General features: G+C 41.4%; 3 protein-coding genes and 1 long non-coding RNA gene across 4 annotated transcripts in view; all 4 read left to right on the top strand.

Annotated features, from left to right (window-relative positions):
* The first annotated feature begins 55,500 nt into the window (after positions 1 to 55,500).
* On the top strand, positions 55,501 to 104,560 carry ERCC6 (ERCC excision repair 6, chromatin remodeling factor). Its single transcript, XM_086752765.1, has 22 exons — positions 55,501 to 55,777; positions 55,853 to 56,086; positions 56,638 to 57,071; positions 59,574 to 59,694; positions 62,080 to 62,188; positions 64,101 to 64,827; positions 73,914 to 74,039; positions 77,787 to 77,945; positions 82,368 to 82,503; positions 89,409 to 89,579; positions 90,692 to 90,868; positions 92,214 to 92,330; positions 93,755 to 93,850; positions 95,679 to 95,897; positions 96,627 to 96,737; positions 97,175 to 97,294; positions 98,358 to 98,452; positions 100,311 to 100,456; positions 100,541 to 101,272; positions 101,885 to 102,086; positions 102,420 to 102,498; positions 102,941 to 104,560. Exons 3-22 carry the CDS (start codon positions 56,641 to 56,643, stop codon positions 103,367 to 103,369), a joined length of 4,503 nt encoding a protein of 1,500 aa, XP_086608891.1. The 5' UTR covers positions 55,501 to 55,777; positions 55,853 to 56,086; positions 56,638 to 56,640; the 3' UTR covers positions 103,370 to 104,560.
* Positions 104,561 to 107,806: 3,246 nt separating this feature from the next.
* On the top strand, positions 107,807 to 112,786 carry LOC147600095 (uncharacterized). Its single transcript, XR_015259116.1, has 3 exons — positions 107,807 to 108,146; positions 111,635 to 111,738; positions 112,575 to 112,786. It is a non-coding gene; the product is annotated as an uncharacterized LOC147600095 (long non-coding RNA).
* Positions 112,787 to 112,912: 126 nt separating this feature from the next.
* On the top strand, positions 112,913 to 119,044 carry LOC104473434 (bone morphogenetic protein 7). Its single transcript, XM_086752292.1, has 5 exons — positions 112,913 to 113,201; positions 113,388 to 113,527; positions 114,211 to 114,327; positions 115,481 to 115,682; positions 117,309 to 119,044. The coding sequence occupies exons 1-5, from the start codon at positions 112,913 to 112,915 to the stop codon at positions 117,755 to 117,757; spliced, it is 1,197 nt and encodes a 398-aa protein (XP_086608418.1). The 3' UTR covers positions 117,758 to 119,044.
* Positions 119,045 to 131,415: 12,371 nt separating this feature from the next.
* Positions 131,416 to 144,179, top strand: part of DRGX (dorsal root ganglia homeobox) — a 16,408-nt gene continuing 3,644 nt past the window's right edge. Inside the window, exons 1-5 of the mRNA XM_086752541.1 lie at positions 131,416 to 131,449; positions 133,990 to 134,087; positions 134,247 to 134,348; positions 136,944 to 137,116; positions 137,425 to 137,537. Coding sequence (XP_086608667.1) covers positions 131,416 to 131,449; positions 133,990 to 134,087; positions 134,247 to 134,348; positions 136,944 to 137,116; positions 137,425 to 137,537 — 520 coding nt within the window. The remainder of the gene's footprint in view (positions 131,450 to 133,989; positions 134,088 to 134,246; positions 134,349 to 136,943; positions 137,117 to 137,424; positions 137,538 to 144,179) is intronic.

Raw genomic sequence — 144,179 nt, 5'->3', positions numbered from 1 at the left:
AATGAGGACCTGATTCTTGGCTGAGAACCACTTTGGTACGTTGTGACAATGACAAATAAACAAAAGATCAGTTTTAAGCCATGAATCCAGATGCACAGAGCGATGCCATGAACAGCTGATTTCAGCTAGCTTCTTCCCAGAGCTGATGTGGGATGGGATATTGTCTTTTTGAGGCTGCTGATAGTGAACTCAGGAGGCAAAGACAAGCAAGACCTCTCTCTGGTGTTTGAAAGGAACTAGGAAAATGTAGAAGAGCAAAGGGTGTCTCCACAGAGGGAAGATAAAGTAGTGATGACATTCAGCTCAACTGAGTGTTCACATTCATGCCTGATTCAAACCCCTAGATCCAAATATTACCAAATATTTTGGAGGGCATTTGCCCCAAAATCTGTGACTTGCAAACACTCACTCTAAAGAAGTTGAACCAAAACTTGTGTCTGAGTTTCCCATGCTATGGGGTGGCCAGAGAGAAATGCCAGACTCAAATTCTGAGCTTGATCCTCTTCCACAGATTAGATCCCTCAGGGAAAACCAGAGGTTCAGCTCAGTTGCTTATCCCAGCATCTGTACTTTGTGCTGTACACACTGGACTAGAAACCACAGCAAGCTTGGCTCCCCCTTGGCACTGCAAGATTTCTGCTAGAGTTAACACTGGCAAATAACCAGAAATGGCCACAAATCAAAACCACAAAGGGCCTGCTGCAAGTCTCACAAACCTTGGTTTTGCACCAAGCTAATTGCAGCAACATCTCTGAAGCGATGTGTGATTTGTAGTCTGTAAGTGAGAACAGAAGCTGTCCATCCATGTAGAGAAGCTAAATCCCTTTAATTATTAAAACATATCCTACTGCTGTTGAAAATCCCATTGCCGTTGGAAAAAATACAATCGTAATAAATGTATGCTATACATCAAAGACCTCTTTTGTAAATAAAGTGTTCCATTTTTCTTCTTTTTTTTTCTAAAAAAAAATTTGGCCTAGGGACTAAATTAATGTTTGATCTGTTATCTTAGAAACATTTTAGAGTGGCAGATTTATCTGCTATTTACATTTTTCCTCCTAATACAGCAATGAATTATTCTTGTTGATAATGGGAAATGATTTAATATAAATGGTTGGAAGGTCCTTTTCTGAAGTTAGTGGGAGATTTGGCTGAGCAGGAAAGGCGGCATTGGAGCAGCGGGTAGTAAAACTCCGAGAAGCATTCCTGCAGTCCCAAACGCATTTCGCAGAGCACAGTGCCCATGCAAGCCTACCCCATTCTGGCCCTCAGAGATGAACAAAGCTGGAGGACCATTTCTAACATGTGCAATATTTTGATTGTGAAATGGCAACTATGCAGTTACCTCTTCCTTATTACATGTTACGAATTAATGGCCCTTGCCATTAAAAACCTGCCTTAGCTTTGAACTGCACCAACAGATGTCTAGGCACAAGCAGCTGGGGTGTTCAGCTCCCCTCCCAGCCAGTCTTGTAGGCAGCATTTCTGGCACACAGCTCACAGCCAACTCTGCTAGCCCCAGAGTCCAGCCTGGCCATCTGGCTGGATGCAATTCAGCTGCAGAGACTGGAGAGGGGAGCTGGTGAGTGCTCAGCCTGCAGCGGTACGGCCTTTGCCGCCCAAACTGCACCAATAATCTGGACTCTGCAGGGAAACCCAGTGTGAAAGGTGCCACTTATACTAGCTGCATCTGTCTTACCATGCCCTTGTCTCCTCTGCAGGTAGCAAACAGGCAGATTTTTGTCCCCATGTCCTACCATGAGTTCACACACTTCCTGCCATCCCTTCCCATGCTGAAAGCAGGGTCCATGCCTGCCCCACGCACCACCCATTCTGCCCTGGGGCTGCTGGCACAAAGGGATGGAGTCAGATGCATGGCCCACAGCCCCTGGTGCCTCTGTGTGCTCCACCTCCCTGCTCCATCCCTGCAGCCCCGGGCACTGTGCCAGGCCACCACTCTCCCTCCTGCAGCACACCATGGAGACCTGGCCGGCGCTGCATTTATGTAATGCTTCATAGGCGAGACTAGCTAAACAAGCAATGTGAGCACAACATCTGTTACCCAACCGTACCCATTGTTTCTACGGAGAGCTTCAATCAGCAGTACCCCTCACTCAAATTTGAATTGCTGTAAGGATATTGACTGCACATTTCTGCTTGGACCATGTTTTTACACTGCAAAGTTGCAGGGCTGAAATAACAGACTTTCAGAGGTTTCCAGCACAAATTTGTTCTTGTAGGTCCCATGGGCCTTAAGCTCTGCATCTTCTTGCTGGCTTCTAGCCCATTCAGCTCCTCTGATCTCAGGGGAAGGACCCTGCCATGGCCTTTTCCAAGGTGTCTGAAGGGAAGGTGCCATCCCTCCCCCATCCTCTCCACCCCATTGATGGAGCCTCCAGGGTACCATCCTCTACCTGGAGACTTCTGGAGTGCTCTGAATTTTAGCCACACATACCCTGCTCCCTCCACAGTCCCAGGACATGTCCCTGATGCATCCTTTCAACAAATTCTGCTGGGAAGATCTCTAGCCATCATAAAATGCTTGGCTTTGTCCTCATTCTCTGCTCCATCCCTTTGTGGTGCTGGCCTGGCACAAAGGAAATGGATCTAGCTTGAGGACTCACCTCCTGCTTGAGTGCTGCCTGACCATCATTCTACTTGAGCTGGATGAACTTGAAAAAAAAACTATGAAAACACAGGCTATAAAAATTCATAGGGAAATGATAAATTAGCTCTCCAAATAGTGAATCTCCCATCTAGCTATATCAGACACTGATGGAGCTTGAAGGTAGGGAAGGAATTCTTCTTAAGTAAGCCACCTGAAAGCAAAGTGTTGTATCTGGAGCAAGTATCAAGGGTCTCCAGAGAGTCAGAGGGCATAGACACCTCCAGACTCTATTCAGATTATTGATAGCTGGGCACCTCTCACAGGATCTTTCTGGAGATGCTGGTCTCTCTCAATTACAAAGCCTCAGTGCCGTAGTTTTGATGCCATTTATAGGGCTGAAGTTGGGGAAAAAAAAAAAAAAAACAAACACATATTGTGGTGTGAGCCTTGCTAACTACAGCTACCAGCTGTGGGCAGGGAAAACCTGGAAAGATACCCTCTACCACGTTTTAAGCATAATGAATATATCCCCTCAAACCAATCACAGATATTAATGTTCCCCATATAGGACTTTCCATTCCACACTAATTCTTACAGTTGTTATTTATAAAACTCTGTTACTACCTGCCTGATCAGATCTGCAGATGAGGAGACCCTCCTGTGTGCTTTTGCCAAGTGCTCATGGAGATACTGTCCTTGAACTTTCAGGTCACTCAGACAACTCTTTATTTGATCTATAATAAATCCAGTTTTGGTTGGCAGGGCATTGCAAGCACTCTGTGAGTTTTCCTTCTGCCCATGGGGCTGAACTGAAAGAAAACCCACAATCCGAGAAGAAACAAATGCAGAGACTGCCTTTGGGTAGCTGAGAGTGCAGGATCTATTTTGGGAGTAACTCAATGAGAAATTTGTTTATGAGACTCCAGGGAGAAACAGAAGTTATGTGCTGTAAACCAAAATAAGTCCTTTACCCTCTTCCTAAATGCTGCGTACTTGAGGGCTGCTTTAGGGTGGAAACACATACAATCCTTGGAGATAAACCACAGGAACAAGAGTAAAAAGAAAAATACAAGATCTCTGCTTACCCATTCCTGTAGCAATACCCCTCTGTGAGACACCTAGCACCCCAAGGCAATAGTTAGGAGGCTGTGTAAACGGATTTTAGTCAGGGTGAGAGCCTTGGTGGTGCAAATACTGCTGCAGGTTGAAATACAGACCTGCAGGATGGAGTTTCAACCAGAGGCAGTTGGTGCATTGTGCTCCTGGCTCCCATGGCTCCCAGGGCGGCTGAGGCCAGCCACCTTCAATCCTACAAGAGACGCATGCAAGGACAGCTGCATGGCTCTGTCTTCTGATGATCTGGCTATTAGCTATTTTGGCAGGCAGATTGTGCAATGATTTATGATGCCAAATAGTCACTAAGGAGAATACTGTGAGGTCTTCATGAGGGAAGCAGTGACTGAAAGTTTAACTGAGCCTTTCATAAAGGATGAGTGTTCAGCTTCCTCATTGCATTTGTATCTCCCTGATGCCTCACAACAAACAAAACTGGCAATCCAAAGTATACATCCACATAAAGTCTAAACATTTACATGTCCTTCTCCATATTATTGAGATTACAGAGATCCTGGTGATAAGTTCTGCATCACATGTCCTCCTCTTATTCTAGACCAGATCATGTCCTCAAAGGAGCTTTACAGCTACTGGTAAAATTAGGTCAAATAGGTTGAACCTCCAAAAAAGAGAAGAATTTTTTAAAATATTCTAATGACATTTTTTGAAATGAAAGATGTAAATTTGAAAATGCTGAAGCACTTCAAGTTGACTTTTAAAAAAATTCTACTTAGGTCAGAGTTTGTTTTCAAAATGGAAATTTTCATTTTAACTTACCTACACAAAAAAAAAAAAAGTGAAAAGGTTTTAAAATGAGCAAGCTAACTCAAGAGCAACTTTGTTGTGTTTAGATCTGAATTTTGATGAAAATTTAAAGTTTTCCTTTTTTTTTCACTCTGTTTCCTACTCATAACAATTACTTAGCTCAGCAATAGCACCAAAAGACCCACCTGCTGCTCCATCTCTAAGTGACAGCCATCCTTCAGCGATCAGTGAGATTGGTTCTCTAAAAAAAGTCACAAATGCTTCAGAGAGTGAGGTCACAGCAGCCCCTTGTGAAGACCCAAGTATGTCATAGCTCAGTGCTCTCACGATTCACCTTAGCCAGTCCTCTCTCTTTTCCACCGCTCTTTCCCCTAAGAGTAGCATAGCTATGAGTGGGAAATACGCTGAATGGCGGAGATATGCAGAATACTGGGAATTCCCTGATGGAATACTGGAATATTCTGCAGTCATAATAAAAGGTTCCTTTCCATTGCTTCAGCTATAGCCTGTCACTGACGATGGCTCAGGAAAAGCAGGAGCTGGACACCCTCCAAATCTGCTGAACAGAGCACCAAGATGCTGATTACAAGGGAGAAGTCTCCTCATGGTTCCTGCTTCAGCCAGACAGAGGCATCTGTGTGAAGGATCACACAGAAGGGTCTTGTAGTCCCAGGACTGTGGGAGTTTGCACTCTGAGGTCCCTCTTCAGGCCCATCAATTACCCTTCATTAGGGGTGTGATGATTCTCTGCACAATCTGATCTGCTTCTTGGGAAAACCAGAGCTGCAGCAGTTCACTCCAGAATACATTTCCACTTTACTGTTTCACTTAGCCACACAGAACCAAACACATAAAAGAACTGTGCTGGTGAGTTAGCAGACAACCTGGAGTCTATTCCTACTCATGCACCAGCATGAGATTTGTCTATTAATTTTCAGTCAGGAACAACAAGGAAAACCCACCTCAAAAAACTGAGACAAGTGAGTATAATCTGTCTGTGCTCTTTTTTTTGCTGGTAGTCTCTTTGTGTAAGATGTCAGCCAGCTTGACTCTCAGATTCCAGCTGGATTCACAGGGCAGGTGGCTGGAAGGGAACATATTTCCTTCCCAGTAAAGGAGGTGCATGGGACTTGGGCTTTCTGTGCAGCAGTAACCAAGGCACATTTTTCTTGCCTCACTTTTCAAAGCAGAACCACATTTAAACCAGCAGAGACTCAAGTTAGGGAGCAGGAAACTGAAAGCAGCCCAGATATCCTAATTACAGCCTACTGCCTCTCCCAGCTGGAATACCAATGGAAAGCCCTGCAGGAAGACCAGCCACTCCACACACAGGGAGCTTGTCACTAAGGGCCAGCCCATCCCTGGGCCTGCCATTCCTGCTGTCATTCCCTGGCTGTATTAAAGAAGGCAGTCTCTGCCTGCTCTCTGTATGCACTCTGCACTGGGCTGCTGGCAAGTTACCAGTTGAAGCCATGGTGGGAAAGCCTGAAATTCTTCCTTTCCATCTACATTTCCCCTTTAGTTTCTCATGCTCTCCAGACAGTCACTCCTACAGCTTTCCTTCCCTCTCACCCTGACCCACTCAGCACCCCAGTGAGGTGGTGACGGCACTCTGCCAGACATGCTGAACCTGAAAGCATCTCCGTCTTGCCCAGCAATCACCCAGGGAGGGAGGCAGTATTTATCACCACTCCATCGGCCGCTGCCAGACACTCTTGCCATTAAGATGTCAAAACAGGTTTCTCTCTGGAAATCCAGCAGCCCTGCAGACTTACCCTTGCCAGCAGCAGCCCCAGTTGGACATCTGTTCCCTTTCAACCTCACACATGCACTTAAAATGCCGGTACTGTCCACTTCTTCTGGGGATTAGGCTCCTATTAAAGCTGCCTTCCGCATGATTCATTGTTATCTCCTGGTGTTGATCTGATTTATGGATTGGCTTGTGTTAATTAAGGTCATAAAATTGGGAGCGGGAAAAGGCTTCCAGCACTGTGATGCTGTTTAATGTTGGGTTATTTTCCAGCCCCAATGTTATTTTGCAGAGGAAGGGAGATGGCGCAGCTGACGTCCTGTGGTCAGAAGTGAGATTTCACTGGGACAAGCCCTTGCTGCCCTCTCAGCCTCGAGAGAGGAGGTAAGTCACTGGGAAGGTGAAACCATCTCTACTCTGCATTGATTCACAGACACCAATGAATTCATAGTCCAAGCTTTTATTATTCAGATTAGGCTTATGTCTATAGCTCCAGCTGGGATGGGAGCTCCATTGTGCTAGGCACTGCACAAGCATCTTGTAAAGATTATCCCTGCCCCAAGAAATTTTGCTGTCTGAGCACTCAAAAGAGCCCAATGGGCACATTGCAATCTCCTCTGTGACTGCAGCATAACAAAGACAGACCTTTGAGCCCACTTTGGTCAGCTCAGAAATGACCAGCAATGTAACCCCAGCCAAATGCCACTCCCTGCGGGTTCCCACTGTGATCCCAAGCCACGCTGAGCTCTGAGGTCTGCTACTCTTTCCTGAGCCACACTGCTTCAAGCTAGCTCATGCATCCCAACCAGGGCTTGGTGTATGAATCAGAAGGTCCAGTGTCACCAAAGCAGCACCGAGACATGGAATGCCAGGGCACTGTGCCCAAGGTCACACTATGAGTCCTCAGAAAAGCCAGGACCCAAGTGGGTGCAGCCAGAACGATGCTGCAGCTGCCTGACCACTTCCCACAAGACCCAGACATCAGTCCAGCTGCAGTGATGCTGTCCTGTCATTTCAACATACGACGTATTTTCACACTTAGCTTTGGGGTTTTGGGTTGGGATTGGGTTTTTGGGTTTGGAGAGGTTTAGTGAAAAACATCTTCAAAGTCCAGAGACTGTTGTCAAGATAAAAATTACTGATGAGATTCACCTCTGATACAGTAGATGCACATTTGGCTTCATGTGCTACCTATGAAATAGGCAGATAAATACATACAAAACCAGTGGTATATATTTCTACTTCTAAGTATCTATGCTTTGTCTCACTAATTTGCTACAGTTTGTGATCTCTTACACTTTCACAATAGTCGCTTCACTTATTTCACAAGGTACTTGTGACCATTGGTAGTACAGGTTTACCTCTGGCATGTGAACCTGATTTCCCCAGAAAGAGTGATTTCTTTCTGTTTCACTTTCCTCTTCCAGCCCATTTCATTACAAGTTTCCCATGAACTGGCTCAGAAATTAACTCGTTGTGGCCATATTAGCCAGCAGGGACTTCATAAGCATACACTTATTACACTTTTATTTTAACATCAAACTTGGCCACTGTAAATCTGCTACGACTCCACTGTCAACCACAGCAAAAATATTTGCTTGATGCAAGCATAATGCAGTCATGCATCAGTGCTAGACAAAAATATTTTATATCCCATAAATAAAAATGAAAAACAGTACTAAATATTGCTATTTGAAATTTCGTTTTAAAAAAATATCAAAAGCAACATATAAATAAACTTAATTCTTCTGTTAAGAGCTTGCAGGCTTCATCAGACGGATACTCAAGTAGGAAAAAAATAAATACAGAAATTCTTCATCACATGAAGTCTTTATTTTAAAAGTGCATATCTTAGGGGAGTGGGGGGGGAAAGGTACAATTTATAGCCTGGTTGAAGGAATTTCTGGGTGAGTTTCTGTGACCTTTGTTATGCATGAGGTCAGATCAATTATCATAATGGTCCCATGAACTACGAATCTGTTAATTTTAGCTCAATATCCTCTTTCTCTGGGGGCTAAGCTAACTGAAATGATATCACATTTTCCACTTTCGCACTAAAGACACAAGCACAGTCCCTACAGTTGAGCTGGCATGCGCTGCTGCACTATCACACACTAACTTCTGTGTATTTCTGAACGTTTATTCAGCTAATTGACAAGTCATATTGTCTGCCTTAACCAAGAATTATTACTGATATCCTTGATGATCAAAATCAGATTGAGATATCCCTTCTGCTCCACCCTGCAGAACTGGGACATTTAAAACCAATTAAATATTCATCTTTCTTCTGGCACAAATGTTTTAAATTCCTGTTTTGGAGTTCCCTTTGTATTCTATTTATGTATTATCACAGCTTATTTATGTATTTTAAGAGGACCTGAAAGTCTCTCAGTCACTTCATTCCCATAAGTAGGACTTTCAAAAAAGAGTAAACAGATACTGTGGTAGTCAGCAGTGCTGCAAAAAGCATTACAATTTTAGGTTATCAGAAGACAGATTGAACGACTTTGCAATTAAGCACACCAATGTATTTCATGGCAGCACAGCCTCTCAGCGGTCAAGTAAAAGCCACAAACTTCATTTCCAGATACAGCTGTTCATAGGATACAATATAAAAAAAAAAAGTTCTTTTTCAACACAGATAATCCACCCACAGTTAACTGAGAGCTGACTATTCCATTCAGGGCTCCTTAGGCTGAAATCAAAACATTTTGTCTTGGCCAGCTGAGCAGAAGCATTCTGCTTCAAGTCAGTTTAATGCTCCTTTGCCTTTGACCCTGGCATCTCCCAGCTGTTTCCCAAAGTGGGGTGCAGCACACCTGAATGCTTTGCAGACTGCACCCCTCATCCACTCTGAGATTTTTGATTCCACATTTTTCCTAATGGTACTTTCTGTGGGAAACAAATGAGTTATTTGGTCCCTTTCTCCCAGTTTGGAATGAAAACTAATAGTGATATATGAGGATTTCCCTTGAGAGAAAACATCCAATTTTTGCACAGGGTCTGTCCAAGATGTTGAACTTGGATAGAGGAAAGCTTTGGTGAAAGCAGAGAGGACGTTTTTAGCCTAGGAAAAATTATATCATGTTTAATATTGGTCAGTTCCCCAATCCACTCCTCCTCAGGGACGTCCAAAGAGCTATGCTGGTACAGAGGAAAGGGAGAAGGAAGACACATTGAGGACAGAAAAGAGTGGCACGAAGCCAGGGCAACTTAATCCAGCACTCATGAAACCACAGCCTCAGAGAGGGAAGGTCAAAATAGGGTTTACAACAGAAATGCAGACACAACATGATGATGGGGAGACAATCTGCTCTCCATAATATTCCTATTATCCTAAGCAAACAGAGGATGAAAATGAAAAGTACCACGGGGCTGTTCTGTTGTGTTTGTGTAAGAATGCCATTGCAATTCACTTTCACCAGTGCCTTTAAGTCAATTCTTTCTTATAGCTACATTCTCATGTGAAATCTATATCCTGGCAATTTGAATCAAGATTGCCCCAGGTCAGACACCTGTAAAGCTGAACTGCAACAAGAAAGAATGGTACTTTTGTATTAATAGGGAAGATACAATTCAGAGTCATAGTTTTCCTGCTATACCTTCAGGAGGCAGAAAGAAAGACTCGTCATGTGATTACAAATGTCCACATCACGATGCAATTTCTCATGAACCTTCCCTTTCACTCATCTCCATACTCACTTGCAGAGAGGCAACTCGGGGAGGCAGATTCCAGACCAACTGGGCATACAACAGATCCATGCTAAATCTGTCTACAAACAAACACTTCTATAGATTTAATCAGTTTTTAAAGACTTACACTCCAGGTTCTTCGCCTTTCCCAGACTTTAGTCTCCAAGATTTGTCTGGTGAGATTCCTGTGTCTTAGTCACTGAACTCTACAGTTGGGCAGGGGTTTGGGAGGAGGAGGGAAGAGTCTGGTCATCTGCATTTTATGCCAATATAGAACTACTGTAGATGCCCTCAACACTAAGTAAAAACTTGCTTTTATCTTCAAAAAACACTGCCAGTGCCTAATGGTTCACAATGCAAAACATGTGCTGTGGGTTCCTAACCACCTTCATCCCAACCAACCAACCAACCAACCAACCCACCCTTAGAGGATGCTCTTATATGTACCCACAGTCCCTAGATGTTTTGTTAGCTGAGGTCAAGTATGCAGAAAGTAACCTTAGAGGCGTCCCTTTATATCCCACACCATCCCTGATGCCTGTGATGAAAGCTGGGAAACCTCATTCACAAGCAGGAGCAGGCAGGCTGGGGTCACTAACTGGGTTACCTTTCCCCACCTTTCTACTCTCCCATTCTCTCAGAGGTTGCTGCCACTGCAGCATGGGTGGCTTAACTGCTCATGAAACTATTCCTGAACTGCAATACTTTACTGTCTGATGTCTTAAAGGCTTTTCCAGATGTGCTAGAAACCACCTCCAAGACAGGGATGAGACAAACAGCTGAGGACAGCAATTTCACTACCTATTCCAGCTGCACCCATGGGTGCCTGTGACTCAACACCCTCAAGCTCTTCAGCTTTGCTCAGAGGCCAGGGTCTCCCAGCAGACAGCTCAGGAGTGCTTGAGCTGGAAGAAGAGCAAGTGCTAGCAGATCACACCTTGAAAGCGCAGCCAGGAAGGGCAACTGGTGGCTCAGAGACTTGCCAGGGTCACCCTCCTTGTCCTGTATCTTCCAGCAAACAGCTAATGCTAATGCTGCGCAGGAGCAAGATGTTGCTGCTCTGTACATCTCTGCTGCTGCTGCAGCATGAAGGGTGTCTTCTCTTGCAATCAACTGCTAGGATTCTCTGAGCAATCCTGCTGTGATTTACAGTAGAACTGCTAATTGCCTGGAATCGCTAAAGAATTACTGATCCTAAGGCATAAAACATCTATCAGCCTTAACTCAAACAAAATCGCAGTATTATTACATAAGCTGAAGCCCTATTATTTTCCCCATGCTAAGTGCCTCTTAACTGAAATCCCTGATTGTTTTTTCCAGGCCCCTCTCCAGCCCACCACCCAAAGATTAGCAATGCCTGTAGTTAATGTGCTGTTAACATGCAACGATGTGTGGTAGGGTTGCCCATGATTATTTCACCAATTCCCTCTGTGGTCTGGTCTTCTTATTGAAGCAAAAGGGTCTTTCCAGACTTAACTGAAGTTAAATAAGAAGAAATTTTTCCAGGGAGCTCCCTCCACAAATTATAAATTGTATACATGACACTCAATTTTGCAGCCCATAATCACATTAGCAATGCCACTGAAGATAACAGAGCTCTTTGGGTGAGTAAGAGTTACTCACACAAAATCATATTTCAGATTCGGTTACAACCTAGGCTGGACTCACTCCAAACTGAACTTTTCATATGCCCTGGCTTTGTTCGTAATTTTGGGGCAAAGTTCATCCTTTTAAGAAGTGATGCCAACTGCGCATCAGACGAGTGTGGGGTTTCTATTTAAAGAATGGAGTGTTTATAACAGCCTAATTCCACTGTTGCTTTATGATTACAATCCCAAACACTGTTTTTACAACTGATTTATTAGAAATGAAATTAAAACCAAAGCATCTCCATTAGGACAAGTCTTTTAAGCTGCAGTGGATGGCATGCATGTACACCTTTGTGAGACACAATGAGAGACAAATATGCTGAACAGAACTGGACAGAGCCAGTTCTGGCACCAAATACTATTTAATATAGTTCAAGTCCACGGAAATGACTGGGCTGGGATGTTCAAGCTGAACAGAAAGTTAGGCACCTTTTTTCCAGTGTAACTTTCAAGCAGCAGCGTGTCCTAGGGGTATAGGGGCAAAGTTTCAAGCAAAGGCTGTATCTTCTGCAGGTAGTACAAAGCCTGTGGCACACTTTGGGTTCACAGTTGCTAATGGAGATGCTCATCTGGGGTTTGCTGACCCACTGAACTCCTCTCTGGCTCTGGCAGGCAGCCCAGCAGCACCAGTAGTCCTCCTGTGCCACACCACTGCAAAGTCATACAAGTAGTGGGTCCTTTAGGAGTTAACATCTAACTCCCTTGGGATCCTTTAGTTCACAGACGATGCTGAAGTAACTTCAGGCATCGTGGCCAATACTAATGACTGTGTATCTCTCCAGAAACAAAACCACAAGGCTTCAGACTGACTTGGGCCATGGAGCTAGTCTGGACAATGAATGTCTGCACCACACATATTCACAATGGCTCAGAGCTGAAGGGCCCCTGGAGGCTCACGAAACATTCCCCTTCTCACAGAGACATTTGACTTTTGGTTTTAATTCCTGAGCTAGATCTGGTTGCTCTCCAAGAGAGAAACCCAGACCTGGCTCACTCTGAAGCTGGAACCAGGCCTTCCACAGCGTGGTCTCTCTTTCAGCATGAATTACACATTACGCTACAACTTTGGCATTCCTTGGGGCTTTGCCATGCTGACATCTTACATAAGGTGCCTAGGCTTTCAAAAGAAAAGGGCTTTCCCCACCAAAAAGGTGGCCAGAATGGCCAGGTGGAGCTTTCACAAAATCCACCACCAGAAATGTCCTTCCCACACCTCAAAAGCCCTCCATAATACTACAAACAATAAGTAAAAGTTTGCTTCCTGAAGGCTCTTTGAAAGTCCTTTGGGACTACAGTACAGATCAGGACAATGTAAGTCTTTGGGATCGCAAGTGCAGGAAACAATGAAACAATGTTCAATTTTTTATTATTTTTTAATAAAATGAATTCCATATTGTATTGCAATACTTCTATGAGACTGCTCCTCAGTCACTTGTGGCGCTTAGCACACCCTTTTCGCCTTCCCAAAGGGCACCTGACATTTTTAACATCAGCAAATTTGAACGTGATTTGTTCATTTTCTTAAATATAGCACTTACCTAGTTATAAAATACTGCCCTAATTCTTTTATATACAATAACTATTGTGCTTACGATGACTTAAGCCATGCGTATTATTTTTTAAAAGAATTATATTTACATGGAATGTTTAAGAAAAGAATTTCCCAGATTCCAGAAGCAGAACCTCCTTCAGAACAGGAAGGAAATCATTAATTTTTACCTTAAAATCTAACAAGTGTAATGGTTTATTACCCAGTGGGAAACAGTCAGAGAGTTTATATTAAGAGATTGTTCTGAAACTCCAATGGCACCAGAGAGTAAATAACAACACTCAGATCATACCTTAAGCTCAAAACATTTTAGATATTAAGTCAGTAATATTCTGGGAGAGAGGAACACATAAGGCACAGTGAAAGACAGGGAGTTGCTCAAAGCCACCTCAGAGGCCAGTAGCAAAGCTGAGTATTGAACTCAGGGCTCCAGTCCCTCTCTTCTGCTGGTCTAACCATTCGTAATGGTCTTATGAGGTCTTCTTCATTTCTAAAGCCTCAGTCACTAAGTCTTTTTTTGTAGTGATTAATTCCTCCTTAATGGACAGGACTTCAGGGACGCACTCTGCCGTACTCTAAGGTTTTAGTACACCTTGCCGCTGAATTTTGAGCTCAGTACAAGGAGATTTGAGGAGATTGCCAAAATTTGACAGCATTTTGGAAAATTCTTTGAAAAAATTAAGAGAATAAAAAAGATCTAAGGTCCTGCTGCAGCAGGACCACTGTATGTTCACACCTATTCACGTCTCCCACAGGACCCCATTTCTGAAAATGCCCAACATGGATGTGCAGGGATCCAAGGAGGGTGGTATAATAGGGAGTGTGTCTTCCCAAATAATTTCCGAATCACTGTTCTTGCAAAGCTGAATTGCCCAAACCCCAACACAAATCAAGAGCAAAACCCCATTCCTTGTCAGACGTACAGGATCCTGCCCAACATTAGGGAACTTGTGCCACTGCAAGTACCGTCTTTTGGCCAATAACATCTTCAGTGCTTGTGCTATCGGTGATCTTTTGATACATGTGAGTACCATGACATCGACACTGATATCCTGGCCACATAATGATTAGGGAAGTGCTGTGCTGTCTAGCCCCTTCCACATTCCTACTGGTGATTCAGTTCCCTTCGTACCCTGCTTTCCTTGCAGTAAACTTTGACAGTAAATAGGCTGCCCTGCTGTGTCCCAGAGGTGGGGCTGCATTTCAACAGTGGCAAAAGTAATTCTTGAAATAATTGTTTTCTTTTATTTCCAGGCTTCAAAGCACTTTGAGATCCCTCAGAAGCTGGGGAGATACTACTCCTTCTATAGAATATTTTTCTTCCTACAGACATGCACATACCCCTAGGACCCAAAGGCAAGCACAGGGGGAACTTCAGTCCTAGAGCTGAATTCCAGCTGCATTCATCACCTCATCTGTTATTTGATGGACTTTTGCCAACGGGCATTGTCAACAGGAAAAAAAAAAAAAAGGAAGAAAAAACAAAAGCTAACAACTTTCCAGCTAGTATTTTAAGAGTGTGAATTGCACACCATTTCCAAGAAAGGAGAAGTATAGATATTTTGAGCATGTGTTCTGTCTTTAGTTGGACATGGGGAAGGCATGCCACTGGTCCTCCAGTATGAGCATTGCATTAATCAGTCAGAAGAGGTAAGGAGGGGGGGGAACTGCAGCCCCTTGAGTCATATCTTCACCTTTGGCAAATCCACCTGTTCATGAGAGTACAGCAAAAAAATAACCATTAGGGAAGAAGATTTGATGTTGGGGTCTCCGTCACATCCAGATATGTCAATGACTTTAAAGGATCTCCAGCTAACATGCGTCAGTGAAAGCAAGCTCCATGCTGGCAGTGACCTAACTCTGTGTGACATTTTATGTGCCTCCACAAATACCCATTCACCCTTTCACCTCCAGCTCGGGAAATGGGCTGCACAGCCCCTGATCCCTAATCTCAGCTCTTAGACATTGCCTTTAAAGAAGTCTCCCCCTGGCTTAAGAGTAAAACTAAACCTAAAACTCAAACATTTTCCTGAATGCTTGTATTCTGTAAAACAGCACCTTGCCAAACGTTTCCATCCCTCACTTGCTTCCGTTATTTAGTCACAGTTCATCCTTTTGTGAGCAGACTGTGTTGAATCTTGTGGTGGGCACGTGTATGCAGTCACAGGCAAGTGCCTGCACCCTGAACTGGATGAGATCAGAACTGCAGGACAGCAGAACTATATGTCCTGGACCTTCTGAACTGAAAAGGGCAAGAAATGATTCACCAAGCATATAAGACCCTGGGATATGAGCTCCTGGAGCAATGCATTTTATTTTCCTGGTTTCTGTGAAAGAAGATGTAACTACTCCATGTACAGCTAAATCAGGTATTGGAGGCCATATATTTGTTAAAATTCCTTCTCTGGGGATTAGCAGTTCTCAGAACAGGACACCAGCATGCCACAGGTCAGCAGCTGGGTGGGGGTTAGCTAACCTGCACCCTCTGTATTTCTAACACCTGCGATTCAGTGCGCATAAGATTCACCTTCCATAAGAAAAGACCAAATTTGCACATTTGCCACTGCTTACTGTTGAGCTTCAAGAGGCAGAGCACCTCCAGCCTTTGCTCCTCAAAGGATCAGAGCTGCAGATCCTCTTGCGATGACTCACAGCAGCCTAAGCCATCTCACTCTGAAGCTCTGCAGAACATTAGGGACAGACATACCAATGTGTGACTGGACACTGATTCAGAGTTTATGTCTGACCTCATTGTCAGGACTTGGGAAAAAGGGGGGAAAGGGGGAAGGGAGAACTGGATTGAAGTCAAAGTCATTAATATCCTTCTACTTGAAGAACGAGTCCAGAGACCAGAGGCAAGTAAGGTCAAATGTACATTAAAGTAGTGAGATATAATAGCCACCAGGCACAGCTGAAGTCACAGAGCGATACTTGCCTTCTTTTTTCCCCCCTCCAAACCGAAGAATTCTTGTGTAAGCAAAATTAAGTTTCTGGGCAGAGACTAATTCACATTTATGATCCTCTGTGCTGAGGCAGAATGAAGCAAGCTGCCAGATGCAGGGTGGAGGCAGATGAAAATGAGCAGCTCCAGGCCTTAGGGATGTCACCTCTACCGTGCCACAGAGGTGCCGGAGCCGCACGAACTGTTCTTGCAAGCATGGTCACCTCTGGGCCTCCTGTGATTTGCAGAGTGGCAGAGCACCTTTGTGCACTAGCAAGAGAGATGTTCGGGAGCTCTGAACCACTCTGCTGCACTTCTTCCCAGCGTGAGAGAGAGGGTACGCGGTAAACAGAGACGGCTCGAAGTGAGGAATCCTAAAAGGTGTGCCTCATACCCTGTTAGTAAAGTAAGAAGTTCCTTCTTGTACCACTGACTCGTTGTGAAACCAGCGGGAGGAATTTCTGTGCTTTCACTGGCAAGTCCTTGAGAAACCAACGGGAAACCTATTTTCATAAATACCTGCATTTTTCACAAATCTGGTAGGGACGTCTCCATCTAGTGGTCCAACTAGGGAAGAGAGGCTTACAGACCATGCTCCAGCTCGTCCTTCTGCACTGGGCAAGCCCGCTCTGTTTCACGTGCTTTGGCTTCTCCAGCTGCACACTGATACAGCAACATTTCCCAAACTTCCAGGGGGTCCTGTTAATGTCAGAGAAAGGACTGGAGATTCTTGGCCGGACACTCTGCTGTGAGCTACAGCCCAGATTCCACCCACTCAGCTCAGCCAGAGCAGGAGGGGATCAAATTGTCATCTACACATCTGTTTTGAATCCAGTAAGAGAGATGCTGTAGTGTCATATACATGCACACACTCAAGTGCTTACAAACATTAGGCCATAGTGACATCCAAGTGGTTTCAGAAGGTGGAGGTGTGAGTGAGGGAAAAATCTGGCTGTCCATCAACCCCCTACTACAATTAACTTGGCTCTCCTTAACAGCAAGTACAGCAAGTAATAGCAAGTAATATCAACCTTAACACCTTTATCTCCTCAGCATCCCTGAGGGACAGGGCAGTATGGTCAGGCTCTCTTTACAGTGGAGGAACCAAAGGCCAAGAGTAGCCAAAATGAGTCAATCTAAGTCACGCACAGGCCAGAGGCAGAGCGAGGAGATGAGTGTAGGTCATCCACGGTTCAGCCTAGCCTGCTTGCTCTCTCCATGCTTACTGGCTCTCTCTGGAGCCTGGCAGAGGGTCCAGAGCAAAACTACAGCCCAGTATAAATACAGTAATGCAGCTTAATTCCCCAAGTTTCGTGTAAAGTAGTATCTCAGCCGGGGGACATGCTCGGATACCTCAACAGGAGAGCTTTGTGTTGTCACCAAGTACAATGATGAATTGCCTGTTAGAAGGTAGATTTCACCCTGCACGGCAGATGGGGAACAAGCCATAAAGATCGCTCACAAGAGTAAGGAAGGGAGCGGGGCTGGGTCCTCCTGCTGAGCAGGCACAGAGCATCGCCCGCTGCAGGGGCTTGGCCCCAAACTGAGCATTTTGAGGGGCAGCCAAAAGGGCAGAGTGGAAATGGACAGGGAGGTAGAGAAAATGGGACTTCACAGAATGTAAGCAGACACATTTAGGATGGAAAAAGCAGCTCTAATCAAATGGAACTCTGAATTTCCCTCTAGACATAGGGTATTAAAAATAATCCCAGCTGAACTTTACCCACCTCTCTCACAGCATCTCCCAGCTGCTTCAAAAATAAACAGCTCGCTCTGGGTGGAGCTGCAGCCACACGATTTTGGGCTCCCAACCTGAGCACAGCGAGGGTGAACCGAGCTTCCCCAGCCCAGCTGTCCAGGGGAGTCTGCCACGTACAGTTTGTGACTGCAGTGCCAGCTGCCCCGAGGATGAGACAAAAGCAGCTCCTTGCAGAGCTGCAGCCCCCAGGCTCACAGACTCCCTCCCGCCCTGCAGCCCCTGTGTTCCCTCCCAGCTACTGGCTGGACTCAGCCCAGCTCTGGTGAATGCTTCAGCCCAGTTTGCTTCCGCTCAGAAACCCACCGCATGCACACGCGGCCCCTGCTCAGTTCCCACGTGCCAGCCCACCCCTGTTTGCACAGTGCTTCCAGACACCCCCCACCCACTTGCCGGCACTCACACCTTCCTGCAGTCCTCCATCTTACAGCTCCTTCTCTCCCACACACACATGTTCCCACGACCAGGCCCTGTGTCCCTCAGTCTCACCTCTCTTTTCCCTCAAACTTCACCTCATAATGCTGCTTTGTTCCAAAGCCACATAAACCCAGCACATCACTCCTTTCTGAGATATCTGTCCTTCTCTCTTCCCAGGCCTGAGCATTTTGTGCAGGTAGGTTTTGAGGTAATCCTGTGTTTTTCCAACAGTGCTGGCATTCCCTCCCACCATCCCACCCCAGCACCCTGCCAGGTGCCCCAAGAACAGACAGCGTTAGACCTTACCCCAGCATGCAATGATACAACCTCCACATTACAAGCTGCCAGGCAGCACTCATACCACGTTTTAAGAGGCTTTAGCACAAGTCATATAAATTCCAGTGGACATGTGTCTCTTTTGCTCACTGGCTCTCCAAGCCGGGGACAGATGTTTTAACGGGAGGGCATGGATGCCTGGCAGTCAGGACCAGGATGGGATGCAGGCACATTGGAAGACCCAGGGCCTCTCAAAGACCATGTTTAACCACACAGAGTTGTCACAGACTTCGCATCTCTCCTCTGGAGCTAGGCCAGCAGCAAGTCTGGCAGCATGGGAGTTGGGGAACACAAAACTAAGGCTTTATCAGTGCCAGGGAAGAGGATACAGTTTTGGGTGTGAAACAGTTCCTGACTGGCTCTTGGGTTTTAAGTGGCTCATGTTGCAATCTCTACTTCTTCAAATTATCTGAGGATAGTCAGATATACAAAATTTCCTGCTTCAGGCTCCGCTGATCTTCAGACACCAGAAAGCTTTTCATTTTTTAAGAAATTCTCTCCCAGGGACTTCAAGATCTAACAGTACCTGGCAGATGACAAATTAGCCCGTCCCAGGCTGGAATGCTGCTCTCTATCAGTTGTCTTCCCGTCTCCCTCATTCTAAAGACCAGGATCCCTTACACCCTTGAACCCTGCCAACTCTTAACACTGTACAGAAACCCCCAGGGGAGGTGGAAATCACTGTCTCTGGCAGACTCCAAGTCTCTAGCAAGTTCCGAATTTTTGAAGGTGTTAACCTTATTTGAAAGGGGAAGCAAGTAACAGGGCTAGTCCACAGCAGAAATAATCAGACCGGGTGGGAATTATAGCTTCTTTTGGCGGGGCCACACAATCCAGTCGGCAACAAACCCTTTGTTAATCTCCCACCTATTTCCTGCTGCAGCATTAATTGTTGGGCTTTACTCAGAGGGAGGCAGCAGGCAGTGGCAGGCTTTCTCTTCCGACCCAGCAAGGGCCACCACCGCCTCTTGGCGAGCACACCATGCCACTTCGGAAAGCTCCTTTCTGAGGGACTTGGCCAAAGGACCGTTTCCAATTCTGGCTGCTCTATTTCAGGCAGAGCACGTACACCCACCCCAGGCTCGATGCATGATTGTGGTTTGCCTTTTTACTTTCCTCAGATTCTGTTCAGGCAAATTCTCGTTGACCTCCGTCCTCTGGTACATCCTTACCAGAAAGCGGGCTACCAATGCTCTTGGCTGTGCTGAGGCAGAGTAGCCTACATGCTGCCCAGATGCAGACAGTCTCCAAGGAAGCCTCAGTCAGAGCTGCAGCCACATGCTCACATTCACCCCATCTGCCATGGTTCAGAGTGGGAGGCTCCCAGCAGCAGAATCCCCTAAAATAAGCTGTGGCTGCTGTTCCTCTCAGGCTCCCCATGGGCTGGGGGGAAAGGGAACAAAGCTAGGCACCTTTCTGCTCCCAGAAGAGGTTTCCCCAGCACAGACATCGTGAGAACTCAGCAAGGGGAGCAAGGCTGACCCAGCACGGGCATGCATCGATGTGCCCAGCTTGGCACAGTTCTCCCTTGGTATTTTTAGAAATGTCTTTCTGGCATGAGTGAGGAGCTTTTCATGCAGGATGGAGAAGGCATGGGAACAAAACAGGCATGCACATGAGAGAAAACCCTCAGGAAGGACTTGACGAGGGGTTTGGAGAGTGCGATGGAGATTGAAAATCTAACGCTGGTGAGTTCATGAAGCGACAGAAAACCATCACTAACAATCAGCTCCTTCAAGTCCAAGGCCTCACAGATGCTCCTGAGCCTGTCACTCCTGCCAGCTGTATTCTGATGTGACAAACACAAATTTTTAACATACCAGCGTGCTTTCCCCACCTTTCCTATACGGACTGCTCATTGTTCTCTCATTCCTCATGGCAGGCAATTGCTCCTTGCAATGTAGACATTAAAGGGTCACAGGTTTCCTGAAAACTGGAGCACGGGCTGTGAAACTAAACAACACGTGCTGTACAATAAGTCATAAAGCATGTGTGAAAAATAGTTGACACAGAAGCTGCCATGGAAACCAGTGCTACCAGAGAGCACACAGCCACAGAGCTCCCATTAAAGGCTCCAAAGTTGAACACAAATGCTAATCAGTAAGGCAGAATATATTAAATTTACCCTAATGCTCCATTCAGTCTTCACAGCAAGTTAGCTGAAAACTGCAACCATTTCCGCTAGCAGCACTGGATGGTAGTTAGTAGTAATTAAATTACCAAAAATCCTCTCACAGAGAAACTCTTTTTATCTTGTGAATCCTAGAAACTGTTTTCACTGACTAGGCACTGCTCTTCTCCCAGGGAACAAGTCTGATTAAAACAGACTACACGCATTTCCCAAGTTTGGGTTATATTCGCCTACTTGATTGTCTCCCAGCTCCCCTCAGCAACAATACCCTGTGAGCGAGAAAAAACCCAGGCTGGAAAAAAGAACATGGTGAAACCAGATTAGGCTGTGCAGGCACGATAAAGAGAGACAGACTGAAAACTGCACAATACCCGGTAAGTATTACAAGCATATCCCACATTGTGATCAAACCTGTGGTCCTTAGGTACCAGCTAGAAGGAAGTAAGCCACCTAAAACTATTTGCATATATAGATATCTTTTAACAACCAACAGGCAGAGAAGGAGTGGGGGAACGTTTCAGCTGCCACTGCTCTCTGTTGTGGAGAAAAAGCCCTACAAGTCTTTCCTCATTCCCCAGCCTGGCCCATTTCTCAGGTGGCCTCGCTGGCTGAGTTTTGGACATGGGTGTTGCATGTTCTAACGTGATGGGGACACACCAGAATTCATCCCTGATGGCAGCATTTACAGTCGAGAACAATGCTGGGCTGTCTGGCATGCTCTGGATGGAGGCACAGAATTCTATGTATTACCTCTGTCACTAGCTTCAAAAGATTTTGATGTATCCAAGGGCCAGAGCTGTGCATTTAGTATATTTTTCGTGCTCTCTCTCAGGGCCTGGTCTTTATCTCAGTGACTTCTGAGAGCTTCAAGATTGCACTGGCTCAGGCTATGAGGAAAGCCAACTTTTTCTGCTGACTCTACAAACATAAAACAAGGCTTTTACTGACCTATAAAGGAAGCGTCTAGGCCAGAGTTGTCAAAAACAGGTCACCAGCAAACTTATTTCACCTTATTTTTAATCCACCTAAATACCATAGGTTGGAAAGTTCATCTAATACTCAAATGTTTATAGGGATCTTATTTTGCTCGAGAGGTTATAGAAAGAGAAATGGTGGAGGAGAAAATAAAATCCTGATGAAGAAAAATTAGGACTGGTTAAAAACTCCTGATGAAGAAAAATTAGGACTGATTGAAAAATTTGTCAAAATTATTTTTCTGGACAGAATTCAGATCCTTGAGTAAGTGAAATTTTCAGAGCATATGAAAAATGTGTGCTTTCTGTAGAAAATAGAGGTTTTGTTATAACCTTTTGACTGAAAAGAAAGTGATTGTGCCAAATGCTTCTGGCTAACTCTTCTTGGTTTATAGGTGAAAAGTAGATTTATTTCACAGGGAGATGCAAGAGGAAGAAGAAGGGTCAGGTAGGGAGGGGTCCAGCTACAGTTCTACCAAAAAAAATTGGCCAAGACTAAGGCCTTTTCTGCATGTTCATTGCCTTCTTTAATGACAATATCACATCCCATTTTTCCTGCAGTGCTGTTCACTGCACAGACCTTGTTATTATGCTCCAGCATATCAAACTACAATATGCACATTTTTTATGACACATAAAAGGTGAAAGCCTAGCTAACACAGATGGCTACATGACAGTCATGATGGGAGAAGGACAGCATTTTCCATTAAACAAAGAGCCTTCAGTATAAAAATATCGCAGTGTGACATAAGATCAAGCTGCAGCTCATCAGATTGGATGCAGCTTTCCCTTAGACTCACTGAAATCCCAAGTTCTGTTGCTGATTCCACGTCAGCCTAGGTTTGTTTCTTCAAAGGAAGAATATGAATGCCGTGGCTCCAAAGAAAGTATTATCTCTTCACTTGCTCTTTCCCCACATGGGAAGATGGGGAGGTGGCTGTATTTCTGGCATTGCCCATTTAAAGTTAAAATACTTCTGCTGATGCTACCAAGACCCGGTACAGAACAAGTCACGTTAGCTCTACTGATGTCAATATACGGGACGAAATTTACACCGATGGAACTTGTGACCCAAACTGACTCATACTTCAGCATTTTTTCCTATGAGATAGACCTCAGAGATGCCAGTTTTATCTCCCAAGCTTGACAAAAGCAGCTTAAAGGCTTTCCCATCACACTCAAAGTGAGAGCTGATAAGGCTCAAAATCCAGAAATTGCTTACTTTACAACTCTAAGTCCTTTTCAAGCTGACCTTCTGCCCTGAAAGCCTAAAACCCTTCACCAACAACTATATTTAGGCAACGAAAGAACAGGAACATCTGGGAATAATAACAGTCTCACTTGGAAATGGCATTTATATACCATTGTCTAGAAAGCATCACCACACTGCAAAAGGTTTGCAAAAACCACTTTGTAGATTTCAGACTGGAAAATTACCCGCTAGACAATTTGTGCACCACCAGAGGTGATGAGTGACAATCACATGTAGGAATAATCCAGTTTTCAAAAAAAAAAAAACTTAAGGCACAGCAATGTGATCTGGCAAAAAAAGAAAAAAGGACCCTTCAAAAAGCATCCAAAACTTTCTTCAGCCAGAATGTTTTTCATGATCTTTTGAACATGTATTTCAACACTGCCCTCACAGCACTAAAAATGCAAAGCCATCAACAATTGACCAATGCCTGAGAAAGAGGAAATCAAACTGATGGGTATTTTCACCTCCCAAGCTGAGCAGCATGTGAAAAAACAAACAAGCAGCCTTCAGGATCTCATTGCACTTTCTTTTGATTGCTTCCTTTTAAAGAGGGCTGCAAAGCTAAATGGAGCTCTGGGTCAATATTAGCAGCGTTAGTTGTTTGCCCAGCCTGCTCTTCATCACAGCTTGCCTAGGGCTATGCATGTTCAACACATAAGTAAGGAAAATAACTAATCTCAGCTAAAAGTTCTTTGTAGATATCCAGAAGTCTGTTAGTCTACCCTCTGATTCCGTGAGAATCCCTATATGCTTTGGTAGCTTTGAAAAATAATAATTAACAAGTCACTTCATACAGCCAGGGGAGGAGAAGCAAATGTGGAATCTAGCTTGACCTAACCCTAGATGCTCAGGACTATAAGCTGGGTGCAGATATTAGCTGTTGGACCTCTAGATGTCCCTGGTTAAAGACCTCTTTGCTAGACTGTCCTGTACTAGCAGTAGGTGATAATTTGCTGAAGCCAGTGGCTAAGCTTGCAGTGAAGTGCAAAAATTGCAGGTTACAGTTACAGAGGACATCATATATATTGGATCTCTAATGTGAGGACATAGTTCCTCAGGTGGAGGCTAGCAGCTTTACCTGGGTAGACATCTAGGACAACAAAGCAATTCCAGTATAACAGACCAAGCCTAGCAAGCATCTTCTTGCTGTGGTCAAGAGCTGAAGTACAGACAGTTAAGAATGTATTTACATCTGGACACGTCAGTTCAGTACGTAAAAGCATTTGTTGTACCATACTGATACACACAGAGATACCCAGGAACAGAATATGACCTGCATTTGAGGCACATAACACACTGCTTGTGGCTGAGATACTCACACAGATTTACATCTCTGGCTCTGCCTGCTTGCAGTTATAGCCGCTCCGTGTGATAATTAAATGCCTGTTACACAAGTACACTAGTACTAATTCCTGCACTAGTAGAAACATCTTAAATTTAGCAGCACAGCATCAATGCTGACAGCAAAGAGCATAAGACCATGGAACTTGTCAGCATTTGGAAAAGTCAACACAGAGGCATTTTCATACCAACTTCTACCATGGCTGAGAGTAAAGGCTGGGTTCTTCAGTCCAACAGTATGTCCACACCAATAACTGGGATCAACCACAAGGTCACTGTTAGGCTATGATCCAGTGACCACCTGAGTTGCAAACCCCCTTACTCTTTGTCACCATCATCCAATGCAGTCAAGGGAGTTTTGCTGGACTCTCACATGTGAAGACAGCACCATCCCCAATCTTGGTCCTCTCTGCTTTTTTAGAAAAGATTGCTTCCTCAACAAGAACTCTGAAAGGAATCAGAAATACATTTTTTTGCATGGAGGTCAAAAAGCTACAAAAAAGAAGCATCATCTGGACAGCTCTGCTGCGCACTGCAAGGTGCAGAGCCTGCAGAGGAAGGGCAGCTCACATACTACTTCGCTGGTGGATCCAGGTCCACTCAGCAACCCTTGCTCCATCTGCAGTGTCACACTTCCTCTCCAGCTCATGTTGGTGACTGTGCAGCGTCTATGTGCCTGTTACATGCTTGGCAAGTGCTGAGGTCAAACTGAATTCCCACTGCCTCTCTGATTTCAGCTCTAGGCTCACTTAAAAACCCAAAGCTGTATCATGTAGCATGCATTCTTTAATTTTAAAATTAACTTCTGTGGGGACAAAAGGTGAAAGAAAGTAGGGAAGTAGGACAGGGAAAGGCAAAGGAAATTGCTTTACTGGAACATGTTTTATTAATTTTGGTACTGTCTCTTTTTCAGCTGGCCAAATAATTGTCAAGGCTGTTTCAAATCCTGCAGAGGAGTTTGTGGAGACTTGAGTGATATGCACTTGTCATGACTCAGCCAGTCAACTTAAGGTTCCCAAGCATCAGCCTCTGAGCCAACAGGACACTTCATGACTCCACTAACAAAACCAATAATTAGAATTACAGAGAGTGACAGCTATGAAAAATAAACAGCAACAAAGATTAAAGACTCCAAAGTCACCCAACCAATGGCAGATAAAGTTTATGTTCTCAGTTTTAAAAAGACCTCTTAGAGCTCCCCTGTGGTCTTTTGGCAATTTGATTTAATTTAGTCTGTCCCTCCAACAAATAATTTTTAAATTAAAAGAAAAGGAAAAAAAACAAACCCAAACACTGCAGTGTATTTGTCCAATGCTCAGGCTTGGCTGATTACAGCTCTGTAGCTTCCAGGAAATCTTGGAAAGCTGTAAAAGCCAGACGACTGTTACTGGATCCATGAATTCTTCTCTTTTGCAGATGCTTCTCTCTTTCCTTACACCCCAACAGGGATCACCGCTTCCAGTCACAGTCAGCTAGGCAGATGGGAGTCCCCTGCCTCTGCAGAAACTGACCATAACCATAACCATAACCATAACCATAGCCAACAGGTAGGTAACAGGGCTCCACACAAGCAGGTCAGGAGGTGCTATTGCTGGTCCTGCCCCTAGCACCGCTGAAGAAGTAAGAAGAGAATTTAAACACACTTTCAACCCAAACAGTGAAGCCATTATTGCTTTTAGTACCTGTTACACACTGTTGACTAACAACACTGTTTTCTTCTGGACCTCTTCTTTTTGGGAACTTGGGCCTGCCTTCCTCTGTTCTATACACCTTCTGACCAGGCAAATCATCCGACAGTTCAATGGACTTATCTTTTTCATTTCTGCCTGCCTTTCATAGCCTGAAACCTTCACCTCCCTCCTCTGCAGAGGTCCTCCCCTCCAGTCCCTCTTCAGTTTGATCATGCTAACAGAAATTTGAAAGCCAGCCATGCAAGCCACAGTTTTCCTCTGCTGCCCTTCAGGGTTACAGCCCTACCTTGCCTTTCTCCAGCCTAAGTCTACACCAATTCTAGCATAGAGATGTGCACTGAAATCTGCTGAAAGGAGATAAAAGTCAAAGAGAAAGAAAGAGCCAGGAAAAGAGACCCTATCTTGACAAGCATATTAAACTCTGCAGCTAAACATCACATGTTATAGTATGAAATTAAGCTCTCCAGACACGTTCTCAAGCTGGAGGCTTACACTAGCCTCAGCTCATGCAGGCTGGAATGCAGGTCAGTGCTTGGTGGCAGCCAGAGTACTGAGCTCCTTCAGCATCACGGGCTTCGCTGGCCAACAGCTACTCACAGATAAGATCCATGAGCTGAAGGCCATCTTTCAGTCAACATTACCTACAGCTTTTAAGCTACTGAATTTTTTTCTCAGGTGTTTCCTTCCAGACAGGTGTTTGTCAGAGACTCATCCCACCCTCTGAAGCCCAGAAAGGTTAGCAGGCTGTCGTGCTTTTGTTTAGTGAGGGGGGGGCCTAAGGTGGTAGCTTCTGTAGGAAATTGCTAGAAGTCGTTCCCCTTTGTTCAGTGGACTTGGCCAGGCCTAGGGTGGACCCACTGCTGGCCAAGGCCGAGCCAATTGGTAGGAGAATGTCTCGTGATAACGCCTCTGCGATAACGTATTTAAGAATGGGAAAACAGAAAAAAAAAGAGAGAGAAGAGAAGATGTGAAGAAGCTGAGCGGGGGCAGAGGCGCAGAGAGGGAGGCACAGGCCTCATGGGCCTTTAATGTTAAGCTCGGGAAGAGGGAGGGGTGGGGGGAGGTTATCTTGTTCTCTGTCTCATTATCCTGCTGTTTGTAGTAATAAATGAATAGTTTTCCCCAAGTCGAGTCTGTTTTGCCCGTGATGGTACTTTTAAGGATTTCTCCCTGTCCCTATCTCAAACCTCGAGCCGTTTTTCCTTACATTTTCTCTCCCTGTTCTCTCGGAGGGTGGGGGGAGTGAGAGAGAGACTGCGTAGTCTGGTCCTGATCGGGGCTGAACTACGACACAGGCACAGGTCCAGAACCCAGCACCGCAGCACTAGCTTTACATTTCCATGGAGCAAATTGCATACTCGCTTTCATTCTCCTTCCAGCTGTACCTTACAGACAAACACTCATCACTCAGAGCTGGATCAAAAAATTTCATCTAGCTGCACTCCCCCAGATCCTCCTTCTTTAGCTTTTAAAACACCATTGTCCATCAAATATCAAAAATTCATTATTTATTTTGAAAGCAATGTCAAAGGCTTCTTGTACTATTAGTTTGAGAGAAGGGACATCCAGTGCAATGAATCTGAGGAAGGAAAATTAAGACATGAAAACTCTGAATTATTTATTATGTCCTGAATAGGACCAAATACTATCTGTATGACTTTCTAGAAAAATAGTGGTATTTAAATGATTCTTCATTTTATGCTGGAATATAGTTTTTATGCTTTTCCTTACCCCTTCCTGCCAAGTAGGTTCTTTCCCACTCCCCCCTTTGCCTCTATTCCTTGTACCAAGGGTGATTTCAGGAACTTGCTTGTGAGGATCTTAATTGTAGAGTCATGTGTTTTCATATGAGACTTCTCTTTATATTCTTGTCACTTCATTTCGCTTAACACTGGGTTTTAACGGATGAAAGAACAACAAAAGCACAATTCAAAAAACATTAATGCTGTTGACTATCTCTGCTGTGGAACACACACTCCTACTTTCGAGATAACTCAGCAGTACTTAGAAGACCTACTGCTTACATACCACCACACACACATGATTACACATAACAACACTTTATATAATGGACTCAACCTTTGTGCGTGGCCAGTTTGTGGCCAGCATAGACTCAGTAGTGGCTCTATGGATTCTCACCGCCCCTTGATTCTGGCAAGTTTACCTTTCTGATCCATTTGGTCAATGTTTCCTATTAACATATTTCAGCCTCTGATCTGTTTGTCTTCTGAATCACAGAGCATTATCACAGCTACAGGGTGCAGAAATCAAGAAGAAAACTCACGAGGAAAGTTACCAAAGCTTATTTGGCAAGGATGTCCAAGCAAACAAGGCCTGGACTTTAAAAGCATTTTTAAAAAATTATGGTTGATTTTTACCAGAAGAACAGGACTTCAGTATTTATATTGCCCCCAAAGCAACTTCAGTAGCACAATGACTGTAGAACTTTGCTGGGACGTTGATTTAACAAATAAAATATCTCAATAAACCAACACCATTTCCTGAAACATCTGTTCTTGTCTGCTTCCTGACCAAGTTTTGGCATGATTGACTCTTGCTTAGCACTGAGATCTGATGAGCTCATAGCCCAAAGCAGTATGTTAAGAATTAAAGGGAGAAGTCAACCAACATTATCAGAAGCCCTAAATTTTCATTCAAGTCAACACTGGTGGGCTGCATGCCCTTTGGAAGTAATTACTGTATAGTTGTTGGCAAGGCACTTAAGAAATCACCTTTTTTTCTTCAATTCATTTTTATCAGGAAAATAACCAGATAAGGAATGAGTTTCAGTTGTTCCAAGTCACTTATCTTTTTGTAGACTAAAATGGAAGAAAAAGTGAAACAGTCCTTTTTGCAGTACTTCGAAGGCTGCTCCATGCAGCAAAAAAAAAATGCCAACATTGTGAGTCAATACTACAAAAATCAAGTCCCTCACCATACTAATGACCTGTAAGTAAGTATCACTTTACATCTTCCTTCATATATTATCTCCCTTTCACCTCATCAATCCCACTGTGATCTCGGTGTAATTTGTAGAATCCCTTATTATTTGTCAGTGGGAGGGAAGTGCCATAGTCTTTGGGGGCTGCTCCATAAACCATGAGAATATGCATCAATTTGTAACATTTAGGGACTATTGCAATCATTCTTTATAAATTCCACACTAATTGCTAGGCTGCCATTGACCATGCTGCATGCCAACAGTTCCCGGTAACAGGCTTCTTCACATGAGGAGTGAAAGAGATCTGGCAGTAAGTGGCAGGTAGTGTCAGTGGCTTTCCTGAGTAATTTCCTGAGTTCCTACAGAAAATGAACCTGTAAGACAGCTGCCTTAAAGTTCAAGAGGCGTAATCAGACACAGATGTGAAACAAGGACAGCTCTTTGGGCTCAGTGAGAGGAATACATCATTTTGAACACACTCCTCCACTGGCGGCTAATTAGTTCCAATAAAATTGGGCGTGCTCTGTTTGTCAGGGCTCTGAAAACTCATTCACTCCTAGAACACAGATAACAAAACACTCTGCCTGACCCACCTGTGCTGTCATCGAGGCAAAACTGCTCATGTTGAGGTTATTTTTTTAAAACTGTCTTAACAAAGCAACTATTTTATACTCATTAGAAATATTTCCACCAGCCTTTCTAACTATATCAGTCCCTCTCTGTCCCATACAAACAGCCCTGTCCTACTGTTGTGACCTGTCTGGATTTGCAAAGGCCAGTCACAGCTGAGACATGCGTGTGAGCCTAAGTCCAGGTTTTCTGAAAAGCCACCTCCACCTCTTCCAGTGATGGAGCACTGCAGTCAAGTCAAAAAGCCTTGGAAGATGAAGCACCCATTAGCAGGCACCACTGAAGACCAGGAAGTAATAACCTTCATGCAGGTTTGCTGTTCTCCAGTGAAAGCCACCTGGAAGAGCAGTAGAGGAGTGGCTCAGACAAACAGAATATGCAGCATCATACTTGGAAGACTACTGCTCTCAGAAAATACTGCTTATGTTCTCAGACGGAGTCTCTGTAAGCAATTCAAGTGTCTGAGATGAGTATACCAGAGTGTTGCAGTTTTGCACCAAGTTGGTTGTTTTCATTGAGATGTTTCTTCTTTTGCCTTTTTTTCCCATCCTTAATTAAAAGGAGCTAAGATTTTACCTAAGACTTTTTAAATCAAGAGAGAGAATCCCATTAACTACAAAGAATGGTCATCAATCTGTTTGCAAGGACACATTGTTGGTTTGACTCTAGTAGCATGAGCAGATTGAAGGTGCTGATGTAATATTTACAGACTGCTGTACTACTTGGAAAAATTCCTGAATGAATCCTGTAATGCTTCCCTTTTTTGTTACTCTTAAATATAATTGCTTTTACATTATTCAGTAAAAATGGCTCTTCCTTACTAGAATAACCATATCCTTGAATGAATATAATGAATTTGTATTTGGAGAAGGGATGGATCTTACATGTTTTGCTCTTGTTCAGTGAGCACATTTTTCTGCATTCCACCTCCTCCCCTTCATGAGGAAGCCTGTAAGTGCAAGGTGGGACTTTTTTTGCTGGGGTCTGTTCACTAAGCCAAGGCATTGTTCAAGCCCAGTACCCTGACAGTCTGATCTTTTCACTGCAGAGACAAATAAGAACAGAAGCTGCTGGCCTTCTCTTTAATCAATACTGCACTCCCTGAGGAGGCCAGAAACAAGCCAGGATCAGAAGAGAGAAACTGTCTGTGGTCATTGCAGGTCATGGCTGTGTTTGCTTTCTGGCTTCCTTCCAAAGTAATACCTTTTCTTGGACCAGAGTTTATTTTGCATTCTGAAAATATTCTCAACAACACCATTTCCTTTTTCAAGTTATTTTTTGCACAGCCCTTTGGGAAACACCATAGCATGCTGGCCAGCATGCGTGCGTGAGTGCGTGCATGCCTGGATCTCACAGCACTGCCCAGGACAGCCCCAGAGCCTTCCCAACAGCTTCTGACCTCTGCAACCTCCATTAAGTCTGGAGTGGTTGCTCAGTGCCTAGGCAGCTGCAAACATAACTAGTGGCAATAGAAACATCTACTGGTTTCATAGACCTAGGCCTAAGCAGTGTCTCGCCCTCTTACTTCAAACTGTATCTTTTTTTCCAAACACCATACACAGCTCAGCCATGGCAACATCACATTGTGAAATTAAACCATGCAGGATACCTGTCCCAGTAATTGGAAGAGAAGAACCCACACTACCAACACCCTGCCAACATTTAGGCCAGGCCTTTCTGGTATTGTTCTGTGTTCACAGAAACTGCATAGACCTTAGACAAGGTCCTCTCCTGGAGATCAAACTGTAGATATTGTGAAGGCAGTTGCAGAAAAAAGCTACATTCCCATCTGGCATCCTCTTATCTAGGATCTCAGTTCAACAACAGTTCAGTTGCCGTAACTCCACTCATATTTAAGCACAAGAAGATCCAGTTTGCACAGCACTCCTTTCACTTCCAGTTCAGACACCAGACTTCATAAACAGTCTCAAATCTTCCAGATGACAATAACATTGGGTCACAACTGACCACTTCTCCATTTAGGAAACGAAAGATTAAACAGAACTCTGGTTCCCCCAGCAATAAAAACACAGGGCATTTCCTTCAGCCCCATGCTTTAGTTTCTCAGGGGATGTTTACCCACATGCTGCCAGAGCTAGTGATGTACTGCAGGGACTTACTGTGAACCAACCATAGGATGAACTCAAAGAGCAGACTGCAACTGCATGGTGTTTCTGAAGGTGAAGAATGGCTCTGTGAGTAGGAGCAAAGAGTGCTGATTAATCTTACTTAAAAATTACAGCTTACTTGTCCCTACAAAGTATTTCTGTTGCACCAGAAAAATAGCAGTTTGGAACATATGAGACATCACATTTGGTGTTTAAAAATGCCTCTCTATATTATTTCTCTCTCAATCACTACGGGGCTAGATCAGGCAATGCTTTCCATGGGTGCTGGACTGAATGCAAAAAGTCAGGACTGTTGACCTAGCCATTGCCTCCTGAACAATGACCTACTTCTTAGAAAAGAAAGAGAAAAGCTGAGCTTGAGCAAATATTTCATAGGGATCCAACTCTGAATCTGGCTTTTGGGTCAAGTAGCAGGGTCAGCAGAGTCACTGTGGCACCTATCCAGTATTCTCCTGTTGAAAAATGTAGTTTTCTTGAACTGTAGATTTTCTGTTGGAAAAAGATGTCAGTAGAACTGACCTTGGGGAGAGGAGGGAAGCATGGAGAGAGTCAGGAAGAAACATTTCACTTTAAAAAATTCCCTGTATCCACTCAGTTCTTCATATCCCCATTTTCTCCCATGGACTGCACTAAGCTCCCATCTATCTCTTAATTTACTTGTAATCAGAGGCAGCGTGAGCTGCACCTTCCCTTATTCTTTCCTATCGGAAGGACCTCTTTAATGCAAAGCTAGGAAGTATGACTGAGTATTTATACTTCCGTGGTGGTTTACGTGTCTAGCACTAGCCTGAGTCACTGTACTGAAGAAGGAGGGCACAGCCTCCCCCATCAGTTCAGGAGACTGCGTGGTCTCTATGTCTGTGTCTCAGATGTCAGTATCGGAGACCTTTCCCTGGACAAAGCTCTTTTCCCAGTCTGCTCTTAACTGCAGCTCGCTTGTGTTTTTCTTCTGCTCGCAACTCTACCTCAAACATGAAGTCACACGCAAGATGATTTCCAAACAACTGTGAAGCGCAACTGCAGCAAAGGCTACCCAGTGAATGAACTTGGATGTTTAGCTGCTCAGAGTGCCTTAGCCAGGCCAGACCAAAGGAAAAGAGAGTAATAATTTTATTAAATGTGCCATACAGAATTACCACACCTCATTGAGCGAGCCCATCCTTATCAGAATAGGCAAGTCCCACCAACAGATTTAATTTCCTGTGTCTGTGGGCAGATTCTCAACAGTATTAGAAACCTTTTCCCAAAGAGTGGGTGGACAAAGTGGGGAAAATATAATTTCAGAAAACAAATCTTCAGGACCACCACAGAATCCATGATTCATTAAGCTTTCTGAAATGAACCACTTCACACTCTGCAGAAGAAGTCTCCCCCACCACGCAGAATGCCCATAGATAAATGCTGTGCCTCCTTCACTTCCCACCCTCCCTGTTTTTGCATCCGCACTCTGCTGCACAAGGAGCAGGGGAAAGGGCCACTGTATGAGTGAAAGGGTCACACTTCTACTCATGGCCTTGCCCGAAGCAGCTGGGACTTCTCAGGATCTGAGGAACAGTCAATTCCTTCTGCTTTATACCTATTTCTCGAGCCACTGCTTTACCCAAGTGTACAGTAGAAGGTGGCCTTACTGTAAAAGTTACTTTCCCATAGCACTCCTAAAGCCCCTCTGCCTAAATTTATATTCCATTTGTTAAATAAATACAATAGCCTGGTCCTCTAATGGTGACTAAGCTAAGCCATGGTTGTTTTGTGTTTCAGTAAAGGTTTAGCTCTTGACAAATGGAGATGATGAGATTATTATATACCTGATGTGAACTGGAGAGTAACGCAATGCTAAAGAGCTCTGCTTAACTACTGTTTTTGCAGGCCTGCTAATATCTGTAATTCATCCAGATTATTGGCAGATAGATGATCTATAGCAGCCAAGTAATTCTAGCCATTCCTGGATAGTAAAAAACCTTGATGATTAAACAAAATGCCTGAATTTGTTGGTAGCAATAAATCCTTGTGTGTTGACACAGGATCTGAGCTAGTGGAGCCCATGGAGACCAGGGATGCTGTATGCTGGCTAGATCCCACCAGGGCAAATTGTGGTTGGGCTGGCAAGACAAGTAGCTACAACATTACCTTCGATGAAGAGGAGGTGGTAAAAAAATAAAATGCCCGTCTTAAACGCATCTGCTGCTATTTCTTACATACAGCTTTCTGGAAGGTAGACTTGTGGAGCCTCCTTGGCCTGACTATATCAGTCACTAAGTGAAGTTCTGTCAAGACTGAGGTTCATGGAAAGACAGATGGGCCTCCATGCCTTGCAACCACTTTCCAGTGAGAGGAGCTTTTAGACTCTGTTGAATAAGACATGAGAAAGAAGTATGTCAGAGAAAAAGAAAACCACCCTGATTTTAGTGAAGCCTCTTTCTTATGTCTACCACCCACTCAGCTTCAGAGAAATAAACACTGCAAAGTGGACATACAGCCTCCAGTGCCCAGACACTCATGGGGTGCTCTGGGATGTATTAAACTTTCTGACAAAGAACAGCAGCACCAATGAAATTGTAAGGTAACAGCAAAAATACACAGAGCTAAGCAGTGGTCATATGTGCTGCTAAGACAACCAGAGCTGGGGTTCCCTTTCTGGCACTGATTCAATACTTAGAAAAATGCTGCTCTTAGATGCAACTCCAAGTCAGCTGTCAACACCATCTAGCTTCTGGGCCTACACACTGTTGCTAACATCTGCCTCTGAACAGATGATACGAGCCTCCATAAAATCTGTCGAATACAGATAGCAACCAACCTTGTGTCTCAGACCAATCCGCAGTTACAGTTAACAGAACCACTAACATGCCGACCGCGCCAAGAGCAGGGTTTGCTATTAGTAAGGCTCTGCGCTTTAGATTCTATCAAGACATGTGACTAGTGCTCCCTAACATAGAAATCATAGCACAAGCAAGACTTGGTATTGTAGAGAATTTCCCCTCTTCATCTCAATAAACTCGTATTCATGGTCCTTGAAACCAATTTCTTCCAGGACATCACCAGGGAATCAGGTTCATGCGAACCTTCTGGGCATGAAAACAAGTAGACGACATCTTGGAGAAAAAAAAAAAAAACAAGAGAAACAATTTGATTTCATTGTGATCGATTACTTTTGCAGACAGATGGAAGCTAAGGTATAAATCTATGTGCCTCCTTTGAGTTTACCAGTTGACACAGGCTGTAAGAACCAAAGCCAAAGTCTTGCAAAACCCAAGATAGTCTTGATAAGAACTTTCATTATTGGCCGTTGAGTTAAAAAAAAAAAAAAAAAAAAAAAAAGCAACAATCTCTGCTCATCTGGCAACCTCAAAACAGCCACTAGAGAAGCCCATTCCAGAGTTACAACGATACAACCCAACCATCTTCATTTGCTCCCACACATGCTGTTCAAAGCAAGGCTTTTCCCTGTTCTCAGCAGACATAACTGTGCTTTCACAGTGGAAGGACAAAGCACCATGGATTTGATGTGCACTCTCAACATGTTATTATTTGTTTTGAAGAAAAATGTGCACAAGAAACCTCAAGCACTTCTTCAATAGATTGCAACTCTGTTCTCTCTGCATCTGGTTTACACTTGCTTTCATTCCAACTCATTTCAAGTTAAGCCTCCTGGTTATTAACCGGAACAAATTGCTCTCATGTTCCCTTCAGCTCAGTAATCAGGGGAAGATTTCATACCCATAAAAATGCATTAGATCGTTGTGATAACACTTTTGGGGGAAAGGGAGTTAATAAGAAACTCCTACCAGCTTGAACACATTGGATACTTTCTCTTGAGCTAACACAGGAGAATGTGCTCCACACCTCCAACAGAGTGACTCAGGCTAGTGCTGTCCACGTAAACCACCAACAAAGCATAAGGAATTGTCCTGTTGTACTCCCTAGCTTTGCATTAAACCAGTCCTTCTGACAAGGAAGAGTAAAGGAAGGAAGTTGCAGCTCACATGTCCTTGATTATAAGTAAATCAAGAGACAGCTAGGAAGTTAATCTCAGATGTAGCATTTGCAGAGCATTGTCTTTGATGCAACACATCTCTCCTTTGTGATATCCTGCCTTCCTGTAAGCATCTGTGAGTCCTTTAAAATATTGCTTTCCTAAGGATGATGTATGCAAGCAACAGGTACCTATTTGAAGCACATATTGGTATGCTTAACCCCAAGGAGGCACAAGACCTATACCTGGGCTGTTCCATAAAGGCACATGCAAGACTGGAGCCCAGACACTGTTCCTGCGACATCCAAATCAGGTGGAATTTTGCTGTCAGCCTCAATGTGAGCAAGATCAGGTTCCTGAAGGTTCCGGCTGCAGTTCTCTCAGCAAACAAAACTGATCTCTGGGCTCACTGTTGCTGAAAGACTGAAAGGGTATTGCTGACCCTCTCCACTGCTAATTTTCACTTACGTTAGTGACTTGAATCAGGTCACAGATGGACCCAACAAACAGCAGAGTTGGCAAGGGGATGGGATGACACAGCCAGGAGCAAGAGCAGGAGACACACACACTACCTCTCAACAAAAGCGTGTTAACCAAAATACTGTCAGAGAAGACTTCATAAAATGAGGTAAAATGGAGGAGAAGTTGCATAACAGCAGTGTAAGCCCAGGTTGCTGATGGAAAAACAGGAAAGCACAGTAACAAAATATTCATGTATTACTTAGACCAGACAGCTGAGTGGCTGTGTGACAGACTGGACCAGCTTGCTAATCTACCAAGTCTACATTTATCTGACCCACCTCATCCAATGGCCACAGCACCAGCACTACTCACACAGGGAGGGTGCAAACGCCCAGTCGGCAGCAATGGAGTGCACAACAGCAGCCTGTCCACCCACAGCACAGCTGTCAATTAGCTTAAACCAGCTGTGAACCTCCATCTCCAAAACAAGGGTCCCAAGTGCCAGGAAGGAACTACTCTGCTCTGATTTACCTACCCCCTGGTTGTATTAGTTTGTCACAATCTGATTATTTAAGGCTTCAGGGAGTTTAAGAGCATGCTGTGTTCCTAGTTGACAGTATGTTTAAGGACATGCTCTGTTCCTATTTGGTACTAGGTCATTATTGTGTAATTCAAAATTCCTAAGCTGTCAGGCTGCCAGCAGCGCACTGAACACGGAGGATGATGTTTTTTGTTGTTTAACCATTGTTTAAGTTTAAATAAAATCTTAATTGCAAATGGAAAGAAATCTGCCTAGTCAATCAGGCCAGGTCTGCTCTGAAGAGAGTTTCCAAAGCCTGTCCTGAGTTTCATAACTGAGTAGTTCAACCCAATCCAGAAAAAAATTTACCGGAGTTAACAATACAAAAGGGCTGGCTTCAAACTCCCACTCAAGCCAGAAAATCAGCTGGAGAGCACCATCTATTGGCTAGAAAAAAAAATTACTGTATTACCATCTTTTTGCTTTCTACAACTCAAAGCCAAATGCACCTCTACCACGTGGAAAGCCAGATCTCCGGCCGGCAGTTCCGCTACATATGCAGGGTAGGGTATGTCCAGCTGCGACACAGCCCTGCAGGGAGTGGGAGGCACTGAAACCCATTGCACATCTACAGACTCCATGTAGGGACAGCTTTTTTATATTTAGGGCAGAAATTTTGGCTTCAACATACGTGAGCCAAGGACCAGCTCCTAAGGGGAGGACAGTCCAAGCAGTCCCAGTCCTTTATTTCAATGTCAATGACCTCTATGTTTGGTGACTTCATGACACAACCAAGCTACTGCAGTTTCCTGATTCTGGCTTTAGGCAACACCGTGAGCCCTCACTCAAAGGTCCATCCCGCAGAACAGCAGCATCCCAGACCAGTGAAACCAACATCACGCTGGCACCTGGTCATTGTCTGGATGGCACTGAGCAGATTCATCAGCCCCCTCCATCTCTTTCTCCATGCACACAGCAGTGTTTTCCTGAGTGCCTCAACAGAGAGAGGTGGGGAGAGGGCTAGCCTACATCAGTGCCTGTATTTTTGTGACACTCCATCAACAGCCCCAAAGACGGCTGGCTTGTCCAGAAAGTGTATTTTTGACCTCAGAACTCTGTTTCTGAGGATTCCTACTCCAAGCTGGTCTTATCTTTAAGCTATCTCTATTTAGCTGCCTAAGTTTAGATTTCAAGGGTTGGCCTATGAATCCTACTTTATTTTTAACTGCAAAACACAGCTCCCTGGGGAACACTTTTATTAGAGCTGGCTAAAACTTTTGGCCAGATAAGCAAGAAATAAATCTTAAGTAGCTTTTAACTTATTTTTGCCTCATTGCCATTTGCTTTTATTAGAAACACCATGAAGGCATAAAAATGACTTTAATGCTATCCTTGCACCCAGGGAGGCTGGCCCAGGCCAGGTTCAACAACGCAGGCCACCACCTGCTCTCCTGGAAGAGCTCCTTAGAAGTCAAATAGGTTGAAAGGTCTCACTGAGTGTCCACTTCCAACATGGTCAGAGGGACCTGGCTGTGGGACAAACATCAGAGCAGAGCAGAGCCCCACAGCAAAGGCACTGCTGCAGGTAACCCAAGTTTGGTTTCCCAAAGAGAGACCAGCAGCTGAGATCCTGACTGGCCATAAGGAAGGCTCTGAAGTGCTCAGCAGTGACCCACAAACCATCACATGCAGCTCTCTGGAGCATTTCCAGCTCCAGTAGTTTTCCAGAGATGTTTTGTGGAAGCTGTACAGAGTAAAGCTGGATAAATAAAAGTTATCAGCGATAACTGAACTAAATTATCAGTGATGTTAGTGAATTAAATAGCCAGTACAAGCTGTGTTTTGGTTTGAACTAAAATGGAAGTTTCCTATGAAACAGAAAAGCTGTTCTGGTCAAATCTGAGTATTTAATACCCTTTTTTTTGCTAGAAAGAAATCTGTTAGTGGGTTGGAGTGGGTTTTGGTTTTTTTTTTTTTGGGGGGTGGGGAGGTAGGAGGCAGTTCATAGCTAAATTCTGAGTGGATACAAACATCAAACTTCAGAGACACCAAAATCCAGATTGCAATCAAACAGCAGCTGAGAAAGTAAACTTGACAGCGGCAACAACTGCAGCCCCAACTTCTCTGTAAAGGTCTGCCCATGATAACAAATTTCCTGACCTAAAAATGCAGGATGAAACAATAAAAATGGGAGGGAGGTCCGCTTTTGTCAGAGCTCTCCCTCATGATCCCTGTTCAAACTGGCCCAGGATACAGTAAGGGATGCGGCAGCGCAAAAATGGAAAGGCGGGCTGTGGGAAACCGCAACAAGTGCTCAAATAAATCAGCACCAATAAGCTAAGATTTACAGCAAATTTCTGCTGTGGAGTAGAGAGGAGACAATTAAATCAGAAGCAAAAATTATGTCTGACAAATAGCTTGATACAATTAGGAAAAAGATAAATTATCCTGTTAGTTTCTCTGAAAGAGGCAGGCAAGGGAATCTCCAGCAGACAGCACCCTGCCTGAGCTGCTTAAGTGGAATTCCATGGGGAGAAGGCTGGCAGGTCTGAGGTCTCAGAGACCGGAGCACAAATTGGAAAATAATGAAGCTGGTCTGCTGCAATTGCTAGAGGGGTGACAGCGCTGCAAAACAAAGAGATTCTGAAGCCTGAATTAGGGCAGTGGGAGAGATCAGCTTGCACATACAGCAAGGGGTTGGGTTACATGTAATTGCTCCTGTGAAGAGTGGGTGGTTTGCAAGTGTTATGACAGCTGCAGAGCAGAGGATGTCTCTGCTATGAGACAATACAAAGTTGGACCAGAAAACAGGGAGGCACAAGTCACCACACTCTCTAACGCCGGGCAAGTACTTTGTCCCAAGGTACTTGCACTACGCGGGGACTCCAGAAGCAGATAAGTTTATTGGGACTTACACTCATCCATTCATTCCCTCGCTGCATCCAAGGAGCAGAGTGGCTCTACAAATAAACTGCAGGGTAGCTAACAGGTCCATTCACCGCACAAATCCATGCATTAACCATATTAGTGGGACTTTATTCTCACAACTTGCAGGGCAGGGCTAGGGGACAGTGATTTTTCAGTCTAGGTCCATCATCTTTATCAGGTTTTCTTTCTCATCACTTGAAGGCAAAAAAAACTTTAATTGCATGTTCTTAACATGACAAGTTGTCTTGCCAATATAATCTGTATTCAGAAGTTCCTGGAACTGCATAGCTAATTACAATGTCATTTTAACCTTTAAATGACTAATACACAGCCTCACCTTTAACTCCATCTTTACATCTTTTATCTAGCAGTGCATTTGGCAAACGGTTCCTCCTGTCTGCACTTTCTATTTAAGATATGTAATACAAATGAGCCAGCAGCAGGACAGCTAGCATATTCCTACACTAACAGCTCCCACACACACAAGAGCTAGCCTTCAGTCTTGCTGCTTTTAAAAAGCCCTGTTATCTGCATGCCAGTTTGGGTGTCATGTTCACAAAGCTTCCCCTCGCATCCCAGTAAACTGCGCACCGGTGCCTTGCAAACACACAGGCGGGGAGCTTGGCACGCTGCCTGCAGCCGAACCATGCGCGGTCCCCGGGCTCCTGCAGGCCAGCTGGCCGGGGCTGCTCAGCCTTGCTGGCACTGCCACCACTGCCGGCTCATCAGCCAGCCCCACTGCGCCTCTGCCCCATCCTCCCTCTCGCAGGACCCCATGGGTGCTGGTTTCTTCCCCACTGGCATCAGCATCCAAAATCCTTTGGAAATTCTTCACAATGGATGAGTTTGTGATGCAAGTAGGGCACATTTTCCCCTTCTGATTTTATTCCACTGAGTCCTGTTTTGCCTGTGCAGTGGTAGATCTCCTAAACTGTATTAGAGTACCACTTAGTTTTCCTGTTTCGGGGAAACTGGCAAGTGAGCAATGGACTTGAACAAACAGGGAAAAAGTTGTCCTGAAGAGCAGGACAGCTGTTAGCCTTCCCTCTGCCAGAGGGGAGCAGGACAGCAAGACACAGAGAAGCAAGACGAAACTCCAGCTTAACAGCTCAGTTTTGACACGGCAGCAATAAATGCTCTTCCACAGTGCTTTCCATAACAAGTCCTGTCTTGGAAGTGAAATGGGGACCCCTATCCACCCACCTTCCTGTCCTGGTGCACAGGATTCCCAACACTTGACACCTGTGTCGCCATTTCCTATAGGCCACTTTTGGGCCAGTCTTTGTTCAGCCCCGTCTCGAGCCCTGTGCTCATTTCCCCAAGGATATAAGCCCATTACAAATCTTAATTACCACTGAGGCCGCTTTAGCTCCAGACAGATTCAAGTGTTTTCAGCATGGGAGGTCTCTCATTTCAGTCCTGGGGGAACCCGCCTAGACAACCCTTGCCACAAAACTAGTAGAGCCAGATTGTGCCTTGAAGGCTTGGGTCCATTTGGGAGCATCACTGAGCTGCATGAACTGGGCAGAAGCTCAAAATGTGATTCTCCAAGAGGAGGCGCAGTCCTGCCATTCCCTGACAGTCATCTCTGCTGCCCCTTCCCTTACCCACAGTGAGGGTGGCTTGTGCCCGACTGGTTCACTGAGCTTTGAAAGTAAGACTCAGAAAACTGCTGAGGAAAGGACTAGCAGCAAAAGAACAGTAAACAGATAAAAAGTCATTGTATCTGCCCTCTTCAATACACTTCTATTTTAAAAAAGTAAGACTAGGTATCTCTGTCTTACATCCTGAAAGAACACATTTTGATTCTGCTGATGTTGGTTCTCCTGGGCCTTGACAAGAGCTGTCTTTGATGCAGAGCAAAAACAAGCCCAGTGCATCAGGAAGTCCAACCATGCCAGGAAATCTAGGAGTGAAACAGAGAACAATGCTGCAGAAACCCAGTATCTCTCCTGCCACACCTCCTCGTCCTTGCAGAAAGGGCAGACAGCTAGCACAGTGGTTTGCTGCAAAGGGAGACAAAGCAGCACGCACCAAGCCATCACTGCTCAGTGTGCAAGAGAAGAGGCATTTCTGTGTCAGGTCACTCCTGCATGTACTGCATGGAAGGAAGGGGAGGTGATCAGGGACCTGCAACCCGTGGGCCACAGCTGTACACTCTGGCAGCCACTTCTTTCCCCCAGTTCCCTCATTCAATCGCACTATGGTGGTTCACAAAAGTATAGGAAAAGCCTATTTGACCCTCACTGAGGAAAAATTCAGTTGCCTGTGATTTAACAGATCTAGCATTTTCAGCAAAAAGAATCAGGCTCTTTGGCCAGTTGTCACTCTCACTTAGTGCTGAGAGAGTTTACCTGAGTAAAGCTGAGAAATTTAGCCTTTCCACTGTAACCCAGTATGTACAAACCACAGGCAGAACCTGGTCCCAGTAAAAGCCACAGGGGCATTGTCACTGGCTTTGCTTAGGCCATGATTCCACACTAAGCTTTCCTCCCCTTTCAGGGAGGAAAGAGAAGCCCCCACTCCTTCTTCCTGTGCCCACATTCTCAATAGTGCTTGCATGTTCTCCAAATCTACAGCACAATTTGCACATGAGATTCTTTGTTATTTTTCATTTCCTGTAGTAGCACAAATTTAACATGTAACAACCTTGGCCCTTTTGATGTCAGATATGACTTATGAGATAGACACTGGCTTTACTGATTAATCTTACTTATGCACATGTCTTATTTCTCCCCTATGACTTGCCAAGAGCATTTATTTCTGCTACACTAGGAACAAAATCTCAGCTATGTCTCCAGAGCATTACATATTGCAGACTCTCTCTCTTTGGCCCTCTGCATTAATTTTCTTCAAATGACACCAAGGGGCCAATATGTTACGTTTGCACTATTGGTCTGACAAAATTTTGGCTTCTATTTATAATCATTTGTGTAAAAAGCATCAGTTTGGGTTAGCTTAGACCTATTGTGGAGGGAATTGCTCTAGCATAGATCATTCCAAAATTGCTTTCACTTTCTGTACTTGCTGAGGTTTGTGTTTTTGACGCAGTGTAAATTGTATCAGGGATACTGACAACTCTCTGACATGCAATTGGAGGTGTACACTGGAAGGCTCTATTAATCCTAGCTTTGGTCTCCTGTCCTTTTTAAGAGGATTTCTTTATAGAATTAGGTATTGATTCTACTCTAGTTATTGCAGCTGATTCACAGCTGCATGACTCCGTGACCCACTGGCATAAAGAGCCTAAAATCAGATGAACACCACAAGCAGCAATAAACAAGATGCAACAAGGGCAATTCCAATTACATACTAGGGATGGAGATTTCTGAGCCACTCTGGACCCCCGCCCCAGTGTTTTACTTTCCTTACTGTTCTTTTTCTTCATCATCCAGATAGATAGAAGAATCTGAGATTATTCCTTACAGGGTATTCTCCCAGGTTTGAGTATATCATAGTTATATGTGACCCATGCTACAGGGCTTCTGATGTTTCTTTAGTAATGTAATATATTTAGCTGTTGTTATGTTCTTCAATATTTAGTCTAAATTTTGGTTTTTTACGTTGTCATAATACTTCTGGTTATAAATGAATGCTGTCCCCTGCTGCTCTACAGGGAGGACAGTAAAACAGTATATCTTCAATCAAAACATTCAGAGAACACAAAGGTTTCCCTAACAGTGAGAGGTCTAGGATGGATCCCACTCAAACAAAGGAAAAATCCTCTCTTCCCTATGTGTTTGTTCATGGACATGTTGAAAAAATTCTTGCAAGCTTCCTTTTGATGCAGGAGCTATGAGCTCCTAGATCTGCTGGATCAGCCTGCCCATCTCACAGACTCTTCCAGGACAATTCACAACGAGCACTCCTGGGAGCAACCCGAAAGCATACTGAATGCTGGCAAATTCATATTGGTGTCAGCAGCCTACCCCCAGACATCTTTCCTCCAGCCTTTCCTTACAGTGCATGCATGGTGCCACCATCTACTCTCATTCAGCAGTTCTGGGAGCACTGTGTTCCCTACGTGCACCGAACAGCAGTGATATTGATATGCAGTAAAAGAAACACTTCCAGGAGTATCAGCCAGCCTACCTGACAATAGGGGAAAAGCTGCACCATGCTACCATTCTCTGACAGAGAAAGGATGCAAATAACCCATCAGATAAAAATCTTGAGCTCTGTAAACCAACTCTACATCTACTTTTTATTATTCTTGCAGCAAGATATAGGAATAGGGAATAGGTGTGCCAACATCCTGAATGGACTGAGCAAAGATATATATTTTAATGCAGAACTTACTAGCTCACAGTTCCTACTATGTGCCCTTAAGGAAAGCATAGCAAGATATTTCTCTGCTTCATCGTACCTAATCACATGGCAAAATACAAATCAGAGCTCCTATGTCCTAGAAGTACGCACCATATACCCTACCGTGTGGCAAGCATTAAACTCAGTAAGTCTAAGTTAAAAACATAGGACTATTCACTGAGGAATTTTGATCTGAAGTTTGGGCTTTTGATCACATCACAAGTAACAAAGAAACTAAACTAATGAGGTTTGATTGATCCGTGTTTGGAAAAAAATATTAGGCTGATATAATACAGCAAGAGAATATAGCTAACCAGAACTATCCCGTGCAAAGACAGACCAGCATGGACAGAGTCCCAGACACCTCATCCTTTTCTCTTTCTAGCTACATTGTAATCATATTTGGCACCTTCTGGAATTTGGGAAGCACAAGGTTTTATATGCATGCTTATGAAAAGCCCAACAAATTTTTGCAACTTTAACTGCTTCTTGCCATAATGAAAAGCCTCTTAGCAGAGGCTCCATAGAGCCTGGATCTGCTCCAGTGAAATCTGTGGAAGGTTGCTTATGGGTTTCAAACTTTTAGGCTCAAATCTAAAAAGATTCATTCACACAAAGAGCCTCAGTGAAGCCAAATAACTAGGCTTAGCCCAGGCTGCCCTCAGATATTTTATTACAGATGAAACCAATTCCCTTTGAAGATAAGGGAACGCTTTAGTCGATGGACTCGATGGACAAATTTTGCTTTGGGCTAGATCTATGTAAATCTGGAGTAGTGCCACTGAATTCCTAAGAAAATCACTCCAGATTTACAGTGAAGTCACCAGGAGCAGCATACAAGCCCTGATTGACTGAAAATGAGTACCAAACCCTTTAATTGAAAATGAATCATGAAGTAACCTGTGGGAAGATATTTTCTCAATTGCACTTGTGATTATTTTTAATCTGTAGTTAATTATTAATGTAGCCATTAAAGTCTACGAATTCACAAAAATCAGCATAATTTATGTGAGAAATTGGCCATATCTAATTAATTCCAATTATTGGTTATAAATCTTTTTTTTTTTCTGGGTAAGCAAGGCCCCTAATGCTACAGGGTGAGCCAGAAAGTCTAGTCTGCTCTGATAATGTACAGCTATTTGGGATTTCCAGCGTATTGAAAGGCCCACATTTTCTTCAGTATAACTTCCTCCAACTCAAACTCATCCAAAATGAGGTGCAGAGAGAATCATATTTTTCCTTAAGTAGACTCTCAATATTTTGCTTCAAAATATTTGAATTTTGGACCAAAATAGACCCAAAAAAAACATATATGGAAAGAGAAAACTTCAGGCATAAAAACTTCATATTCTTCAAAAGTCTTTTCTCCTGAGAGAAATGCATTTTTGAGATATCTTTTTTCCACATTATTCATAATGCCAAAGCAATAAGACAACGGCGAATACTTTAGGATTATGCCATACTTTTAAATGTTATTTAATGTAACATTAAGAAATCATTTGAGTTCCTGGCAAAGTGTACTCATTTCTTTATAAATTTTTAAGGCTCAGAGGGACTATTATCATAATCTAGTCTGATCTTCCACTAAACAGACAGCCAAGCATTGACAGAGAACATATTGTGGATTTTGTTAGTAGTGAAGCTTTGTATACCCAGTCTGGCTGGACATGGAAGACTTCATGGTGCCACTTGGAAGTTGTACTGTTCTTCTAATCTTAACTTACCAGACTAAATTCGTGGAAATTCTCAAAGTAAATTTATTTATTCAGCCATCTTAAGAAATTACATGATACAGAGCTAGGATTATACAACAGCACAGCCACTTACCTCATAGATGATCTTCACCTTTTCACCCCACTCTAACTTGCAGCCAGTACTGCCTACCATTAGATCATGGCCTCTGGAGGCACTTGATGGAGGTATGGTACCTTTTAAACCTCCCAACACATGCAGTTAAACCGCTACACTGAGTAAGGTCCCTCACTGATGCTCACCTTGGGTCATTACGACACAGAAAGCAGGCTGTGGGGCATTACTATTTCATCAGTGATGTCAGTAGCCAGGACATTTATCCAGATCCTATTTCATCCTCCAACAGGCTCCTTGCCTCAGAAGATGTCGTAGGGTCAGGAGATCTGGGGAAAAGTCCAGAGCAGAGAATAGGTCACAGAGGGATGGTATCACACACATCATACCACAAGCCACTCTAAAGCAGTAAGATGGAAGAAGTTTTCATATTATTCCTAGAATTTACATTCTGGGTCTAACCTGTAATCCCAAACCTTACAACAGTCTGATCAGACTCTTGGCTTCATCTTCCTAACTCCCACCTCATGCCCGGTGGATCTATTTAAAACAGCCCAGCTAAAATTATTTTCTTGGTCTGTTATTTGGCCATGTCATACACACCAAACCTGAGCCAAAGGCAGATCCAGTTCAGGTTTGAGTTTAAATCAAAGGAATGCTCGTGCTTTGAGTAGACAGAACACTAACACGTAACAACAATGTAACAGCCTGTAATAACACGTTTACTTTGCAAGAATACGGTCACAGATGAGTCAAAAGAAGAAACTAATCCCCTGGGTGATATCATCTCAGGATTAATACAGTATGAAAACAGTTAGATATTCAGAGACATGCAAACTGATCCAAAATGCAGTAGGGTTTGTCTGGCACCAAGCTTCCAACTTTGACTACATCCTAATAAAAATCAGAGTTGTGTATATTTTTGTATCTTTCCCCTAACTTACATAAACTGATTTCAACCAATTTAAAGAGCAAAACCCTCCCAAACTACCAAAGTTCAGAGGCCTCTATTTTTGCAGCTCCAACATTCTTACTAAGACATCTCCTACTTTGTGACATTTTAATTATTCACAGCACCAGCGCTCTGCAAGTAGAACATGCTGTGTATTCTCCATTCACTCATTCATTAGTTTTAATTAAACCCTTTAATTTTATTTATGCTGTCATGGACTGATTAACAATTTGCAGCACAAACCAGGAAGTCTTAAACAGCGCCTTGAGAAATCTTCCGTGCTCTAAACAGAGATCTGCTGTAATAACTACAGATCCGCAGGATTATGTTCTGAAAGGCAAAAGGAACCACATCAGCAGCTTTCCCAATGCAATTTTCTTTTAGCTGTTCAACAAAACGTATCTCAAGGCCTTTGGTGAGAATCACAGATGATGAGGTGTCCAAGGGATTCAACAGAATGAAACTGCAGACAGACATTGTGAAAGTTCCTTTATTAGAAGCAGTATATGGCTGAGCTGGAGCAGCATGATGCAATAGGAACAGTGGACCAAGTCTTACTTCAGCACAGACTCAGGACATTTTAAGTGTTGCCAAAAGGATGAAAGGCACTGCCTGGAACTTTTAAAGGATAAATTCATGGAACAGCTTAAATGACTCTAAACGGGGTCTTGATAGGTGTAACTTAGACATTTTAGTATTCTTTTAAATTCCTGCCATCCATTTGAAGTGTCTGTAATTTGCACCTTCTGACTTGCCCCTTCTGACAATCTCTTAAGACCTTCATCACAGTGATCTTAGAGCACCTGGGCCCATCAGCATGTATGCTCTATCTCACTTACATTCCAAGATTTAAGTTCACTCAAAACAGCCACCCTCTGCACTGCCCTGCTCAGCAATTAATTCTGGTCCCTGCAGTTCCTAACACCCCTTCCCTCACTCTTCACATCCGCTCTTCCCTCTCTGGTCCCCTTCTACACATTTCCTTCTCACATCGTTTCTGTCCCCTTCTGCACACCCCAGCTCTGCCTCACTTTCTGCTTCACCAGTGTTTCATCCCTCCTACCTGACTGGAAAAGACTCTCTCAGAGCACTTTTTTCCCTCTTTCCCTGCTAGGTGTTGCTGTGCACACCAGCTGAGGCAAGGCAGATGTAAGACCAGGAGAAGAAGAAAGAAGCATCTCCATAGAACATAGCTTATTGAAAGATTTAAGCAGGCTATCCAGAGCTCCTGGGCATTTTCTGCAACCCCACTTCCCTTCTCCATGAACCACCTTCACTCCTGACAATAACGAGTACGGGGAAGAACAGGTGATCATACTCCCTCTCCCCCATTGCTGGAATTAGCTTGCAGGATTTCCAGCTACCTGGTCCCTAATTTATAAATGTAACTTCTAGCTCTCTGCCTATATGCATAATACCACTCTAGATTACTGTCAACTGCTTTGGAACCCTCAAATAACTACTCACATTTTCGTATGGTCTTTTTGTACAACCTAGAAAAAAATGCAGTTTACAGATATGGAAGCAGCCCTACCATGAATGAGGGATCTGTGCATTATCTACCCCGTATATGGTACAGGATCCACGCTGCATCAGGAGGAGCAAATGGGGTAAAGGGGGAGAGGGAAAGCCTCCTCAGGGACCACAACCATCCCTACACAGCCACCATCGTTAAGTAGTCAATCCCTATTATTTTTGCTTATAGGCTTGCAATTAGGGAGAAATAAATACAGAGTGAGGCACTGACATTTCATCTTCCTGGCCTCTGCTTTGAGTACAAACTGATGCCAGACAGGGAAATCTGTTTGAGTGTGTCAATCTAAAATGAACTAAAACAACACAACTCCTTATGCTTTGGCACAGCCTTCAAAATCTGCACACACAAGAATTCAGCAATGAGCTATTTATAGAGGCTGAACTACCTCCAGGCCCTGTGCACAAGGTTGTCCCAGGAGAGCCCAGCTAAGACAAAGCAGAGCAACACAAGCTGAATCTGCCTGCCTCATCAGGAAGCTTGAATTTCACTCTGGCCAAGAGCATTCTGGGCAACAAATGAGGCCTCCCATAATGTATTCCAATAAAAACAGAGGCTTTAAAAAGAAATCAGTGTTTTGTTCCCTTCCAAGACACATAAATCATTTTAAATTGCGCTATTTCAGAAGCCTCTGTGATTTATTTTAGGCGATGCTTCCCTCTAGTGTTAAAGCAGGCAGGTGGCCGCTACTGGCTCTATCTCTGCCAGCCCAGTTTTTGAAATTAAAGATTTTCCAGTACTGGAATACTTAAATATTTCTCTTCCTGGCACCATCTGACAGTTCAACCACCATCTTAGCATGACTCTGCCAGCAAGCTTTAGGAACCATCCTACACGGCAAGGAGACCCAGTGCAGGCTGTCAGCAGGTGAGAGAGCTGCAGCTGCCCGCTGCCTGGGTACGACCACAGCAGAAGATCCTGCTTCTGAGATGCGAGGGCTAGAGCCTCATCGTCAGCTTCCCACTGAACAGCTATGAAGCACACAAAATGTGAAGACAGACTGGTTTGCAAAGACTCAACAATCTTCGAGGTTCAGCTTCCCTCTTTTCTTACAGGAGACTGATAGCATCACTCTGGCAACATCCTATTACATGGTTACTCAGTGCCTAAAACTAATATATATTTGCTTTTTCTACGGGGCTTTAAAAAGCACTGCATACACAGAGCTATAAAAGACAGATAGCAAAGACACATGTGTGGCAATGATCTGGCAGCAAGCTCAGGAGCATTCCTCTACAAGGTGCAGCAGATTCGCCTAGAAAGTCATTGGTTTTCTTCTCGAGAAATATGCAACCTAAATAAGCATAAACACAGAGTTTTCCTAAAAATTTTCTATTCTCAAGAACTTCCTGACATGCGAGCCTTAGTGCAGCAATATTTGTTGGAAACACAAAAGGTGAGCAATCTAACCACAACAACACAGTGGGAGAAACCTTCACCTCTGGAATTTGTTCCCATTTGCAGTCACGATTTTTCCAACATAATAGTGCATTAGGAGTAGATTTCTGCATTTAATTTCCTAAATGAACCACAGCAGGGAAAGAAAGGAAGAAAAAAACAGTTTTATTTCTCTGCAATGTAAAGAGTAAAAGCTTGCTTGCCAACTGCACAATTATTTTCAAAGAGCTCAGCATCTCTCTTAAGTTGATATATTAGCTTTATTACACTGTCATGGCTCTGAGAGATACTTGCCACTCAGCTCACTGGTACAAAGAGATACAGATGCTTTATTAAAGTGGATAGAATTCCCATTTCTGCCAATGCTGCCGGCAATTCTGTGCCCTCCTGAGAAGCAATGCAGCCCCTAAATCACTTATTATCTATTTTCATCACAACTTCACAGTTTTAGCATTTTGTTTTAAAAGTGTCAGTGTGCCTCAGTGTACAGTTCGCCAGCACAGAAACCTCCTAGGGTGTTGGCTCAGACCCACAGCTGACACTTTACCAGGAAAGGATTGAAAACTAGAGAAGCCAAACTGATACGTACTGAAATCTGCCACTGCCATCTGTTTTTTAACAGAATAGTGCTGCCTGTGGGCACTAGGACACTCCATACCTGACCACCTGACCCCTCTAGCACAGCATTGGGATTTTAAGCTCCTACACTCGCCTCAGGCAGGACAAGCGTACCCAGCCGATCAGCTCAGCTGCAATAGCAGTGTTTCCAGGAACAGACATAGCATAGCTAACTGCTGGGGGAAGTTTTAGGTGAAACCTGAGGCGTCCATCCATTGCAGATCTCTAAGAAGGTAAGGGAAAGTTTGCGCTCCTGGAACTCAGTGTCAAGATTTTACAAAGCTGTGTTTGAGGCTTCTTTCAAAACGCCATTGGAGTCTTGTGCTCCACTATGTTTAGTGGAGGTCCTTATTTAGTCAGGTCCTTATTTAAGCACCTGGGTTGTTTTAAAGCTGGTGTGTTTCAGGCTAATTGAAACATGTTTTTTTAAAGCAAGGGGAATTAGCCCCTAGAACAATCTACCGAGTCAGGTAGCGGATTTTCTACTGCTCAATGTATTTAACTCAAAATGTGATGTCTTGCTAAGCCATCTGTGCTACCTCAGCTCTGAGACGCTGGCCTCATGTAGGAATTTCTGAGTGAGATTCTTGCTGTCTGTCATACAGGAGGTCAGAAAAAATGATCTAATGGTCCCGTCTGGCCTTAAGCTCCATGAATCTACGAATAAATGAAAATCTTAGGCCTAAGCACTTCAGGACAAAGAATGTCTTTAAATATTTAGCAAAGCACTGAGCCCACTGGGACTACTCCATAAATAAGAGTAGCAGTCATATGCCCGAGGCTCAGCCACCTCAGGTCACCTTAATGCATGTATACACTTGCATGATGAGAGCTCGAAGACGTTCAGATCCTGAGGTCACTTAACTCTGAAAATGTAGTGGTTCAGATTACTTTTTTCTTAGCCGGTCAGTCTGACTTTTTCTGTGCAGTTGTTCTGTTGCAATCAGTCATAGTTCATGTACAGAATTTCCTCAGAACAAAATCCATAAATACGTTCGGTCACAAAGTCCTTCCTTAGCCTTCAGATTGGCAAAATGCATACAAGAATCCATGGAGGTAAGGCCTAATTGAAAAAGCAAGACTGAAGATTTGTCCAGCTGTCAGCAGGGCACACCCTGAACAGCACCATCAGGCCACTAAAGGGCTTGAGAGCATCATCTCCTGCTAAGAACCACTACATATGCATGGCAGGTTATTACTGGATACAGTGGGTACATCACTGGGATAACTTGCGATAACCTTTTATAGTAGGAAACGGAATAAAAATGATGGACTAAAAATTAAACCACTGCTCCTTTCCCCCTCATCACTGACAATAATGTACAGAAGCTGATTTTTCATTACCCAATTCAGAGTCACAGAAACAAACTGCTTCCTTTCCAAGTTGCTGTTCTATTTGAGCTTCCTTGGAAGCCTGTGTGCTTTTCCTCACAGCCCTCCAGAACCAACAGCTGAGCTCTGAGATGCTGCTTTACCATCTCTGCAAGGATCATTCCCAGCAACCCCACAAGGCTGATAGAAAGGGAAGACATCCATGCAATTTAATTTCCAAGTCTTGCTAGTTCAAGTGGAAGAGTATAATTACTGCATGTCAAAAGCTGCCAGAACCAGCTCCAGCAAGGATTTAGTGTCATCACAATGCTTGCATGTGAGGAGGGGGGTGAAGATTCTGGCTACATTAACATTAAAAAAAAAACCTAACCAAACAAGCAGAACTAGTCCTGCCCAGGAAACCACACTGCCAGCGATTTAGCGGAGTAGCTGCACTACAGCTAGCAATCATCTACATGCAGAAAAAAAAAGTAAAATAAAATTAAGGTAAATGCAATGAAATACTGCAGTAAAATACTGAGAAACACGGATGCATGGGACTGTACCAGTAGCTACATGAAAGGATCAGAAGCCATGTGTGTATGTAGCTGAGAGCAGACTTGAACTTTTGGTTCATCAGAGGTTAATTTTCTCTGTGAAAATGGCTGCACTGAATAACTCCAAAGTCATTCTGTTTTTAAATATGGATTTTGTACTTTTATAGCCTTTGCAAAGGACAGTGCCAGGCAATAGCTGAGGCTGGAAACAGATTGAAACCATAGATCTCACCTGCCTATGCAAAACCATGTGCTGAGGTAGAAGAGGTAAAGAAAGGCACAGAGTTATAAATGCACCAAGGACAGACCACCAGGAAACTAGCTTTAAAGGCCTACAGGTTCTATCCTTGCTATGATTTTAATGGAGCCACATTTATTTTCAAGTGCTGGGAGATCTGGCTTCTGCAGCCTGCAGTCGAACAGCTTTCATTCACACCACCTGGGAGCCTGACCCAGTTTGCAACAGACTAGTTGCACAACAGGCTTATTATTTTTACATCATTCCCAGTGTATGCGGTACTTCACGGGCAGATGACACTGATCAGTCTCTGCCTGAAGGGCCTCCCACACTTTTATATCGTGGTTTCAGAGCATTCCCACAAAGATCATCTTCAGTCTCATATATCTTCCCATATACAGAGCACAATAGGGATCTTATGGACAAGCTCTACCAGAGACATTTGGAGTCACAGTCAGGACACCAGTGCAAGTGCTTTGTTCTGCAAGTACCTGCCTTGAAGCAATAGTATTTACTGTTGGATTATAGCCTCTTTCTTCTGGACTTAGTACTGTCTCCTACATTAGTAATCTGCTAACCCATGTTAACACGTAAATCTGTTAATATGTAAGAAAATCTTACATTTTAAGATTTTCCTTAAAAAAACCCCACACATTTTCCTCTTGAGCTTGGGAAAGAAGTAACCTTTCATTTGAAAAGTCCTCTCCTAGCAAATAATACAAAGCTCCTTTTTTTATTCTTATCTTTTTTTAACTTATCTTTTCCTCCTCATTAATCAGTTCCTGGAAAACTGAGCCTACCCCTCAGATGAGCCTGATGTTGCTCTGTCCTTAAATGCCCCCTGGTTGCTGCCTTTCGCTCTCTGCTGAAAGGCTTTGCTCTCCACATTTTCAATTGTTTCAGCAATTACAAAGGATTGTTCCTTGTATTTAGAACACAAAAAAAAAAAGGTTAAAAATAAGCCTCCTCACTCTAGTCATCAAATAGAAAGTAAAGGATATTTGCAGTAATAGCATATTTCAGAGAAAGGAAACACAAAAAGAGTATCTTAACTAAGCACTGTTTTATTTGCCTGTGGACGTTTTGGGTCTTGGCCTTACAAACCTTAGAGGACCCGTTCTGTGTTTTCTTAAGACTTCAGATATTGAGGGCTGGAGGGAAAGAAGGAAGGGAAAGGAAAATCTTCAGTCAAGGACTTGTAATTGTAGTTCAGAATAAAGCCAGGCCACCAACATTTTTGAGAATTATTAATACTCACACCAGTGGGTATTAAAGGAAACAGTGCAATGTGTCATATAGAGAGCTGGCAACACGGAGAACTTGGTATGATACAGTATTTTACTAAAATGTCAGTGGTGGTGGTGATTTATGAGAAAAAGTAACAGAACTCCTACTCTTGGAGCAAGTGTGTAGGGCCTCTGTGGGTGTTTTAGCTATGCCACAAATTTGGCAAAAAAAAAGTTTCAATGATGTTTGAAATGCTTGAATCGCTAGGTACTTCATTTATCAACAGTGTTTTACTACAGCAATGTGGGCTCCATCAATGCACAGCTGAGAAAATGTCAGACAATCAGTGTCTAGGAGAGACCAGGACTTTCCCAGCGCAAGAGAGATACGGGGCTACTACAGAGGGTCCAGCAAAGGACCACTACAATGTGTAATGACTGGACCATCTCCCCTGTGGGAAAAGACTGAAAAGAGCTGGGACTGTATAGCCTGAAGAAGGAAGGGAAGATCTCATCAATGTGTACCAATATCTAAAGGCAAGGTGTAAAGAAGACAAAGCCCAAAATCCAATAAAAGTTATCCTCTGTCCCTATACACCCTAACCTACACCCTTAAACTTTCATTATTAAAACATTACATCCAGTCATACACAAACACCACCTCTGCTATTCCTCTCTTAAACAACTGTGACATTTCTGCACAGTCACTATCACAATCTTCTACAAGCAGGGTGACTATCAGTAGGATCCGGGATTTCTTTGGTTCAAGGGTGCACCATAAAAATATTATCATTACTGGACAAGCTTTCTTTCTCTCTTGGTCTGTAGCATTTTGTTGAAACAAAATGAGAGAAGAATACAGTATCACGACTGTTACTTACTTATACACGCTTTGTCTCCACCCCTGAATAATTTACAAAATAATAATACATTTTTTAAAATCTGCATCTTGTTTTAAGACATTCACTGCAAAAAAAAAAAAAAAAAAAAAAAGATGACATTAAGAAGACAGGGAGCAGGACAACTAAAAAGCAGTTGGAAGAAAGCAGCTCCATGGTCAAACTGAATAACAAATCAGCCCCTGAAGCCAAGAGTTAAACTCTGCCTCAGCATTTAATTAGCAAAACATTTCCAAATGTATCCTGCTATGTATTTAACCTCTCACGGTTGGCCCAAGGCTGTCAGCCAATAAATTCAGTTCTGCAGCCTCAAGGAGGAGCTGGGTCCAGGACTCTCATGCTACTGGAACAAGGAGACACAAGGATGGGAAAGACAGTAGAGAAAGCGAAAGGAGCCCTGAAGAAAATCTAGCTTTCTGCTTTTGTGACTACCAGAGAATTATGGGGAAAATAGAAAGGAATGCAGAAACCAGAATAAACTGCTGCTACAGAGCCCAGCAGCCAGCACGGCAGCCCTTAAGAACTGCTCCTCTCACCAACTCCTTACTAAGCCTACAAGCAGTCCTGCTGCTAAATCCCAAGCTGTGCGGCACCTTTCTTTTTTTCCCTTGGAGGAACCTTTATGCAACCACATTATACTATTTTCACAACATTTATTTTTTGAGTCCTGGGCTAATTTTGCAACCACTAAGCCACGTTTCCTTCCCCAAGCCTGCCAAAGGACTTGACGTTAAGGAAAGAAACTGAACTTTTGAAGTGGTCCCAGTAAGCGGTTCCTCTGCGGCTCTGGTCTACGGGCACCTCCCCGGCAAGCATCAAACCCCCGCAGGGCGGCCAGCCCGAGGGCCTGCGTGCAAGCGGCCCACGTCGGGCCCACGCACTGCCAGGTAAAACTCCGCTAACGAGGCAGCCTGACGGCAAAGGCCGGCAAAGCCCAGCAAAGCCCAGCGGTACCGGGGACGGACGAAAACGCCCGTCCCTCCACCGAGACCACCGCAAGCACCCGCTCCTGCCCCGCGGCGCATGCGCAACTGCGACTGTCACTGACGTTAGGGAAGTGACGCATACGCGCTCAGCGTGGGTGGGTGGTGGAGCGCATGCGCCTTATGCGGCGGCGGTGTGGGCGTCCCGGGAGCCGAGCAGGGAGGTGAGGCCCCCGCCGGGACTGGGGCTGCCGCTGCCGCTCCTCCGCCGCGCGTGGGGCTGCGGCCTGCCCGGCTCGGGCAGAGGCCGGCGGGAGGCGGCGGCCCCCCGGAGCCCTTCGCGCTTCCATCCCGGCCGGGCCTTGTCACCAGCCGCGAGGGACAGCGTTCCGTCCTTTCCCGGCCCTGCCGGCTCCGGGCTTGCTCGCAGAGAGAGGCGGAACTGAGGGACCGGTGTAGGCGGGGAGTGGATGGGGTCCGGGGTCCCTGGAGGGGAACCGGCCGGTCATGGTTCCTGTTGCCTGATGCAGGGCCGAACCCGTTGTGTGTGCGTTCGGAGCTGATGGAAGAAGACGGTGAGACGGGGCCGAGATCCACGGGCTGCCGTGTTAGGAGAGGTTGCTGGTGAAGCCCACTTGCCTTACTAACATCTTCCTGCAAGTTAATAACACGTGTTTCTCCCCGAAGTTGATGAAACACACATCTTTTGAGAAAACTGTCTCACTGTGAAGGTTTCAAACAACACTAGCTCCAGGCTTGCCTCGGTAAGTGAGTCCAGTGTTAATTTCTCAACAACTAAGATGCTTTATGTTCTACTTCAAAGTTAAATTGTCAAACTAAAGCCTGCAGTCAGCTCCTCTCATCAGTACTTTCACTAGCAAATCTTATCCTCTTTTGAAGACTTGTATTTTTTTGTTTTGGATATGTTAAGCTGCATATGTTTTTGTTATGACGTGGTCTTCTGGAGCATGACCATTTACATACAAGATTGAGTTCACTCTCTGGCAAGGAGAGTAATTTTTACAGGCTGTTTTGTTTGTTTTGATATCTGTGTCTTCCAGGAGTATTCCATGTAGTTGTCTTTAAGAAGTTTTCGACAGTTTTTCCTTTTGATTGTGAAAATTAGTGTGGAGAAGCCTTTGAGGGGAGGACTGATGGAAGAATAGACTACTAGGTGTTTGGAAACAAGAATATCTCATAAAACAACATGCTTATGGTTTTGTTTACTTTTATTTGGGCACAACTTTCTTGAGGAACTTTGTGTGTGTGAATGTTCTTATGATGATGCGGTTCTTCTTTTGTTGCCTTTGAGCAGAGGATGCCAACAGACAACAGCCACCTGCCAGACAGTATCGAAGAACAAGAGCCTTGTACTACTGCAAGCAATAATTGCCTGCATAATGCTGAGGAATCGGAACTTAAACAAGAAAATGGCATTTGTAATGGTGACCTGGGTAATAGTATTAGAGTTCCCAACTCTGCCAGCCAGTCATCCTCTTCCATGGCTGTTCCTTTGGAGGTGCCCAGGAGAGGGCAATCCCTTTTACAGATCAACAGGCAGCAGATTCAGTCCATCTCATATAGTGCACAGGCTGCTGAGCTCCAAGGTTTAGGAGTTGATGTCTATGACCAGAATGTATTGGAGCAAGGAGTTCTTCAGCAAGTAGATAATGCAATTAATGAAGCTAATAAAGCAGCAAAAATAGCTGATGCGACAAAAGAATATCAGTCAGCACTGGATGATTTAAGGTAAATTTTGTTGATTTCTTAGTGTTGCTTTCTATCTGACGAGGCTCAGTGTCTCATGTTTTTAAAAGCTGGAAGATGAAAAGGTGTCCTGAAAGCACTAGATCACATGTGCTCTTCTGAGTCACCTACCTTTTAAAAAAGGAGAAAATATTTTTCACATCAGAGCAATGCTTCATTGCTCTTATTTGCCTAGTTCAGTCATGCATCAAGGTAGTAGAGGACAGCACATCTCCTTTTTCTGCTTTGTCTCCTACATTACCAAGATGCATGTCTTTTCTGGGCAGTGGAGAACTGCATTATACTGTATTATTCAAAGTTATGGTCAGAAGAATTGCCACTTCTTCAATTCTGTATGCTTCATGGGGTTGTCTGCTGCTGGTTATGTGCTTTCTGTAACAACCAAAACCACCTTATCACAAGTGCTTGTATGAAGTACTTAATGACACCTTAAAAGAATCAAATGCTTAACGAACATGGCATACTGACAGTAGAAGACTTTGAGGGATAGGAGCCACAAATCTTTTGAGTTTTAATCTTAGCTCTCCCTTATTGTTTCTAAGCTGGTTGTAGAGTTACAGTGTGAACTATTGCAGGTAAATAATTCTGCCTCTGCGTCTTTCACTGTATTGCGTTTATGTTGGTTTTCAGTGCTCAAGAGGCTGTAGGCTTCTAGTACCTATGTGAACTCTTGCTTGGCTCTCTTGTTACGCATGTGTGTGATTTTATGCTCTTCATTAATTACCCAGTTTGGATGTGGAGGTGTGAGATTAAGTAAGTTTGCAAAACTGGAACTTGATTTCAGATATTATGTAGCAGAAAGAGGTAATGAGTAAGATAGTTATTGAGAGGAAGAATGGAGCAGCATAACCACTGAAGTTAGATTATGCAGTTATTGAAAGAGTGGTGCACAATGCTGTCAATTAGTTTATATTTTCCTATTTTTCTTTCCCTTCTATTTTCACGTTCCATTTGAAGTCACAAAATGAGATCTATGTGAAGGGGTGCAAATGGTTTCTGCAGACCTGTAGAACCATTTCTACATCAGATGTAATGTGCAAGGCTGAAAGTTGATTATGGGTAAAATTAACAGAGATATAGCTGGCTTATTGAGCAGAGGAACTAACAAAAGTAAAGACATGAGTAGAGCGTGATAGAGTTGGTTAAAGTCCTGTAATACGGTGAATGCATGACTAGAGGTAAAATCAGGCAAGAAGTGGTTTTGGGATAGTTGGCACAGAGTTCATGGTAGAAGCTGTATGATTCTGTAATACAGACATAAATCTAAGCAGAAGAAGAAGAATGAAAAATGGTTGAAGTGAAATCTTGTTTAAATCCTGCAGTCCTGTTAAATAAAGTTTTATGGTAGAGGACAGTAGCAGTATGTGTCAAGAGACCCTACAGCCAAGGAAGGAAGAGCCAAAAGGTGGGAGACTTCCAAGAGGATGGTGTACTTCAAAGCAACAAAACGAAAGACCGCAAAAGGGGATGGGTGGTTCAAAAGTGTTGAAAGAGAACAGGGAAATGAAGATGGCAGTGATAGCTGGGGAGCTGGAAGAATACATGTCCTAGGAGAGCAGTGGTAGCATCCAGATTAGACCTGGAGAGTAATGTGGCCCAAGAATTTCCTCTCTGACAATTGTGGAGACTTCTGTAGGGCTTTTCTTTGCATATGAGAGGAATAAAGGCCATTTTGCAGCTGTTGTAAAGAGTTTTCTTTGACATTTTTTGTAATGCATTGAGGTGTTAATTTGTGTATCCTTATGAAATATTCTGGTATTTGGATCAACAAAGCTAGATTTGTTGCTTCTGATGGCGGGGCTGTGCCTCCTTCCTTGCAAACAAATTCAACAGCAGAAGTGGATGATACTAGGTTATAGTAAGTGGTTCAACCTGAATTTCATATTGTATATGGAAGCATGAAAAACAGTAGTGCATGAATAAAGAAAGTTTAATGTTGGTGTGCTGTTAATCCTTTGAGCTAGTCTGTCTTCCTGAAACTGTATTTGTATCTTGTAATCTATTTGTGTAAGAGACATTGTAAACATAAAAGAAATAGGCTTCCTTATATAACGGCATCAAACTATTGAAACAATTTTGGAAGATGAAAACATGAGATTTCTCATTTAGATTTTTGTTTTGTGTTTTGTTTACCTTGAATGATAAAAGCAACCACTATCACTTGCTTATTATCATCATCAGACTTGTAACTTTTGAGTACTAAATATTGCAGTGGTTTGTTCCATTTCCTTGCCTTTGGAATTTTAGTGTTAGCAAAATTTTGTTTAAAAATATTTTATGATGTACAACAACTTTAGTGTTTAGTATTTCCAGTGGTGTTTAAATATAAGGTGCTTATTTAGGAACTTACCTTTAGACCTTTTTAAATGTTACTTTAAATCTCTTGGAATTTGTCAATTGTCTGAATTGAGAATGTACTATTTTTCTTGCTAGAGTTGACTAGTACATTGCAATCTTCTTGGTTTGTTTTTTTTTTTTTTTCAGATCATGTACAACATCTCTGAAACAAATAAATAAAATAATTGAGCAACTTTCACCCCAAGCTGCCAACAACAAAGATATAAACAGAAAACTAGATTCTGTAAAACGGCAAAAATATAACAAGGTGATTGGATTATATTAATTTCCTTCTGACAATACTTAGTTTGTAGTTTGGATTATGTGATATTTTTCTTGCTTAATTCCATAGTTCAAAGTCAGGCTACAATTGCTGTTCCTTCCCTTTTAAATGGTGTAATTTTCTACCAAAACATGTAAATAACTAATTAAAAAATGTGGAAGTGAGAGCTGATTTTTTAATTATTATTTGTTCTAAGTTTCAGAACAAGCTGTAAAACTGAAGTTCCAGGATCTGTTTGAAAGACTGATTTGCGTTAATTAAATATCTTTGTATGGTATTTGGAGAATTGGCAAAGCAGTGTCAGGACATGATTCAATAGTTTACCTAAATCTCAGCTCTCGTGGTCTTCATTCCTTACCTTCCTTTCCTTAATTCTCTTTCATTGTCTGTATCTTTCTTATACCAGAACACACCATTCCTGTCTGTGAGCCATTTTAACTAATTGATTTGGCAGAAACTGCTCCAACTTTTTTCTGCCAGAGCAGTCAATTAAAGGAGCTTGTAGAGCAATCTAGCAGGCGTCAAGGTAGTGTAAGCAATAGACCTGTACAGCTGTGAATAGGAAGGAGATTTGAGAAAAGGGAAATTTCTGGTCAGGAATGTAGTACTTTGATCAGCTCACTGTATGATGGCAATGCACTATTTTCCCTAATGATAAACCTGACTGAAAAACTTACTGCCCTTTGCTCTCAGATGCTTCTTCCCAATCTCAAGCCGTTTGCCACTGACTCCTTCAGTTGTTTGTCTTTTAACCTTGATCATTTCAGCAAATGCTGCCAGTTTGTCCAATCAAGAGGGTGAGGGAGACAGCACTGAACAGTGGCGCAGGACTAGGAACAAGTAGCTGGAAGTAGTGGAAAGAAATGCATTAAACCAGACCTACCACTGAAGAGCGATCAGTTATTGGATGCTGGATTTTCCTTGTTTTCATATTACTTGAAGTAATTTACGCAAGTGTTAGTTGCAGGGGAAGCTCAAACCTTGGTTTGAGTTCATTGTTAGCCTTCTCTAACAGTCCTTGAAGTGTAAAAATAAATCCCCATATGAAAAGTAATTTGTAAAAGTGATCCTAGTAACCTCAAGAGTGTTTTGGAGGGTGTTTGGAGGCAGGCAGTGTATTTAAAGCTGGTCTTGAGCTATTTTTTGTGTGGAGAAGTGCCTTTTAGTACTCTTCCTTTTGTAGTATTAAAAAAAGGAATTGCTAAGGAAGACTGAATTCTTCCATTATGGAGACAAATGGGAAATTAATGACTTATACAGGACAGCTATTTCCTTAGAGCTGTTGTACAGGGAGTGTTTTATGATACAAAGTACTCTGGGAGGAAGGATACACAGTGTATACACAGGAGATAATATATTGTACCATACATGAATGTACCTACCCTTTGTGGTTTGAAGATATGGGCAGGTTAGTGAACCCTTCTTCACCAAAAAGAACAAAATGAGCAAATTTTTTTTTTAATGAGGTGTGTTTTTTTTTTTTTTTTTTTTTTTTTTTTACTGAAGTACGTGCCTCTCTGGAATTAAAAATATGGGAAGTTACATTGTCTGTGTCTTTGTTTTACTGGTTGGAATTTCTTATTTCATAAATGAAAGTGAGCAACACCAAGGAGTTACATCATCACCGGTAAACATACAATTGAGGATATTACAATCAGATAAAAGGTGTAACAGAAGAGTTGGCTCTGAATTCTTTTCATAGCAATAATTAATTATACTTGTTATAGCATTTGTAATGTTGATTTTTTTTAAAACTTTTTTTGAAATCATTTCACTTTGTACTTTTGCTGTTAAATTAGCTATGATCCCTCCTGAGTTAACTGTGTACAAATATATATTAGGATGACAGCCTGATTTACAATTTCAGTTTCTTTCTAACAAGACATTCCAAAACAACTGAGATGATAAATAAATATTATTCAATCTTATAGCTCTTTCTACTGGCTTATTAACCATAAACACAGTCTTGCAGATTATGAACAAATCTTTTGGTGTTCTCTGTGCATCTCTCTAATTGGCTTGATGGGCTTCCTTCACTAGAAGCAACACATTCATAAAATGACCTCAAAAGGTGTACATAAAATATATATAATGTGCGTGTGAAATGTGTGTGTATAAACAACCTGATCTTACTGTATGCATATCGTAAGATGATTGTACACACAAAATTGTGTGTATTCTGTGGAGTGGAGGCCTACAGATACTGTGGTGACACATTTTTGCACATGTTTTGTTTCAAATTTGAAACTGTGAATGTTTGAATATGAGACTATCGTGGAAATACTGCAAATGTAGTAATTTAAGTCTTGTTTAGAAGGATAGCAAGTTTATGAACCAGATTAAAAATTATGTATCTACTTGTCATTCAAGGAGCAACAGCTAAAGAAGATCAAAGCAAAACAAAAGCGTCTCCAAGCAATTCTTGGTGGAACAGAGATTCTTGATAAAGTAAATGAGATTGAATTTGAGGAAGATGAAGGTATGGGAGAAGGCTGAAAGTTCTGTTCTACTTTGATGTAATGATTTTTTTTTGTTTGTTTTTGTTTGAAGCTAGTTTGCAAGATCTTTACCGATAAGAAAATAAGTTTCAGTGGTTTGCTCTCAAAGAGAGAATGAAGAACTTATTTTCTGCACCTGCAGAATTGCAGATCTTAGCATATTCATGTGGGAAGTTTTAAAAAAGGGATGTTAATCCATATTCAGCTGAGTAGGGATGGCTGAGGCACATTAGAGTATTGGGCTTAATAAATTGGAAATCCTAACATTTTTTTTCGCAGCTAATTTGATAAAGATGTGTAACATCATGATTGAATTACATTTTATATGCTGGATGCTATCAATCAGCATTAACAAAATTGGTTTTTCTTACTGTTGGGAAGTATCACTAGATACAGAAGGAGGAAGTGCTGCTCTCTTTCATGCTGCACTGTGGTTTAAAAAAAATAAGACTTCTTCCAAAGCAGGCTGTTTGTTCTCTCGGTGTTTCACTAGGTGTTCTTTCTCACTGCTGTCTGCAAACTGAGCTTGAATTTTGTAACTCCAGCTTGGCTGTGTCTTGGCCACAGCCACTAATCTGCAGTATTCTGCAGTGCAGGTTTGGGCCCCGCTGACATCTGCACATAACCTTTGGGTTATTTTGTTGTTTGCAGAGGTGTAAACTCCTTGTGCTATTTGTCCATTGCAGATGTGGCTGGAGTGGATTTCAGGTCTCACAGAGCTCATGCTTCTATCCTATTGCAACAAAACTTACAGAAGTCAAAACTTCGGTAAACTTTTCTTAGTAGAAAAGCCCCTTTAATCCTTAATCCTTTTTGTTTGAATGGGTTCATGCAGTAAAACACACGCACCCAGTGTGATTAAATGTAACTAGCAAGTGAGGGGAGCCTGAACCAGAAGAAATAGAGTTGAGCAGTTCCAGTATTTTGAGAAACTGAGGGAGTGGAGAGGGAGGAGTTCCATACCTGATGCATCATCATTTACTCATTAGATAAATACAGTGCTTCAATGGGACATATACAGTAGCATGGTGTGCTGGCAATTCTGGTACAGCTATTTTGAAATTTTGGACTCTAATAATAGATTTCAAGCTGGAATTTCTCTTCAGCTTCCTGAATTCAAGAGCTTTTTCCCCTCTTTGGTTTCAAACACCAATTATAATTTGTGTTAATATGTATAGTAACTGTGTATGTAGTTTAACTGAAGTGCTCCTTTATGGCAACGTACTGTGCAGCCATTCTGATATTTAAAGTCATAATCCTAATATTAGTATTGTAGAGTAGGAAGATGGGGTTTGTTTTCTTTTTGTTTTGTTTTGGTTTTGTTTTTTTTTTTTTTTGAAGCATGTGGGAAGACAGTCTTTTATGTGTTCTGTAAGATTTTTGTCTGTCCTGGCATGGTAATGGAAATGTCAAATTTCAAGTTTATGAGCAGGACTGAAAAATCAATAATAAAAATAGAAGTGGACGATGTTGCTGCATGTAAGAATGCAGTGGTTTCTTGCAGTGAATACATGGTGACATGGGTTGAATTGAGAGCATAGGGAGCACATTGGTGTTCATGTGCCATAGGGGAGTGTAATTGTACGGTAGATCTTACTTCTGAAACAACACACAGAAGCATTTGCATTTTGATAGTATGCGTAACGTTTCCTATATGAAGTTTGAAGTAAAAGTTGCAGTCTGACTTTTGTGGCCTTCTGTTGTTTTGCTTTTTTGAACTTCAAGTATTATGTGTGATGATAATTTGGGCTTTTAAGTTGTATATAAAAACTGAACTCAATGCACATAAAGCTTGGCGGGAAAAAAATAAAACAAAACAAAATACCCTTGTTCCTATGTTTGTTATTCAGAAGATGTTAAAAAGCATACTGAATGTTCTGATTTTTGTTGTAGAACCTGGTCCGTCATGTCTTGGCAGTATGCTTATGCCTGTTCAGGAAACAGAGTGGGAAGAGCTTATTCGTACTGGCCAGATGACTCCATTTGGAACTAAAATACCTCAGAAGCCAGAGAGGAAGACACGACGATTAATGCTGAATGAAGCATCTGATTTTGAGAAGTACTTAGCAGACCAAGCTAAGCTGTCATCTGAAAGAAAGAAGTTATCCCTTCACAAAGGAGCAAAGAAGAAAGCACAAGCCAAGAATGTTCGGTGCGTAACTCCCACATCTACTACAAAGGAAAAAAGAGGTAAAGCCCTGTCAAAAACAGATAAACGCTTAAAGAAACACTTGAGAAAACTTCAGAAGCATGCCCTTCAGATTCAATCAAAGGCAGAAATTCCAAAAGAAAAGAAATATTTTGAGGCCAAGAAGTTCAGGCGTGGACAGGAGGATGATAGTGGAGAGTCTGAGTACGTGCCTGATGAGGAGCTCTTTGATCCAGAAGCAGCAGACGAGGAGGAAGAGCAGGTATCTTCTCATGCTGAGAATGATTCTGATTATGAACTCAGAAATTTGTCAAGAAAAAGAAAATATTTGGTGAAGAGAGATTTTAAAGAAGCTGAAGATGATGCTGACTTCTTTCCAAGCTCTGAGGAAGAAGAACATACACGGGGGAAGTGCAAAGTAAAAAGATGGAGAGATGATGGAGATGAAGACTATTATAAACAGAGACTAAGGTTAGTCTTAGACATTTTTTAGCAACATTAACAAATGATGTTGAACATATGAAGGGTAATGTTTGTAATAGACCGCTAGGAACTGAAGTAAGGAAAATGAGCCAGTCGGAATGATCATAGCCTTCCGAAAGGAATCAGGCATACCTCTTTAATTACAAGGACTTTGCTGTTAGATTTTTCTAATTGTTACAGGTCCTTTAGTAATAAGCTATTTGTGTATTAGTGTGTTTGCAGAAGTGTGAATGTTCCCAAAATCTAGTCTGTGTAAAACAACGTATTACTAGGTATATTTATACTTAAGTACTGCTTTTGTCTGTAGATCATATACTTATCTTTCCAAAAAAAAAAGATGTCTTCTCTTTGATAGGCAAAATTACAGTGCAGACAGACAATGCCCTCCTTCTTCAGAGAAATGGCATTTTTCTACTGAGAGAGAAACCTATTTTGAAATGGAGTGAGATGCTTAGTTTTCAGCTTTAAATAATTAACTGCTAGTCAAGGAGAAATAATTTGAATAAATGCTAGTTACATACTATTTTTGTAGAATGTGTTGCTTTATTGAAATCTGAGGCAATTACATATAGTTTATATGGCTAACAGGTTTATTTGAAAATCAATATTTGAAGGATCTTTTGAATTTAAACATATAAAAAGTTTATACTGGAAAGGACAATATCTGTATTATTTGATTATTAGCACATCCTTGTGTAAAGAGATGGTGATAATGATGCTAGTAGTGGTGTTTTCTCTTGCTATGATGACTGAAGGTTGTAAACTGAGTAAAGTTTCTAAGGAGAATCAGCATCTTCTGTTAAACTAGTGTGTTAGGTGGGGAAATACAGCTAAGAACACAAGTTATTTTTGAAAACGGCAGCCGAAACACCTTGTGCTAATCTGTGATTTATGAAATTTGTATAACCTGTGTGTTATGACCTGTGTTGATGATCTCTCTAGCTACAGTGTGCTGTTGAGGTGTTTTCTCTGCTGATAGCATAGCTGTTGAGCTCCTAACAATAAGACCGAGGAATGTTTCCATTTTCAGAACTGCCTGGAAAACATTTTGAAGGTGCAACAAAGTGCCATGAAATTTATTAAGCTTTTAAAATGCTAACTAGACATGCCTGTGAAGTTAAGAGACATTTCTGCACATATTGAGAGTCAAAAGATCAAGATCACTAAAATGGTTGTTTGGTTTGTTTTAATTTTCTCTAGCCACCAGCATGTTGCCTCTTTTCTAGTGTAAGTGTTGAGCTTTATAGAATGAACTTGGGCTTGTTGATAGCATGCTTACTTTTAATTAATTACATTTAATGAATGTGCTTCAAGTAGTTTTATAGTCCTCTAGAAAATAATGGATTCCAACTTGAAAACAGCTGCTCTAGAGTGAAAGGAAGAATAGATATTAGGGCTGTCGGTGAACAGTGGTTGATGTAGTGATAAGGCCTAATACAAGAACTTGGTTAATGCTTCGGAGACGCAAATTTTAGACTTCTATGGAAATATAAATTCTTACGGTTTTAAATTAAGCTGTATCAGACAAGGGATCAAGAAGTAAGAGGTACAAACACCATCTCTTCCTGTGGTGGGCACCTGAGCTGCTGTGGAGGAAGAGGTATCTTCTGATAGCAGAGTTACTCATGATTATAGAATTACTGGTAACAAAACCTCAAGTAGGAAGAGCCCAACTTCACTTTCACATCCCAGGTTACAAAGGCAAATCTGGAGCTGATAGGATGCAACAGGTTTGAAATCCCAGGGTGCTGCTTTTCAAAGTTAAAGCATAATTTATTGCTCTTGAATAGAAGATTTCAGCAAGAGACTGATCTGAACAATGTCCAAAGGGTCAAAAAGAAATATGTTTTTTCTTGGATGCATTAACAAAAATTAATTGTACTTAATTGGTAAAATATTTACTATTATTGAATAAAACTGTAGTTTTCACATTTAAATTAGACAAATATTAAATCATTTTTAATTCAGTGTTTTCATCAAGAGTAATTTATTTTGATTGAAAGTTTTAATATGACTCACAATTTAAAATCATTCAAACACGTTTTTTAATAACGTTAAAATTGTGACAATTTATCCTTAGCAAAGTCATATCATAGACTCCCATTTCTTTTGGTTACTGAAGTTACTATAAAAGCCTAAATGAATTTTAGAAATATCAATAACTGTAATTGCTACCAAAACACTACATCTCTTAAAAATTTCATAGCAACAATTATGGCTGTTAAGCTGCAGCTGTCCACATTGATGTTTTTATGCTGACACCCCCAGGTGATCTTCATTATGGGAAATGCCATGAGAAAATAAAATGTAGTGAATTAAGAATGCTATAGAAATGCTGTCATTTGCTTACATTTATGTCTTGTTTCATGTCAGTTTTACTTTTGAATGCAAACAAATGGGTGAGATTATGGTATATTTCACGCCTGAGAGAGGCAAGGGAAAATCCTTTAGGATTACTTTACTTCTCTGAACATCTAGTCTTGTGCTTGGCACCAAATGCAGTCTTACACTCTTAAAGGCTGAAAATGAGTTTCGTTTACATTAAAACTTTTCAGAGATGGGACTTGAAGAGATTAGTCTGTGTCAAGGGGAAAATATGATGATGTTGTTAAAGCATGATAATTAGCTAACTGCAGGACTGCAAAGCATCTCTAGAACAAGAAACTGTTTTCAGAACAGAAGCTGGTGTTTTCTGCAGTAAACAGGGCAGACGGGAGACCACCCAGTTATTTTCCTTCTAAAGGCTGCTTGCAGTGGTTGGCCTAGTCACTCAAAGTACACAGAATTCAGCTCACGCTCTCAGTAGTTTCAGTTCTTCCCTTTGCGGGTGTCTTGCCTCTCTCTAGTTGCTGCTACTGGAGCCATGCTGCTGTGAAAACATGCAGGGGAAAAAAGGTTAAAATCTAAGGTGAATCAAACTTGGAAGAATAATGAACACTAGCAAGGAACATCAGGGTTGTGGAGAGTAAGATAAATAGGATACTGTCAAGCAGCTAAAAGATAAGTTTAAGATTCAATGAAAAGTAGCATATCATCATTCCCAACTGTCCTTCATACTGGCTATTGCCAACTGAACCCAGAGGATTAGGTAATCAGTCTGCAGGATGGTGCTGAAGGTCTCAGAGACTTGATTCCCATCAGCAGGTATGTTATCAATGTATGTTTTGTCATACCCAGTAGTGATCATCTTGGTCTAGAAGTGTTCAAAATTGGCACTGGTGGGATCTTAACCTGTTGCCTGCTGCCTGGTGGGATGGTCAGGTCATGGCAGAGCCAGTTTCTTTGAAGTCTATGGAGTAAGGGAAAATGCACCTGTTTTCAGCTTCTTTTACCTGGGATCACAAAATAAAAGTAACCTTGTATGCAGATTGAATGCATAGGAAATAAACATTTTCTGTGTTCTCAAAAAGAAAACTGCTGCATGATTTTCTTCTATTATTCTCAAGACTTCACAGATGTGGAAACTGCAACTTACCAATATTTTTTGCGTGTATTAATCAAAGTTTTCCTTTGCATATATTAAAATGCAAAGCATAAGTATAACCAAGTAATTTTTGCTGCTTACAACGTATGTCATTAATGTGTTACATTACTGACATTGCGAATACAGTATCTGCATAAGGTAATAGCTTGGAGTCAAATCAATTTAAAAAATTAGCAGTCTTATGGTCTCTATTCCATAGCAGTTTTCAGTATGTATCTGCCTGCTGCTTCAAGAAAGGAATTACATGTCATCCTATGGAAGATAAGTGCCATATCTGTATTTTCTTTTGTGTTCTGTAGAGTTGTTTGAATAGTTCTTCATTCAGTTGCTATCAAGTGCTCAGAGGCAATGCTAGGAAAACTGCATTTTCCATGTCTCCCAAGTGACATCCAAGCAACTGAGTAGCTGGAAGTTGTGACTGCTAGTGCGCAAAGCAGTTGATACAGAGAACCAAACAAAAAAAAAATAAAACTTGCTTAAAAATAAGTTGGTTTTTTTGCAAATCAGATTAGTTTTCATGTGCTAGCTCGCTTTGAAGGATCTGAGTCACTGAATCTCTTGATGTTTCAGAGTTATAAATTAAAAAATGATGAAATACTACCTTTCCTGAAAGATACTTTCTTAGAGCATCCTAACTGCTTTTTAAAATGACAAAGCCAAGGCACGAATTAAGATGTATTTTGGCTCACTCACTGAGTACACCTTTCATTCTAAGCTCAAGTGTATAATTGTCTACATCAGTCTTAATTTACTTACAGAGACTTGTGGTACTAACTGCATGTATTTCATGTTAGGACGTACCAATTAAATCCACCCATATAGACAATAAAAAGTTACATCAAAAAAGTAATGCTGAATGCTTCAATTTAGCAAATTGAAGTAATCTGTGAGGGATTCTTAGCTGTCTAAAATAGAAAACATATTGTGCTTCACAAATGCAAACTATATTAAACACTCAGCTTGGTTCCTGACTGTATTTAAAAAAAAAAAAAAGTCAAATTGTGCTCATGACTGTTTTGGATGCAAAATTTCTTTCTAGGGTATAGCAATAAGTGGGAAGTGGGCTTAGTATCTGAATACATTCTTATATTAAGAAAGATTTAATTGTATGATATATGACTTTTATACTGCACTTACAGGATAAAATTGTATTTATGTCAGCAAGCATGGACAACATAAACTAGATTTCTCAAAGGTCATGCTTTTCTTTTCGAAAGACCTTGGTGATATACTAAAACTTGTATTTTCTAATTGTTTAGACATACTAATGATGTTTCACTGAGGTGCATAAGGAATATATTGACCAAATGGTCAATGTGTTACTGTGTAGTTAAGTTAAATATGAGCTGCTGCTGCTTCTCCCTCCAAAGTTTTAACTTCTGGAGAAACGTACAAGACCAGACTGATAACTGACTGATCTGGGTTAGCAAATAATGTTTGTCCTCCCATTGCTTCAGCCATTTAGATACTTACACTTTTTTAAACAAAATAATGAAGTTTTAGTGTAGAATATTTTAATGCAATTAAGTTCACAGCCTTTCAAAAACTGAATAGCTTCTTTAAACTTTGAAAGTTGTTAGTGGTAACAACAAATCGCTGCTTTTTTCTTTAAACAGTTAATTGAGGGGAAAAAACCTCCAGACCTTCAGAAGAGAAGTAGTTTCAGAGCCTTCAATACTACAGCTTGTACAATTGTACACTTCAGTAAATAAACAGAAACAGCATGTATAAAATTAGCTTTTCTTTAGAAAAATTAAGGTCAGGATTTATTATTTCAAATTCTAGACATATGTATTTTCTAGATGTGTAATAATTTTAAGAGAAATCCTAACATTGATCACACTTTTTGCAGAAAATATAGTAGTTATATTAAGGTGACTTGCCTAAATTCCTGGCCAGCTACGAGCTAACCTCAGAAACGTTTCTTCTTGGTTGTTTCAATATCACTTTTTCTAATGTACACTAGAGGGCAATCTGTTTCTTCCCAGGAGAGACTGAAGCTCCGGCGTTGGCTAGTGGCAATTCGTATTGGAATATAGAATGAAAAGCAAACTTTTGTACAAAATTATTGCCCTGCTTGCATTTAATATGGATTATTTACCTAGCTGTCACTTTCGAAGCTTTGTAATCTACAATTGTTTTGATTTTAGTGTGGTGAGTAGGAGTCTTGGTTTCCTTGGTTTGAGTCTTGTCATAACCAAGTCAGATAAAATAATCAAGTTCTGACATGTCTCTGTTCCAGCAATGACACAGTCTGAATCAGTGACTGACAGCATTTGTCAATTTGAATAATTTTTTAATCTTTCTGGAACGCAGAAGAATAATTGACTGTCTGTGCCTGGTATCACAACATTGTAGTAGTAAACAAAAATAAATGTATTTTTGTGCAGTGCCTCTAGAATGTATCCTGTTTGCCTGCTAGACCCCAGAGCATGAGTGTTGTTTTCCTAAATTAAACATTTAACAGACTGATAGCCTAAGATAGAGATTTCCGTTCCTCTGTGAGGAAAACTTTATGTATTTTTAGTAAGTTATTTTTTTTACTACGTAACTGGATACATGATTTCATCTAATGAAATAAGAACAATCCAATTAAACATTAGCAACTAATCAGTTTTTAATCTGAAAACTGAAGACTATCTTTGTCCATCTTTTTTTTCCCCTGCGTATGCTGCTTTTTCCCTCCATTATAATTTTTGCTTGTGAAAACTTCCTGACTAAGAGATCAAAGTATACTCCAGTGAAACTGGCTGTCTAAACCTGTCCAGCATTGTGTTGTCTTTGTTTTATGACTGCAGTCGTTTTTGGCAATTATTGTAACTTGTGTATATTTGGAAATGGCAGTGTTTATTTTCACTTACAAAACAGTATCACAGTTCCAAATTTGTGACTGGCTCCATAAAGGCAGGCTGAAAGTATTTTCTCGGAAGATACTGGTGAAAAGCTTATCTAGAAACCTGTCATAATTAGCTTTGTGTTGTTTGTATCTGAAGTGTTGAACTTCTCCCCTGTTCTCTTGTTCCTAACCCAAGTTTTTTTTTTAAGATCTTTGCCAGAGACTCAGAAACCTTTAAGTGGAAGTTTCAACAAGTTTCACTGAAGTAAGTGGTCAGGAAGACAAGAGAAACTCAGTTAATGCTGCCACTGGAGAAAACACGGCTTGAGCTTAAGTCTTGTTATGAGTTTGCACATCCTATGGAAGATGATTTTGAATCAGCAAGAAGAGTCTCTTTTAGTGTTTTCACCTTATTTCATACCAGAGAAGGTAGAGTAGTGTCCTTAGGACAATGGGCAATGTTGATTTAATTGCCCCCAGAATTGCTTATGTAGTTAAAAAAATATGAGGGGATCACAAGACCTTCATTGCATGGGTTTTGTTTTTTTTCATTCACTGATGTGTATACAATAGAAAACTTGAATCAAATTTTATTTTAAATTGTTTCTAGTATAGAACTCCCTTCTCGTATCAGCCTGGAAGGAGTTATGGTACTGTACATGACACTGTGCCAGTCGTGTCTGCACTTAACATGACTGAGCTGGACAGCAGCATGGCTGAAGTCTTAAAGACTTGGAGCAACACTTGAGATGTTTTATAGCATCTTTGGCTTTGTTTGGCAGGTTGAAAGTGCAAAATATCAGACGTGGTAGTTGTCTTACGGGCAGTTGTTTGAGAGAAATTTTAACAGTGACTTCTATCTCCCTCGTTTTAGCTAGTTAAGTCAGGATATGTATTTCTGTAGCAGATTATATTGTCAACTTTGGGCCAGAAATTAACTAACATTTTTATGATTATGCTGCTTTTTCCTGATGTGGATAAATTTGAGCTAGTAGGTTTGAAAACATAAGGCACTCAGCCCATAAGCTTAAAAGTATACTGGTTTGTGCATAGCAAGGCTCGAAATGAAATACAGTTTGCATGTCAACCTCTAGATGCAGTTTATCTTTGAATGCCTGAAAGCAATACAGAGCTTTACAGAAAAATTGGGATAAATAACTAAAAAAAAATTTTTAAATGAACGTGAATTTTCTCACCTTTTTAAACAGTTTCAAAATTTTTTTTTTGCAGAAAATGGAGTGTGTCTTGGGGAAGGGGGTTGGGGCTTTTGGGTTTTTGTTGGGGTTTTTTTTTTTTTCAGCTCTGTTAATCTGTTATCCTGCGTTTTTTGGGGGTTTTTTTGTTTGTTTTGTGTTTTTTTTTTTCTGCTACAGAGGCAACCTAAGCTAACAAGAAGCCATTTGTATAATGTGGAAACGTTACTGTGAGGGAAATGGATAATTCACTCACCTGTAATGTTTGTCATTCAGAAAGTGGTGATACACTGGAAAGTTGTTGCATCCTGTTAAGTCCTCCTCCATACAGTTACCTCAGGACTATTCTAGAGTGCATTGTCCAGGATTTCTTCAGTGTAGAGTTAAAAGACTGGACACATTATTTTTCTTGCATCTCACCTGGGAGGCTGTTTGTCACTTAATGCCGTAGATTTCAGTGCTGGGTGACTTGATTTACTTTTTCTGGCCTGAATTTTCCATTTGTTTTTCATCCCATCACTACTATTTATAGTTCTTTGGGACCTGAACAATTTTAGTCTTCATGTTTTATATTCCAGGTACTTCTAAACTATTGGGTCTCCTTCTCCTTCAGCCTTTTCATGAGATGAAATCTGACTGTTCTTACACTGCATGCAGAACAATAACAAGGATATCTTTCATCTGTTCTATAGCTTGCCAGTTTCTGTAGGGGTTTTGTCAGTTTGTATATCGCATAAAGTGTGCCTGCAGTGAATGACAATTTCATGGGAGAATTCCAGCAAAACCGAAACTGTCAGTGAAGTGCCCTTCATTGGTTACTATCTACCCAGCTAGCAGTAGCATACACTTTACTATTGCAAGTTTTCAGGTCACTAAAATGTAAGTCCATAACTTCCTTGAATGTTGAGATGCTTTAGTACTTTTTCAAAAGGGCAGGAATGACAGGACAGGAAGGTAATTCTCTAATCCCCCTAGAGTCCAAATAAGATTAGGCTACAGATCACAAATCACTCTGAAATTTCAAAACCTAAAAACCACTCATTCTCTAAATAGTGACTGCTTAACAGATTTGGAGCATGTCACCCCAAAGATGGTGATGTTTCCATATGAGTTCTCTGTATGAGATTATATACTGCTGCACATTTCTCTAGGTGAAGGAAGTATTTTGTTAAATTAATAAAATAGCTTTGGAATACCTAAACTTTATTGATATTTTTGTGGGGATTTTTGTGGAGGTTTAGGAATTTAAGGTAGCCGGATTTGTTGATGGTGTTAACTGTTGATTCCATTGTGTTAGTATTTCTGCTTATAGAAAATTGTAACTAGGTAGAAAACTCTGAAGGCGTATAACTAAATAGTCAGGAGTGTACACGCTTTTTAGTATGTCAGATATTTGAACATTTACTTGCATAATTAGTTCTGTCCTCCAAAGAATTATTTAAATCATAACATCAGAGAATGCTTTTTTGTTGGGTTTTTACCTGATCAAAAATTCAATGTCATTTCCACATAATACCTTTTCTGTGCAATAATTGAATGTAGACTCCTTGTGTCCCTCTAGGAGGTGGCAAAAAGAACGTTTGAAGGACAAAGAACATCAAACAGCCGAGGAACTTTCTGAAGAAAGTGATACTGAATTTGAAGAGGGTTTCAAAGTACCAGGATTTCTCTTCAAAAAACTTTTTAAGTATGTATTGTGTACTTTATTTTAATATTATGCTACTGTATGCTGTTAATAATATTAGTAGTAACAGTCATGGTGACTTCTAGATGCTCTTTGCTGTAACTTTTACTTCAGTGAATGATGTCTCAACTTTTACTTCAGTTGTTTCTGCTGGGTTATTTCTTTAAAAAAGGCTCCAGGATCAAACCTCAAAGATACTAATTTATTAAAAGTACAAAATACAGTTCCATGAAAATACAGATAATAACTGGCTGATGTGAATATTCTAACTGTGTATTAGCTAAACTACAAATTCAAAAGCTCAATTATTTCTTTTATTGATAAGTGCTTTCTTTTAATTCGAGTGTGGAGTGTAGAATAACTTTACTTTGAAGAACAAGGTGTTGGCAAGTTGTGATAAACAAAAACAAGAAATGTAGGTGCTTCTCTGCTTGTGTAGAGTGAGTGAAATTTTCTGCCAGTAAAAAATATAGACAACTTTTTATTTAAATAACTACTCAAAGTCTACTCAGAGTAACTACTTATAATTCATATTATAAAATAGTCTTGAACATTTTGCCTCATAGAACTTTAAAATATGGTGAGGGCATTCTTAATTCCTTTAGCAGATGGAAAACACTCTACAACTCATTCTTTAGTTATTTAATGCTGGATTACAGATTTGGACGACACTGTTTTCTGTCTCAGTTTTTTGAGACCATGGTGCACAGTGACACTCTCAAGCTCATATCAAAAAGCTCTTTACAAAAAGCAGCCTAAACAAGCTTACAGCTGACAAGTTAACTTCATCCATAATCTCTCCCTTAACTTTCATGCATAATAGGCTTGAACTCATTTTTGTTGCAACATTTTGCACAGCAGGAAAACATCTTCTCTTTCAAAAGCTACCTCTATAAAGTCGTACAATTAGTATAGTAAAAAGCCCTGGTTCATAACAGGCATGTGTGGTATCCCTTCCAACAGGACCACTTACTCTTAACCTCAAAGAAATTATTACTGTTGTCCTGCAGTTCCTCAGAAGGAAAGCACTAGCTCTGAAATGGAATTGAATTAATAACTTAGTTGCCAGGACCATGCCCAGCCAATATGTGGTCTCCAGTTGTTTATGCAGAGGTACTCCAGAAGTAATCATCCTGAGAACGGATGTGTGGTCAGAGCAACTCAAAGGGAATTGAAATAGGGCAGACAACTAAGAATTAATCTTAGAGATGTCAGCCTCACTAATGAAGGGTATCCCTGCAAGCATGAGTCAGTTGGTGAAACTTCCTAAGTGGTTAGAAAGATAATTGAGTTTAATGATTTGTCTGACTTGTAACTTACATGCTGAAATCTCCAATGTAGGAAGGCCCATAGTAAACAGGAATTAAACTCAGAGTTCTGAGCAAATTTAGTACAAAACATGAAAGTATTTTGACCTAAGGAGGTGTATAGCAGTATACTACGAGTGATCTTTCTGCATAGATGAATTGAATTCCAAAGAAGTTAGCTCACACTAGAAATAGTACACCCTTAAGTGTGTTCTTTGGTAAGCCTGTTCAAGTGGACAATCTCTGTCGTATATACTTGTCTGCTTTGAGGAACATTCAGCAAGAATATGGTTGGTGCTGCTGTGGAACAAAACCAAACATAGTGAGCAAGGCTGACTTACAAACATTGCCTTATACTGTCTGCACTCAGCCTGAGGGAATGCTGCCTGTATAAACAAGAAACTAAGTTTCTTCATTATTTGCTTTCAGTGTGTGATTTCCCTGATAGGTCTGAAATGCAGTTTTGTCTCAGCAACAATGCAACTAACCTTTGCTAGCTACTGTGGTGAATTTTGAGGGATGCATCACAACATGATTGCTCATGTGAAAAACAGTCCAAACATAACTATTTTGGAAGATCAGGCCACATTTTTGTTTTACTTCTACAGTATTTTTAGAGTGAAAAACAAAACATAACAATTGGTGCAATGGAAGCATAAGATTAAAAATAATTTATCTCTCCATATAACCATAAAAGTTATTGGGGACAGATTTTTTTTGTTCAGCTTATGCATACTTGCAATTATTGCATGTTTATATGATTATACAAAGAAAGCACCTGCATCTTTTTAATATTTAGATAACCTTGGAGCAGAATTTTTCACAAACTTAATTCTGTACTGTGAAACTTTCTCAGGAGAAGGGCAGAGAGGGAGAAAGATGCTTTTAAGCACTAGATGGAATCCTGAGAAATTATACAAAACAATATCAGGAAGTTCTTGAATGGTTGTCTTATGAAGAGATATGCTGGACATTAGTCTAGGGGAGCAGCTTCTGACTGGAATTAGGATTCTCTCCAATTCTTTAATATTTCCGTCAAAATCTTTTGTCTTCATCAAATGTAGTAATGGTAGCATCTTACCCAATTATAGCTAATCCTGCAAGCCATTTCGTAGTTGTTTTTAGATTGCTGCATTTTTAAGGTGAATTAATTTCAAATAAAAGGGGAGTTTTAAGGGCTTCTTGGTGTAATGCGTGTGAGACACTAGCAGATAGTATGATGTCTGAACCATTAGATTTATTCTTTGATCATCTTTTTCTAACTACTCAAGCCATTTGTCTCCGTTAGCATTCTCTAAATCCATACAGAACTTTTCATAAATTGATTTTAATAGTACTTTGTAGACACTACTGTCATTAGCTGTCAGTAGTCCTAAATATTATTTGTTCAAAGTATGAAACAGAATTTTGAAATGTACACAAGACAATGCCCTAAAATGAACAATTCCTATTTTAAAAAAAAAAGTTTTGCTCTTTGCTGTGCTCGAGGAATGCATGCTATGAAGAAAATTGTATCAGTAACCTTGTTCTTTCTCTAAGTTACAAGGCATAGAAGTGCAGAAACCTGTATTTAAATTTTAAATTATAATTTAAGTATACTATTTCTTTCTGTTCTGCTCTCAATTTAACCCACACACGTGTGTTATTCCTACTGGTATCACTATTTCATACAATTATAAAAAAAGCATGACCTAAAGTGATTCTCAGTCCAGCATCTTATCTCCTCCTTTTCAGCTTGCCATTGTAAATCTTGCTTTCTAGTCTACTTCTTTTAAATTGGAATGTATTTTACACTTTTGCTTATACAATTTCCAGTGAATGACTGGGAATAGAAGCTGCCTTCATACTCTTGCAATTCAATACTCTGCTGCATCTTGTTCACTGGAATAGTTTCCATTGTTTTGCCTTCCAAAACATTTTGCCTTGTTGACTTTTTTCTTCATTGAAAGAGACTAAATATTATTAAATGAATTTATGTAAAAAGAAAGCATGCTTTGGCAGATGTGATCAGTTTTCACAGTGGAGTATAACGTCTGTACCTCTTACAAGTCAAGCTTTTCCTTCAGTTCAAGGTATATGTTCCCAATAATAGAATTTACTAGACCCTTACATGTCATCTTTTCTGAAAAGATAATGGTTTGTTAAAGTAGCTTTCCAGGTTGTTTTTAACACTTAAAATATATATGAAATAAAATACCCTCTAATTACCATGACTATCAGTTTAATTAGAAATGTTTTACTGTTGCATAAAGAATGAAAGTCACATGTAATATCTGAGCGCATCAAAAATGTACGACCTAGTAAATACAGCACTCATGTAAAACACACATCCAGCATGTTACTGTAACTGGTATCAGAACCTTGCCAAATGATTAATTCATGAGTACTTTCTGTTATGATCTGTATTATCAAACATTTGCCATCTTCTTTTTCCTTGTTTTAGGTACCAGCAGACAGGTGTTAGGTGGCTCTGGGAATTGCACTGCCAGCAGGCAGGAGGAATTCTGGGAGACGAGATGGGATTGGGCAAGACCATCCAGATAATTGCCTTCTTGGCAGGTCTGAGCTACAGCAAGATCAGGACTCGTGGTTCAAATTACAGGCAAGTGCTCCTCTGCAGACTGTCAGTCTGTGGAGTTCAATTAATATTTCATCAGATGTATTGCTGGTGGAGGAGGGTCCTGTGAATTATTAATGACATTTCAATTACAATATTCCTTTAATTCTTTTAGTGGGGGACATCAAAGGAAAAATTTTACGAGACAATGGAGCTGTAGGGCAGGAAAAATTAAACATGTAACACTTTTAATGAATTCCAGGCATTGATGCTTCATTTTGCAGATGAGCCACACTAGATATTTTGGGTCAATACAGTGTCTAAGGTTAGCTTCCACAAATGGATTGTTTACAAACTCAATTACATTAATATCAATAGTTTACACAATATGGAATTTTAAATTAATAAATGGAACTAAAGGTATTATATCTAAATTTTACATTAAAATATTTGTTCTGGCAAGCCACCAGGTAAATGCTTTACAGGAAGTAGCACGCTGATTTGCAATGAAAGTTAGAGTTTCTGATTGGCAGGGAATTATGCATGCCAAAAAAACAGTAGTAATAGTAAAAAAAAAAAAAAAAAAAAAAAACCAAACTAACTTATACAGAGGAGTTTCCATCTGCTGTTTTTCTGTTACTGCTTTTCAAAACTACATTAGAGTGACTAGCTTTTCTTACAAAATCTTTTATGCTTTTTTTTGTTACTGTACAATGCTGTAAAATTCCTTCCTCCTAAGTGAAATTATTGGAAAAAAAAACTTGGATTTACAAATACGTGCATGAATAATACTTGATTTTTCTAGTTCTGTTGGCTTGTTTACCTGAGGTAAATTACTACATGCAATTAGGCAAATATTACACTACTATACTGAACAAAAATAATTGACTTTATTTAGATGCATATTTCAATTATGTTCAGCATGTACATGAATTGTAAAATAATGCTTTAAAGAGGATATATTGCTGTCTTTACTCCAGTTGCTGCCTATTGTAGCCTTTATATAAACAACTCCATGATCCCTATCACTCAGACCCGTTGATTTTGATACGGCTGCCTGATTTAAGGATGCTACTGTGCAGATTGTTTTGTGTAGGTATATTACCTGCCCCAGTGGGGGAACCACTGAGTTGATTGAAATCCTTCAGGAACATCTCTTGACGTTGTTACACAGTTACAGCTTAAGACCTAAGGTAACTGCAGTGAAACTACAATAAAACTTTGAAAAGGCCAAAATATAATTGCACACCTAAGTTACAGCATGTAAGATAATGTGTTCAGTTTCATTTTTTTGACTGGTGCATGTCATTAAGAATATCATTATAGTAATTCCATGGTAGGAAACTAGGTTTTATTTTTGGTGACACTTATTCTGATTTTGCTTGTGTGCTGTAAGCTAGAGGTTCTAACCAATTTGATCTTTGCGTAGTCGAATATTTTCCCCATCTGCGCTCTGAAATAGGAAGGCAGTAACACTGGCTAGCTAGCTTCTATTTGAAAGGCATGTAGTCTAGTAAGCAGAAGACCTTCTGGTAAGTCTGTCTGAGAAGCAGGGTGTGTAAATGTCTTCCAGCCTAGCTCGTATCTCATTACCTTGATGTGTAGATGGAGCTAGCGTACTACTGTATGAATCTGGTACTGCGGGCTTTCCTGGCCTCAGCTGCCCTTCTGTAAAGTGGAGATAATACTGCAGAATTGCAAAGACTGTCATATATGGAGGCGCTTGAGTATTAAGACAATAGGGTCACTTTTGTTGATACTTAAAAATATTCCGCTTTATTTTCTATAAGTGAAATTTTCTGCAAAAGTATGCTTTAAAATAAGATGAGTAGAAATTTCATTTTATAAACAGCTTCTGATTCTAGTGTCTTTCTGATTTTGAAGGAGCCTGAAGACTACCTGAAATAAGGAACTCCTTGTAACATGGAGTATAACTACTACAAAAATTAAAATGTTGTCTCGCTTTTAACAGTTTTTGAGCCATACAGCTGGGGAAAGCCAAATGCAACCTCAAAGTGTTGAGGTTTCAATAGAAGTGTTGCAGCTATGGTGGTGCAAGGATATAAGGGAAGCAAGATTTACTGGGGAGAGGGGAAGGTCTTTTGTTAAACAAGCTGAGATAGTTGGAACAAGCAACAGCTTTCAGACCAATGGTCCATTCACAAGAAAAAAACAAAGCAGCAGCAAACTTCAGGTGACCCATCTCTAGCCTGTATCTAGATTGAAACCTGGTAAAGGACTTAGAGGTCCACAAGTTTGCTTCTTTTGAAATAGATGATTTTGTTTAACAAAGATGTTAGCTTTCAGACTTTGCTTCATTTATATGAGAGATCAGATGAGAAACTCTGCCATAAAGTTTATACACTGATCATTTACTATCTGTGCTTTTCAAGATACTGAGATACAATCATACACATTAAACATTAAGGCTCAATCTCTGCTATGAGTGGCAAAGAGATTTATTTCCATGGTGCTTACGTAAATAAAAATCCATTGCCCCAGAAAATTTGTATTGCTCTTGCTGGCCTGTACTTCTATTTTCACTATGATTTAGTTGTCATTTCAGTTTCATTTTGAAGGCACAATTTGCCAGTGCTTGGCAATAGTTGGTCATAGTACAACTTGTTTTCCTGTGCTAATTTTTTGAGTACCTAAGGATGATCACTACAGTATGACTACAGCTTCATTTTTCTTGGTAGTAAGTTGCAGGAATAGATCTTATTTGCAATTCTAATACATCCCATTAAATAAAAACTAATAAAGGATACGTGCTGTGAATTTGGAGTTTATAAACCAGAAGCAACAGAAGAAGTAAGAGATTTGGGTATATTGATCACATATGATATTGACCATAAGCTATTAGTACAATACAACTGTGAAAAAGGGGTGGAATACATTATGACAATATATTTGTGGTGGGAACAGGGCAGTACTAGTATCTTGGTACAAGGCACCAGTAGGACTTCGGTTTGGAATGTTATTAGTGTCACCTTGTGTTCAAGGGGAAAAAAAAAAGTATAAATTGGATGGGCAGCAGAGCAGATCTGTTGCAGTGATTAGGAGAACGAAAGATGCCTCCTAAGTGTAGCAAGCAGAAGTGCATGGTTTATTTAGTTTTGTGAAACAGCACAGACTGGAAGAAGTTAGATGACTCATATAAATAAATAAAAGCTCTCAAGAGAAGACTAAAATGTTGGCTAGTGGAAAGTTGTTAGAGCCAGACTAGACAGAGAAGAGGTTTCACACAACTAAGTGGAGGGGGAGTAGATTTTCTGAAAATTGATTTCAGGAAGTGTGAACTCTTCTGTGTAAGCTGAGGAAGGGGGAGAGAGAACCTGGATAAACACGGCATGTGAGCTTGTGATACAGACCGGGGGAATAAACAGAGGTAATTTGTTACTACCCATGAAGAATGAGAAACTGATGTATTCTGGGAAAGGTGGCTTTTTTTGCTATAGATATTCTTAAGGGCAGTTGGCTTTTTTTCTGTAGATATTTTTAAGAGTGGTTATTCGGATTTGTTGCATAGTTGAAGCTACGTGCGTGTGATCTTGAACGTATACTGTGATCTTTAGAATTGTTTATTTATTACCAATTGAATAGCACATAGTCAGCCAGACACAGATCAGTATGTGATAACGGTAGCTATTGCCTTTGTTTGCGAAGTAATTTTGTTCTGTTTTTTAAAGAGCAAATATATTTGAAAAATAACTACTAGTGACCGCTGCTTAGTGTATTTCCTATACAATGTTGGTATTTGTTTGTGATGGTAATATTTCTTGTTTGACTGTTGTGTGAGAGATTTTTCTCCTCTTAACCTTAAGAGTAGCTGTGAACTTAGTATGCAGAAAGACTTTGTGTCAAACGTCCTCAGTAATTCTCAGAAACAATCATCATTATGACTCAGAAACTTAAGAGACAGTTTAAACTCAGCTCAGACCTTAACTTCCATGGATTATATATCCTGTTGCTTTAGAGTGCTTGTCTTATCTGTCAATTATGGTGATATTAGTACAGTATATTACCAACATGAAGCAGAACACCTGTGTGTAAGTCCATTTGTGAGACTCTAGCTACACATTCTTTTTAACAGAAGTAATAAAACAGTTGTTTGTTAATGATTTGTTTTCTCTTACAGAAACAAGTCACCTAAACCTGATTCCTGTTACCACAAGAAGACATTCCCTTATGCCTTATTGTTTGTAACTTTTCTTTTTCTGTGGTTTATCTTGATAGATGCATCCATAAACTGTTCAGTGGATAGGCTCTTACAGCAGTGCCACTTTCATCTTCCTTTAAAAACAGACTTCCAGAAAAAACAAAGTTAATTTCCGTAGCTCTCATATTCTACTTGAACTATAAGTGGGCCATTTTAATATGCGTTTATTTTAATGAGTCACTTCATATAGAGTATTTATTTCATGTTAAAGGGTTGTTGTTTTTTTTTCTTGAATGCTTTTCTTTTAGGTACCAAGGATTGGGACCAACAGTGATCGTTTGTCCAGCTACTGTGATGCATCAGTGGGTAAAAGAATTCCACACTTGGTGGCCTCCATTTAGAGTTGCCATTCTCCATGAAACCGGTTCTTATACCAACAAAAAGGTAATGGTTGCCATCCATTTTGTAATTCCAGAAGCTTCTCTTTTTTTTTTTTTTTTGTACTAGCAAAAAAAAAAGAATATATATCCTCTGTTCCTGAATGTTTCTGTGCAAGCTTGTGCTCTTTCTCTGCTTGTTTTAAAAGAACAAAAAGTTCACTGTCTTGTCTAGATTTGTTAGAAAACTGGACAAAAAGAGTGCATTTATATTATGATATAGACCAGCGTTGCCTGAACAAATTAATCATAGTAACAGGTTTCTTGCTTGAGCTTTGCTTGTATGGTAATCCTTGCTAGAAGTTCATGACTAAACTGCTTGTATTACCAGATGCATGCTTCTAGTACTGGTGAACTATTTCCTCACACTTTCATGCATCAATATGTTATTGATCTAATATTTAATATATTTTGCTTGCACAGGCAATTCCTCTTCAGTTGATCTGTCTGTCAGCTGATATAACCTAGTCTCTCACTATTGACAGTGTTACTTTGTTGGTTTTCTTATTTTCAAGCAGTGCCTTTTCTGTCTTAATTTTCTTGGCCAGTCTCTTAATATGTGTGTTCTTGTTCCATTTCTTAAGCTGACAAGCCTGACTTGTCTGAAGTTTCAATCCATGGTACCTTGCAGGAACAAAGCAAGGAAAACTTGGGTTTTTGTTTTCCCGTGGCCTTGTATTTCAGATGCTTAAATGGATTTTCAGGATTCAGCAAAGCATTTTTAAATTTCTCTCTATTGAATTTCTTGTAATAACATTAAAATGATGTGATGCTTAATTGCACTTGATTAAATGTATTCTGAGGTAATTGATGCAGCTACAGTACATGGCAAAAAAAGGAATAGCCGGCTCTAATGTGCTAATAACTTCCTGTTGTTCAATTAAATTGGTATGTTTTCAAGCCCTAAGCCTATTGACCTCAATAACATGCTCGCATCTCTTCCTAAATTAAATCATGTGTGCTTATTTTGGGGTATTTGTTAATTAACGCATGTGACAGACTGGCTCAAATTTTGCCATGTGCAGGAATAGTCAGGTTTTCAGGACCTCACCTTCCGGTTGTCCTCCCAACAAATGCCTACTCAACAATTTAAAATTTAAAAAATTTGGATACCATGCAATCATTTTGGATAGGTTCAGTTCTCTAGTTCTGCCCTATTGCCTCATCTTCTGAGAGCTGCTACAGTGTGCTTTAAACAAGTGTCAGTGCTGATGTGGTCTTCACCTCATGGACACTTTTTTCCTAGATGTTTCTTAATCAGAGAAGAGCAAGCTTATTGACTGAAGTAAAGTTTAAAAAAAAAAAATAAATAAAAACCAGCATCACCCCAAACTTTCCCACTCTAGTTGTCTTTATCTCTGCAAGAAAAGTTTACTACTAATCTATTAGCATAAATAACACTTTTACACTGAAAATATGTCACATAAAATACAGATCAGGCGACACTCTTGTCTAGAATTTATTTTCAATATACATTCTTTCTATGAATATATTAGTGCTGATCTGATCTCATGACAATTCCATCTTCTGATAACCTGTAGCATTACAGGAGACTGCTTTTGCATGTATTAACTTTGTAATACTCATCCAGGGGCCATTCTGCCCTTATCCTCTGGCATAACTTACGTAAGTTTAAAAAATAAATAAGACAATTGTTTATAGACTACATAAGAACATACATTTGTTATTTGATTGAGATTAATTTTACGTGGCCAAAACCCAAGTTGCTGTGTACCTGTGGTCTGAATGTTGCACAGACGTGTTTGAAATTAAAGTGAAAATTCAAGGACTCGTCTGCTGTTGTGTTTAGTATATCATGGATTATCACAAAGTAAATGAGAAGAGTTTTGTGCTCGACAGCTAACTTGCAAGGAGATAGGATTGGGGAGCTGAACGTTGTTATCTGCTTTGGAGTGAGAACAGTCACTTTAGCCTCTGGGCTAACAGAGGTTGGGATTATCTGGACCAGTGGAAGAACATAATTGTTGCTTAAATTAACTGGACATCATAGAGTGAAGATCGTAATGGATTTTGAGGAATACGTTATTATACAGTTGTTCGTTAGGAGGTTGCTTGTGGTAAAACACAGTATTGCAGCTTATTCTGTACAAGCCTGTGAAAGAAGGACAAATGATTTCTGAACAACAGAGAAAGATTAATCTTAAAACTAATGAAGGAGAGTTTTGGAGGAAGAGTTAAGCCATGACAGGTATCCTGTAAGGCAAGACAGTATTTCTTAGCAGAAAGAGACAACAGCTGAAGTTTCGTTTGATAAAACTTAAATTGATCTTTTAGGTGAGATGGATCAACATAATTATTACCATAACATTGCCAGGAATCCAGAAATATTGGCAAATAGTTAATTTTTCAGCACTGGTGAAATTATATACTTTAATGAATAGATATTTTCTGTTGCACCTTATAAGGTACCCAAGCATCAATGCAAGATCCTGTCTCCCAGTTCTTTACACTTGCCCACAGAAGTATTTGCTTGACGGAAGACTGAGGAAGACATCTATTCTGATTGTTTTATCACAAACTGGTACTAGGCAATACCTTGCACATCTTTTCAGTTAGTGACACTTCTTTTATTCTTACAAAAGGACTTCTGAGTGGTGTGATAAGTGAAAAGCTTACTGAGCACTACCTTGGCATATTCTTCCCAGTCCATTTTGGTTTTTTTTGCAAGCAACTTGAGGATTTTCCACAAAAATAGTATGAAATAACAGCCTGAATTGTGAGCACCAGTTTGTCTGCAAATCTGGTCAACCTGTTTCAGATAAGTCGCTGAGAATTCCTGCTTGAGTTTCTCTGCTGGTGTAGTATTTGTGTAGGTTTTTAGCATACATGATGTTCAAAAGAGAGACTACTTCATTCCTTTGCTAAAATAACAATGGTAGACAATTCTGGCAGTAAGGCAGAGAAGTGTAAAGTTCCAGTTTCACCCCCTTGAAATATGACTAATAGTTTAAAGGCCTTCAGCTCTCCACAATGGAAGGCAGATTCATATTTTAGATGATGGAAAGAAGACACAATAGAAAGTCAGATAGGTTTCCAAGACTTTAGAGCTAGTTTAAGGCATTTGGATGAAAGGTAAAACTTGCTTTTTTATTATTATTTGTGATCACAGAAGATCATTTGTTTTTTCTATGATGATAAATATGCTTAAGTTAGAAGCAGTAGGAAGAACCAGATTTTAGTAGTCTTACCCTATGAAGTCAGCTTTCGGTTTGAACTAGGTACGGCATTTGTGGCTATGTTTTCTGTGGTGCTGTCTTATGCTATTAACCTCCTTCTGTGGTTTACACTCAGATCTAATGTAGTTTCAAGTTACTTGTAAATATCAAGCACTCTGAGACCTGTAAGGATGAGAGAAAATAAAGAAGTAAATCTAATGCAGTGTATCATAAATACTGTTTTCTTTATGATATAGAACAGATGATAAGGGGAAAAAAAGCTCTGTAAATGTAGGGAAAAAAAAGCCTTCTGTACAAAGAGCTTGTCCTGTTTCAAAACTTCAGATGGCACATGACAATACATCAATCATAGAATGTAAGAGGCAATAACCATAACTTTGGTTATCTTGATTTAACATATCGCATATGGAAGGAGGCTGTATTTTTTAAGATCAAGGCTGAACTTTTAATTTCTTTAGAACAAGTATCACTGAGCTTAACAATTCTTTCTGGTGGTAATCGCATAACATTTTTACAGCTGTAACTTTACATTCCCTTATTCTGGTCAAATGCTGGACACACTATGCAGCCCTCAAATGCAATTGTCAGTTCATGATGCTTGCACCTGTGGAACCATCTATTTGAAGATTACTTTTCACACTGAAGATTTTAGACCTCTGCACTCACAATAGAGTGTGCAATCTACATGTAAAGAAAATAAGCTGCAGAGGTTAACAGTTACTGGCGTGACTGCATATGGAACTTCTATTTTAGCCAAAGGCTCTGTTGCTGAATTAAGGACCAAACTCAGATAAACTCAGTATCATGCCACAAGAAGTAGCATTCTTGTTATGTATGTAGTAAGTGCTTTAGCTCTTCTTATTGCAACTTTTACATTATTAAACATTGTAATGTGTTCTTTTGAAGCCTCTTCATGGTGCCACTTAAATTGTTTTGTTGGAGGCAGGGAAATAATAAAGAGGTTTTACAGGTTGAATTTATGGATCTCTGGGCTTAATGGTTGGTTATGAGATAGTGATAAGCCTGCTGAAGAATGCATTTTAGATTCACAAGTGATATATGGTTGCGTAGGTGGCTAGATATTAGTTCTGTAAGTTCACAACTTGCACTAAAGGTATCTGAATGTTTAGAGCATTTCATAGTTATCACTAGTCTAGTTCTTCAAGTTCAGTCTTAACATAAATATTTCTGTTTAAAAAAATTGCCATGTTGAATTCATAATATTATAGAAGAGTCCAGGTCCTCTTAAATATTTTTTAAAAGACTACTTTATGCTAAAAAAGATAAACTTTATTTCCGTAAGCATCAGTGAAAAAAGTTGTTCTGTTTTTGTAGCCTCAGAAACGAACTTGTAGCTACAGCAAGGTACAAATAGGAAAAAAAAAAAGTTTACTTAGAGTTGTGTCCTTAGAATAAATCATAAACGTTTTAGCCTTAAGAAATGGTGCTTGCCAAAAATCTTACAGTCTTTGTACATTGCATGTGTCCCAGTGAAGACAAGGCAATACAGTCAATTTAGCACCCTAAATTAGGAGAGAATACTGTCCTTGAATTGTAAGGGCCTGAAATACTGTGCTGAACAGAACTACAAAATCAGAATTACTCAATCTAGTCTCATGTTCCTCTCTTCATTAGCATCTTTTAAGGGCCAGAGTTCAGAATTTCAAAGCCAGATAACTGCTGTGTAATCTTTTGGCATTAGTAGGATTTGTCTCTCTTAAGCTGATTTTTTTTTTTTTTTCTTTAGTTTAACAGTGCATGCCCTGAAATATTTCATTGAATACATTGGGGGTTGGGGGGGAATTACGCATACTTGAATCTAACAAAACAGGAATTGTGAATTAAAGAATACATTCTAAAACAGCATACATTCTGAAATGCTACAACCTCAAAACAGTGTGTATCCAATATTAAATCTGTTGTTATATTTTAAAATATTTAAAATTATTCCAAGAGCTGCAACTAAAGTGAAGGCAACCTCTGACAAAGTACCCAATGTAGTAAAATGAAAGTTAATAAGTGTTGTTGTGTGAGTTGATAAAATTGTGGTGTTGTATTTCTTCATTGTCAGCATAAATCCTTGATTATTAAAAACTTAGCTTGAAGGAAACTTTAATTAATTACAGGTTCAGTAAATCCTGACTAGGATTCTGCTGTGGTGTGTTTACAGTGAATGGCCTTCATGTGCCTGTGTTTCACTTCTGTTCTCTCTGCTACCTGACAATGTGATTTATGGCTGTTGTTTTCTACTAGTCCACCGTTTGCCCTCTAGGAGGGATTGGTCTCTTGAGTCTCCGTAATAACAGCAGCACTTTCACAAAACATCTTTTAATGACAACAGTGTAGCATTCTGTAAGTCAGGCTAATTGCAGACATACCCTATTAATTGCAAAAACTAGGAGAGGTTACATATTTTACAAGCTTTTAATTTGAAATCACCCGAGATAATTTGTCTTAAGTGTTTGGGTAAAGATGTCTACAATATTCTATGGTAGGCCATTGCTGAGACTTCAGGACACGGTTGCAGACTGTGGGCAAAGTACCAGGTAGAATTAAGCTTTGGGTGTCCACACCTGCCTAGAAATCCTACTCTGTAATACAAATTGTTCTAAAGATTATATATTCTCTCGTGACTCATGATGTTGACGTTATTTAATGTGTTATATTTTTATCAGAAGATGATAATCAGAAAGTGGAAATTCTTGGACAGTTAAAAGCTTTTTGAATCTTCTGTTATGTCTTTGAGCAAGAAATTTTACAGTAAAAGATCATAGACTTTTAACACCATCTAAGTCTGAGATGGATTTTTCCTTTTTGTTTTTGTTGGTTTTGGTTTGTTGGGATTTTTGTTTTTTTTGTTTTTTTTCTTAAAGGCACTTTGAGTAATAAGGGTTTTGCCTTTCCTTTAGCAAATTCTGTGGTGGTTCTACTTTCTTTTCTTTTGCATTGGGTATGTTTGTTTCATTCAGGATCACCTCCCAGCCCATCATCTTAGTCTTCTAGATTTATATGTGGAGGATAAATGCAAGAAAGATGAGTCTTGAATACTGCAAATGCTGTGGAAGGTGATACAGATTGTCCCTGCCCCACATAATTTAGAGCTATAAAGGCTAGTAAAAACTCGGGGAAAGGTTATAGCTTACAAGAGAAGCACAAAATTTGAATATTAATAACAAATATATTAATCATATTAATGAGGAGAGTTGGGCAGAATTTAGGATTAACCAAGTAGATCTTTGTGATTGTTTTTTGATTTGTCACTTGTTTAATTTTCCTCTAACATTCTAGATACTGCATGCAGTACACAAAGCTGGGTTTGTGAGGTGAATATAGGAGAGCATGAAGAAACTAGTTACTTAATCAAATTTAATGTTTGTTTTTTTCAGACATTGTCTTTAAAAAACTAAAAAAAAAAAACCCCAAAAGCAAACAAAAAAACCCACCACCACCAAAAACCACCCACGGTTTCCTTCTGACCAAGCGTCAGATCAAACTCTAATCTGTTATATGACAGTATTCAAGTGCTTCATTCTCTTGCAGATGAGCTGAGAATCATAGAATGAAAGTCTTGCCTGTACTTATTTTCTTTGCAAAGTAAATTTTATCTCTGCTTTTTCAAAACTTTTTGCACGTATTTTGGACAGCAAACTTGTTGTTGAGTGAGTCTGAGTTTTCTGTCTCACTGTTACTGACAACGTGCGCTTTTTGCTTTTAGGTGAAACTAATTCGTGAAATTGCTTCGTGCCATGGAATTTTAATTACGTCTTATTCATACATTCGACTGATGCAGGATAACATCCACAGCTATGACTGGCATTACGTTATTCTGGATGAGGGTCACAAAATCCGAAATCCAAATGCCGCAGTCACACTTGCGTGCAAACAGGTACTTTATAAAAAATAAATGAAAGATTTTTAAGGACTGGGCGGGGAGGGGGGTCCAAAATCTGGTAGCCTGTATTACTTTATCATAAAAATACACATTTTGACTATTAATAAAGAATAAAAGCATAAATCACAGTGGTCTGTGTTTGATTGTTTAACTTATTTAATATTTTTAATGAGTTTACATCAGTACATTTACAGAAGTATAGTAAAGGAAAAAAAAAACAGAAATGTTAAATTGTGTAGTAACTTACCACTAGGGATAAGATGAGCCAGCAATGCGCCCTTGCAGCCCAGAAGGTCAACCGCATCCTGGGCTGCATCAAGAGAAGTGTGGCCAGCAGGTTGAGGGAGGTGATTCTCCCCCTCTACTCTGCCCTGGTGAGACCCCACCTGGAGTACTGCATCCAGCTTTGGAGCCCCCAACATGAGAAGGACATGGGCCAGTTGGAGAAGGTCCAGAGGAGGGCCACGAAGATGATAAAAGGGCTGGAGCACCTTTCTTATGAGGACAGGCTGAGAGAGTTGAGGCTGTTCAGCCTGAAGAAGAGGCTCCAGGGAGACCTGATAGCGGTCTTCCAGTACCTCAAGGGGGCCTACAAGAAAGATGGGGAGAGGCTGTTCAGTAGGACCTGTTGTGACAGGACTAGGAGTAATGGTTTTAAGATGGAGGGAGGTAGATTTAGATTAGATATTAGGAAAAAATTTTTTACAATGAGGGTTGTAGAACACTGGAACAGGTTGCCCAGAGAGGTGGTGGATGCCCCATCCCTGGAAACGTTCAAGGCCAGGCTGGAGGAGGCTCTGAGCAACCTGATCTAGTCGGGGATGTCCCTGCTCCTTGCAGGGGGCTTGGACTAGATGACCTTTGAAGGTCCCTTCCAACTCTAACCATTCTATGATTCTATAAATGTCAGATTGCTGGTGTTCATTTCCTGCTAACAGTTTATGGAAAATATATTGCAGAAAGCTATTTATTTCAGGTATATGAGGCCGCATATTTTAAAATGAGAATTCATTGATGGTGAAATTGACTGTCCTTTGAGGCAGGATGCAGGCTACACTGTGAACCATGAAAATAATTTTCTTTGGTTTTGTGGTTTTTATTAATAGTTCCGCACACCCCATCGAATCATCTTATCTGGGTCCCCTATGCAAAATAACCTAAAGGAGCTCTGGTCCCTCTTTGACTTCATATTCCCAGGGAAACTGGGAACGCTACCTGTGTTCATGGAGCAATTTTCTATTCCAATAACCATGGGAGGATATTCCAATGCTTCTCCTGTCCAGGTGAATGCATCAAAAATATCACTTTGTTTGAAGGAAACTATTGTATTGTTTTAAAACTGACTTTTAAATGTACCTCATGGTGTATGCTGTAGACACTAACTCAAAAGAGGGTTATGTGTGTGTTTTACTGCTGCGTATCTGAAAAGAACTGCTCAACTAAATGAGACCGTTTCATTTTTACAGGAATAGAGCTTATACACAAAGTTTTCTTGTCAGAAGCCCTAAAGTTTAAATCATTGGAAGTACTCTTTTATATAAAGTAAAGATAAGCAAGTTGAGGTGGGAGGTGACTGATCTAATATTTTAATGTATTTAAATAAACTTTCCTGTTTGATATCAAGCTTCAGCAAGTAGATAAATCCTTAAATCCAAACTGAAAACAGCTTTCATTTTTAAAACCTAAAATAGGTATTGGAAGTCTGAAAGTAGATAAGCTATTTATTTTTGAAAGCAAAAAATATTTGGAATATTATTTTGAATAAGTATGTCTTAATTTTTGAAGTTGTTGTTCTTAGTATTTATGACTTCTTAAACATTTTTCAAATTAGCTGGTAGACAAATTGTCTGCATAATAATCTGCAGACTCAGTTTCATATAATGCTAATAAACTTGTATCCTTTTAAATATTCTTTGTAATGTTTTGCACGCATACATTTCTAAAGTTTTCTTTTCTTTTTGAGTTAAGTACTTCCCTTGTCTAAAGCCTAGTAATTTACTAAATTGGACAGCCAATTTGTTTCTTACGTATCAATAATTGATTATATTCTTTGTTTTGCTTTAAGAGAAATTTTTAGCCATTATGTACAGTTAATACCCATCTCACACATCCATTACCCATTACAGAACCATATGCTCCATTTAAGGCCAGAGTGACCTTTCATTTCTGTGATCATGGGGATTTTCTTGTACCGATTTTTTTTTAATAGTCTCAAGCGGGCACTAATCTTCACTTATTGCCTAGTAACCACCATTGCTGCAGGCTACTTTTTTGATCTTCAGTATATGTATTAGCAGTTTTTCATGTGGATTTTGGTTCTGTGCAGGTTTATACTTACTTCTTAGATTGTTTTCTGAAAGAAATCTCTCATTTCTGCTCTCTTTTATTTCCACTAAATTAGGAAAGATAAATTAGTGGTATCTGAGCAAGACTTACTTATTCAATGTTGTCATTGCTAACATGAATTTTATTGCAATTCATATTGTGTTGAATATGTAACTATAGATCTATATAAATCATAAACCATCTTATTCTATTAGGATTTTCCTACAACTAATTATGGAATTTTGTTGCCAGAATTAATAGCAAGAACCAAAGTACAACTTTTGCTTTTTTGTCCTTCTTCAGGTAAAAACTGCATACAAATGTGCCTGTGTGTTACGGGACACCATAAACCCCTACTTGCTGCGAAGAATGAAGGCTGATGTAAAAATGAGCCTTTCACTTCCAGATAAAAATGAACAGGTTTGCTTATCTTTGCTACTAGATCTGAGCCCTATCCCTCCCCAAAATCCAATCGTTCATGGACATTTGGAAATAAAATGTGCTAATAGGAGATTAAATGCTGTTTTAACTAAAGATAAGATGTAGCATTTTCAAGTTGCTTATTCTTGTCATCTGTTTTCTGAGTATTAAATGATCATAATCTTGTAGGGTCTATACAAGTACACTCTCATCTGAAAAACAAAGAGCGTATGAAGTGCAGTCAGGTCTGCTTAATACTGTCCTCCGAGGTTACAGGGTGCATACAGATGAGTTGTCGGTGGAGTGTTTCCTATGGTGCATCTCTTGGACACTTTTAACATTGTTTCCAGCTGTAAAAACCTTAATTTGGGCAGCAAATAGTAGAGGACTACTTGATGGCAGTTGTTCAAAGTGGGCTTGTACATTCTAATAAATTCCCAAAATATTAGCCTTTTGATCAAAAACTTGTTTGCTCTACAAAGAGGTATGATATTTTTTAGTAGAGGAGGTTGAAAGGATTATTTAAACAACTGAAATTCCTACAAATACTCACTGACAGTAATTATTAGATTCTTCTGCTACTCAGGCATCAGAGCTTCAGGCTTTCTTATCCTATCCTGACTCTTTTCCTTCCTGTCTCCTCCCTTTAAAAGAGAAGTAGACATGCTAATCTTTGTAAGACAGTGCTGAAAGGTGCATGATAAATGAGTAGGTCATACACAATTTCTGCTGTGCAGTTTAATGATTTTTTTAAATCAAATTTTAAATTTCTTAAGAGTATGAATATACCTTAAAGAGTCTGAGCTATTTACTCTAAAGAATACAATCATAAACAGATTAAACAAATTTGCTTTTTGTTCTTGTCAGTCACAGGGCATTACGTAAGTTTGACTTACAGCATAATGTTCAGTGCATTGCAGGATGCAAGGAAGTTATTTTGTTCCATTTTAGCCTATAAGACCATCTGAAAAATCATTCTATACTCACACTCAAAGGCTAATGACAGAACAGATTACATGAGCTAACCTAGTTTTCCCATGAGATACTAAGAATTTGCAAGTTTTAAGTGACATAACAGACATACAATGGAAAGTGTTTCTTATAGCTTAGAGAGAAGGCTAACATTGCACAGTTACCTCTTGAAAACCAGAAAATGGTAGCATTTCAAAAACTAAAGCAATTTGAGGGGAAAAATAACAACTGGGAAAGGACACAGAAAAACTCATGAAATCCATGTTAATCATTATGTTAATTCTCTTAACAGTTCTAAGTTTATTTCTAATTATTTCTATACGGTATCTTTTACCTTAGTAAAGGTATGTATGTCTGTGAAGCTTCATTGTAGCACATTATAAAACTTTAAAATTTACTCTATTTGGAGTTTACAGGTTGGACTTGAGCAGTTCCTTTGTTTGTTTTGGTAGGTCCTCTTTTGCCGTTTGACAGATGACCAGCGTCAAGTCTATCAAAATTTCATCGACTCTAAAGAAGTTTACCAGATTCTCAATGGAGACATGCAGGTTGGCATTGATTAAGATTAATGGCAGGTAGAGTTTGACAGATAAAGTCATGGATTGACCTTTGGATTCTTTTACCTGAGTTCTGAGCAGGAAGGGAAGCAAACACACTGACCTCAGTTCTGCTTCTGTGGATCTCTGCTTTTTTTCCTCAGAAATGTTCCATGGAATACGTAGACTTAGTGATCCCTGGGTAGTAGGGATCCCTGTGCAAAAGTAGGAATGGAATGGGCTTCGCAATATGTTTGTGATGTTGGAAACAAATTACAGCTTGTTGGGTGACTTGCTGTAGATAACTGTATGCATGCTTTTAACCAGTTGCAAAAGTGTAGCAAAGGAGAAAAGAGTAATTTGTCCAGAGAATACAGTTGAAGTATGGTAACTTCATGATGTAACAGTTGGTGATTTCACAGTCTTAACATATAGCAGAGCAAATAGCAAGCATCCTTGTTATTGTCTTACTGTCCCTTCAACATCTCTTTCCTCCATCCTCACAACCTAAGTGTTGAAATTGGTGTGGCCAGGATGACAACAGTAATTGAAATACAGTTTAAAATGCCTGCTGTTGCCTGTGTAAAAAGTCTGCTATTCCCTGTGACTCCTGCATTGCACACATCTGGTCCATTTGACTTTTGTATGCATGCAGTGGGTGTTTTTCACTCCCATTTTAGCTGCAGGATACAGATCTATTTTTTTGTAAAAGGAGAAGTAATATTTCTTGATTATAACGCATAATTCACCACATGTTTCTCTGTCTTGTGAACTGTGAAATCCCTTCTCCTCTGAAGCCCAGTGGCTCTAGTTAGTTGCACAGTCAGTACAGTCATGTATATTGCAGTGCCATATAAAGCAGATCACTGTTTCGACCTTTTTATTTTTCCAGATCTTACACAGGTATAGTGGCCAAGTTTTTTCAGGTGCCTAACGATTTTAGTTATCCCAATTAAAATTATTTTAAGGAGCTTGATCTTCAAGGGATGGCTTGTTCAAAAATATCTGCAGAAATCTCTCTAAGATGTTACGGAATGGGCTATCATATTTGCTAGAGTTTTGAAAATTTTAAACAGTAAATGTCAATGCTTTTATTAGATGTTTTGTGATTACAGCAGTGAATCCCAACTGAAAAACTAAAACCTTATTGTACAAATAAACTATAAATTATGAGCAGGCTCATACAACTTGTAGTGAGAGAAAATTGAGGGATTTGCTGTTTCAAGTATGTTCATTTTTATGAGTGCCCATTATATCAGAAGAATAAATAACACTTGTAGTATTACGAAATTAATAACTGAATAGAACCCTTCTAACATGGCATCAAAAGTTATAATTTTCAGCTTCATATGTATGTTCAAATATGTTTACTCATCTCTTCTTTGTTACCATGCATTCTGGTGACTATACTTGCTGTCCTTCAGATCTGCCTTAAGTTACCTGCTAACATGGCAGAGGCTGGAAGGAGAGACACAATAATTTCAAGTAAGAAACTTGGTGGAATTTTTCCTTTTGAGTAGGAAAAATTTGACTGTGAATTACAGCTAGGGACTGCTTTTGCTAATGTGGAAATTGTTGCAGAATTATCTTAATATTGTCACCAGAATAGACTCACAAGAACAGAAAATTTCATTGACCTTCTCTTGTAGTCATTTTTCCTAAAACTTTCCATGAAACGAGTATTAGCATCCATTGGCCTCTCCAAAGAGCAAACCATTATTAAAACCAAACTTCTTGATGATGACTGGATTAATTCATTGCTGTTTATTTTTCTCAACCACAACCCATATAGAAACAAGTACTTGTCAATAATTTATTTTTTTTCTCCTGTATTGTTTAGATTTTCTCAGGACTGGTAGCTTTGAGAAAGATTTGCAACCACCCTGACCTCTTCTCTGGTGGTCCCAGGATTTTGAAGGGTGTACCAGATGCTGAAGTGGAGGAAGCAGATCAGTTTGGATATTGGAAACGTTCTGGGAAAATGATAGTGGTAGAATCCTTACTGAAAATATGGCACAAACAAGGTCACAGAGTGCTGTTTTTTACTCAGTCAAGACAGGTAAGATGAGCTCATTGTTTTTTACTTTTAGCTGTTACTAAAACTGAAAACGTGTATGTGTGTGTGTGTCCCAACAAGACTTGTAATTAGAACCACCTTTTGTAGTGTCCTTCTCAGACAGAAAAAAAAAAAAAAAAAAAAAAAGACTAATGTCTTTGGAATAATTGGAGACCAGTTCCCAAGCTCAGTAAGCTTTACTGGCATAAATTCAGTACATTAGGTCAAAGCTGGTATCAGTTGTACCCATATAATACCAGGCTGAAGCAGTGGTGATGTATTTATTGTCCCTCCTGTGTAGTTCCAGGGTAGAACTGGTAGTCAGTTTGCTTGCTCTGTTTAATGCATGGGCACTTCTAATCCTCAGAATTCTGTGCTTTGGGCCAGTAGCACAGACAGTGACCTTCATTTGTTTTCCCTGTGTATTCCCGATTTTGTCATGCTTCCATGGATTCGCTGGAATGCTGCACCATTTACCTGGTTAACTGTCTTAAGACTGTGGGTCTGGACTTCCCAAACCAAGCACTAACATTCCACTCTTGCATTCAGCAGTGAAATTACTACTTTTTTCTTTGTCCCCCAGTTATGGAAGTTAATTAATTTTCTGCTCATTTAAGATTCCCAAGTTTTTGGTTGTCATCTTGCTGTTAGTACCAGAAATTCTTATGACTTGATCAGACAGTTGCTTAGTCTTCACTTCTGGATTTCATTAGTGTTTTTCTATCACAATAGATGCTGCAGATACTTGAAGTCTTTGTGAGAGACAGAAACTATTCCTACCTCAGGATGGATGGCACCACAACAATAGCTTCCAGACAGCCCCTTATAACAAGATTCAATGAGGTGAGATGTTGCATCCTACACACTAATGCCTGTTAGTGAGTGTATGGTTGAGTTCTTGCAATTCTTCTTGGTCTGTTTTTAAATATACTCCTTCAGATTTGAGACACAAAACTGAGTTCAGGCAAATGAAACCACTTTCTTGGTGAGAGGGGAAAAGGTCATTATTTTTTTCACACTGAAGCTGGATTTTCTGCTAAGAAAAAAGAAATTGGAAAGGGGGGAAAGATATTTTATTGTACATTAGTAAATGAAATTTTGAGCAATAACTTTTATTTGTCAAAAGAGATGCTGGGCAAACAAGCAAATGTATTCCTTCTCTTGGCTCTATTTGCATCTTTGCAAATAATGCTGATAACTTTTTTTTTTATATCTGGCATTCTTTTATTATCTTGTATTTTGGTAATTCTTGCTTTAGTAAATTCTCTCTTCTGTTCTAGGACAAAACTATATTTATTTTTCTTCTAACAACTCGTGTTGGTGGCATTGGGGTTAATTTGACTGGTGCTGACCGGGTTATTATTTATGATCCTGACTGGAATCCCAGTACAGACACGCAGGTAAGTTTGGTTCATTACATTCCATTTACCAGCTAAGTTGAAGAAAAAATTATGATGGAATGGCGTTTATCTCCTCACATAGTGTTAAAGCGCTATGTTGCTCTTCCCTAAGTTACTGTTCCCAGCAATGGTCGCTTAGGGTGCACTTCCACATTATGATTACTTTTGTGGCAAAGCCAATTTAAGTGGTTTCCACCACATCCCCTTTATGCTGTTATACCTTACCGCTCTTCAATATTGTCGATTCATATAGTCTGTTTAGAGTGTAGCCAAACAAACAGTTGAAATGGCCTGGGTTGTTTTTAAATAAATAAGCAAACAAACTAAATGTTTCTGAAGGAAGAGTACAATAGTGCAAGCTCTTGAACAGGCATGACTGTTCATGGTTGCAATGCAGGGTAAGAAAATGAGAACAAGTGTTGCTTAAATTTGGTTTATCACTAAATAATGATGTATAGCTATGCCCTTAGAAGCTGTTGATAAGTCAATACCTTAAAGAAGTTTTTCTTTATCTGATGGTGTGATGAGACTCTGGGTTATCAAATCCCTTAACATAATGTGGGGGAGAGGAAAAACCTACTCTTGATGGAAATCTTACATAGCTCTGAGATCTGCAAGTGTGTAGTCTGACCTAGATTGGTCTGTTTTAACAGTTAGTTCAAGATGTTTGTAGGAAAGCTTTCAGTTAAGAAAAAGAAGAAAAGTTCAAAGGAAATGTGTATATTAAAGCTCTGTTGTGAAACAGATCCCTTTTGGAATAAGTCTACATAAAGTACATACCGGAGATAGAAGTTCTAATTTTAACATTATTTTTTGAGATATTTTGCTTAGATTTCTTGGTACAAAATTGGAGAGTTGTCTTTTTACATATGTAAACTTTCTAAATTGTTTTCCTCTCTTGCTGAGTTAGTTGTCCTAATGCTGTAGAAATACCACAGCTATGTAACTTCTTGAACTTTTTGTTAAATGTCCAAACTAGGTTTGAAACAGTGGTATTGATAGCTCTCTGTCAAACATATGTCTAAGACGCTAATGTCCGGTAACCAAACCTTTTGTGTTCCAGGCTCGGGAACGTGCTTGGAGAATAGGCCAAAAGAAACAGGTGACTGTGTATAGGCTTCTCACTGCAGGTACCATTGAAGAGAAGATATACCACAGGTCAGTCACCCCTATACTCCAGAAAACGTTCGTAGTGAATCTGAGGTAGTGTAACAGTGACATATCTGTGCATGTGCCCACATGGCTTGTAACGCCCAGCATTGGTCATCATGGGCACATCGTGGAAAACTTTTTAAAATTTCTGCTGAGAAATGAGCTGCCTTCTAATATTAGACTCCCAGTTGCAGGGCTGTGCTTTCTGCCTCTAGCTCCAAGACTCATATACTAAATATACCTCATCAATCTGTTCCAGCAGCTGTGTCCAGCACACCCAGAATTCACTGTAAATGAGAGCATATGAGGCATAGACAGGAAAATGAGCCCCTTACTCAGAACGTGAGACCCAACAAGTCTGAAATGCAAATTGAAATGAGCAAGTTCTTTGTATTGTCCTCAGGATATATAAAGATGTATGTGGTACATACCTCCGTTTACTACTCTGAAAACCCAATTTGATTTTATTCCTAAATCATCCCAAGGTGAGAGAATTAAATCCCAAGAATCACCAGTCATATTCAAGTTACTTATTCCAAAATGTAGCTAAAACCTTAAAGTGCTTCTATTTTGAAATCAATGAAATTGTTTTGTTTTGCTTTCCCATTCAGCTTTCTCAGTAGTTATCTTCACTCACATGAATTACAAATGAATGTACGTGGGAATCCTCTGTCTAGGCATTACTCTTTAGAACTAGAATATCCTCTTTGAAAATGCAGATGAATGAAAAGCTCTAAATAATGAAATACCAGCACTTACTGAGTGCCTTTTTTAATCTGTTTTACCACATGGACGTAAAGCATCCGCTGTTGCTTGGCTTGCGTCCCTCTAGCATACTTCTTCTTGAACACTGACCACATCAAGGCTCTAACGGTCAGGACAGCAATCACAAATTCATTTATTTCCAGAACAGTGCGATGGACTCTGAGCATTAAGCAAGTTGTCTTTTCACTTTGTGTCTTCCTCCCTGCAAATATGTGATCATCCTTGCAGGAAGCCGTGAAGCTCAGTTAATTCTTAAAAACTTTAAAGTCTTCTGATGCCAGCTACTACAGTGCACCCATCTATGTTTAAACTTAGTTTTTGCCATTGGATTTAAAAATAGTTTCCCTGCTTAATGCCAGTAGAGCCAAAACTATGGTGATAACACTTCTTGAGAACTGATTTTCAGATCTATTTAGGGATGGGGTTTCCTGTACTGGAAAATAGTGCCTAGAACTTGCAATCAAAAGCTATATAGTACAAGTATGGCATAGAAGTAGATTTACCAATAGCAGAAGACGTTTTGCAGCTTACTTCTCCCCTAAATTTGTTCTTCTGCAGATGGGCTCTTTTTTCCCTTCCTCCCAACCACAAGTCTGATTTCCCTTTTCAGTGGTTGTCATCCAGACATCACCATCAGACTGAGCTACTCTGCTGCTTTTGATTCCTCCAACCAATTGAGCCATTAAAATGTTGTCATTTTAACAAGCTCTTGTTTTTCTTTCAAGTAGCTTTCTGATAGTTTTATTGTAATGTGTGCAAGCTTTTCAATTTTAATGGACAAAAAAAAAAATATCTAGCTGTGAAGTTATTTATTGCTTAGTTAAGGGATGCCTCATAGGACATTTCAGGATGGTGGTTACCTGTCGTGTTATGGGGTTGTTGCAAAACAAAAAATCTCTGTGTTTAACAATTTAGTTGGTGGTTTGAAAGTTACTAACTCAAGATTTCTTTTGAGAACTAACATAATCTTCCCACTGCTTAATTGTTCTGCAGGGTAATGTTTGTGCTTATACAGTTTTCTATTTAAGTACTGTATTCAGTACTTAAACATAGCTAGACATTGTTTCATATACAAAAGTACTTTTTTTTTGTTTTTTAGACAAATCTTCAAACAGTTTTTAACGAACAGAGTGCTGAAAGACCCTAAGCAGAGGCGCTTTTTCAAATCAAATGACCTTTATGAACTTTTTACTCTGAGCAGCCCAGATGCATCTCAGGGGACAGAAACAAGTGCAATTTTTGCAGGTACACATTTTTTTAAATGTATTTAAAAGAAAAAGAATGTTTGGAGTGTTTGATAAATGGATAATAATTTCATTCATCCCTCAGGTACTGGTTCAGATGTTCAAGTCCCAAAACGCCAATTGAAACGGAAACTTGAAAAGCCACCTGATAATGACACTTCCAAAGGTCATCTCCATCTTACAGAAAGCAGCTCACCAAAGTACAGCAAGTCATACAATTCTTACTCAACCACCCACATAACAAATTCTTCTTCTAAAGCAATAGACACAAGTGAGGAAACCAAAGGAAATTTGGAAACCTTTGATGAAAATAGCTGTGCAAAAGATAATGCACGAGCTGCCTCTAATATAAATTCATTGAATAAAAGCAAGGAGGAAAGTTTGGAAACAGCTGACAAATCTATGTCCCAGTCCTTGCCAGGTGGTTCAGGGTCTTCAGAGAATGCCAAATGTCTGAACGCCATGGTGGCTGATGACGAACATGGAGCAGCTAATGCAAATGTCACAGGAGACTTCAGCCTTACATGCGGTGCAGCTGGCTCTTGGGAAAAGCAGGTAGCTAAAACTGAAGATGGGCAATTAGATAATAATCATTATAAATGTACCTCAAAAACAAAGCACAGGGTGGATATGCTGTCCCATGAGAGGCACAAAGATAAGTCTAAGAAGAAACATCACAAAGATGCTAGATTTGAAGGAGAGCGCATTCCTTATCTAGTGAAACAGAAGCGTTACAGAAAGGAGAACAGTGAAGAGAAGGAGGAAGACTCAAAGAAAAATGATGATTATGTCTTGGAGAAACTTTTCAAAAAATCAGGTAACTGTAGCTATTTGGCTGCTCAACAGTGTCAGGCTTATTTAAACAGAAGTGTATAAAACTTAGACAAGTGAGGGAAGGAAAAATTCTGTTACTCTGGTTAGAGCTACAATACAAAATATGTTTTACCTATTGTTACTGTAGTGAAACATTAAAATGTTCATCATTGAAGTGCTGCAGTTATGAATGTGTTAATCACCTTAGCACAAACATTTCGGAGAGATCTGCAGCCTTCCAGAAACACTTCTGGATACACAAGTAATGCAATATTTCTTCTGGAATTAAGATGTAACCAATCTCCACTTACACAAGGGTTTCACTTCTGTCTGTCCTGTCTGTAACAATAAAAATGATCGGTTTACCCATGTAATTGCAAAGTCTGTTGTGAATAATGACCTCATCAGCACACCAGAAGTGGTTTGCTGTCAAATAGATTGCTGAACTGATAGAAGGGGGTTCTCTTACTAGAAATTACTATACTGAAGTGCTGAATATAATCAACCTGAAAAAGGAAAAACATGGTTGTGGCATTCATTGAAATGGTGACTTAATGGTATAATTAAATTGTACAGATAACCTCCTTCACTTTTTCTTATATCTTCTGGTTTTTAGGGGTACACAGTGTTTTGAAGCATGATGCCATTGTGGAAGCTTCCAGTGCAGATTATGTGCTGGTGGAAGCAGAAGCAAACAGAGTGGCTCAGGATGCCTTAAGAGCTTTAAAAGTCTCTCGACAGCGATGTTTAGGAGCTGCTTCTGGTGTGCCAACCTGGACAGGCATGAGTGGTCTCTCAGGTGCACCATCAGGAATAAAGTAAGTTCAGTTCTCACACTGCTTTTCCAAAAATAGAAGAATTCCTAAGGATGCTATGGATTTTTTTTTTTTGCACTTAATATGTGCAGTAACATGTATCAAAGTGGCGTTTCATGTTTTATATTTAATAAAGACATGAAGGCATATTACAAGCCTAGGAAGTCCATTCTGAAGTACAGAGAAAGCATTATTGTTGCACAGTAGAGGAGAGAGAGTTTGGCAGAGAGCACTTGAGAACCCTAAAATGCAGACCCAGTCAGTGCCTTTGGCAAAACGATCCTGATCATTTTGAGAAGGATGTTTTATGGAGTTAATTCTTTTGTGGGTTTTCAGGAGTCGGTTTGGTCAAAAAAGAAACTCTATGCTGCTTTCTTCACATTCCACTTGTGCCTCACCTGCAAAGAAGTGCAAGGTAAGAGATGCAAGCTAGCGTTTCTCTTTTAATAGCTGATACATGTGAAATGTTCTGATTTACGCAACAAATGCGGTTTATACTGCAGATGTGTCTCATACCCATTTGTGGTGTGATTCTGTAGAATTCTAGAATTTTTAGTCACCCATAAATTTGATTTTTCATGTTTTGATATAGCATCTTGATGAAGTCTAACTAGATACAGCAGTCACAGATTGCAACATGGTCTCATTATCTGTCTCAAGACCAGCAGTGCTTTTCTTTTCCTTCCGAAGTTCTAAAGTTGAGACCAGAACATATCACCTCTTTATTGTGTATTTCAGATGGCTAGCTTCTAAGTGTTCATGTTTATTGCTTAAGTCTGAAGAGCAGGCAGAGTTTGTTTAACAGATTCTGTGGATCTCAAAACCTGGTTTTCTCCATTATCTGTGTTTATTTGCAGGATGCAGATACACTAAAGAAAGAAAATGTAAAGAAGTGTAGTTCCAATGGGCACTTTGATGGAAAATCTGGAGAATCGTCATCCAGTGCACTAGACTCTTCATCTTTATTAGCTAAGATGAGGGCAAGAAACCACCTTATTTTACCACAACATACAGGGAATGAGGGAGATGAAAATCATCAGCAAGCACCCGCCCCAGCCCCGAGTTCAACAGAATACGATGAACTGCTCGTGGATATGCGTAACTTCATAGCATTCCAGGCCCGTGTGAACGGTGAGGCCAGCACTCAGGAACTACTGCACGAATTTGAGTCCAAACTGCCTGCAGTGCAGTCCTGCGTCTTTAGAGAACTTCTCCGCAATCTCTGCACCTTCCATAGAAGCCCAAATGGTGAAGGTGTCTGGAGGCTAAAGCTAGAATTCCGCTGACCTTTGTCAAGGGAAGACACCTGTCTGCACTTCGGCCACCACTCTCCTTTCAAAAACTTACTGGTTGTCTTTTAAAATGGGAATTATTTTGTATTCATGATTTAATAATTTACTTGAGCAGTCAGTGGTGCAGTGCTTGTTGCAAGCTCAGAGCTAACTTAATTTCTGATTTACACTATTTATATGAAAGTGCCATCTACCTCATAGATGAAACAATACAAAATATCAGCACCTTTTCTTTCAAAGAAATTTAATATAAATGGGATGAAGAATACAAACTGACAGTTTATTGCAATAAGAACCATGGATGTTGCCATGGGTTGTAAGACTTCTTATTTGATTTCTGTGAAATTCCAAGAACTTCTTCCTCTATTTTCTGTATATTACTTGAATGATTGTGGGGCACAGTGTACGATCAAAAAAAAAAAAAAATTGTAGTGGTCAGCATGAGAGATTCACTTGTACCGACAAGCGCATCAAAATCATTGTATGACACTTTCATCAGTAGTGAGAAATTTAGTTTAATGTTGGTGCTTTTGTTGTTGGCAGCATCTAGCATATGCAGTGTAACTTACTAACGAACTTGGGAAATAATTCTACTGCCACAGAGGTTTAATAACAAAAAACTGAAAGCCTGGCAGGATATTGAGACAACTGACGGTTGATAATTACTGAAAACTTATTATATAACGGAAAGTCCATTTACACCATAATCATTAATCCAGTTACAGTCCCGTATACCACTGGCAATTGCTTGGTACAGTATTTCCTACCACTGAGGTGACAGTAACTGTTATGTTTGTCACAGGTTGTGGACTGATCATTGAAATCCCATGAAATGTTCATGGGTCTCACTGTAATTCACGTCAAAAGCTTTTCAGTTCCTTCTTAGCACTTAAAATTTTATGCATTGACAAAGACTGAGGTGTTAGTTGGTCAGAGGATGTTATAGTTGCCTCGTTCAGGACCAAGCTATGCAGTCTCTCACTCGCTCTCCCCACCCTCCAAGGGAATGGGGAAGAGATAATATAACAAAAGGCTCAAGGTTTGAGGTAAGGACAGGGAGAGATCATTCAAGTTACCATTAAGGGTTAAACAGACTCAACTTGGGAAAAACAAATAAAATTTATTAATAATAAAAACCAAAGCAGGATAATGAGTGAGGGGGGAAAAAAAAAAAAACCAAATCTTAAGAACAGCTTCCCCTCTTCCTGGCTGAACTGGACTATCTCCACCTCCTCACGCCCCTCCCTACTGGCACAGGGGCGATAGGGAATGGGGGTTGCAGTCAGTTTATCACACATTGTTTTCTACCACTTCTTCCTCCTCGGGGGAAGAACTCCTCACATTCCTTCTCTGCTCCAGCATGGGGTGTCTTCCACAGGCTACAGTCCTTCACTAACTGCTCCAGCGTGGGTCCTTTTCTGCAGAGTGCAGTCCCTCAGGAACTGGCTGCCCCAGTGTGAGCCCTCCACAGGCCACAGCTTCCTTCAGGCATCCGCCTGCTCTGGCATGGGGTCCTCCACGGGCTGCAGGTGGGTATCTGCTCCTCCATGGGCCCCCAGGGGCTGCAGGGGAATCTGCAGGGAGCAACTTTACTCCTCCCCCTTCTTCTTCACTGACCTTGGCATCTGCAGCTGTTCCTCTTCACAATCAGGCTCAGGCAGTTGCTTCTCATGTTCTGTCACATCTCTCTCCTCCTCCTCCTTCTCTCTTTCTCCTCCTCCTCCTCCTCTCCTCCTCTCCATCAGGCCAAGTCGAGCCCCAGATAGCTGCCTGGCAGGAGGCCAGACAGTGAGGACCACAAGAGTTCTGCCTCCCACTGTCTGCCTACGCTTCTGTTTTATTTTTTCATTCTTAAATATGTTATCACAGGGGCATTATCACCATAACCAATTGGCTCAGCCCTGGCCAGCAGCGGATCTGCCCTAGAGATGGCCAGGTCCACGGGACAAAGGGGAAACTTCTAGCAGCTTCTCACAGAAGCTGCCACTGTAGCCCTCCCTGCTACACAAACCCAACATAGAAGGGGAGTGGTTTCACTGTATAAAAGAGAATGACTTTTGGCCAGAGACATAATTGGAGCATAGACAGAAGTTACAGGTCGTACCTATTCTGTAGGTAAGGGAAATCTCAGTCTTCCTGACAGACAAGTTGAAATACCCATTTTCTTCCGAGGAAGGAAGGAAGGATTGAATTATTTGTAGCAAACTCGAGTACTACATCAGGTCTGTCTTCAAAGTACTAGTGTGCTATGTAAGGAAGTCTTAAGGGGGAAAAAAATGATAAATTTTGAGAAGAAAACCACATTCTTGCAGCAACATTAAATTACCGTATGGCTTAAACTTGGAACAGTTAAATATGCCAAATGTCCTTCCCATCTCTAAGCTATTGACAAAAGGGAAAGCTGAGCTACTTTTAGGTTTTGTACAGTGTGAAAGTATCTTGTTTATTTCAAGCGAAAGTACAAATATTGAAAGATGAATGGTGAAGCAAGAATACAAACTATTACTTTGTTCTAAACAAAGTCTTTTAAGATACTTCCAATGGCTTTTCCTCTGGTTTTTGCTCAGGGATAAAGTAGGGATTTTCAAAAAGTGGTGCCTCACTTTTTCAATAACTAGTCAGTTGACTTTTCACAAACTGGAGTTGGGTGGGCACAGTCCAAGAATCTGTTTCTTTTCCTCATAGCATTTGAAAGTGGGACTGTTGCACATTTTCCTGATGTCTTTTTCTGATCCTATTTATATTCACTTGCATTTCCTCTTTCAGGAGAAAGATGAAACCAAGAATCTAGGCTGCAATTACAGAACACTTTAAAAATTGTAGACCTGTTGACAAGACTTAAAATGGATCAGTAAAAGAGTAAAAAAAACCCAATTTTGCTGTTCTGTCCAAAGCTTAGGGAATTTTAATTGGCTTTGGGTGTCATGCCCCCTGTGCCCCAGGCACAAACCAGGAGTTCAGCTGTCAACAAAGCTGCTGTTGTCATCTTAGCTGCCAGTTCTGCTGTCCTGTTCCATTTACACCTTCCAATCTGAAAGACATAGTTCCTCTACTAAGGAAAGTTTGCAGCTTCTCGCTGATCTGTAAATGGACTTGCATGTGCTTTTTATAAATCCTTGGCTTTTATGGACTTATTAAAAAAGCAAAACCAAAAGTCTGTTTAGAAGTTGTCTTTGGGGGTGGGGGGGAAGAATGGGGTGGGGGAGCCATCTTTTCCTGTATAGTGTGGCTCTGACTAAATGATTCATATTATCTTTAAGTACATTTCCATTTTTCATACAACTTCAAATTATACATCCTAGCAACTAGATATTTTTCCAGTACTAGCTTTTAAAATGTTCAAAAGATTGAATGAAGATTAGTACAATACTCAAAAAAAAAAAAAAAAAAAAAGGTATTTAATCTCAAAAGTGTATGTGATTAAAAGTCTACAGGCTGATTTCTAGGTAAAAGTTGTTCTGGAATATAATACAGCTGCTATACATGTTAAAGTAAAAGTTATTTCAGAGTAATCCTACTTTTATTTCATAAAGCATTACTTGTTAATTCCAAGGTATTATTTTGTTTGTTTAGCTTCACCTGTGTAAAGTTAATTCCTTTGGCATAGTGAAAGAATATCTGAAATAATTCCTGACTAATGCTATTGCGTAGTCAAGCATGTTTACCGTTAAAATAGTTTATAGATATGTTTTAGCCTTCTCAGTTTCCCAGTATTCAATGCTACAGTTGGTAGTTATGACTGTATTTGTGCATTATTCCAAAAATCATTCATCTGGAAAGTTTGTGTTTTTATAATTTGTTTTCTTACCTCAGTAAAAAGGGGATAAAGAATGATCAAAACACAGATGTTAATTTAGGAATCAAGTTTGAAAAAATCATTAAATTTTAAGGAAAGACATGAAACAGCAAGTATAATCTTTAAATTTAAAACAACAAAAAAAAACCACAAGGAACTACTGAAAATGTATTTACTATGAAAAAAGCTGAGCATCATGCTACTCCAAAAATGTAGTGCCAATGTAGATATGACCTACTATGCATGCAGCTCAGCAGAATTTTGTAGGCGTTTGACTCTTCTGAACAGTAATGACTGGCCACCAAAGAAATGTTAGCAAGATGCTGAATGGATAGATTGATAGAAATGGTGATTAAAAATGAAGAGGAGTATTTTTAAATCCATAACTTCATACTGTGGCTCAGCCGCTTCTCAAAGGGCTACACCATGTGGAGAATTTAGTCTACTACAACTAAAAAGTGTTATCCTCACAAGTAAAGCTGTAGAGAATTGTGCTTTTATATCTGTTAAGTCTGGGCTTTGGATGATAGTCACCTATAGACAATTGTACTCAAGTCACAAGGTCAACTTTGCTTTCGATTCCAAGATGGCTAAACTTGACTAATTTTGACTGTGTTCTAGTAGTGTAATCCTCTGCCTTTCAAGAAGCTACAACAGAAGGGACAAGACTTTCAGAAGAACTTGCTGGGATTTTTGTTGTTGTTCATAAAATCCTGCAGCACTTCCCTTCTCTGAGCTACTGAGTCATTAGGACTGAGAAGTTTCCAGTTCCTCAGCTCCTGTAAATGCAGCTCCACTGACATGGATGGGCTGATGCTGTTCCTCGAGGACCTAGCCTTCCAATACTAGCCTTCATCAGAGCCAAAAAGCATGTTACCTGGGATGCTGCATGTACATTACTGAAACAGCTACAGAACATTAGCCTTTGTCCAGTTTGTGCTTATTGATACTGCTGTATGAAAAGGACAATTAGAGGTGAGTTGCATTCCTGAAAAGGGATAGTCTGTTGCACAGGATTTTGGCTGATCCTGTGGGCTCCATTTTTGGCTGAGCTCCAGACACAGTTTCAGACGTACTTTTTGAAAATCATGGAGATGTGTGATGGCAATGGCTTTGTGTCTTGACTCCCCAGTTATGTATGTATGTAAGTTATGTATGAAGTACGCTTAGTTATACTGGTGTTAGTCTGCAGTTGAATCAGGGCTTTTTTCCTCATCTACCAATTAACTCAGTTTGGTAGTGAATTAATACTGCCAGGACTCGTAATGCCCCATCACTACTATGTGAGGAAAAAGCTTTTCACACAGGGAGAATGTTTTGCATTTGCCGAGACTGAGCAGATATACAAAATCTGTTCAGTAAATAATGCTACTACTGTGTAACTGTGTGAAAATGAGAGGGGAATCCTCATAACAGCATTGGTGGGGAGGGGGGGAATTTTCCAATAGATTTTAAATGTTACACGTTGAGATCTATTTAAAAAAAAAATCCACATATAATGATATACCATACTTTCTCACTGACAAAGATACCCAGGCAGGCATCACATAACTTTCACACTGCTTTTTCTAGTTATTGTTACAGGATGTATTCTTCAGGAAAAGCTGTCACAGGAAGCAGTAATCTAAGCAATTAATTTGACAAACTAGTCTTACAGAAAAAAAAAGTAATTTGACTACTGTTCTTTTGAAAGGGTAATGCTTTTCTCCAACATAAAATAATTTTATTTTTAAAAGAAGGAACTGGTGAGATGAACAATAAAATTGGTGGGATAATACCCAACTTGCATTCTTTTTGCATACTGCTGTGATTCCTATGTCAAATCTAGTAATAACAGTTTAAGCAGTTTTCTCTCTTGGAGGGAGGAGATGTTGAGGAACAGCCATATCTCAGTGGTTCAGCAAGGAAGGACGATGCAGTCTCTCTTGTGCTGGTGGTGCCTGTGCTTTCTCAAATGCTACATAAAGATGATGAAAAGATTAGAGATTAGATGTGAAGGGGCCCCGTAGCAGCTTTATCCAAACTTGGCTTACTCCCATTGTATGGGCCAAGAAATCATTTAAACCATGAGGAAAAATTAGGAAGGAATTAAGTTAGGTAGCATAGTCACTGAGATGATTTAAAATGTGGAGCAATCTACCTGTTTGGTCTTTTAGGAGCAGAAAGATGTGGGTTCTCCTGCTATAAACCCCTGGGTCACTTTGGATGCAGTACTATACTGGCTGGTGCATTGGTTTGCCCATCTGATGGATGCAGTCTTTTGGGCAAGGCAATAAATCTTTCGCGTCCTTTGGAAATCCTTGGGGAAATGATAGCACAGTACAAAGAAGTCCTGGTTGGGAAAACAGCAGTAATATGGCATCTTATTGTCTAGATCATTAATTCAGCAACTGTAGTTTACACAAAACTATCATACAAAATTGCTGAGAGTCCAGTTTTTGAAGGGCTTGAGTAGGGCACATGTCTTGGAGTCAGGATGTGCTGGGAAGTCTGCACTTGGGAGTTTATCTCCTCTGGGAGAGGTATTTATATATTAGATACATGGCAAAAACACTCTCTGCTACTTAGGGCCATTTATAATTTCCCTGTTTCAACATTCAACCTAAATGCTGAATATACACTTACTAACTCAGTGGCTCTCTCCATCTTCCTAGCCCTCAAGGGATTGCTATTCTAGGCTCTGGGGTGACGTCAACACTCCTACTTCACACTGTATCGCTGATGTGGTACAGTCCTGTTCCTTCTGCTGAGACTTGGAAGATTAAGTTGTCCTTAGTAATTCTTAACTCTTTTTGGTGACACTGGTTTTGCTGCCTCTACTATCATTAAAAGTAAAGGGAAGTCTCTCATCTTTCATGCAAGGGTCATCCCTCTTCTTTTTTAAGTGGGTCTAAGAAAGACAGCTGCTATGAAGTGAGAGAAATACTTTGTGTTCTTGACCCCTGCCTGCAAAAGCCACAGTAAAGACTGCAGTGCATCATCACTGCATTCGGGGAGCAGAAAATGACACTTTTCTTTTTTTTTCCCCCATAAGAAATCTGTTGTGAGTCACTAAACTAGGAAATACAGAACATGCACAGAGAGTGTACGAAGTTTCAGTGTTGAGGAAAAAAAAAGCAACTTCCAGCCTGATCTATCCACTAGTTTTATTGTTTCTGCTAGCGTGAAATTAATAGGAGAAGGGAGAGTATAATCTGAGCTGAGCTCTTCATTTCTGAATGGCAGGGTTGGACTTGCATTTAAGTCCAAACTTGCTAAGGTTCTGAAATGCACAACTAAGGTTCTCAAGTAAATTTGGCTCTGCCCACTAATGATACCATGCAATGACCATGCTTTTTGAATATTGCTATCCCATATTAATTACGTTGGCATCAAAGACTATGTCAAAGCCAGATGATTTTGAACTCTTCAGATCCTCTAAGCTGTCATTTGAGAAAGGAAGAAGGAAAAGCAATGCCAATGCTGAACTCTTTAGAGAATCCACCTAAAATTTTAAGTTGTTAACTATCATAGTTCCCTACAGATTCTCTGCTTTTCCTAGGCTCCCAAAGCCACACTGCTCACAACACAAAAGTTGAGAGAGCCTATTTTTATTGTACAGAACAGGGAGGTTGAAGCCTTGCACTAATTGCAAACCAGTACGTAGTATCATCAGTGGGGCTATGACCAACTCCTGCATAAGGCTTACATAAGTGGTGAGTCATACAGTCTTACGAAAGAATAGAGAGCGAGGCTTTCATTATGTTTGCCTAATCAGAAATATGAAAACAAAAGAACACAGCACTCAGTGGGTTACGTTTGGCTAACTGTAGGCTGGAATTTCTGTAGTTGCACTACCATGATTGAGGCATTTTGTTGTTTGTGGTCCCAGCTTATATTAAACAGAGAGGATTTTTTTCATAAATCTTTGCCTCTAGGGCAGAGTTACGGTTGTTTGGGAACCCTAGCTATGTGTTTCCAGACATTAATGTCTGGAAACAGCACCATGAGAGTAAAAATGGAGGTATATGCCTAGGGAGGATACTGGAGTAAATGAAGAGGCCCAAGGGCAGGGTAGGGTTTGTGAGGATAAGCATGTGAAGAAGCAGTGGAGTGGAAGCAGAGCTTTTAGGATGACTGAAAAACAGTTTAGTAAGACATAAGAAGTCATCACTAGTCTCTTTCCATGCTCTCGGGCAAGTAGTTGAATGAATATTACTTTAACCAGTACTGCTGTTAGCCATAAGCTGAGATACCTACAGCCCTTAGAAGGCAAGTGAAGTTTTGAGAATCAAAGTTGGCTGTAGCTTTATGTGCAGCAACAGTGCTCTTTACACTGCTCTGATTAACCCATCACTGTTTCTCATTTTCCTCCATCAGTCCTCTGCACCTTATGTGGCAAACTGGATCAGCAAGTTTATTTCCTGGTGGAAAAAAAAAAAACATAGCAATAATAACTATCCATATTTTTTTTTAACCATAAGGCTACAATAGCTGAAAGCTGGAAGAAGTGACAGTAGGAGGGAGTCTGCAGCTGAAGAACCACATGCCAAGTGCCCTAAGAGCTTTGGCTTTAGAGCAGCAAAAGGTGAGTGGTTCCTGTACCAGAGCTGTTTGGATAACCCAGATTAAACCTTTTTTTTTTTCTTTTTTTTTTTTTCTTTCTTTCAAATGGCTAATTTGGGAGAGTGTGGAGCTGTAACCTTTGTCACCACCTCATTCCCCTGCGGGCCCACATGCTTGCTCAGTGCGAGTACTCCTGTCTAACACAATGTGCCTAAGCAGAGGAGCCAAAGGACATTTCCGTCTGCCCCATAACCGACCTCCCTTTGCCTTCCTGCCTGGAAAGGGAGCATGGGGCCGTGCAGAACAGGCAGTGCTGCATGAACCATCGGGAATGTATAAATCGCTCCTCGGTCAGTTGCCAGACAGCCTTAAAAAGGACTAGTCTGCAGGATGCTTAGGGCTTGGGGTTGCTTTTTGTTTGGTTTTTTTTTTTTTTTCTGAGAGGTGGGGAGGTGGAACTCCATCAACCAAAGTGGAGGGAAAAAAGGCAAATTATTGAAAGCTAGGCAATTTGGGAATTACTTAAGCCTTAAAATTGCTTTTCAGAATGAGTATGCCTCCCCCCAGCCCTAGTTACTTCGAAGCCTGGCCGCTGTTGCCGCACTGCACCAGCCAACGCCGGGCTCGCTACCCAAGCCCTCGCCCAGGGCAGCGGGATGGGAGCTGGCGACTGGGGCGAGGGCAGGCCGGGTGCTGCGGGCCGCGGAGCGGGAGGACGCTCATTTCCGAGTGTAGGTATTCTCGCTGTGTCAGGGACAGGAAACAGCACCTGGGATCGGCAAGGTCCAAATCGCAGCCTTTTATTAAAAACCCGAAATTTGAAGACTAAGATTTTCACAAGTGCGGCTTTCTTTGCAGACGCTTGGCTTCCCCTGAAAGCAGCAGCCACTCCCGGTTCACTCTCCTTGTGGATCACACCTGGCCGGCGGCCCTCGGATGTTAACGAGCGAGCGGCGATGCCCCACGGAGCCTTTATGCGGCCTTAATGGCCCGGGTGAGGCGTGGGGTGCGGCCGCCCAGCCCCGGGGGAAGCGGCCATCAGGGCTGAGCACCCTGCTCGGCGCACTCGCCTCGCCGCCCTCAGCCTGGGCGGGCCGGGGCCCGGGAAGGGCCGCTGCCACCTCAGCCCGCTGCGGTCACAGCCGCCAAGCGGCGGGGGCACCCGGGGCGGCCTCCTCGAGCGAGGGCCGCCGGCCATGGCGGGCGGCCGGCTGTGGTTGACCCTGGCCTGGCTGCTGAGCCTGCCGGCGGCGAGCGGCTTGCCCCTGGCTCTGGCCCCCGGCCCGCGGGACGAGGTGCTGGCGGCGGCCTTGCAGCGGCTGCGGGAGGTCTTCGACATCGAGGAGCTGCCGCCCGACGTCCTGCCCCGCAAGAAGCCGCCCCAGTTCATGGTGGATCTCTTCAACAAGGTGGCCGACGCCAACGGCATCACCCGCGCCCCGGGGCTGCTGGAGGGCGACGTGGTGCGCAGCTTCGAGGACCGAGGTGGGCCAGGGGGCGGTCGGGACGGGGATGGGGCCGGGCCCGGGCCGAGAGGTGAATTTCCCCGCAGCCGAGCAGCGGCCACGTTTCCCGGGACAGGGAGCGGCCCCCGGCGCGGAGCCCCTTAGCGCGGGGGTACGGCTTGTTCGGTGGGGTCTTCGGTTGTTCCTTAAGAAGGCCCTTTTCCAGTTCACGTGGACCAGTACCACTTTTACTTCGACATCAGCGCGATGGAGAGGGGCGAGCAGATGCTGAAAGCCGAGTTCAGGGTCTTCAAGCTGAAGAGGACGCATGTGTCTAGAAGGTCTGAGGTGAAACACTTCTGCAAAGTAAGTGGGGAGATAATCTGTCTAGTAAACACTTGTGCTTTCACCGTTAATAATACTGAAAATGAGGAGTGCAACCACTCACCACATGAACCGGCTTTATTTTATTGTCGTCCTCACGTTTTCTTCACCTCCAGCGTGCAAAGAATGAGGCACGGGGTTTTGGCACTGTGCTGTCTTTTGCACACTGTGTCAGTGAGCTGTCCCTGAAGATACATACATCAGACTTATTTCTAACCGTACCGTACTTTTCTGGGTTTTGAGATGTGTTGAAATTCGAATGAAACTTACCTGCTTGACCTGCTCTAAAAAAGTAGTAATAGCGATCAGAGATTCATATAAAAATAGGGCAGGCGAGGACTCTGACGTTGAGTGTATCTGTTTCTTTGGAGAAAGGCAGGATTGTACTTTTTGCAAACCTGAAGATGAAGATGTGGAAGAACAGAACAGTTTCACGGTATCATGTGTTCAAACTAGAAAGAAAAGGGACGATCAGGATATTTTTCTATAGTAGTGGTACTTGTTTTTCTGTTAAACTGTCCAAAACCTACTTTTTGTCTGGTTTAGAATGATAGCACAGTTTTACAGCTATGACGTAGCAGGAGTGTGCATGATCTTCATCCTCCTTGTTTTTCTGAAAGAACAGTTGGCTTAATTTCTTATTGTTTTGTTTTGCTCTCATCAAGGTGGAAGTGTACGAGCTCTTGGAGAGTGGAAGTAAGCCACACAAAAAAAATCTCATTGCATCAAGGTTGTTGTCCCTGTACACAGAAGGCTGGGAAGTGTTCAACGTCACACAGACAGTAAGCAGAGAATTCTGACTTAATTTTAATTCTATGTCTCCTAATATGACAGCTCATAACTCCAGCATTGACCTTTATGCTGGGTTTTGTAGTCGGTTCAAACGGAACAGCAGCAGCAGAGGGAGAAGCTTTCTCTTTGCACTTAAAAGCACACTTGGTTCTACCTGAATTAACGAAGTGTTTATATGCTGCTAGCAGCACAGGCATAATGAGAATTGAGTAACCCAAACCTAGTCGATAGGAGGGACATCAGGCCAAGTATGTCATTGTGATTAAAACACGTTAGTCCTTAGGCTGCCAAACGACATGGCATTGATTGTGTGCTAAGAGTAGGTTTTCATTTCTCCTTATTATTCTGGTGACATTACTGCAGAGCAGTTTTTTTTTCCTGGAATTTATCTTGGTTGGATTGTTTTTCATTTAACTTCCTCTGTAGACTTATTTGTTAGTTTCAAGGTATGTGAATGCCTTTGTTAGTTTCAACAGTATGTGAATGCCTTTCCATAGCAAACAAACAAACGTGATTTAAAACATACAGTTTCTTGCATTCCAGTCTGTACCCTTAGTGTTTTTCGTTGCTGAAGCTTTATGATCAGACTGAACAGCATTGAGTTGCACCTTAAGGCATGATAGCCATGCTTGAGAATAGCCTGGTCTTATCTATTAGTCTGTAATTATAACAATTATAAATTTGCTTGATTGCAAGCTAATTTCTTCAAATGTCATGTTTGTTAGATTTAAATGAGTTTTAATGGTATGGGAAGTCTGGAGAGTTCATATTATTCTGTTATTAAGATTGCTATGAAAAAATAATTTCCTAACTAAAGTCAGGGAGGATTTATTTTAACGTTAATTTTAACTCCTGGACTTATCTATTCACTAGTAAGTTCTCTGAAATTAATTATCTTCCTGTAAATGTAGCTTTGAGGAATGCATGTGGTATTTTCTATGTTTTTAAATGTTGAATTACTGGTTTAAATATTAAACTCAATTGAGTCTCAGGTATACCGTTACCTCACTTCTGTGATAATATATGTTCTTATGCTTTCATAGTTTATTGCCTGTTCCCTTTTCCTAATATAAACATTGCTTAATTGTAATGCTGTAATAAGAATATTTAAACAAGATTTTTTCATTTCTCCTTTGTTACCAGGTTTCCAAGTGGGTTGGAAACAGCAGCTCCAACCATGGCTTTTTGATAACCACAACACATGTATACAACAATAGAGTTGAGCACAATCTGGTTAAGTTTGCGAAGAGCAATAGCGCTTCGCAGGAGAGTAGAAATGCTCTCCTTGTCCTCTTCACCAACAGTAACAAACGGAGGTCTTCCAGCTTTATACCCTCTTCAGCAAGTAAGTTCACACAACAGCAGCAGCTGGTTTAGAATATGAACTCCCTGTTAATCTTCTCTTACCTCTTGCTGCTTCGTGTATACCCAGTGTCGGTGTTTACTTGCAGTGTTAAACAGGTTTGAGGTTCAGCTTTGTCACTGATCAGAGTTTGATTTGATAGTTCTTGCTAGTAGGTCACCCAGCATCTTAAGCTGCCTCTCCCCTCAGAAAAACTGTGTTTGCAGGAAATACTCATAAAGTCTAGTGGGAATCTGGTCTGTTTTGTTTGCAAAGAGGTGGGAGCTTTTTTTTTTTTTTTTTTAATTGGCATTTATATTATTTTTGTGCTGGACAAGTTTGCGCAAAAATCATGGATTAGGTTTAGGCTAAAAAAAAATTCTGTGACCTGGAAAACTTAGTGAAAATGCTGGTAAAGCAACTGTAAGTAGAGTTATTAAGTGCAGTTTTCAAGAGTGAAAGAGGTTGTTAAATAAGCAATTTAAACCTCTCTGTCCTTGGCTTGGTTTTTAAGCACCTATTTAACTTCAGTGACTAATTAGCGTTGTGACTGAAAGCTGCTTTCATCAAACAGTATCTTACCTTTCCCACTGGTCTTCCAGTAAAACCAGCTAAGGCTGGATTTTAGAGCCTAATAAATGCAAAGAGCACAAACTGGGAGGAGGGGCAAAACTGACTCTGTTTTGCAGGGTTTTCTGGTAAACGATTGCATTTGCACATTGAAAAGAAACTAGGTAGGGCTTGCATCAATATTCAGAACTATGTGGTGAAATTTATTATAAACAATTTATTTTTTTTTATTTATCTCTATTTTCCGAGGAAAATGTTGATAGTAAAATCCTAGATCCAAATTTAATGAGCACCAAGCTCTGTATGGGATACTGTGCTAAGACTGAGAAATTGGTTCCCATTTCTCAATGAAGAAACTCCCTAGATCTGCCTGTTGTTTGTGGTCAGTGAATCTGCGCAGATTATTCTTCTACCAGCCTGTATATCAATGGTTTTCAGCCTCTGTACATGGATCTTGAGGTCTCCGTAGACAGTTATCGAGGCTTCTTAGAAGTAAACATGTTGTCAGTAAGCTTGATTCTCTAGCCGAGTTCCATAAACCTAGTGGTAATTTTTTCAGATCCAAAATTGAAAAATATTTTTAAAAATACTACTCTGCAAGAACACACTGTCTTTTGCAAGTGTATGGATAGAGTTCCTGGAAGAATACTGGAGAGAAAGAGGCTGTTGATCTCCACCCTTTGTTAGCACCGATTAGCGTGTTGTGTGTTGTAGGAATGGCCCTATAAAGACGGTTAATACCGTCCTGACCAGATTCAGCCCTGAAAAGAGCCTTTGGAGTTCACATGTATTTAATATACTACTGAGCTTTTCCTTTATATTTCCGCTGAGTTGGGGCCTTTCATGCCACAATGTGAAACACAAGATTTGGCCAGTTTTGAAATATGACTAAAATTGCAATTGAATACACACCCCTTGTGGTACTTTCGCAGTTAAATGTGATTTTACAATCTGCTCCGAAGACTTTGGTGTAGATTTATGGAATAGACTGTCATGCAGAATACTGTACTAAGGAAATTAACTTATTTTGAGAAAGATTAATACGTGACTTCCTTTCAGAACCAGAGATGAACCCTGCCAGAAGCGGTGCTTCACGTGTGCCTCATGAAACTCCGGTCATTGAAAGCAGCAGTGCAAGCATGAGCAGGAGACCTCGAGCTGCTGCAGTGCCTTCTGACAAGAGCCAAGTAACAGCATGCCATCGAAGGGAACTCTACGTTGACTTCCGTGCTATTGGCTGGTCAGGATGGATTATTTACCCAAGTGGATACAACGCATTTTATTGCAGAGGATCCTGTCTCTTCCCCTTAGGGGAAAGTCTGAATGCAACAAACCATGCTACAGTTCAGTCCATAGTCCATACACTTAAACTGTCTCAAGATGTCAGCACACCCTGCTGTGTGCCAGATGAATTAAAGTCCCTCAATCTTCTTTACTTTGATGACAAAGAGAATGTGGTCCTTAAAAATTATAAAGGCATGGTGGCAACGAGGTGTGGTTGTCATTAGCAGGACCTTTTTTTACCTGTATTTGGTGTGAATCTGGATTCATTTCCCTGTTTGCCATTGAAGATACCAAGGGACATGGCATTTCAGTTTACAGAGCAGGAGAGACAGATAATCATCTGTGCTTCAGATTCTTCTCCCCTCACCGTGACTGTGTGGAAAGGTGTTTAAGGCTGACTTTCGAGGAGCCCTGGGCTTCTGGAGGGTACACTAACCCACATGGAGAACTCTTTGAGTGTCTGTACAGCAGAGGAGACCATTAAAAACAGGAATTTGCTGTGTGAAGGAGTTGAAACACGTTGAATGTGCAAATTAAGGTCTTGTTGTGTATACTGAGGCTCAAAATTTCCTGTGATTTAACAGGCATGGTATCCTGCCTCAATCCAGAACAGGGTACACATTTCTTAGTAACACAACCTTACTCAGTTTTGACTGCATGATCCAGTGGGGATGTACATTCCCACATAAGAGCTTTCAGGGTAAGTGTTTGCCCTCAGTTAATCTGAGGCCTCTACTATCTGCAGCTCATACATTACTCAGAAATGCACTTCTTCCCTCTGTGCTTTATGGAGCTTTATCGAATGCAGAGACCTCTTCTAAGTCCCCCAGTGACTTACTAGCCAGTCTGAGGGAACAGATAGGTCAGCATTTGTCTGGAAATCTGCAGACTTGGCTTCTAACTCAGGGCCACACCTCTGTATGATGAAAGGTCAACTAGTCCCCCTCTTTGTAAAATCATTCTCTTCTACTATGGTCTGTTGTGGCTCTTAGGTTGTACGGCAGCAGAGATTGCCTTTGTGTATTTATGCAATAACTGCACCATGGGATCCCAAGCTTGGATTAGAATCCCCATAGTTTAGCAGGAAGAAAGACCACTAAACTTTGGAGGTCTGTGAGAACATGTTGGATGCTGGCCTGGTCCTATATCTGAGGCAAGTTTGGTGGAAGGTACTGATTCCCTTCCATTCTTCCATGAAGCATAGGATGTAGACTTGAAAGGGTCTCCCTGAAGTCTTTCAGTCCTGCTACAATTTAATGCAGGTAACCAGCCTGTTGCAGTTCCTGAGTCAACTTCTTGAGTTGTAACTTAAGCCTGGTTAGGTTTCTTGTCTCCATTAATCCTTGAAGGAGCTGACTTCTCACAGAACATGACATCTCCCATGGGTAGACACATCACGGAGAACTTTTTTACTCCAATGAGATTGAAAAAAAAAAAAAGTTATGTAAATGTGTTGTTTTTTCCTGTAAATACAGATGTCTGTAATAAATATATTTTATTTAAAACTCAAACACTTAGGAGTGTAGTAACTTAATATAAAATGTTAATTTTAAAATATATGTAATGCAAGGTTGGTCTGGTTTTTTTGTATGATATTTGAACTTCCTTCCTAGTGTCATGAATCAAATACTTTTCCGGAAGAGAAGACGTTCCCAGTGGCTTCAGTGGGCACCCTATCAAGACCTTGTAACTCATGCTTGAGTTAGGCATAGGGATTAAAGCTGTTCACATTGGTCATCTGTGGTGCTTGTAACAGACCCTACCTCATGAAGGTCATGAACTTAACATACCTGACATGGTTTCAATTGTCTTGTTGTGTAAGGCCTTATTTTCATATATATTGTAATATCTTGGGGTGCATTCATTAAAATTTCTCTGAAGTTACGAAGTCAGGACAAAAGAAATACTGATACTCACAGGTACAATGTATGGATGAGCAGATTGTGCCCTGTATGTGGAGGCCAGGCACGCAGTTAACTGTAACTACAGCCTGGAATGGGTGGAGTAGATGAGCCTGAGCAAGACAACGATTTAGGAAGAAAGGATGGCCTGCATGGGCCGGTGTGGAAAGAAGGATTTTCTCCTGCCTGGTTGTTTCTCTGGAAAGCTGCAAGAGTGGTTGTACCAGGGGAGCAGCAACACTCCAGCGTCAGAACATCTCCAAGAGGAGGTCTTGTTGCTGGGAGCAGCAGTTAAGGCAAATAATTTGGTGCTCAGTCCAGGCTGAAACAGGTAGTGGAGCATTCAGGAAGCTCATTTCTGTTAGGGACAAAAAGCTTGATTTCACCGAGCCAGGGAAACATGCTGTGATAGGGCTCCTGTATTTCCATCCAGCAGATCATGCATTGAACGGGTGGTGTGAGAGCTGGATGGTGCAGGCACAGGGAGTCCAGTACACCTGAGTGTTTCAGACCTGCTATATGTGCCCAGCATGGCACAGAACAAAACTGTTCCTCCTTTTTGCAGAACAGCCCGTCATCACTGTGCTGACCACCCTGCCACATGTTCACAATTCCTAGGCAAATGGGATTCTTCCTCTACCTAGGTAAAACTTCTGGAGGAGGAAGTGTGCTTTGATCTTGGTATATGGCCACCCTGGTAAAGTGGAATATAAATGTGGTAGCAGAGTGGTGCTAACTGCTGTGTGAGCCACGCCCAACCATTGGATTCAGTGCCATTGGCAAAGGGACCTTGGAAGTGTAAAGGGTCGTAATCTCGCTTTATCGGTTTATTTCCCAGGCTGCTGTTTTGCACTTTTCACTGCAGAATTATCTGTGGCATGTTAAGTCTGTAGGAACCACACCTTTGGAGTGGGAAAATGTATCTATAGTGAAAGTCCAGACAAAGTCCTTTCTGAATGGTGACTTCAGCTGATGTTATCTGTGTTTCTTTTAGTAGTGACCTGAAAAACTGAAGCCAGAAGCTTTCCCTGCGGCTGGAGAAGGACTGCATTTGGAACAGACTGGCTGAGGCAGGTTGTGCATCCAACACACTGCAGTCTTCTGTCCATGACGTGATAAATGCTTCTAGCCCCATCAGCTGTGCATCAGCTGCATCCTTCACTGCTCAGCTCAGAGAATTGTCCACTTTTTTTCCAGGATGTCTTAATTGGTTTCTTCTTGTTTTAAATGCCAAGATTAAAAAAAAAGGCAAATTTTCCATTGAAAAGCAAGTATAATTAATAAATAAATGATGGGCACACTGAATGTTAGCTAACATAGTGCTGCCCCACAGTAGGTGAAATATGCACAGTCAAGCTAGGGGCACTCAGTAGTTTTGCACACATTAAATTATTTTTTTTCTGCGCCGCTCAACATAGTCTCATTATGCCCCATTAAACCCTGATAATTAAAACAAAATATATTGGAATTGTTTATCCTGGACTTTGTAAGGAAATGAGGTTCATAATAATGCCAAGGGAAAAAATTTACACTACACCAGAACTTGTAATTAGAATAACGATTAAGCAAAAGTATGCTCCTTTTTTTTTTTCTTTTTTTTTCTTTTTTTTTTTTTTTAGAACAAAGTGTGCTTTCTTGTTATTCACTAACCTGTAAGTAAGAATTGCAAAATAAGAAATGCTACACTCTAGAGTCTCGGTTTAATCAGAACATCATGTGTTTAGGTGGCATACCAAAAAGCAACAGCTCAGGTTTTGAAGGGAACAGGGGTAGTCTTCATCATGGACAGTCTGGAAAAGAATTGGTGACACAAATTATGTGGTTTTATACCATATTGCATCCCAAGAGCAGCAAGAGAGAGGAAAGCTGGTAGCAGACCCCATTGTGATAAACACTATACCAAGACCAACGAGGAGCACACCTGCCCCTGAAGGAGTCTCCTTGTAAAGAGCAGAAACAAATGGGAATGAATGCACATTTTATGTGCTGGATGCCACCACGGGCTTCAACATCCCCGAGGCTGAAATCTGGAGGCATACAGAGGAAGAGCCCCACGTTAGAGGGCCTTGCAGCATCTCTCCCCTGCCTCCAGCTCCAAGCCTCATCGAGGGCATAGCTACGGCGCACAGCCGGTGTGAGGCTGTCTGAGCCGGCTCAGCTGGTGGCTGGAAGCAGAGCACCCTTTCAGCCATTCACAGTGGTGCATCCACATAGTGCTCAGCTCTGCCTCTCAGGGTCTGCTGGCTTGGATCTCTGACAGCTTGTGGTTCTCGGCATCCTCTCCATAGCATGGGATCAGTGTGATTCTACTCTGGTAGATAACGCACCTTGCCTTTTATACCCACAGGCACATGGAAAGAAGAATTTTGGAGGCTGAAAGACTCAGACAATGCCTAGGAAGAGAATCCAATCCCAGGGTAAATTTGTAGGGTTGTGTGCAACCCTGTGATACCGAGGTTGGCTCAGGTTTGGAATTAAAGAGGTCCAGATGTGTGAGGTATGTGCAAACATACTTCTTATTGCATCAGGTGGAGAGAGCACTAAATCTGGCCCCAACAATTCTGTAGTGGGATGGTAGTGGGATCTGAGTATAAGATTGGACTTCCATGGTCTGTTTGTAGAAATGTTTGCTTTAAGGGTGGTCCCATCACAAGATATAGATTATGGGAAGGTGCTTCTTGGCACTGAAGCTGAGTAGGGATATGCTGGGGATGCCCTGAGGCAGGTAAAGCAGAAGGGATTGTCCTGGGGAAATTGGTCTGAGATGGTTTCCTTTATGAGGGGGAAGATAACTTAAATGTGCCTGCCCTGAGGAAGCTGGAGCACAGCAGTGCTGTAAGCAGCTGAAAGGCCTCTATTCTGTCTGCTCTGCAGGCTTGGGAATGATGTTTTGTACGAGTCATCCAGTTAGAAATGCTCTGAGCTGTTTCCCGACTGCCTGGGGTAGTTATTATGCTTCCTGTTCTCCGTGTGGGAAATGTGGCTTCACTTGAAAGACCCGTGGAGGATAGTATTTGATTCGTAGCCCTGGAGCTTGTCTCCTGAAAAAAGTGGAGAGAAGCTGGGTGGCTATTATAAGTGAGTAAGGGCTTTCCCACAGATAACCAACCCTCCAGATTGTCTCCAGTCCCTTTAAGATCACACATGCAAATATATACACACAAGTGTTTCACATATGAGTTGTTTTTTATACGCACCCATGGGCACAGGCATCCATCTACAGAGGCAACCTCCCTCCTGGTTCATCCCAACCTGCTTCCCAAAGGATGGCTCCACTTATCCGTGACTGAGGTGGAGTGCTCGGGGCTAAGTTGAGAACATTGCCACATCCAGAGGGTACGTTTCAATGGCTTTGTGCAGAAGTATGTCACACCTAGGCCATTTCTCCCCTTCTGGCATCGCATGCAGCTCACCTGCAAGGAGAGTAGTTAGCAGGTGTGAATTGACCTTTGGTGAATGAGACAATTGTGCCTAAAAGCCGGTAATTAAATGTTTTATTTCTTCCTACTGGCTTTATTGCTAGAAGCCATTCACAGAGTAAGAGGGACTGCTAACTTTCTGCTGTCACAAGGATGTGTGCAGCTATAGATTCGTGCAGATACTAACTGCCCTAATTCAGAGCTAGATCGCAGCCTGTCTTGGTTCAGGAAAACAAAAGCTCTAAGTTTATCCTGTAAGTGGGGAAACGACCTGTTACTGATAAATTATTGGCCTTTAACTGAAAGCATAATTTGGTGATGCTGTAAATCCAGACCTCATGACACAAAGCGGTTTTATGCCATAAACCCCAGTATACTGTTTCAGATCTGCTTACAAAAATCTTACTTGGTTAACTATCAGGTTAAATGGAGTTGCCAGGCAGCGTAAAACCAGTGTGTGTACTTAATTCTGGGTCTCCACTGCTGCTCCCGGGATTCCCATTTTAGTGCTGAAGTCCAGGCTGTAAGTGGAAGGTGTTAAGATTTTAGTGGTTCAAAATCAGAATTACAACAGCTGATGATGCAGGAAAAATAATTGAGCAATAGGAGTTAAAATTTTGATTTATTGACTGGAGGGACAGACATTTGCTGTTAGAGTGAAGACATCTCTGTTTAAAAAAAAATCCAACTGAAATAGGCATGTTAGATACTCCAGTCAATATCTAACTTAACTAGATCAACCATTACCTTCTGATAATTTTTCGGTTTATTTAATAAGTTTTATCCTTTCTCTACCACCGACTGTGCGCCATGTTGGGGGAATGGTTATTTAGTTGACATTCATAAAATACTCCTTTATTTATCAAAAACTGCTCAAGAATAGAATCACAGAAAAAAAAAATAAGGCTGCAAAGGGCCTCTGGATATCATCTTTGTCCAAATTTCTGGTCAAGGCAAGGTTGAATTCAAAGTCAGAGCAGGGTGCTCAGGACCCTGTCTGGGTGAGTTATGTATATCTCAAAAGATGGAGATCTGACAGTGTCTCTTGGCCTCTGTCCTAGTGCACAGCCACTCTCAGTGTGAGTATTTCCCTTGACCTCCTGACGGTGCTCTTGCTAATATAACCTAAAAGGGGGCTAGGGGTTAGCTCAATCATTGCATAGATTACGAAATGAAAGTGGTTGATTTATTTTCATATGTTATAAAACTATGCAAAATTTTGCTTTCTGGTTTTCTGGTGGAAAATGGGTCAGCAGTAACTAACATATGCTTAGCCTTTCTGAGATGTCTTGAAGCTTCCTAGGATTATTTCTCCTAGGTTATAATAATCTCCTGTTTCCAAATATAATTTGTAATTATTATTGCAGTAACAGTCTTTCTGATTCACAAGGGTACATTGTCATTTTCAGCCCTTATTTTACAGGCTTAAATCCTATTACTAACAGTAGCTAGTGACTTCTACCTAGATGAGGTTTTGAAGTGGACATTGGACAGCTGCTGGTTGTGTGTGTAGTCTGGCCAGTGGCTAAGACCTAGAGAAAATGAGGCTGAGACTCACTTATTCCAACACCCACAACACAGACACCAGCATGTAATGAAATTAATGCCACCCTGGGTGGCTCACCTGAGTCCTACAAAAGCCTGGTAGTCTTAGAGCTGGACCACAAGACTGACTTCCCGCTGGCAGAAGTGATGAGAGGCAGTCATCAAGCAATATTTTCAAACTAGCCTTAGAGCCTCAGAAGCCAAAAATTGCTATGCAGGTGCAATATGCTCCTCATATTGGTTTATAAATACAATAGCTCAGAAGCTGTTTCAAAGGCAGCAACCTTTGGTTAAGGGACAGGACAGACCATGGTCACACACCAGGACACCAACTGCCTCTGTGGCTCAGCATCTTTCAGCCTCACTGCTTTCCTGCAGCAAGTACTGCGCAGAAATGGGCAGAAATATTTTTCCCCATTGCATGAGAATTAGCAGTCAAATTAGCTTTCAAAGTTTTGCATGCTAAAAAGAAAATCTTACTGTTTTTTTCCAGAGTTCCATAATCCTTTATTCTAATTACAACAACATAATTTTACATTTGTAATTTGAAATAATTTTAGGGTTTTCTTCATTTCAAGTAACTTTTGAACATTTAAAAAAACTTATTATTTAAAAAAAAAAAAATGTCAAAAGGGCCTTTTTTTTTTTCCTGTGAACAGCTTCAGTGTTCAAAGATCAACACTTAATCTTTAAAAAGAAAATAATGAAAATATTCTCAACGGGTTCATTCTCATGCTGGGGAGCAAGAAACATGTTCTGAGACTTGTGATTGCAACTCAAATGCACGTATGAAATGTGAATGTAAGCACTGAAAGTGTAAATGTATATCTTGCCTAGGGACAGGCTAAGAAAATTTTAAAAAATTATAAAAAAAAATTAAAAATGACAATTTGAACATTACAAACCCTAAATAAACTCCAGAGAATGCCAGCAGGATTCTCTGTTCCCATCCAGCCAGGTAGCATAAAAAACTGATTAACAGCATGCCCATGGCCATTCCACCTCTCTTGTTGTTCCTTGGATGACAGCTCATGATAGCACTTGCTGCTTGAGCAAGGCCAGCCTTAGTCCAAGAAGTCCATCAGCTCCCCAGAGCTCTGTGCTGCTCAAGGCCACCCAGCCTTTCCTTCTTCACCACACGCAATCGTAGGGTCAGGACTTTGTGGTAACCCCTGTGTGCTGATTGTCTCTCTGTACAGAAGCCCCCGAGATAGTTAATGCCCCTTGCATTGACATGTAAGTCACCTTGCGAGTTCCATGATGTGTGGTAACCTGTTCCTGTTCTAAGTCCTGTCTTGAGCTTTCCAGACTTTTCACCAAATACTCCAAGGTGCCTGAGACAGGGACAGGACCTGTATTTGAAGGTAAGAAAATGGGACAGAGGGCATAGAAAAGGGTGGAGGATGCGGTTCTTATTTAAGAAAATATGTTGGAAAAGATAAGGTTCCTGAAGCTGGAGGTGAAAGGCTGAAAGGCCATATGGTGATCTCTCAAGTTGATTTTTTTTTTTTTTAATGCTTTAGGACCCTGCTTCTAAATTTTGCATGACCTTACGTTGCCTTGTTCTTAAGCCCAAATAACAAACTGTGATTTGCTCATTTTCTTCATTTGTGTAATATTCCATTTGTTTAAATGTTTCCATCTCATTCTCTGAATCAACAAATCTAATGTTTCAGTAGTGTCTTTCATTAGAAATACTTTAGCACAGGGCATCAAGATCCTCAGAAATAACTCCAAAGAGATTTGGATGGAGAAAGGCCTAATCCTAGTTTCCCATTTAATCAAATATTAAGAGGTGGACCAGGAATGGCCTCGGTTGAATGGGGACCTAAACCCAAGAAGTAGTGCGATCAGGCCTGGCACACTGAGTGACTTCTTAGTGGCATGTTATTTAAGCAAATATTCTTCCCCTCCTAAGCACTTTCTCTGCCATGTCCAGAAATTTCTGTCCAAATCCACTGGTTGCTTTGATGAGAGGCTTTCCTCTTCTATGTTGGGTGTTCCTGTATCTAAGGATCATGTAATTTCACTCCAGACAGCAGCTTTCAAATGAGAAAAAAAAAATATATATCCAGGATATGCAGTCCCCATTAGAGAATATATATATAAAAAAAAAATAATTAAAAAAGCAGCTTACTTTCATTATAAGTGGGACCAGAAAGGTAAAAGTTCAATTATCAGAATGCATTTGCTTTGTACACTTCAAACCTGCTGTAGCGAGTGTAACCGGCACATGTAGTTGGGTCTAATTGCTGCTTTCCAGCTTGGTCTAATTGATGCTCTGATTTGCAGTCACCCACCTCTACAAGCCTGTGTTTCATTACATTTTACCCTTGCTCCAGAAATCCTAAAATCCCCATGGGGAGAAATAGATTACAGCAACCCAGAGCTTTTGTGTGTGAACTGACAATTTTTTCTCTCCGATACTTTTCTTCATCTACATGTGAACAATGAAAATGCAGTAGGTTGACAAAGAGATGTGTTGGTTACCCCAAAATACTCCTTATTTAGGCAGGCATAACTCCTTTTGAACTCACTAGGAGTTTTATTTAAACTGTGAATGAAAACTGCAGTGGAATAAAATCAGCCCAGAGATATTTTCATAATCTAATTGGGATGTTTATATTACAGAAATGTATTACTCTCACTTTCTGCTCATAATCAGAAAGAAAAAGTTCTTTGCTGAGGAATGTGTCTTTATTTTCCATGGAAAATGATTTAAATAAAAGCTTTGAAATATGGAAACCTCATGGTTTTAGCTTTAAATAAGCATTTCGGTCATCATAAAAAAACCCTCTAATGTCTCCTGCAGCTTTGATTTCAAACACGTCACATTCTTCATTAAAGCAATCATTGTTAAAACAGAGGGACATAAAGCAACATAGGATTTATTCCTTCATTAAACTGATGATCCGTGTATGAAGCCAATTAACATTATGAGTCTGGTGAACATCAAGTGTAAAGAGGTTACAGAAAATTAAAAGCAGTCACCTTGGTCTTTAGATAAAGAAAGAACACTTTTACATTATAAATTATAAGAGTGTCCAAGCGGGACAAATCGGCAAATTTGGTTAATTGGAAAATACATTTTACTGCACATGAATTAGGGTAAAATAACCTTTTCGCTGCTGTCCTTTTTTTCTGGTCAGGTATTGAGAATCATGGGAAAGGAAGTGTTTGGACATGGAAAGGCAAGAGAGCCATTTCATCAAACTTGAGCCATTCAGACTTTCTTTATCCCCACAAAGCCCAGCGCTCGTGAGGAAAACATCCATTCAGTGATTTTTCTTGTCAGTTCAGTCCTAGGTTTTATTGTCAGGGGAGAAAAATGAGAGGAGGTGTGTTTGTGTGTGCGGAACAGGAACAGGTCTGCTTTAAGATGGACACAATCAGTGAAATGTCTATCCAGAATTCTATTTACTTGGACTTTTCCTTGCAGACCTAGTAACTAATATTGATGTAATAACAGTAAAATATATGTGAGAGAGACTTTAAGGACTTTGCATAAAAAGGGATTTTTGCCTGCAATATTGTAGCTGACTTCTGTACGTTATTTCATGCGACAGCGTGGGTTTTGTGCTTGCTTTTGGTGGTTAGCTGAGAGGAGCTACCAGAGGAGCACTAGCCATGATTTACTGTGGCCCCGCCTACCGAAGGGGGACACGGAGAGACCCACAAACAGCCCTGACGGCAGCCTTCCCCCGGGGCAGGGACTAACCCCGCGCAACACCCCAGCCGGCCGTGCAGTGCGGTGCCTTGCGGTGCCGGGCCGGGCCGGGCCGGGCCGTGCCAGCGGGCGCGGAGCGACGGGCGCTCTCCGTGGTGCTGAAAAGCGCCGGTGCCGCCACCCCTGGGCTCCGGCCGCCCGAGAACGGCACCCAGTACTCCGAAGCGCCAACTTTTAATTATGTCACCCCCACGTTTCGTGCATTAAAATTAAACAGGCACCGACGTGGTGAGGGGTGGGGGATTATATATTGCCTAGTTATCTCCTTGTGTTGCAGCTGCTGCTCCCTGGGAGAAAGTTCAGCCTCGCCCGGCTCAGGGTCCTTCTGCTTCTATTTAAAAAGCAGCGACTTGGAGCACTTCCCCCCGCTCCATTTCACCCTCTCTGCCTTCTGCAATAAGCTGAACTTGCAGGCTTCGAACTGCTGGGGAAAGTGAATCTTGGAGCCAAAACAGCAATGCAGCCCCCTGACTAGAGCAAGGCCTGAGAGCGCCATAATGAAGTTATTATTATTTTATTAGGAGGTCTTATGATAAAACACTCTCTCTCACTCTCTTCCCGACGTCAGAGAAAAAGGAAAAGGCACATCTGTCTCTGCGCAAAGGGATCTTGCAGTACTGACCCTGCGTGGATTTTAACGCTCGGGGTGGAGAGGCTGGCAAGGGACATCCAGACAGTACCTCTGGGTTATGTTCTTCTTTTTAAGGTTAATTGACCTAAAGCTTGTGCTGCTATTTTAAGGAGTGCAGTCGGATTCAGAACATCGGTCTTGCGTCTTGCATGGTGCTGTAAAAGCCGTCTCAATTCACAGTATACTTTGCTGTTCAGAGACTTGCCTGAATAGTAAGTCAGTATCTGTTGTCAAACAGCGATATCCCTAAAAGCCTTTATGTGTGTGTATACATGTAAATATAGAGATGTGTGTGTGTTTATGTGTATATAAACATGTCTGAATGCAGCTTTCTAGATCTATTGCTAGTATGCCAAAATTGTAGCTGAATTGGTAAGATCAGATCAAATCAATTTGGATTTAGGATACAATGAATTTTTGCCTTGCTTTGCTAAAATAATGCTTTACAGGACTGAAATGTAACTTCAGTTTGAATATCCATTAGGGCATTTCCACATCTCTGACTACTGTGAGAGGCAAGATAGAGCAAGTGATATTTCTAAGGCTTATTAGTGTTTATTTAATGAGATCGCATATGCAGAATAACTTTCCAAAGACATCGTCTCTTCAGAATCTCTATCTGTTTCTGCACCTGTATCATCTGTATCCATCTCCTTTGCTCTGGTATGAACATGCTCTTTAAACTCCCATCAGATCTAAGAGAGCCTGTGTAGATTTGTTCGCCCTTCCTGCACAGAACATTACAATGTTTATAAAATATTAAATTTGTGTAGTCTGCCGGAGAAGCAATTGTTCCAAAATAAAATCAGCAGTCTAGACGAAACATAGACACCAGAACTTATCAACAGTTGTCTGACTTACATCTTCTGATGCATCTTGAGTGGGTCATAATACCAACTTTATTTTCAGTGGTGCATAAATTAATTACACGCATTTAATAACCAAAATAACATTATATTCCCCCTTTAATATCATAAAGGCTTTACGCCAGGGAAGCACTTAATGTGCAGGGGGCCATAACAGGCTATTATCCTTGTGTAATGCTATTACAGAACCAATTATGCGCCATTATACTTGCTTTTTTTGCAGTTTATGTGATTTGATCCAATCCCGCGTCCCTGACTTGAAAATTTCATCTGGGTACTTTAAAGTCTAATTTTCACCCGGGCTGAGGCAAGGGCCATCTCTCTCCGCTGAGCCAATGTCTCGGATGCATTTTAAAAGTAATTGCGAAGGGTCCCGCCGCATATCATTTGCAGACGGGAAGCGAGCATAAATCCAGAGACCCCTCGCTGTGAACAAAATCAAACTTTGCCGCGCTACGATCGCTTGGAAAGGCAAGGCGTGTGCCGAGCGGCCCCCCAAAACCCAGCCGGCGGCAATTACCCACCCGGGGTCCGGGCGGCCGGGCACGGCTCGGCACGGCCCCGCAGCCCGGGGCACCCCGGGGCGGGGGGGGTTGTGACGGGGACCCGGGGGCCGCCGAGCCCCGGAGCGCCAACCCTCGGAAAATAATGGGATTTTGTTGCTGCTGTTCACATTCCTGGTGTTTGCTGAGAAATGACTTTTTTTTTTCTTTTCATCTCTTTTATTTATTTATTTTTTTTTTTCCTCTCCCCCTGCTCTGCACACCACGTGGGCCATTTGTAGGGCCCAATAGACCTATCCAAGTTACTCACTGTAGACAGCGCTGGAAATAATCAGATTAAGGCCAATTATGCGTGAGATTATAAAGGCAAGTGCTGAGAGGCAGAGCATGCTGTAGACAGATATAAAGACATCTGGCCACTTCCAGAACTCCACAGAGCCCTTCTGTCTCTGCAGCCAACTCACAGTGCCTTATTCCAGCGCAAAATACCCCTAAACCTTGCTGGTGATTTTTACTTCTGTTCGGTTTAGGTATGGATTACTATTTTTACTTGCCTTCCGGATTTTTTTTATATGACTGCATATAAATTTGAATGGTTTTCTTTTTTTTTTTTTCTTGCCGAGGACATTGGTTTCAACCTGAACGCAGCTCACAGTGTGTTGGCTGCTTTAAAAAGAAAATAGCTTTTAGGTTTTATTGCTGTTTCATTTAGACAGAATAATTTAGATATCTCTTTTTAAAAACGATTTATTCTTAACTATAATATGCTGCTTTTTTTTTTTCTGTATGCAATTATTTGCTCTGGAAGGGAACATCTGAGATAACTAGATAGATGGATGGATGACTGAATGAATGTATAGATGGATAGACAGAAGAACAAGAGATAGGTAATCTGCTATTTGGAGGGAAAAAAAATAAAAAGAAAAAAGAAGCAGAGAAGCAACAAAGTTTTACTGATTCTGATTACTGTGCACCTACCATGGAGTCTTCTGCCTTTAGCTTTTTCATTTCGTTGCTTAAAGCATTAGGCACTACTTTCTCTGCTTCCTCTGGGATGGGATCTGGGATTACCAACCAGTTTCTCTGGCTGCTTTCTCCCGGTTACTTACCTGTCTGTTCTTTTCCTCTCTCTCTGTCTTCAGGTCGGCAGGACACCCCTGGGCGGTGCCCGGCTGGGGAGCTGGTGCGGGGGGTGTGCGGAAGCCCCGCGCCTCGCGGGCTGGACCTGTCCCCGATCCCGACCCCGGCCCCGGGGCAGCGGGCAGCGGGCTCCGGCCCGGCCGCGGGGCCATGTTCTACTTCCACTGCCCGCCGCAGCTCGAGGGTGAGTGTTGTCGCACGGAGACGTGTAAGTACAAGAGCTGAACTTCGAGGGGTCGGGGGGATGCGCTGGGGGATGGACCTGCCCGAGAGCCGGCACTTCTGGCTGTCGGGGTGCAGATACGTGCTTGGATGAGACACAGATCTATGGAGGCAGCTAAATATAAAAGCGTAAAATCTTGAGAAAACAGAACCTTATCCCTCCTCCCCGCGCCCAGCTTTCCCCTCTTGTCACAGGATGGACAGAAGGATTGCATGACTTTTTTTTTTTTTTTTTTTAATTTGATTCCTCTTGGAAAGGCCTTGTTTTTACACCCCCACCCCCGTCATTTTGCCACCTGCCTCCCCTCTGTGGATAGCGATTCCGCAGTTGAGCCTCGGGCTACGAAAGAGATGCTTTTCTCCCCTCCCAGCACAGATGTTGGTGTCATGGCTGTAATCGGGACACTTTCAGGACGTGGTCACGCCTCCTCCCTCCAGCAAAAGGGACCGCATAAATCTTTAATGCTATTTTACAAACATTCTGCGGGAGGATGGGGAAAGACGGGGCACGACTGAAAAAAAAAAAAGCGGAAAATAAATATTTGGGAGGATTATTTTATTTGTTTTGTCGATCAGAGGTTTCTGTTTATTTGTTTGTTTCCTCTCTTAAAACAAATATGCCACTTTTTGGGTTTTCCCCCTGTCACTCCCGCCTGTACCCGCGCCCGCTGCCTCTGGCCAGCGCTGGGAGCAGCCCCCCAGCCTCGGCCGCACAGTTGGGGTTTTCTTTCTTTTTTTCTTTTGCAAGTCCACGCAACAAATCCCCTCGGCCGCCCACCCCGCCGCCTTGCGTGGGCATCCCCGGCGAGCAAGAGGCTTTCCCCGCCGCAGCGCTACCAGGGAGCGGTGCTCCGGCGGCTTCACCCTCCGGGGAAGGGGCATACCCCGCTTTAAGCACGGCGGACCCACGCGCGTCGCCGGCTGGAAAACTGTCTCCCGCAAGTCGTCCCCGGCCCGGCCGGGGGTCCCTCCAGGTGCCCCGCCCGTGCCACCCCGGGCCGGGGCGGCTTTGTTCGTTAGCTTTTGGCAGAGAGCTTTGGAAACACGCTTTTGCTTTTTTTGTTGTTGTTGTTTGTTGGTTCCTCCGGCGGCAGTTCGGGGCCGGTGCCTGATTTCGGCGGCCCGAGCCGGTGAGCGGTCCCCCGTGGGTACAGCCTCTCCCCGTGACGGGGGCTGCTGGAGGAAGCTGCCGTGCCCGGGCCGGCCCCTCGCCCTCTCCGCATGGGCAGCAGCGGGGCGGGGGGGCCGGTCTCCCCTGCTAAAGGGTGGAAACGGCGTAGAGCATCTCAAGTAAACAAACAAACAAACCGAAACAAACACCGCCCTAAAAAAAAAAAAAAAAAAATCACCCACCCATCACCAAACTGAAGAAGCGGCAACAGAAAAGCCCTTTTTGGTCCGCGTTTTCGGTAACTTCGGGCACCTTGGGGAGGCTCCGGTGTGCCGGAGGGATGTGACCGAGCTCTGGGGGGGTCACCGGGACACTTTTATTCTCTGAGGAGCGTCTCGCAGGTCGGCAGCGAGCCGTCCATCTGTGCGAGGAGGGAGCTGGGGGCCGTGTTTATCTCCTAAAAGACGCTGCAAGATGAGCAGCCACCTCCAGCCCCTGCGCCTTGGGGCAGCGGGACCGGTGGGCCGGGGTGCTCCGCCGGGCAGGCCCGTGAGTTTTGTCCTCATGTCCGAGGGATGCTGCTGTGCTTTTGGGTACTCCTCTGTTCGGTGGTGGTTTTGTTTTGGTTTGAGGTTTGTGTTGGTTTGATTTTTCACTTTGTTTTGTCAGCGGACAGAAAGGGAGCGAAGCCTTTCAGTCACCGGGGGAGCGGCGAAGGCCGGGCTCTGCCCCACGGGAGGTGGTTTACATCCCGGCGAGCCTCCTGCCCCCTCCCGGGCTCCGACCAGTGCCCCAGTCTCCCCCTGGGGCCCTCGAACTCCCCCCCGCCGGGGAAGGGCAGGGGTCCCCTCCGCCTGCCGCGTCCGGGCGGTTCGGCCGTGGCCGAGCCCCAGCCGCGCTGCGGTGCTCGGCGCTGTGCGAAGCCCGGTGCCCGCGTGTGCCGTTCGCCTGCGGGGACGGGGGCGAGGACGCGGGGGGCAGTTCGGCCGCTGCTCGGAGGGTGCGTGGATGTGCCGGTGAAAACGGCCAGCGGCTCCAGCCCTGCTCTTTCCAGGGAGGAGCCTCCCCCTTGTTCCCCCGCCGGCAGGCGGGAGGCTCGTACGACCCCGAGTTGCCGGCACCGCGCCCGGGCCAAAGTCTCGTCTCTTCCTCCTTTTCAAACACAAATGGCCCGAAAACGCCCCTTTCCCGGGGGCGGGCTGCCTCTCGCTCGCGGCGCGGTGGACTCAGGACGCCAGGTGCCCGGCGGGGCTCCCGCGGTGCCGCCCAGGCTGGCCGAGCTGCTCTGGGCCCCGCACCCCGCGGCGATGGGGCAGCGCTGCCCGCCCGGTCCGGGCCCTCTCCCGCGGCGCGGCGTGACCTGCGGCCCTAACGCGGCTCTCCGCCTGCAGGCGCGGCACCCTTCGGCGGCCACTCGGCCGGCGACTTCGACGACGGGTTCCTGCGAAGGAAGCAGCGCCGCAACCGCACCACCTTCACCCTGCAGCAGGTAGGAGCCTGCTCCTCCCCGCCCCCTGCCCGCTCTCCGCACAGCCCGGCCCGCAGCCTTGGGCGGCCCCCGCTGGAGCCTCCCCGGGGCATCCGGCAGCCCCCGGCCCCGCCGCGCCGTGCCCTGCCCCTGAGTGGTGTTTGCTCTCCCCTCCGCCAGCTCGAGGCACTGGAAGCCGTTTTTGCTCAAACCCACTACCCCGATGTGTTCACCAGGGAAGAGCTGGCCATGAAAATCAACCTCACGGAAGCCAGGGTGCAGGTAAACATTCTGGGGCATTATTTAACTCTCGGGTATTCAAACTGGCAAACTTTTTTTTTTTTTTTTTGACATCATGACTGCAGAGTGCACATTTGGCCAAAGAACGCAAATGAAGACGATCTGTCATTTTCATGATGCACTTTAATAACATCAACATAATGTGGAATATTAGATTAGGTTGATTAATCGGTCATTCATAATTAACTAGTGATAATGTTCTACACTAATTTGTCCGCGTCTCCAAGGTACTAAATTACATCAATGCACATCCATTTCCTTGCTTTTGGAGGGGGGGGTGTGTGGAGAAAAGAGCTGAGACGTGATTCTCCAAAGCAGCTATGACCACTGGCGAGCAGTGGGGTCAGTCAGCTGCAGGGAGCCCAGCTACGAGCTACCACCTCTTCAACTTTTCTGCCTTTCACCTTCTTTCTAAACACTTAATTTAGACAACTAAAGAGCAATTCCCACACCTTTAATATGATCCAATAAGTACCCTTTGCCACGATTGCTCTTTCCACCTCCACTCTTTTCCACTTCTTCCATTCTTCCTTCTCCCCAGTTTTTTTCCCTTTTGTTTTTTTTTTTTTTGACCCAAATGGTTGTTTTTCCATATTAAGGGATTAATTTTGTCTGTGTACAAGCTCTGCTAAGAACAGTAGTCCTGCACTTGTCAGAGATGGATCCCTATAACTCTGCAGGCATCCACCACAGAGTTGCAAGCCATTTTTTGAACACGATTATGCATTCATTTTATTTATGGGGCTTTTCTACACACTGTTTTTGTATTTATTTATTTTTTTTTTATTTAGGTGCTTGGGGTTAAGACTATGCAAAGATCTAATTGTAGGAAATATAATAGCTTGCCTTTTATTCCCTAGGGTCATGTTAGTATCTTTTAAAACCCAATGGCTGAAGAGAGATAATGGAATTCACTGCAGTAAATTGGGGATTGTAAACAAATTATTTCTCCTATAATCAGATTATGCGATCCTGATTATTAAATCTGAACATGAATCATTGGTCATATGCGGGCAAATTAAACTGATTATTATTTGGAAATGAAAATCTCCTTTTGCCACTGCATTGTAGGTATTGGCTTAAAAAAAATAATAAAAAATGCCATTTTGGCTATGGTGCCTAAAGACTGAACTGCAAATTGAGATAAATGGGACAATTATTGAGCATTCAGAAGTGGAAGATCATAACTTCTTCCTGAAAGGTGCAAGGGTGAGATAGGGGTGGTGACAATTAGATTGCTGAGGACTGGTGTTTAGCCTTGTTGTTGGCTATTATGCAAACAGACAATAGATGCAAGCATTTGTTTAGCCTGCTTTCATGCAGGGACATGGGGAAACACGGAGGATGGGAGATATGTTTACATTTATACCCCTTGCTCATTCAAATATGATTAATGTGCTATAAAGCAGAGTCTTAATCGAAGATGATGTTGTCAAACAATAACTAAATAGGGAAATAAACGACTTCATCATGCTCTTTCCTCAGAAGCAGGCAAACTGTCAGTGCAAAGTCATTAAAATATGATAATGAAAAATAGCTCAATTAAATGTTGTTATAGCTGTGACCTTCATTCAATTAAGACGCAAGAAAGTGTCTGCATTTTGCTTTGCATTTAACTGCTCTAAATTTAGAATATAGATAAAATCATTATTCAATGTTTGCTGATACTCGCAATTAAAAGGCAGCTAACTAAAATGGAGTTGTAGAAGGAGAATGATAATAATAGCAATCTCGCCTATACTTGAAGTCATGTATTAAAATGTGGATTTCCTGACCTCAAGAGAGGCTGGGGATTTTCCGCCTCAAATAAGGTGCTTTCAGAGCATCAGCTCCAAGATAAATGGAAAAAAAAAGTATTTGGACTAGAAGTCAGGGGATGAAATCAAGAAAGTGAGTATTTTTATTGCATTACAGGGAAAAATAAGTTTTGGAAACTGATGTGTATTCAACTGTGGAATGTTCTTCCAAGATTAGTAGCTACCATCTTTTGAGTCCTCTAAATGCAGACTGGACAAATACATCAGAGGAATAACAGCAAGTGTCAGTCCTCTCCAGGAAATAGGCTGCTTAAAACAGCCTGATACATACCTTGTCATTTCTAACCTCTCTGATTGTAGCAGCATCTCATTTAAAGACTTACATACGGTTTTGTCAGAGTGCTTAGATATGTATTTAAGTCCATCGCTGTAGAAAAGGCTTTCAGACGTGTTATAACATAGAAATCAGTGAGAATCTTAAGTGTGCCGTCGTAGTTCAGATAAAAGCAGAACAGTGCATAAAGGCAAGCACACATTTAAATGTTTTACTAACTGGCACAGTAACATCAAAACTCTTTTTAAAAAAAAAATTTTGAACATGCCTTTGGAATGTCTTTAGACATTCCTGGCTTGTTTTCCAGACACAGAAATATTCCAGATACAAATGTAATCCTAAGGCTCAACTAGAATAACAATGAGGACTCAAAATAAGAGAAAGTTTAAGTCAAGCTTCTGATTTCACTAGAGCAACAATTTACAATTTCTTTGCTTCACATTTGGCTGAACATGGTATTCAGCCTTGATTGCTCTCCTGCTCCAGGTGTGGTTCCAAAACCGAAGAGCTAAATGGAGGAAAACAGAGAGGGGTGCTTCCGACCAAGAGGGCTCTAAGGAAACAATTCCTGAGGTGGCACCTCCTGCGAGAAATTTAAATTCCCCTTCTCCAGCAGATCAAAACAGGAATAAAAAAGAGAGTCTGGAGATCCAGCAGAGGTAAGAGTAATAATCCATGTTACCAGCTGCCTCTCTTTGGGGCAAGTATGCATCATACGTATGTACATACATACAGACTTGCCTGCTGCTAAGCCTTGACCTGCACCATACCATCTTCAGGTCCAGCCCAAACTGTTAGAAGATGAGATGTTGAGAAGCTGTTGGCTGTGGGAGGCTAACGTTATCCAGGCTTGGTACCATCTAGTTGGACACTGAGACACTAGCGTGTTTGTGTGCATGCAGAAATGCTGTCTTTGGAATCAGCTAGGTCTGGTTTTGTGAGTGAATTGTTTTCTCTTCTCCATCAGCCTGAGTCGAGCAGTTGGTCCTACAGGACCTTTCTTCCCTTCCTGCCTGCCAGGGACTCTTCTCAACACAGCCACGTACGCACAAGCTTTATCCCATGTCGCCTCTCTGAAAGGTAAGTGACTTTGTTTAACTTCAGGGTTGAGCTCAAAGAGCAGCTCTTTTGAGCTAAGTGGCATGGTCCTACTTGAGGCAGTGGGGAAGCCATTGGGGAACGCAGGATCCCTTTTTCTGTTATTGTTGGCGCTAATTGCACTGACCGATGCTGCAGGTAGAGCAGTGAGTCTCCTGTTGTAAATTTTAGCATTATTTGTGGCAAAGCTCCCTCATTTTACTGAGACAGACAGTTTCAGCGAGGTCAGGGTTTGTCTCAAGGAGCAAGGCAGGTGGGGTTTGCTCCTTTAGAGTTTTCTTTGCATATGCTTTTTTTTAAGAGTCAAATTTATACTAATAAATTAGTTATGCACATCCTTTTGCATTATACATTACCTGGCACTGTTACTGATGCCTCATCCACTCTTTGCATGCGGTTTCCTTTGCAGTACATCTCTGCTCAGTGCCAGACCTTTCTCTTCTTGAACAGTAGGTCCCCTTTGAGAACTTGAAAAAAATGTGTGCATGGGGACTGGGGAGGATACAAAGTAATTCCTCATTACGTGGGATCCAGGCTTTGGGAAGGGTACATCCAGTGGCCATATCCTTTTCAGTTCCCAAAAAGCAGCAGTATGCGTCTTTTAAAAATATATCACCAGCTGATCCATTAGCCGTTCTTAGTCTAACAATTTATAAGACTAAGGGTGTAAGCATGATGAATTCAATTTATAGATTTATCAGATGTAAAGCCTCAGAGCTCTGCCAAGCACAAAGTGGCATGTACATTTACTGTATGCCCCGATGTGGTGCAATAATTTTTGAGGAAAGTTTCCCAGTTTAAGACTCTCCCCTACAAACACAAATGTCCTCTAATACCTCTCACTATGTTCTCTGGCATACCTCATGCTCTTCATGAGTATTTCCAGTTAAATCAGTGTTGCCAAGCTATATTCCTGAAGCAAATGCTTAGAACTGTTAAGTTGTGCATTAAGTCTAGCATCCTGCCCCCTGTTCCCCCTTTCCTCCTGTCTTTCCAAAAAAGCTGAAGCCAGACATGCCATACAGCTACTGCTATTTTGATAGGTGTGGGACCTGTGGTTTTGGATCAAGAAAAGCCACACAAGTGTGACCTGAACCCTAGAAGTTAAGGGATGACTCTCAACCTAAACCCTGTAAGCAGGCAGTGGCTGTTGGGCTGCACAGGTCCTCTTGATCTCTGCCCCGTGACTGCCAAGTCTTGGGGCAGAGACTTTCAGCTTCTTCCACTGGGCAGGAAGAGCCTTTCTGGAGCGGATACAGGTGAAGTTCTTCCGGCAAAAAGATTGTTCATCGATAAATGTAGTCCTGGGTATGCTGAAAGGTGTGGAAATGGGGTTGTGTTCACTGAATAATTTTGGATGGAAGTAAGGGTTTTTTTTTTTCCTTAAAATTTACATTTAAGCATTTTCAAAATGAAATGCATTAATACATTGTTCTCACTTGTTTCTGTTTTAAATGTAGCTAAATTTTAAGAAAAATAACCCCAATAAACAAAAGCCAAGCAAAATGATGGGGGGGGTGTGTTTTTGTTTGTTTGTGTTTTTGTTTTGTTTGATTTGGTGATTTTGTAGATTTGTTTTGTTTGTTTGTTTGATTGTTTTTTTTAAGTTTTATTTATTTGGAAGACTTCCAGGTATTCTTTTCTGTGATTTTACAGCTCAGCCACTAAATACAGAAATTAATAATTTGCTCTTAGGGGCAGGAGAAATCCTGTTCCTGAATCTCTTGTAAAGATACTTGTTAGATAGTCAGTTGCCCAGGCTAAGAGGCAGTGTTCCTGAAAAGCTGGTCCCAAAGGAAAATATAGATTTTTTTGTAATTTGTGTATGGCATGGTCAGTTATCAGATGCATGCATATTCTCTCGAATGTTGTCACCTACATGTGCAGTTCATTGCTGAGATGCCCAGTTTATATTTCCTACCTGGTACTAGAAATCTCTGGATACATGCAAGGAGACTATTTTGATTTTAAGAAATTCAGTTACAAATTTGCATATCTGCATATCCACCTACCAGGAGCTTTGTGATTTATACAAGCAGAGAATAATTGTAGCATCTTTCTTGTGGTATTTATATATGGAGTATTGTCTCCTCTTTCTTTGGCTCATCCTCTTAACTTTCTCTTTTCCTGTTTCTCCAAGAGCAATGCACTTGAGCTGGGTAGGGGCTGTGCACAGCAGACTTTGAGCTTCAGTCTCAGTAATTGGCAATGATGAACAGGATGATCTCTAGAGGTTCTGAGTGGACTGAAAGTATGACAGGCCTGATTTGCATTTTGTTTTTCTTTGGTGTGGAAACACCAGATTGTTCATGATGGTTTGTCTAAACCAATGTATTTGAGAGCACAACCAATCTCACATGCGAGTCTGGAGGAAGAAATAATGGTTGTGGGAATGAAGGAAAGGACAACCTTCTTCGTCTTGGTCAGTTCAGTTTGTTTGACTCTCCCTTCTCATTTCCCCCTTTCAGCTAGGAGTCGATTTGTACACTTCAGGCCTGTCAAAGGACAACTAACCCTACATTTAGGTGGGCATTAGTCTATGTCCTTATGTGTCTTAATGAAGTGACCTAAGGATCTCCCTTGAGAATCTAGTTGCATTTTGCAGCAGAAATGCCGACAGGACTCTGCCACAGTGATTCTGAGGGCATAAGACTGTGCCACAGGAAATCTATCAAACTCTGCACAGGGCATAAAATTCTGAGCTGTTTGGTTTTGGGATTGCTTGGGTAAGGAGAAATTCAGCCAGTAGTAAGGTTTTCCAAGATTTTGCAAGTTTTACTGAAGAGTGAAATGATCAACTCTTCCTGGTATCTCTCTTGTGCTGAGCATGCTTTGAAACTACAAGGAATTCTTTGTGCTTTTGAAAGCAAAATATTTGCTCCAGAGTCAAAGCACCATTTCACTACCAATGGTTGCATGACCCTGCTTTATTCTATGCAAATGTCAAATTAAATGCAGCTCCTCTATGTGGATCCTGTAAATAGATAGGTATTCCCACCATGGGGAGAACAATCCCGGCCAGTAAAGGGAATCGTATTCTTCAGTAAGACCATAAAAGCTGCCTGCAGACAAATGGGCACTCTCAGCACATCAGGTACAACTGGGAAGTCTAGGTTGTTTTCTTATTCTTCGAGGAGACAAGATGTGCTTTGTCGGGCTTGTGAGCCAACACTTTGTTGGTGTCAGTGAGTAATATTTGACTGATGCTTTAGAAGGAGACAATTAAAATCAATACAGTGAATAACAAGTGATGATGGTGATGTAACTAATTAACAATTATTTTATGCTCTCAGGGACCATTTTCATTCTGCCATCTGAGAGTTCTCTGTCTTCTGTAAATAAACTAATACCTCTCTTTCTCCTTCTCTGACTTTGATTGCTTGGCTCCAGCCCCAGATTTCCAAGACTGCCTAAAGTGTCTAGGGCACATAGTTGCTGGTTCTAATTTGTGGTATAAGGATGTAATACTTGATGATGAAGTCAGTCTAGTAGATGCAAGACAAGGATGCAAGATGCAAGGACAATGTAGCATGGGACAGGGACTGAGCCTGCAGCTTTGCTTTTGGAAAGACTGTGCAGGGCAGTGCAGGCTTGCCTGATGCTTTGTGTGGCTCAGCAACTCTTCAACAGGCAGCACTCATCTGAACCCCACATGTGCCACTTCTAGGTACAGATATTGCTGAAGCATGATGCTAGGTCTGCTCTGATGAATGAGAAGAAAACTATTCTCCCTAAGCAATGTGCCCATGAACCCTGCTATCTCTAAAATGGAGATTTTTTTTTTTTTTCCCTCAAAGGGGTGGTATTACCACCATAGGATGTTCTGTGAAGAAAACAAGCCAGCTATAAAATAGAGATCAGAATGGTAATTCAGAACATAGAACAAAGAAGAGTATGTTACCACTGAATAGGTTTTTTTCTGTTTCTGTCCATTATTCTCTATTCAGTAATACAACAGATCTTTTTCTTTCATTAGGTGAATCCTCTCACTCTCTGGAGTTTAGCACATCAGAGACTGTACTTAGTAGCAAGCATCTATTAACCAACGTATTACCTCACTACATACTATTCTTTCAGGAAATGCAATTTCTTATTTGAAAAATTTGCATAAGATCATTATTTCTGTGGTATACAGGGTTTCCTGCTTCAGGGCTTTAGTTCTTCACCACTGGCCGTAGTCAGGAAGAAGGTTGGCTCGCATAGGTGAAATTTCTGGTGTTCGTTACTCTCTGAAATTGTCCTAATTTGACAACTATGCTACTTCATTGTGGTGACTTTGACATTTCCATGATCTTCCAAGATGAATCACTTACTGTAAACCATGCATCTGCAGTCCATTTAGTAGATTTAATTGCAGACCTCAAATATGAAGGGAAAATACTTGTTTTATTTATGGGCTGTATAACAATAGAGTCATCAGGAGAAGCTAGCGTTCTGTGCAGAGAGAGACCTCAAAGTACCTTCTTAATGGATGACAGCATGAATGCAATTCATTAATGTAGAAGATGTTATTAATGGGTGTAAACAAGAATCTTCGGTTTTTAGCGGAAGCGTTCTACCATTCTGGTGGCTGAGGCCAAGAGCGTGTCTGTTACATTCCACTAAAATTTCCCCAGACCCTATGATGAGTGCAGTGTATGAGGAGAGAAATAATTACACTTGCCAGGGAATTACTTTCATAATTCACCCACAACTCTGCTCTCTGCAAGTTATAGCTCAGTTGGTTTTCACGGCACCTCCACACCACTGATAGAGAAGCAGGACTGCATTATGCACATCAAAGTGGATATTCCGGGGCACCATTGATTAGGCTCTTTTATTGTTTGTTGCTGCTGTGGTTGCTGTTGTTCATATTAGGGAGGCTTAATTGCAGTACCCAGGAAAAAAACCACAACAACTAGAACTGCCCATCCATTACATTTCAATTTCTGTTATGGAAAGATGAAGAGAATTTGCCTGATTCTGTTGGGCAATTTCCATTGCCAAGACTGAGAAAGAAGTGTTCAAGGACCTAACTTAACCTTGAACTGATGTTTACCGAATTGAGGCACCATTGCTTACCATAAGACTTGGGAAAGGGAATCAAAACTCTTGGGGTCCTTTATTTTCTCTGTCGTTCTTGCATATGGACTTATCAACTTTTCTCATGTAATACAGCAAATACATCAAAAGGGTTCTGTTTGGCATTTTTCTTAGTTGATCTGACACTGTGACTTCAGAGAGTTTTAACATTTCTTTATTTTGCTATAGGTGCAGAGATCCTGAGCAAATTACTTTGATTCTCATACCACAGGTCCCTGATTCTAGCACAGTCCTACCTCACAGGTAGATTTTTTTGGTCTTTATCACAATTAGGGTATATGCAGATACTAGGGGCCCTAGGAGCCATGGGAAGGAAATGGGTGCTGGGTTGTTCCTCCAGGGTAAATCTTGATTAGGTTAGTGGACATTAGGTGGGCAGGATTTTTCTATTGACTCCTCTTGGAGTGACACGTCAGCAGGATTTAGGGTCAGATCATGTTTTCGATGTGGAAAGAAATTGCGGCAAATGGTTGCTGAGCTGACAGTATTCCAAAGATTGATTCTGTTGTCCCAGCTTTTGTGGACTTCGCCACCAGCTTTCCTGTCCAAACAGGCAAGGTCCTGGCTTCTGAATTTTTTTTTTGAACAGTACTAATGGCACAAATGAAGGAGGATGAAATCTTCCAGTTTCGCTGTCAAGTTATTTACACAAAAATGCTCCTGCTAGAGCAACTGAGCCAGATCGTCAGCTCTTTATTGTTTGCATTGGGCATATAGGGTTCACTAGCCAAGGTGATATGAAATTATAACATTTGGACTCTGCTGTCAGCTCTGAGCAGCATAGGGTCCCTTCCACGCTTAATCAGCTTAGGCACTAGAAAGAGGAACCATCTAGCACCACTTTAGCAGCCTTGAGGCTACCCTAAATAATACTGGGAGCATCTGGTGCCTCTCCATTTCAGACTTCAGATTCATGCCTTTCTTGTTCTTCTGAATCTCCTGATTCAGAGAAAGTTTGGATAAAGCCACTTTTGGTTTTCCTGCTTGTGCCTCAGGCTTTAATAGACACAGCGTTGGCTTCGTGTATGAAGAGCAACAGGGAGCTCCCTTGGAATCAGCTCTCACTGGTAAATGACACTATGAACTCGAGGTTGTTGTTGACCTTACAAGCTTTGTGAAAGTGATTTCAGAGTTTATGAGGATTTAGAGCTTGAGCAAGCCAATGTGACTACTATCAGAAATAAACAATACTTAAATCAAGCATAATATTTTATTTGAAAACTAAACAGCATGCATTGGCAGGTGAGGATTTTAAATTGGAATTTTTTCTTGCTTCCCTCTATGTCAGGTTGCTGTTCAGCTGTCCACATCAAATGCTGATACGCACAAATACTGAAAAAGGAAAGGAACTGGGGTTTTGCCTTTTGGAAAGGCTAACTATTAAATTCTTCAAACTGTTGAGTAGAAACACAAAATATATATTTTAATTACTTATGTATCAATATGGGCCCCCCTCCCTCCCCAGTCTTCTCAGCTGAAATTGAACCTTGGAACTGCAGAAAAGGGTCTACAACCAAAATTGTAGATCAAATATAGTTACAA

The sequence above is a fragment of the Chlamydotis macqueenii genome, chromosome 7 (genome assembly GCF_036417535.1).
Source record: "Chlamydotis macqueenii isolate bChlMac1 chromosome 7, bChlMac1.mat, whole genome shotgun sequence".
Lineage (NCBI taxonomy): Eukaryota > Metazoa > Chordata > Aves > Otidiformes > Otididae > Chlamydotis > Chlamydotis macqueenii.
The sequence above is the reverse complement of the archived record's forward strand: the minus strand, read 5'-3'. Positions and strand labels throughout refer to the sequence as shown.

Bases quoted from the DNA above. Each gene is read 5' to 3' on its own strand.
- ERCC6 (XM_086752765.1), top strand. From the start codon at position 56,641: ATGCCAACAGACAACAGCCACCTGCCAGACAGTATCGAAGAACAAGAG. The intron at 77,946-82,367 runs GCAAGTGCTCCT...CTTTTCTTTTAG, and splicing joins ACTCGTGGTTCAAATTACAG to GTACCAAGGATTGGGACCAA. The intron at 93,851-95,678 runs GTTGGCATTGAT...TGTATTGTTTAG, and splicing joins TTCTCAATGGAGACATGCAG to ATTTTCTCAGGACTGGTAGC.
- LOC104473434 (XM_086752292.1), top strand. From the start codon at position 112,913: ATGGCGGGCGGCCGGCTGTGGTTGACCCTGGCCTGGCTGCTGAGCCTG. The intron at 113,202-113,387 runs GTGGGCCAGGGG...GCCCTTTTCCAG, and splicing joins GCGCAGCTTCGAGGACCGAG to TTCACGTGGACCAGTACCAC. The intron at 113,528-114,210 runs GTAAGTGGGGAG...GCTCTCATCAAG, and splicing joins AGGTGAAACACTTCTGCAAA to GTGGAAGTGTACGAGCTCTT.